Source organism: Gopherus flavomarginatus, chromosome 6, assembly GCF_025201925.1.
Source record: "Gopherus flavomarginatus isolate rGopFla2 chromosome 6, rGopFla2.mat.asm, whole genome shotgun sequence".
NCBI classification, from domain to species: domain Eukaryota; kingdom Metazoa; phylum Chordata; order Testudines; family Testudinidae; genus Gopherus; species Gopherus flavomarginatus.
Window position 1 is genome coordinate 938,074 of NC_066622.1, and position 134,714 is coordinate 1,072,787.

General features: G+C 59.3%; 6 protein-coding genes and 1 long non-coding RNA gene across 14 annotated transcripts; 4 read left to right on the forward strand and 3 right to left on the reverse strand.

Moving 5' to 3' along the window:
* Positions 1-1,998: 1,998 nt before the first annotated feature.
* On the reverse strand, positions 1,999-6,790 carry RPUSD3 (RNA pseudouridine synthase D3). The gene is made up of 10 exons (XM_050957621.1): positions 6,734-6,790; positions 5,821-5,825; positions 5,662-5,780; positions 5,432-5,476; positions 5,128-5,224; positions 4,719-4,826; positions 4,441-4,525; positions 4,164-4,290; positions 3,835-3,974; positions 1,999-3,011 (listed from the first exon to the last, which is right to left on the reverse strand). The coding sequence occupies exons 1-10, from the start codon at positions 6,788-6,790 to the stop codon at positions 2,829-2,831; spliced, it is 966 nt and encodes a 321-aa protein (XP_050813578.1). The 3' UTR covers positions 1,999-2,828.
* Positions 6,791-11,208: 4,418 nt separating this feature from the next.
* On the forward strand, positions 11,209-13,560 carry JAGN1 (jagunal homolog 1). The gene is made up of 2 exons (XM_050957566.1): positions 11,209-11,507; positions 12,059-13,560. The coding sequence occupies exons 1-2, from the start codon at positions 11,419-11,421 to the stop codon at positions 12,519-12,521; spliced, it is 552 nt and encodes a 183-aa protein (XP_050813523.1). The 5' UTR covers positions 11,209-11,418; the 3' UTR covers positions 12,522-13,560.
* A 2,624-nt stretch (positions 13,561-16,184) lies between these two features.
* On the forward strand, positions 16,185-45,737 carry IL17RE (interleukin 17 receptor E). Of its 2 annotated transcripts, XM_050957365.1 has the most exons (16): positions 16,185-16,283; positions 23,322-23,337; positions 24,735-24,890; positions 25,159-25,265; positions 26,801-26,924; positions 27,374-27,513; positions 27,760-27,828; positions 29,044-29,110; positions 29,968-30,149; positions 34,875-34,922; positions 35,567-35,612; positions 37,545-37,693; positions 37,875-37,943; positions 41,240-41,291; positions 41,915-42,022; positions 43,040-45,737. In XM_050957365.1, the coding sequence occupies exons 1-16, from the start codon at positions 16,185-16,187 to the stop codon at positions 43,717-43,719; spliced, it is 2,112 nt and encodes a 703-aa protein (XP_050813322.1). In that variant the 3' UTR covers positions 43,720-45,737. The 2 variants fall into 2 exon arrangements, with proteins under 2 accessions (XP_050813322.1, XP_050813323.1); XM_050957366.1 differs by lacking the exons at positions 16,185-16,283; positions 23,322-23,337; positions 24,735-24,890; positions 25,159-25,265 and adding an exon at positions 25,359-25,429.
* A 4,839-nt stretch (positions 45,738-50,576) lies between these two features.
* On the reverse strand, positions 50,577-53,705 carry LOC127053246 (uncharacterized). The gene is made up of 2 exons (XR_007774977.1): positions 53,523-53,705; positions 50,577-50,662 (listed from the first exon to the last, which is right to left on the reverse strand). It is a non-coding gene; the product is annotated as an uncharacterized LOC127053246 (long non-coding RNA).
* A 2,384-nt stretch (positions 53,706-56,089) lies between these two features.
* IL17RC (interleukin 17 receptor C) lies at positions 56,090-72,679 on the forward strand. Of its 4 annotated transcripts, none has more exons than XM_050957349.1 (19): positions 56,090-56,484; positions 58,226-58,247; positions 62,769-62,921; positions 64,039-64,113; positions 64,211-64,320; positions 64,695-64,806; positions 64,974-65,018; positions 65,863-65,993; positions 66,367-66,426; positions 66,803-66,857; positions 67,405-67,589; positions 67,770-67,820; positions 68,611-68,656; positions 68,762-68,883; positions 69,026-69,091; positions 69,167-69,224; positions 70,254-70,349; positions 71,336-71,374; positions 71,722-72,679. In XM_050957349.1, exons 1-19 carry the CDS (start codon positions 56,398-56,400, stop codon positions 72,417-72,419), a joined length of 2,211 nt encoding a protein of 736 aa, XP_050813306.1. In that variant the 5' UTR covers positions 56,090-56,397; the 3' UTR covers positions 72,420-72,679. The 4 variants fall into 4 exon arrangements, with proteins under 4 accessions (XP_050813306.1, XP_050813307.1, XP_050813304.1 ...); XM_050957350.1 differs by having other exon boundaries at positions 71,725-72,679; XM_050957347.1 differs by having other exon boundaries at positions 69,026-69,224.
* A 9,349-nt stretch (positions 72,680-82,028) lies between these two features.
* On the forward strand, positions 82,029-96,425 carry CRELD1 (cysteine rich with EGF like domains 1). Of its 2 annotated transcripts, XM_050957502.1 has the most exons (10): positions 82,029-82,167; positions 82,457-82,539; positions 83,741-83,851; positions 84,242-84,333; positions 84,640-84,816; positions 87,163-87,258; positions 87,611-87,694; positions 88,239-88,334; positions 88,745-88,888; positions 91,833-96,425. In XM_050957502.1, the coding sequence occupies exons 1-10, from the start codon at positions 82,042-82,044 to the stop codon at positions 92,051-92,053; spliced, it is 1,230 nt and encodes a 409-aa protein (XP_050813459.1). In that variant the 5' UTR covers positions 82,029-82,041; the 3' UTR covers positions 92,054-96,425. The 2 variants fall into 2 exon arrangements, with proteins under 2 accessions (XP_050813459.1, XP_050813460.1); XM_050957503.1 differs by lacking the exon at positions 82,457-82,539 and having other exon boundaries at positions 82,077-82,167.
* Positions 96,426-99,598: 3,173 nt separating this feature from the next.
* On the reverse strand, positions 99,599-110,801 carry PRRT3 (proline rich transmembrane protein 3). 3 transcript variants are annotated; one of them, XM_050957300.1, is made up of 4 exons: positions 110,736-110,801; positions 104,661-106,207; positions 104,251-104,370; positions 99,599-102,206 (listed from the first exon to the last, which is right to left on the reverse strand). In XM_050957300.1, exons 2-4 carry the CDS (start codon positions 106,180-106,182, stop codon positions 100,168-100,170), a joined length of 3,681 nt encoding a protein of 1,226 aa, XP_050813257.1. In that variant the 5' UTR covers positions 106,183-106,207; positions 110,736-110,801; the 3' UTR covers positions 99,599-100,167. The 3 variants fall into 3 exon arrangements, with proteins under 3 accessions (XP_050813257.1, XP_050813256.1, XP_050813254.1); XM_050957299.1 differs by lacking the exon at positions 110,736-110,801 and adding an exon at positions 110,606-110,634; XM_050957297.1 differs by lacking the exon at positions 110,736-110,801 and adding an exon at positions 107,073-107,676.
* Positions 110,802-134,714: the final 23,913 nt, after the last annotated feature.

The following is a 134,714-nucleotide window of genomic DNA, read 5'->3' on the forward strand; positions in this document are numbered from 1 at the left end:
CAAGGGGCACTAGGAGTTGTCCCATTCTGTTGGACTGGGCCTGTGAAACCATCCTGTGGGGGACTGGGAGCACGTCTGAGGGCACCTGGCACTGCAGAAGGCAGAGGAGCCCCTCAGCGACCCCACCCAGAGAGTGGAGAGGGGGCAGGGCTGAGAAGGGGCAGGGGGGAGGATGCCCTGAGACCATGGCGTAAGCAGCCGGGGTGGGCTGGATGTGGTTTCCATCATATCCAGGGTTTGCAGTTTGGCTCCACAGCTCAGGGCCCCTGCAAGCAGCCAGCCTGACACTGGTGGGAGAGGAACATGGTACATCACAGCATGGAGTGCAGTGGAGACAGGCCAGGACCTGCCCCAATCCCTTCACTGCAAGCTGCTCCCCAAGGCAGTTCCCCCTGCCCCCCATGAGCCACCCCTTGTTTTCACTGCATTGGGACCAGCTGCAGGCTGGGCTCTCTGCCCCCATGCTGGACCAGACCGCTTCACAACACTGCAGTGAGGCAGGGGGAACGCAGAGCACAGGACTCTCACACCCTGAGCACACCCCAGGCTGTTCTGGGGGGCTACCCTACCAGACCCTGTGTGTTCAGCTTCCCTTTGTCTCAGCAGGCTGCAGCACCCTGACCTCGGTGGCACAGACTCTGCCAGTGCCCCCAGGCCAGGGCTGAGCCCCCAAACTGCCCACTAGGCACTCGGGGCTACAGCTCACCTCTTCGGGGTACTCCAGCAAGAGCAGCCAGCCAACAGTTCCAAACCCACTCGCTCTTAGCTACCCCCAAAATAAAACCTTGCATCGAGCCCCTGCCTCATTCCCCACCCTTCTGGAGTGGCCAAGACCTCCTGCAGCTCCTGCCTGCTGTGAATCATGGGAGTCCCGGGCCAACAGGCAGAAAGGGCCCCCTTAGGCCCTGCTCTGGAAGCAGGGTTCCCAACCCTCAAGCATGGACCTGCAGTCTCCAGGATTACAGCTTAAGTTTTAATTAAAGATTCTGTCATGTGATGAATACATCTAACCAAAACAGGCAGCCCTACCTGTGAGCTCTGCAGCACTTATAAAACCCCACCTCCAGCACCTGGGGATTCAACTGCTCCCAGCCCAGGCCCCTCCTTAGCATACCCTGGGGGTACCACTGCCCCCTCCCCCTGGGCTGGAGGGGGCAAACTCCACCTACATGGAGGGGTCCAGTGATCCAGCACTTTCCTGCTGTGTACAGGATTCCCCGAATCACCCCAGGAGGACACTGGGAGTGCAAACACCAGAAAGCCAGAGCCCCCCACCTGCATTTGCCCTTGCTGGGAGGATTTAGCACCATGGTTCGGATGCAGTTGGGGCATGTACACATTTAAAACACAGAAATTACCCTAGTTCTAACGCACGCGATCACAGGGTGTCTGTGCTGGCCCCGCTGCTCTAGCGGCTCCAGCAGCAGGACTCCAGGGCCATGAACATGGCCCAAGGGGGCCTGCCCTCCTGGGAGAAGCCCCTGAAGGGCACACTCACAGGCAGGGCCCAAGCCAGAGAAGTTGCCTCTCCCAGGGGGCTCTGCGCTCTCTGGCCAGGAAGAGGCCGGCAGGGCCATGGCAGCGGGGCTCACCTCCAAGCTGGGCCTGGTTCCAGGCCCAGTTCAGCGAGACCTGCAGGGGGAGGGGTTACTGCTGCACCCCCCAGGACAGCCTCACACCCAGCAGAGGGAAATTAACGGCTACTGCTCACAGCTCCTTGCAACAGCTTATTCCTAGTGGCAGCCAGTGCAAGGGCTCCTGGAACATGCTTGCTGCTGCCATCTCCCCCTGTGAAGCCTGCTGGGCTGCGGGGGGCCTGGATCTTTCAGTCCCTCCCCTCAGGGCTCTAGCCCCACTCACCCAGGAGCATGGTGCCAGCACCCCCAGGGCTTTAAAGCTGCTCGGAGACACCCCTCCCAGGGTGTGGGTTGAGGTGCTGTCGCCGCCTGGAGCGCCAGTGGGAGATAGGCTATGTGGTGTCTGCAAGCAGCCAGGCTGCCCCCCAGGCTACCTGCAGGGAGCACCCCTGCCAGGTGGTGGCAACCCTCCTCTGCCCAGCCAGCTGCCTGTAACCCCAGCCCCACTAGCACCAGGGAACACACTGCTTTGGTATGACACTGCAGATAGGAGCAGCAGTGAGGGCCTGCTGATCCCAGCCACTGGGAGAGCACCCGACCCGCTCCCTAACGCACTACTGAACACCCCTGACACAGACAGCATCAGCAAGGAGACACGGGGACACGGGATGGGGCAGGAAGGCCAAAGGCCCTTGCAGAGGTGCAGCTGACAGAGCCAGAGGGGGCCATGAGACAAGACCCCAAACCAACAGTTTGGCATGGCTGAGAAATGGGGGGGGTAGGGGGCCTGGGGAAGAGCAGAAAAGGTCCCAAGAGGCAGAAGGATCAGCTCGTGGGAGCGCCACTGTTTGGGCTACGTAAAGATCAGAGTGGCTAAACCCAAGAACCAGGCTGCTGGTGGCATGGAGCACAGTGCAGACACTAGGTGGGGCACCAGGGGGCTGTCCTGCCCGCCCCCACACCGAGGGGGAGGAGTCTGGAGCAGCACTCCAGCAGTGCCACCAGCCTGCATGTTCACGGCTATCCAGCCTGCCCGGAGACCATCCCTGCGGAGAGTCCCATCAGCGGGATGCAGAGACCCAAACCTAGAGCTCTGCTAGCAGCAGCCCCAGGGGTGAGTTCTGCTCCTTTCCTGCTTGGGAAATGGCCTCTCTGCCACAGAGCTGGGCCTGCCTCTTGCTTCAGTGGCCTTCTGGGTCAGGGTGGGTCCAGCTGGGGCAGCTGAGCAGAGCCACCCCAGGGGGCACCCGGTCACGACGCACTCTGGCCCCCAGGGAGTCCCAGCAGATGGAGCGTCTGGAGGAAGAAGGGCGGAGGTGGCGCAGTGAGAACAGCTGTCGGGAGGAGCAGTTGGTGCAGGTGGAGATGCAGTGGCAGGCGATGCAGCAGCTGCTGAGTGAGGCGCAGCCTGCGGAGCAGCTGCTCACCCAGGACCTGCAGAGAGGGAGAAAGCAATGGAGCCAAGAGCCCTCGAGTCGCACCCCCGTGCAGTACAGCAGGGATCCCCTCTGGTGACTGAACGTGGCACTCAGGAAACGGCCAGGGCCAGGCCCAGGCCCCGGCCCCAGCTCTGCCAGCCGGCAGCACACAAGGGGGGGAGAGGGAGGAGAGATGACATTGCTTTGTACAATCAGTGGCTGCCCAAGTGGGATCCTCAGCCCATCCCACACAGCAATGCAGAAGCTGAAAACCCTCCTCTGAAGAGCGACTGAAGACGGGGATTGCTAGCATGGACTAAGGTGAGTAAGAGGGGACTGCAGAAGGAAGACAGGGAGATTGGACACTCCCAGCTCCTGACACAGGGACGCTCACTGAAATTCTAAACTGCGAAAAGGAAAGTCACACAATGCGTAATCATCTGTGGAACTCTCCGCCACAGGATGGCCCTGAGGACATGGAGAAGGACTGGATGGTAGGCAGCAAAGACGGGATATTCAACCAGCTCCCAGACACCAGGAAGAGGCGTAGTGTGAGGCAGGTCGTACCCCTTCCTCTGCAGCATCTGGTCTGGACGCTGGGCCAGGGGACCCCTGGGTCTCAGCCAGTCTGGCAAGTGCTACGGTCACTTACTCCGAGATGCCCCTCATTCCTGACCCGCAGCCCCTGCTATCCCAGCCCTGCCCCCTCCACAGCAGACCAGGCAAACTGCCCTGCATGCTGGGCTCGGCAATGACTGGCTTCCTGAGGCCAACCCGAGCCCTGGGATCGCAGCACGCAGCCAGCAAAGCGGTTCCCGTGGCAGGGCAGAGCCCGGTACCTGTGTGCGTGGCAGAGCACTCCCCACAGGCAGCAGGAAGGGCTCCCCCAGGACTGTGCCCACACGGGCAGAGTACACGTGGTCACCCAGCGCAGGACACAGCAGCAGCGTCAGGTGCACCAGGAGCTGGCCAGGAAAGGCTGTGGCAAGGAGAGCCGGGGTTAATACGGGTACCTCCCCCAATCCATGGGCAGCAAATGCACCCTCAACCCCTCCTGCCCAGAGCCCCTCCCTGACAAGGACGGCAGAAGACATCCCAGTTCAGCCCCATCTGGGGCCCCGCTGGGCAGGGTTGTCAGGAAGAGCTGAACATGGGGCCCATTCCCCACCTGTCATGGGCTGGAGCTGCACCAGGCCACAGCCCGGAGCCGTGCCCAGCACCTTGTAGCGGGTCAGGGTTTGCTTCACCTCCTTCCTCTCCACACTGCGTCGGGACGGGGCAGCTACCGGCACCACCTGCAACCAGAGCAGAGTCATGCACTCAGGGAGAGGCTGGAGCCGGAGGGACTGGCCAGGCCCCACAGCCCTTTGCCCCCAGGACACACCCTGCCCCCCCAGAGTTCCACAGCCCTCCAGAACACACAGCTGATTTAACCCTTCCCTTACCAGCTGCAGGTCCCCAACCTGCTCCAACTTCAGTCCTGTGTGGATCTCCCCCTCTGCGGCAGCTGGGACCCCGGCAGTGACAGCGCTGGGGGGAGGGAGAGAGGGGGGTCACAAGGCAGCTGTACTCTCTGGGCTCCAGGCCTCACAGGGCAGAAACCGGGAGATGAGCAGGACCAGTCAGCGCCCTAGGGCTGCAGGACAGCGCAGTCTCTGACACACAGCCAGGCACCCCGCTGCAGGAGGGGGACAGAGCACTCTGCAGAATGGAGCCCACTCACCGGTAAGTGGCAGGGGGGCGCCCTGCTCTCCGGAGCTGCGTGAAGAATGCATGGAGCTGCTGCGTGGTGCCAGGGCAGCCGGAGAGAAGCACAAGGCCAGAGCCATCTCTGGAAGGGAGGCGTCAGATTCAGTCCCAAGGCACAGACAGCACCAGAGATGGGAACACAGCACTGAGCTATGGAGAGGCAGCGCCCTGCTCCCCAGCACCCTCCCCACCCCCCCAGGGCCCCTCCCTCTCCCCCAGCGGCCTTCCCTCCCCTACCCACACAAACCAGGCCCGTGCCCTCCCATTCCCCCCAACCAACCAGCCTCCTTCCCTCCCTCTCCTGCCCTGCCCCAGCAACCAGTGACCAAGCAACACCTCCTCTCCCTGGGGAGCCGATCCCTGGCCCTTCCCCAGTCACTTACTTCCCAGCTGCTTTGACCACGTGGAGTTCAGGAGGGAGACTCAGCCTCTGGCTCAGATCTGGGAGCAGTGAAACCAAACTCAGCTGCCCTGGACTGCCTGGGACAGGAGGGGGGGCACAGGGAACGAGCCATGAGCATGCAGAGCCAGACCGACACCCCCCCGACTGCCAAGTGTCACTCCTCCTGCTCTTGGGGCTGTGGGTGGCCATGGGAACATCCCCTGCACCCTCAGCTCCCCCTCAGGCCAGAAGCAGAGGGACAAGCAAGGCCCAGCACATGGGAGGAGTGAACCCCAAGCACTCACCTGTCACAGCCAGGCCCGGGGGCTTGCTGACGGCCACCAGTGGCCCTGAAACAAGGGAACAGGCTAGGTCAGGGAAGGCCGGGCAGTCCTCCCCGGCATCCCAAACCCCCTCTTTTTGGGCTAACGCCAGCCCCGAGACCCAGGCACCCGCTGAGCGGCCAGCGCCCTCCCACCCAGGCCTCAGCAGCCCCATCTCCCTGCACAGCAGGGTCTCCCCGCTGCCCCAGTACCTGCCCGATACACAACCGCTGCCTCCAGCAGCCCCAGCGCCTCCTGCTGGCTCCACCGTCCGGCTGGCCCCAGGATGCTGCCTCTGCCCAGGCCCCCCGGCCTCAGGGGCTGCTGGTACCTGGGGGAAGGAAAGAGTGAGGGGAGCTGGGACCGTGAGCCAGGCCTGCTGAGGTGGAGACGGGACCCGTGTCTAGTCCTAGCAACACCCCCCGACCCCTCCCGGGGGCCACTACAGCATAGCCCCCCACAACCCCCCTCCCCCTCACAGCCCCCCGCACAGCCCCTCCCCCCCACAACCCCCCTCCTCTCCCCCCGCACAGCCCCTCCCCCCACAGCCTCCCTCCCATCCCCTCGCACAGCCCCTCCCCCCACAGCTCCCGCGCACGCCCCCTTCCTCGCACAGCCCCTCCCCCCACACAGCCCCCTCCCATCCCCCCCGCACAGCCCCTCCCCTCTCACAACCCCTCCCCCCACAGCTCCCCGCACAGCCCCCCTCCCCCCCACAACCCCCCTCCTCTCCCCCCGCACAGCCCCTCCCCCCACAGCCTCCCTCCCATCCCCTCGCACAGCCCCTCCCCCCACAGCTCCCCGCACAGCCCCCTTCCTCGCACAGCCCCTCCCCCCACACAGCCCCCTCCCATCCCCCCCGCACAGCCCCTCCCCTCTCACAATCCCTCCCCCCACAGCTCCCGCACAGCCCCCCCTCGCCCCCCACAGACCCCCCTCCTCTCCCCCCGCACAGCCCCTCCCCCCACAACCCCCCTCCCCTCTCACAACCCCTCCCCCCCACAGCCCCCCTCCCCCCACACAGCCCCCCCACAACCCCCCTCCCCCTCACAGCCCCCCGCACAGCCCCTCCCCCCACAACCCCCCTCCCCCCACACAGCCCCCCTCCCCCCCACACAGCCCCCCACAACCCCCCCTCCCCCTCACAGCCCCCCGCACAGCCCCTCCCCCCCACAACCCCCCGCACAGCCCCCCTCCCCGCAGCCTCCCTCCCATCCCCTCGCACAGCCCCTCCCCCCACAACCCCCCTCCTCTCCCCCGCACAGCCCCTCCCCCCTCACCAGCCCGGGGTCTCCCCCCCGCCCGGGGCAGCAGCCGGGTCACCGCTCGGGACGCCGCCATTTAGCGCCTGCGCGCGGCCAGCCGGAAGGGGCGGGGCCAAGGGCGCAGGCGCTGGGGAGCCGGAAGTGCCCGCACAGCTCGGCCCCGCCCCCTCGCCGGCGACTAGGCGCGATCAATCGCCCGCCGAGGGCTCGCTCCCGCGGGCTGGGGCAGAGGGGCCCGTGGAGGGTAGCGAGCCTCGTGCGCAGAGGCGCGGGAGCGGGGGCTGCTCCGGCCCCCCTCTAGTCCTGCCTTTGGCTTCTCCTTCCTCGTGCAGTGCCGTGCCCGCCACCTTGTGGGGCTCAGGCAATTCTCCATTTCCCAGGGTCACTTGGAGCCCTACTCCTGCCCGCTGAAGTGCTTGCAACCCCTCCCAGCTGGGTGTCACCTGCAGATGTTATAGGTGCCTCTGCGCTCCATTATCCTAGTCATTAATGAAAATACTGGCTAGTGCTGGACCCAGGCCTGACCCTGCTGGAACGCAGCTAAATTTGGCCTCCTGCTGTCGTCGTGATCCACTGATAACGGCTCTTTGCGTTCCAGAGGGGTAGCTGTGTTAGTCTCTGTCAGCAAAAAGAACAGGCGTCCTCGTGGCACCTTAGACACTAAGAAATTTATTGGAGCATAAGCTTTTGAGGGCTACAGCCCACTTCATCGGATGCATGGAGTGCAAAATACATTAGGAAAATATATATACAGAGGACATGAAAAAATGGATGTTGCCATACCAACTCTAATGAGACTAATTGAATAAGGTGAGCTATTATCAGCAGGAGAAAAAAAACTTTTGCAGTGATAATCAGGATGGCCCATTTCCAACAGTTGACAAGAAGGTGTGAGTAACAGTAAGGGGAACATTAGCATGGGGGAAATAGTTTAGTTTGTGTAATGACTCATCCAGAACCACTCTTTATTCAAGCCTAATTTAATGGTGTCTATTTTGCAAATTAATTCCAGTTCTGCAGTTTCTTGTTGGAGTCTGTTTTTGAAATTTTTTTTTGTTGAATAATTGAGACTTTTAGGTGTGTAATCGAGTGACCAGGGAGGTAGAAGTATCTCCGACTGGTTTTTTAATGTTATCATTCCTGACGTCTGATTTGTGTCCGTTTATTCTGTCTGGTTTGGCCAATGTACATAGCAGAGGGACATTGCTGGCAAAATTAATTTGCAAAATGGACACCATTAAATTAGGATTGAATAAAGACTGGGACTGGATTGGTCATTACACAAACTAAACTATTTCCCCATTCTAATGTTCCCCCTACTGTTACTCACACCTTCTTGTCAACTTTTGGAAATGGGCCATCCTGATTATCACTGCAAAAGTTTTTTTTTCTCCTGCTAATAGCCCATCTTTTCGATTAGTCTCATTAGAGTTGGTATGGGAACACCCATTTTTTCATCTATATATCTTCCTACTGTATTTCCCACTGCATACATCTGATGAAGTGGGCTTTTGCCCAAATAAATTTGTTAGTCTCTAAGGTGCCACAAGGACTCCTCGTTCTTTTTACTCTTTGAGTGCAGCCTTTCAACTGATGGGAGGAGACCCCTTAGCCCAGCTCAGCCTTTCTCAGCATCTCCAAAGAGCACATGTAATGCCGACAGACTCCTGCCGTTGTCGGCCGGGATTGATCCTGGCACCTCTGGAGTTTAGTGCATGAGCCTCTAGTCCAGGGGTCGGCAACCTTTCAGCAGTGCTGTGCTGAGTAGAATCATAGACTATCAGGGTTGGAAGGGACCTCAGGAGGTATCTAGTCCAACCCCCTGCTCAAAGCAGGACCAATTCCCAACTAAATCATCCCAGCCAGGGCTTTGTCATGCCTGACCTTAAAACCTCTAAGGAAGGAGATTCCACCACCTCCCTAGGGAACCCATTCCAGTGCTTCACCACCCTCCTAGTGAAAAAGTTTTTCCTAATATCCAGCCTAAACCTTCTCACTGCAACTTGAGACCAGTACTCCTTGTTCTGTCATCGGGGACCACTGAGAACAGTCTAGATCCATCCTCTTTGGACCTCCTTTCAGGCAGTTGAAAGCAGCTATCAAATCCCCCCTCATCCTTCTCTTCTGCAGACTAAACAATCCCAGTTTCCCTCAGCCTCTCCTCAGAAGTCATGCGCTCCAGCCCCCTAAGCATTTTTGTTGCCCTCCACTGGACTCTTTCAAATTTTTCCACATCCTTCTTGTAGTGTGAGGCCCAAAACTGCGCACAGTATCCAGATGAGGCCTCTCCAATGTCGAATAGAGGGGAATGATCTCTTGGCAATGCCCCTACTTATACAGCCCAAAATGCCGTTAGCCTTCTTGGCAACAAGGGCACACTGTTGACTCATATCCAGCTTCTCATCCACTGTAACCCCTAGGTCCTTTTCTGCAGAACTGCTTCCTAGCCATTCAGTCCCTAGTCTGTAGCAGTGCATGGGATTCTTCCGTCCTAAGTGGAGGACTCTGCACTTGTCCTTGTTTGAACCTCATCAGGTTTCTTTTGTCCCTGTCCTCTAATTTGTCTAGGTCTACAGTCTTCATTTATTCACTTTAATTTAAGGTATGGCGTGCCAGTCATACACTTTAGTGTCTTTAGAAGGCCTTTTTCTATAAGTCTATAATATATAACTAAACTATTGTTGTATGTAAAGTAAATAATGTTTTAAATGGTTTAAGAAACTTAATTTAAAATTAAATTAAAATGCAGCGCTCCCAGCCAGTGGCCAGGACCCGGGCAGTGTGAGTGCCACTGAAAATCGGCTTGTGTGCCGCCTTCAGCACCCGTGCCATAGGTTGCCTACCCCTGCTCTAGTGCATGAGGTAAAAGGCAAGCGGCTGTTAGCTAAGGCGGTAGAGCACCCATTTTCTCTCTGCAAAGTTGCGAAGCACCCCCCCCCCCCGCATAAAACAAAAGTTTTGCCGATGCAAGTGGCAGTGTGAACACAGCTATGTCGGCGGGGCGCTCTCCTGCTGACAAAGTTAACGCCACTCCTGGGGGAGGAAGTATTTTGTATGCAAAAGTGCCAACGCTGAGTGTTAGTGACATGGCCGTGTCCCTACAGCTGTGCGCTGTGCACAAGCCCTGAGTGCTCGTGGTGGCAGTGGAGGGAACGGCACAGCACGGCCAGCCAGTGTGCGGCCCACACGTGCACCGCAGGGCAGAGCTCCCCTGGGCAGGGACACGCCCCTCGCTCCTCCCCTCTGGGCGGCGGACACGCCCCTCGCTCCTCCCCCCTGGGCGGAAGACACGCCCCTCGCTCCTCCCCTTGGGCGGCGGATACACCCCTTGCTCCTCCCCCCTGGGCGGAAGACACGCCCCTCGCTCCTCCCCCCCTGGGCGTCGGACACGCCCCTCGCTCCTCCCCTGCTGCGCCCTGGGCTGGAGGCAGAACCACAGATCCGGACCTGCCGCGGCAGAGAGAAGCGCGCCAGCGGGTAACCATAGAGTTGGCCTCCTGCGGGCAAGAAGGGCCCTATGAGACCATAGAGAGAGACAGAGTGTCGTAGGCACGGTCGGCTCCGTCCGTGGCAGGTGGGAGAGCGGGGATGGGGGGGCGGGGATCCCCAGTGGGGGGGTTCGGCTGGGGGAGGGGATCCCCAGCTACGGGGTGTGTGGGGGGGAGTGGGCTGGGGGAGGGGATCCTCAGCTACGGGGTGTGTGTGGGGGGAGTCGGCTGGGGGAGGGGATCCCCAGCTACGAGGTGTGTGTGGGGGGAGTCGGCTGGGGGAGGGGATCCCCAGCTACGAGGTGTGTGTGGGGGGAGTCGGCTGGGGGAGGGGATCCCCAGCTACGAGGTGTGTGTGGGGGGAGTCGGCTGGGGGAGGGGATCCCCAGCTACGGGGTGTGTGGGGGGGAGTCGGCTGGGGGAGGGGATCCCCAGCTACGGGGGTGTGTGTTGGGGGGAGTCGGCTGGGGGAGGGGATCCCCAGCTACGGGGTGTGTGTGGGGGGAGTCGGCTGGGGGAGGGGATCCCCAGCTACGGGGTGTGGGGGGGGAGTCGGCTGGGGGAGGGGATCCCCAGCTACGAGGTGTGTGTGGGGGGAGTCGGCTGGGGGAGGGGATCCCCAGCTACGGGGTGTGTGGGGGGGGAGGTCGGCTGGGGGAGGGGATCCCCAGCTATGGGAGTCGGCTCGGGGAGGGGATCCCCAGCTACGGGGTGTGTGGGGGGGGAGTCGGCTGGGGGAGGGGATCCCCAGCTACGGGAGTCGGCTGGGGGAGGGGATCCCCAGCTACGGGGTGTGTGGGGGGGGAGTCGGCTGGGGGAGGGGATCCCCAGCTACGGGAGTCGGCTGGGGGAGGGGATCCCCAGCTACGGGGTGTGTGGGGGGGGAGTCGGCTGGGGGAGGGGATCCCCAGCTACGGTGTGTGGGGGGGGTGGCTGGGGGAGGGGATCCTCAGCTACGAGGTGTGGGGGGGGTCGCCTGGGGGAGGGGATCCCCAGCTATGGCAGGGTGGCTGCCCGCAGTCACATGATCCGTGTAATCCCATGTGCTTTCACCGGTGGTGCCCGGCTGGGTCTGCCTGGGATTCCTGCCATGTTCCCACAGGGTGATCTGGGGCGCAGAGCTCCTGTGGGTACTGGTGTCCATACCCTGAACGGCAGCATGTCCCGCTAGCTCACCTTGCCCGTCTCTCTGGCAGGGCTTGGGCTGCCTAGCACCATGGCTTCCCGTGTGGGCCCCCGGGCTGAGGGCACTGATGGCAGTGACTACCAGCATCGCGAGAGGGTGGCCTCCCATTACCAGATGAGGTAGGTCTAAGTGCAGGCTGGGTTGAGCCCGTGGAACCTCCGGGCCCCATTCCAGGCCCCTGCCCAGTGAGCTGGCGCAGGATGCAGAGCCGCCCGGCTGGACTGAGCTGGTGTCCGTAAATGGCTGGGCATTCCCTGGAGTACGTCTGTCCCCAGGGCACTGTGTGCTGGGATTCAAGGGTCGCTGCACCTGTCTGAGGGCCTGAAGGTCCAAGCCAGGGCAGGGTGGGGGTGTCCAGGGCAGGTCTGTTATGCTGCAGTGCAGCCTCCTCCTCGCCCAGCCCACGGAAAAGCCAAAGGGGCTGTGCACGTCAGCTCTGGATCGCGAGCAGTTCCTACCAGGGTGAGCATTGCAGGCTGGTGCCCTGCCCCTGTCAGCTGCTTGTGGCTTTGGCTGGCAGGGGGCAGCCTCGCTCTGTTGGGGTCCTGGGTTCAGGCAGGCTTCAGGCTCTGCCCACAGATCTCTGCTGCCTCAGAGTCCCTCCTGCTTAGGCAAAGCTAGGGAGCCCACCGAAGTGCTACCCTGAGCCTGGCTTTCTCCCTCTCCGCAGTGTGGCCCTGAAGTCCGAGATAAAAAAGCTGATCTACATGCAGGTGGCCATCTGGCTGCTGCTCCTGGCCCAGATGTGTGTGGGTCACCTGAAGCTGCTGCCCCATGACCAGGTGGCTATGCCCTACCAGTGGGAGTACCCCTACCTGCTCAGCATCATCCCTTCTCTCTTCGGCCTCATGTCCTTCCCTCGCAACAACATCAGCTACCTGGTGCTGTCCATGATCAGCACAGGCTTGTTCTCGGTGGCACCCCTCATCTACGGCAGCATGGAGATGTTCCCCATGGCGCAGCAGCTCTACCGCCACGGCAAGGCCTACCGCTTCATCTTCGGCTTTTCCGCTGTCTCTGTCATGTACCTGCTGGTGGTGGTGGCGGTGCAGGTGCACGGCTGGCAGCTCTACTACAGCAAGAAGCTCCTGGACTCCTGGTTCACCAGCACGCAGGAGAAGAAGAAGAAATGAAGAGGGACTTGGGGTGGGGGGGCTGGATGGCACCACGGTGGGGTCCCCATTTTTGGGCAGCTCTGCTGCTAAACACTGAAAGCTCCCTGTAGGCTGGGCTGCCCTGCAAGGCACCCAGCCGGAGTGTGCTCAGGGTTCCTCCAACCCTAGCCCTGGCTGGCAGTGACTGAATGTTCTTCAGTGGCTGGTGGGCCAGGGCTGGGTAGGAGGGCAGTTTCTGATACCACCAGGGTACCCTCACCAGAAGTCCCCTGGCAGCACGTGGCTCTGGTTGGCTGGGATGAGAGGGGCGTGCATGATGAGAGTGGCCTGGGGGCAGCCACCAGCCCTTACTGATCTTCCCATTTCATGGAGCAGAAACGTGCCCTGACCCCAGTGCCTCTGCGCTGAGGTCTGACAACATGGCACAGCCCCAGGGCTGCAGACAGTGGTTGGCGTGGTGCTGCCCACTCCCACAGTAGCTTGTGCTGTGCTGGGCCAATGTCTGTGTCTGAGGCCCAGTCTGCACCAGTGTCCTGCCCAGATTGCCCTGGAGGCAGGCAGGACCTTTCCTTCCCCTGCAGCTGGGTGAATTCCATGCCTCCGCCTGGCTCCAGGTCACCAGAGAGTCCGTGATCTCAGGCCAGGTGCCTCCCAGCCCCCCGTGCCGCTTTCTGCAAGAGGGGCGGTGCTGGGGCCGAGGGGGGTCGGGCTGGTGCCACTTGCTGTGAGAGGGGCTGGGCTGGGGCCGAGGGGGGTCGGGCTGGTGCTGCTTGCTGTGAGAGGGGCTGGGCTGGTGCCACTTGCTGTGAGAGGGGCTGGGCTGGGGCCGAGGGGGGTCGGGCTGGTGCCACTTGCTGCGAGAGGGGCTGGGCTGGGGCCGAGGGGGGTCGGGCTGGTGCCACTTGCTGTGAGAGGGGCTGGGCTGGGGCCGAGGGGGGTCGGGCTGGTGCCACTTGCTGCGAGAGGGGCTGGGCTGCTGCCCTTGCCCCCAGCACTGGCACAAGCTGCTTCTCCCAGGAGTAACCAGAAAGGATGAAATAAAGAGCCACCTTGCTGAGCATGCAGCCTCCAGCACTGTCTGCCGGGGGGAGATAGCCTCACTGCCCTGGGTTGATTTGTGTCCCTTAGCTCCCCCCCACCCGAGTCTGTCCTGCTGTCGGGTCCTCAGAAACCCTGGGGATGGCAGTGTCTAGACCCCTGCTGATCTGCCCTTCCCCCCAAAGTGGCTTTGTCCTCCCGGCCCCCATGTATGACCTCTGAGAGATGAGCCTGTTGCCCCTCCTGAAAGCCAGCCATGGCTACAGGTGGCTCCTGTCCCCACGCCTGGGCCCTGGCCAGCCTTTCAGATGCTGTGTTGGGCCCTGGCCTGGTGGGGTGGCTGCAGGGCCGGGTGTTGGACACAGGCCGGTTCGCCCTGAAGAGAGAGGCCTGCTCGTACCACTGGTTGTGCACCCTGCTTGTACCACTGCGTCTGCACCTGCCATTAGCCTCAGTGATACAGCCGGAGAAGCTAACGGTTTGGGTGCCCAGCCCAAGGCTGCCTGTTCCTGCCCCATTGCTATGGGCTCCCAGTCGCTGGGGCAAGGGAGAGCCTGTTTCAGCAGCCATTAGAGGTAGTGCCTCGGGGGCCTGGGGAGGAAGGTGGTCCTGATCTGAGGCTGCACCATAGTGACAGGCCAGAGAAGAGGCAGCAGGGCCTGGGTGAGGAGGGACATACCAGTTGTGATGCTGGGGTGACCCTGCCTTAGGGGGCAGTTCTTTGGGCTGTGCGTGGGAGGGGTGGGGTGATGGAGCATGGTTCTGTCTTGGTGCCATGGCATCTGCTTGTGCCCCTGGGGGCAGGACCTGATCCTGTGTCTGATGCCACCCTAGGAGGGGTCCCTTCCTGTCAGTGTGTTGCTGTGTGCCCCTCTTGCAGACCCATGGGCTTTGGGACTGGCTCTGGGGGCCCCCTGCAGTGGGCCAGAGCCCCAGGGGTCCTGCTCGGGCTTCTGGGCTCCATCCCACTGCTCTGGCCCACAAGCTCTGCCCAGCGAGTCCCCCTGAGACAGAGCCGGGCAGAGGCTCAGAGAACCCTAAGGAGCAGCCCCCCCCTGCTAGTGCTGGCAGAGAGACAGGCAGCGTGGGCCCAGCCCGGCTCATCAGTCCCCTGAACCTAGCGCAGGCAGCCCTGGGGGAGCCCAGAGAAAGGACGGTTCCCACAGAGCCCAGCCAAGCTGTAGAGACCCCCCTGGGTTCCCACTCTGCCTCCCGTCTGTCTGATCCCCTGCCGGACCCCCCAGGGGCGCCCGCTTTCTGCAGCCAGGGCTTAACCTCCTCTTCCCCAGCTGGGGAGCTGGGCTCCCTGCCGGGAGTCCTGGGCCCTCTGGGGTGGTGGTTGCTAGGTGCTGGATTGCACGTTGCCTTCCTCATGCTCCACTGATGGGGGGATTAAGGTCCAGGCAGCGAGGTGACACCCTCGCTCTGTCTGCTAGCCTGCCCCCGAGCGCACAGCCCGCCCCTTCCCTGCAACAAGGCAGCAGAGGGGAAACTGAGGCGCGCTGGCTTCATACCAATATTACAAACTTCTCACTAAGTGACGCTGGGGGCTAGGCTGTTCGCTTTCAAACACGGGGCTCTTCTGCCAGCTGTGTGCCCGGGGGTGCTGAGCCTTGGGCTGCCACCAGCAGGACCCCAGCCCCGGACCGAGCCCAGCCGCCACGTGAGGAGCAGGCTGCCGCCGCACGTGCTGCCCGCTGCGTGGATTCGGTGCTGGCTGCCGCCGCACGTGCTGCCCGCTGCTGCAGTCTCACAGGAAGCGTGAAAGAAACCAGGTCAACCGCCGTGTTCCCATTACCCTGCGGCGGGGGCAGGGGGGAGACAGGCAGCTTGCGGGGGGGGCAGTGGGGAGGCAGGGAACTTGCGGGGGCAGCGCCTGCGGGGGAGGCAGTGGGGCGACAGGAAGCTTTCGGGGGGGGGGCAGCGCCTGCGGTGGGGGGCAGTAGGAAGACAAGGAGCTTTCGAGGGGGGCAGCGCCTGCGGTGGGGGGCAGTAGGAAGACAAGGAGCTTTCGGGGGGGCAGCGCCCTGCACCTGACTGACTGATTCGCGGGCTGCTGGCGATAATTCTCATCAGCATGTAGTGGGCCTCGGCGAGACGGGGGCTCCCTCGTGGGGAGCGCGCCCCTCCCATGGTGTTTGTTCCTCCTGAGGGTCCCAGGCCTGGGCCCAGTGTCCCGGCTGCCAGGAAGCAGGTGTTAGTTGCCCTGCTGCTGGGGGGGTTTCTGGGGGCAGCCCCTGGCAGGAGCCACCTCGCGCTCTCCTGGGGGGTTGTGCCCCCCTGGCACCAGCTGTGCCCCCTGCCGCCGAGGTGAGAGCAGAGCTCGGCACCCCCGCCCCGGTCAGCCCATCCTGGGACCTCCTGCCCAGGGCAGCGGGGCAAGCGCCATCCTGCCGCCCATCCCCGCCGCACCTGGGCGCCCGCCAGGTACCTTGGCACCAGCACTGCCGCGAGGCGGGGGGCGCCCCCTGGTCGAGCCGAGAGGCAGAGCCCGGTGCTGGGCTGCCGGGGGCGGAGGGTCCCAGGGGGTGGCTCCCGTCCCGCCCCGCCCCGCCATGATGAAGCGAGGCGGGCAGGAATGCGGCGGAGCCGGCCCGGCCGGGTGCCGTGTGCGCCCCGCGCAGCCATGCGCCAGCCCCGCTGATGGGGCGCCCCGCGCCCTGCGCCCTGCTGCTGGCCGCCGTCCTGCTGGGGGCCGGGCCCCGGGCCGGAGCGCCGCGCCCCCGCGTCACCGCCAACTTCGTAAGGACCGGGTTGGGGGCTGCGGGGTCCTGGGGCCGGAGCCGGGGGCTTCATCCCGGCACCCACCCGCTCCCAGAGCCCCGGGCGGGCACTCAGCGGCGAGGGAGCGGGGCAGACGGGGACTCTGGCGGGGAGGCGGCGGGTCGGGCAGCTCCGTGCCCCGCTCGCTGGCCGGGCTTTCCCCGGGAGCTGGACGAGAATCAGCCGTGGCTGGGCCGGTGCCCCGGTCGGGGGCGCTTTGGGAACTGGGCACAAGCGAACCGGGTGGGAATGGGGGGCGCCCCTCTGGGGAGCGAGGTTTGGGGAGCGCGGTTGTAGGGCGCTAGGCCGCCCTTGGGCCCAGCCTGACCCCACCTGGGTGCGGCAGGTGTAAATGGAGTCTGGGTGAGCTGGGGCCGGGCCCGGTGCTTTGTGTTCCGTGTGGCCGAGCCCCCAGGGCTGGGTCGGGAGCAGGAGTGAAGAGAACAGGGTTGTTTGGGTGGCAGGTGCAGTAGCTAGCCGGGCTGTGTAATGATGAAGAAATGGCTGGTCCAGCAGCTAGCAAGAAACGGGGCAAAATGAGACCAGGACAAAACCTGGAGGGGGTGGGAGCCACTGCCATTAATCTCCCTTGTCTGGGCCAGGGCAGAGGTCAGCTCTGCATTGCAGGGTTAGAAAGCTGCCCTGCAGCAAGGGGCTCGATCTGATTAGCTCCCCTAAGGGCTGGGCCAGGGTGAGTGAGCCCAGCCTGGCCGTGCCCCACAGAAACAAAGAGTGGGCGAGGGGCTCTTGGCTCCAGCAGCGAAGGGGTAACCCGGCCCTGGGGCTGGAGGCTGATGCCAGACAAATTCAGGTGCTAATTGTGGACAGGGAGAGGAATTAGAACTGTTTCCTGGGGCGGGGGGTGGAGGATTCTCCATCCCTGGCCGTGGTTCAGTGAGGAGCGGAGGTTTGCTAACAGCTGTGCTCGAGGGGTTACAGCAGACAGGTCTCTGCCCTGGGCTGGGCACGGGGCCAGACTAGGGGATCCCATGGGCCCTGCTGGCCTGGGGACATAGGACTGAAAGGTGGGCAGCAGGTTAAAATGGAGGAAAGGAACCTCTTCTTTACACTGAACGTAATTAGCCAGTGGAACTTACTGCCGCATGGAATCCTTGAAGCCAAGAGCAAGCTCAGGGACACTTATGTGAAGAATGAGGGTGCCCGTGGTTACGCGGGGAGCAGAATCAGTGTGTGGGCAGGGCTGTGCGTGAGCCAGGCACCTACTGCCGGGGCCAGGGGAGCATTTCAGAAATGCCAGGGGGGCTTCTGTTCCTGCCTGGGAGCAGCTGGTGCTGGCTACTGCTGGGGAGGGGGGAAAAGAGAGATGGATTCCCTGGGGTCCCCATGTGGGGGAGGGGATGGATTCCTCCCTACAGATAAAAAGGACGAGGAGTCCTTGTTGCACCTTAGAGACTAACACATTTATCTGAGCACAAGCTTTCGTGGGCTACAGCCTACTTCATCGGATGCGAGGAATGGAACAGACAGTAGGAAGATAGATATATACACAGATAACATGAAAAAGTGTGGGTTGCCATACCAACTATGAAGAGACTAATCAATGAAGCTGGGCAATTATCAGCAGGGGAAACACAACTTTTGCAGTGATAATCAGGATGGCCCATTTCCAACAGTTGACAAGAAGGTGTGAGTAATAGTAGGGGAAAAAATTAACACGGAGAAATAGTTTTACTTTGTGTAATGACCCATCCACGCCTAATCTTTATTCAAGCCTAATTTAATGGTGTCCAGTTTGCAACTTAATTCCAATTCTGCCGTTTCTTGTTGGAGTCTGTTTTTTAATTTTTTTGTTGAATAATTGCGACTTTTCGGTCTATAATAGAGTGACCAGGGAGACTGAAGTGTTCTCCAACTGGTTTTTGAATGTTATAATTCTTGACGTCTGATTTGCGTAGAGACTGTCCGGTGTGGCCAATGTACATGGCAGAGGGGCATTGCTGGCACATGATGGCATATATCACATTGGTAGATGTGCAGGTGAACGAGCCCCAGATGGTGTGGCTGATGTGATTAGGTCCTATGATGGTGTCCCCTGTATAGATACGTGGACAGCCTCTATGCAAAAGCTTATGCTCAAATAAATGTGTTAGTCTCTAAGGTGCCACAAGGACTCCTCCTTGTTTTTGCTGATACAGGCTACCACGGCTACCGCTCCGAAACCTGTCATAGAATCATAGAATACCAGGGTTGGAAGGGACCTCAGGAGGTATCTAGTCCCACCCCCTGCTCAAAGCAGGACCAATTCCCAACTAAATCATCCCAGCCGGGGCTTTGTCAAGCCTGACCTTAAAAACCTCTAAGGAAGGAGATTCCCACCACCTCCCTAGGTAACCCATTCCAGTGCTTCACCACCCTCCTAGTGAAAAAGTTTTTCCTAAGATCCAGCCTAAACCTCCCCCACTGCAACTTGAGACCATTACTCCTTGTTCTGTCATCAAGTACCACTGAGAACAGCCGAGCTCCATCCTCTTTGGAACCCCCTTTCAGGTAGTTGAAAGCAGCTATCAAATCCCCCCTCATTCTTCTCTTCTGCAGACTAAACAATCCCAGTTCCCTCAGCCTCTCCTCAGAAGTCATGTGCTCCAGCCCCTTAATCATTTTTGTTGCCCTCTGCTGGACTCTGTCCAATTTTTCCACATCCTCCTTGTAGTGTGAGGCCCAAAACTGGACACAGTACTCCAGATGAGGCCTCACCAATGTCGAATAGAGGGGAATGATCTCTTGGCAATGCCCCTACTTATACAGCCCAAAATGCCGTTAGCCTTCTTGGCAACAAGGGTACACTGTTGACTCATATCCAGCTTCTCATCCACTGTAACCCCTAGGTCCTTTTCTGCAGAACTGCTTCCTAGCCATTCAGTCCCTAGTCTGTAACAGTGAATGGGATTCTTCCGTCCTAAGTGGAGGACTCTGCACTTGTCCTTGTTGAACCTCAACAAATTTCTTTTGGCCCAGTCCTCTAATTTGTCTAGGTCCCTCTGTATCCTATCTCTACCCTCCAGCGTATCTACCACTCCTCCCAGTTTAGTGTCATCTACAGGCTGTTCAGCACTGTTTTCTGTGGAGGGGCTTCCAGGGGGCTGTGTGTCTGTTTCTGGCTCTGTGGCCTGACCATGCCATAAGAACATAAGAGTGGCCATACTGGATCAGACTAAGGTCCATCCAGCCCAGTATCCTGTTTTCCAATTGTGGCCAATGCCAGGTGCTCCAGAGAGAATGAACAGAACAGGGAATCATCAAGTGATCCATCCCCTGTTGCCCATTCCCAGCTTCTGGCAAACCGAGGCCAGGGACACCATCCCTGTCCATCCTGGCTAATAGCCATTGATGGTCCTATCCTCCATGAACTTCTCTAGTTCATTTTTGAACCCTGTTATAGTCTTGGCCTTCACAACATCCTCTGGCAAACAGTTCCACAGGTTAAGTGCCAGGCCTGGCCTCTGGGCTTCCCGGCTGTCCTCGGCCTGCTCAGTTCTCAGCCTGCCCCTCACCCCACAGCCAGCCCTTTGCTGCAGTCCCTGGCTGTCTGCCCAGCGGCTGGGTGGCAGAAGGGCCCACAGGTGCCTGCATTGGGCCCATGGACAGGAGGGCAGTGATCCTGTCTGGGACACAGGCTGGGAGTTAGAGGTGCGAAGGGGCCCATTAGCTTGAGCATCAGTCCAGAAAGCAGCTGGGGCTGGCCCTGTCCTGGGCACCCCAGGGTCCCGCTGGGGGCTCCTCGCTTGGAATGACCGTGTGCAGGGTGTTGCGACGACGATCGTTTAACTACAAAGCTCTTGATTCGCTCCGAAGGCTGAATAGTGTTTTAGCTGCTTGAAATACTATAGCAGGACTGCTTGGAAACAGTGACCATAATACAATAACATTCAACATCCCTGTGGGGGGAAGAACATCTCAACATCCCAACACTGTGACATTTGATTTCAAAAGAGGGAACTACACAAAAATGAGGGGGTTAGTTAAACAAAAGTTAAAAGGTACAGTGACTAAAGTGAAATCCCTGCAAGTTGAATGGGCCCTTTTTAAAGACACCATAATAGAGGCCCAACTTCAATGTATACCCCAAATTAAGAAACATAGTAAAAGAACTAAAAAAGAGCCACCGTGGCTTAACAACCATGTAAAAGAAGCAGAGAGAGAGAAAAAGACTTTCTTTAAAAAGTGGAAGTCAGATCCTAGTGAGGCAAATAGAAAGGAGCACAAACACTGCCAGCTTAAGTGCAAGAGTGTAATAAGAAAAGCCAAAGAGGAGTTTGAAGAACGACTAGCCAAAAACTCCAAAGGTAATAACAAAATGTTTTTTAAGTACATCAGAAGCAGGAAGCCTGCTAAACAACCAGTGGGGCCCCCTGATGATCGAGATACAAAAGGAGCGCTTAAAGACAATAAAGTCATTGCGGAGAAACTAAATGGATTCTTTGCTTCAGTCTTCACGGCTGAGGATGTTAGGGAGATTCCCAAACCCAAGCCGGCTTTTGTAGGTGACAAATCTGAGAAACTGTCACAGATTGAAGTGTCACTAGAGGAGGTTTTGGAATTAATTGATAAACTCAACATTAACAAGTCACCGGGACCAGATGGCATTCACCCAAGAGTTCTGAAATAACTCAAATGTGAAGTTGCGGAACTATTAACTAGGTTTGTAACCTGTCCTTTAAATCAGCTTCTGTACCCAATGACTGGAAGTTAGCTAATGTAACGCCAATATTTAAAAAGGGCTCTAGAGGTGATCCCGGCAATTACAGACTGGTAAGTCTAACGTCGGTACCGGGCAACTTAGTCGAAACAATAGTTAAGAATAAAATTGTCAGATACATAGAAAAACATAAACTGTTGAGCAATAGTCAACATGGTTTCTGTAAAGGGAAATCGTGTCTTACTAATCTATTAGAATTCTTTGAAGGGGTCAACAAACATGTGGACAAGGGGGATCCAGTGGACATGGTGTACTTAGATTTCCAGAAAGCCTTTGACAGGGTCCCTCACCAAAGGCTCTTATGTAAATTAAGCTGTCATGGGATAAAAGGAAGGTCCTTTCATGGATTGAGAACTGGTTAAAAGACAGGGAACAAAGGGTAGGAATTAATGGTAAATTCTCAGAATGGAGAGGGGTGACTAGTGGTGTTCCCCAAGGGTCGGTCCTAGGACCAATTCTATTCAATTTATTCATAAATGATCTGGAGAAAGGGGTAAACAGTGAGGTGGCAAAGTTTGTAGATGATACTAAACTGCTCAAGATAGGTAAGACCAAATCAGACTGTGAGAAACTTCAAAAAGATCTCACAAAACTAAGTGATTGGGCAACAAAATGGCAAATGAAATTTAATGTGGATAAATGTAAAGTAATGCACATTGAAAAAAATAACCCCAACTACACATACAATATGATGGGGGCTAATTTAGCTACAATAAATCAGGAAAAAGATCTTGGAGTCATGGTAGATGGTTCTGTGAAGACGTCCACGCAGTGTGCAGAGGCAGTCAAAAAAGCAAACAAGATGTTAGCAAACAGGATTAAAAAGGGATAGAGAATAAGACAGAGAATATCTTATTGCCCTTATATAAATCCATGGTACGCCCACATCTTGAATACTGTGTACAGATGCGGTCTCCTCATCTCAAAAAAGATACATTGGCACTAGAAGATGTTCAGAGAAGGGCAACTAAAATGATTAGGGGTTTGGAGAGGGTCCCATATGAGGAAAGATTAAAGAGGCTAGGACACTTCAGCTTGGAAAAGAGGAGACTAAGGGAGGATATGATAGAGGTCTATACAGTCAAGAGTGGTGTGGAGAAAGTGGATAAGGAAAAGTTATTTACTTGTTCCCATAATACAAGAACTAGGGGTCCCAAATGAAATTAATGGACAGCAGGTTTAAAACAAATAAAAAGACGTTCTTCACGCAGTGCACAGTCAGCTTGTGGAACTCCTTGCCTGAAGAGGTTGTGGAGGCTGGGACTATAACAAGGTTTAAAAAAGAACTGGATAAATTCATGGAGGTTAAGTCCATTAGTGGCTATTAGCCAGGATGGGTAAGGAATGGTGTCCCTAGCCTCTGTTTGTCAGAGGATGGAGACGGATGGCAGGAGAGAGATCACTTGATCATTGCCTGTTAGCTTCACTCCCTCTGGGGCACCTGGCATTGGCCACTGTTGGCAGACAGGATACTGGGCTACATGGACCTTTGGTCTGACCCGGTACGGCCGTTCTTATGTTCTTATGAAATGTGGCTCCCTAAAAGCAGTTCCCCACACCCAGGTGCTAACCCTGGGCTGCCTCGACCCATGACGGTCGCTCCGGCGTGGGCAGGCAGGTATTAGCACTGGACGCTGCACGAGTTCACCTCTTACCCCCTTAGCAAACGGGGGGTGCCCTGGCCAAGGTCAGACCTTGGCTAGGGCCAGGAGAGCAGTCTCTTCCCCAGTCCGTTATTGGCTGCACCCTGCCTGATTCTGCTCACTTCCCCCCAACCCGGAAATACGGTAACCTGGTACTTCCGCGAGTCACTGCTGGCGGGACCCCAGCGCCCGCTTCTCCCGAGCCCACAGGCCTGGGGCTTGTCACTCATGCTGACATCCCACCTGCATGGAGAGCTGTCCTTCACCCAGGTCTGCTTCAGGCCTGTATTCCCGCAGCCCGGTGCCTACCTGCGGGCCAGGCACGTGCTGCTGCTCTGCGTGAACCCCCAGCCCCACTCTCAGCCCTGCACTGCGTAGCCAGGGGAGTCTGCTGGGAGTGCAGATAAACCATTGCCGCTTCCATGAGCATAATACTCATGGGGGCGCTGTGGGCCAGTGGAGGGAGGGGGTGGCTCTGGGTGCCGGGGACTGCCAGGGTGGTGGGGGTGGCTCTGTCCCTCTGGGCTGCTGGGGTTGAGGTGGGGTGGGGTTGGGGGGCCATCAGGGAGAGGGGTGCTGGGGACTGCTGGCGGTGGGTGCTGGACCTGTTGGCCAAGGCCTCCTGCACTAACATGGCTCCTTGTCCTTTGCTCACAGGCCTGCAAAGTCAGGGGTAAGTAAATCCGCTTTGTTAGTGGTGCTGGCTGTGGGGCAGGCAGGGGGCAGCTGGGGTGCTGGGGGCAGCACTGCTCAGTCCCTCCCTCCTTCCACCTGGGGCTGGGTCACAACTCTGCCGAGCTGGGGTGCGGTGGGATGGGGCCATACTGGGACTCCGCGAAGGAAAACCAGGGGCTGCATTCAGTGATGGTGCCAGTTCCCATGTAGTCAGTGCTGCACTAGGGGGTGCCGGGCTGTGGGGCAGGGGGGCTGCCAGGCTGCGGGGGGGGGACTCAGCGGGGGTGCTGACCTCAGTGCAGCGCCAGGGTCCCTGTACTGTAGGGGTGGAGTGGTACCCCAGGGGAGGGACCCAGCGGGGGACTGGCAAGGCTGGGTGTCACGGAGTCCCCGGGTGATGCTGGCTCTGCTCCCTACGAAGCTGGTGGGCGATGCTGGCTCTGCCCCGGGGGCCCTGAGCGATGCTGGCTCTGCCCCGGGGGCCCTGGGCAATGGTGGCTCTGCCCCGGGGGCCCTGGGCGATGGTGGCTCTGCTCCCTACGAAGCCGGGCAGGACTCTGGGGAGCCTCCACGCTCTGAGCCGACTGTCCCCAGGGCAAGATGCTCCCACAGCTTCCACCTTCCTGGGTCTGAGCTCAGAGCATCCAGCATCCCCTGCCCCTCCGTGCGCTTCCCGCAGCAAGTCGCCCGGGTGGGGTCCTGGGGTAGCCAGAGGGCCCTGCCCCCCCGCTCCGCAGGCAGACGGGACTCTCAGCCAGCCGGGGAAACAGCAGGGTTATTAAATGACAGGATCACGGCCTAAAACAGAGCTTGTAGGTCCAGAGAACAGGACCCCTCAGTCAGGTCCATTTTATGGCCAGGGAGGCCAGAGCATGTCTGGGCCTCCCTCCATTTCCCCAGCCAGCCCCAAACTGAAACCCCCTCCAGCCCCTTTTCTGGCCTTTGTCTCTATCACAGGCCAGGAGGCCACCTGATCTCTTTGTTCTCCAACACCTTCAGTTGGCACCTTGCGGGGAGGGGCTCAGGCCATCAGCTGCCAGGAGACAGGGTGTCGGCCATTCTCTGTGCAGACACCATCACACTGGCCCTCTAGGGCTCTGCCACAATCACATACCCTGATCCCACCACCTAGATCCTTAAGAAAGGCATAGGGGAAACTGAGGCACCCACACAGTATTCAGAGAAAACATTAAGAACATTCCCACTTCGTCACACTGGGGTTGCCCCATGTGTCTGGAATGCAGAGCGCTGGGGAGTGTCAGTGACCAGGAGATCCCTGCTCGGCGGGCACGGAGATGGGCACATGCCACGGAGAGGGCTGGGAGGCAGCCCCGCAGTCCACTGGGAGGGCCCGGATGGGGCCTGGCTGCCTTTAACTCCTCTCCTCTCCTCCAGCGGACAGTGCCCTCCCCAGGCCCCGGTGCCACCAGAAGGAGCAGGATGGAGCAGCCCTGTCCCCGCCAGCCCTAGCTCTGAGCACAGCCCGGCTGTGCCAGGCCTCCCGCGACTGCCAGCCGTGCGTGCGCGTGCGCCTGGCCCTGCACACTGCAGGTAGGTGGGCCGGCCTCATCTGCACCCCGTTTTAGAGTGGTTTCCTGAGGCGCTGCTTGGCCCCATAGCCATGGAGATTGGGCCTTGTCTGAGCCTGCCTTCAGGCTAAGGGCACCCACAGAATTCCTGAGAATGACCCCGGGGTGGGGGACTCATAGGGCTGGCTTTGGTGGGGGCTGGGCAGCTTCCCCAGGAGGTGGGGTGCTGCAGAGGGGCCCTTGGTAGGGCCTGCTGTGAATTTGGGGCTCACCCTTTCTCTCTCCCGCAGGGCTGGGGAGAGTCTGTGGGCTGCAGCTGGATTTCCTGGTGCTGGGCTCCAATAGGGCCAGCTGGCTGCAAGTCTGGAGGCGGCACCCAGAGGCTGCAGGCTCCCTGGTGAGTCAGCGCAGACCGTGCCCAGGGCTCCTGGCTCGTTCCCTCCTTGGCAGCTGCGCCATGGCAGCTGTCCAGTCCCTCCTGCTGCAGGGAGCTGGGCAGGCTCGGCTGGCACCATGCTGATCCCAGGGCCTTGTGTCCCAGGGGCCGTGCCTGCTCATGGGGTCTGCACCAGGGGACAAGGAGGGGGGAGGGGGCAGGGGATGGTGGGGGGATCCCATGGCAGTGTTGGGTGGGGGAAGGGGGGATCGTGGGGCAGAGGCAGGGGGACTCGCAGGGGGAGGCTCTGGAGGTGTGGGACTCATGGGGCAGAGGCAGCGGGTCTCACAGAGTGGGGGCAGAGGGAGGCTCTGGGGGGACTTGTGAGGCAGCGTCAGGGGGGCTTATAGGGTGGGGAAGGCAGAGGATCTGGAGGCAGGAGGCTTGTGGGGCAGCAGCAGGGGGCTCGCAGGGCAGGGGAAGGGGGAATTCTGGAGGCAGGGGGCTTGTGGGGCAGCGGCAGGGGGGCTCACAGGGTGGGGGCAGAGGGAGGCTCTGGGGGGCTTGTGGGGCAGTGGCAGGGGGGCTCGCAGGGCAGGGGAAGGGGGAGTTCTGGAGGCAGGAGGCTTGTGGGGCAGCGGCAGGGGGCTCGCAGGGCAGAGGAAGGGGGAGTTCTGGAGGCAGGGGGCTTGTGGGGCAGTGGCAGGGGGGCTCGCAGGGTGGGGGAAGGTGGAGGCTGGAAGTGGGGGGCTTGTGGGGCAGCGGCAGGGGGCTCGCAGGGTGGGGGAAGGAGGAGGCTGGAAGGGGGGACTTGTGGGGCAGCGGCAGGGGGCTCGCAGGGTGGGGGAAGGAGGAGGCTGGAAGTGGGGGGCTTGTGGGGCAGCGGCAGGGGGCTCGCAGGGTGGGGGAAGGAGGAGGCTGGAAGTGGGGGGCTTGTGGGCAGCGGCAGGGGGCTCGCAGGGTGGGGGAAGGAGGAGGCTGGAAGGGGGGACTTGTGGGGCAGCGGCAGGGGGCTCGCAGGGTGGGGGAAGGAGGAGGCTGGAAGTGGGGGGCTTATGGGGCAGCGGCAGGGGGCTCAGAGAGTGGGGGAAGGGGAAGGCTCTGGAAGTGAGGAGCTTGTGGGGCAGCGGCAGGGGGCTCAGAGGGTGAGGGAAGGGGAAGGCTCTGGAAGTGGGGAGCTTGTGGGGCAGCGGCAGGGGGCTCAGAGGGTGAGGGAAGGGGAAGGCTCTGGAAGTGGGGAGCTTGTGGGGCAGCGGTAGGGGGCTTGCAAGGCGGGGCAGGGGGAGTTCTGGAGGCGGGGGGCTTGTGGAGCAGCGCCAGCGTGCTTGCAGGGCGGGGGAAGGGGGAGTTCTGGAGGCAGGGGGGCTTCTGGGGCAGCAGCAGGGGGGCTCACAGGGCAGGGGCAGGGTCTGGAGGTGGGGGGCTTGTGGGGCAGCCGCAGGGGGTCGCAGGGCTGGAGAAGGGGGAGCTCTGGAGGTGGGGGGCTTGTGGGGCAGCGGCAGGGCAGGAGGTTTGGGGGGGGTCTCGCGGGCGCTGACCCTGTGGTCTCCCCGCAGTGGCAGGTGCAGTTTGACTGTTTCCCGGTGGACAGCGGGCGCCGTGTTCTGGTCTCGCTTCGCACTGTCCCTGACCTGGGGCTGAGTCTCAACCAGAGCCACCTGGTCCCTGCAGAGCCAACAGGTGAGACAAGGTGGGGGAGGAAATCCCACCTCCCCGCAGAGACTTGGGAGAGAGGGGCTGTGAGGTCTGTCTCTAAGGGTTGCTGTGGGGGATCATGGGGTGGAGCTGTGGGTGGTTCATGGGGGACCCTGGGGGGTCTGTGAGGTCTTTCTGGGGGTGCTATGCTGTGCCTTGGGGCCCGAGGCAGCCCAGCTCTGGGGCTGGTCCGGCTCTGGGGCTGGCCTGGCTCTGGCACGCAAGGCAGCATGGCTCTGGAGCTGGCCCAGCTCTGGGGCCGGCTTTTGGGCACTGCTGGTCCCATCCTCTGCGCTGGTCCTGGGCCTGATGCTGAGCTGGGCTTGGCCCAGCCGCTGCCGCCCGCTGGCTGTTGTTGTGCAGCTGGTGTCAGTCAGGGCTCCCTGGGCATGTGGGTTCGGGATGCCCATCCCCTGTCTTCTCTGACTCTGTAGGCCCCGAGTTCGGCTACGCCTGGCACCCGGAGGCCCGGGCCATTGAGGTGTCGGTACCCGAGGGCCCTGCCCTGACCGTGCGGCTGTGCCACCAGCTGGCCCTGGAGTGCGAGGAGCTGCGCACCCCCTTCCCCCGACAGGTGAGGAGCTCGGCCCCGGGGGCTTCCCCCACGCCAGGCGGGGGTGGCTGGCCCCAGGGGCCAGGCCCCAGCAGCTGATGGTCAGGGGACACCTCCAACACTGCCCTCCCAGCGGGGAGCCCGGCCATACCTGGGGGTGCCAAGGGAGCACTTGGGGTCCCTGCCTGGGCTGGGCCAGGCACAGCATTGTCCCTTGGGGCCCTGGCCTGGCTCTGCCACCCTCACCCACTTCCTTCCCTGCTGCAGGCGCTGGTGTCTGGGGGTCACAGCATTGTGCTGCCCTACGAGTTCCTGCAGCCCTGTCTCTGCATTGAGGTACGTCTGCCGGCCACCAGCCCCAGCCCCTGGGTCTGTCCTGACAGCGACCCCCGTGGGGGAGAGAGAGGGTGCCTGGGTGCTGCGGGGGGGCCAGGGGGCTGAGGAGGCCGGGACCTTGGCACTGGGAATGGGGGAAGGGCAGGGGTCTGGGCAGGATGGGGCCTGGGCACTGAGGAGGGGGGGAGGTGCGGGGGTCCGGGCAGGACGGGCCTGGGCACTGGGTTGGGGGGGAGGTGCGGGGGTCCGGGCAGGACGGGGCCTGGGCACTGGGTCGAGGGGGAGGTGCAGGGGGCCGGGGAGGACGGGGCCGGGGCGCTGGGTTGGGGGGAGGGGCGGGGGGCCGGGCAGGACGGGGCCTGAGCACTGGGTCGAGGGGGAGGTGCAGGGGGCTGGGGAGGATGGGACCTGGGCGCTGGGGAGGGGGGGAGGTGCAGGGGGCCAGGGAGGATGGGGCCTGGGCACTGGGTTGGGGGGGGAGGGGCGGGGGTCCGGGCAGGACGGGGCCTGAGCACTGGGTCGAGGGGGAGGTGCAGGGGGCTGGGGAGGATGGGACCTGGGCGCTGGGGAGGGGGGGAGGTGCAGGGGGCCAGGGAGGATGGGGCCTGGGCACTGGGTTGGGGGGGGAGGGGCGGGGGTCCGGGCAGGACGGGGCCTGGGCACTGGGTCGAGGAGGAGGTGCAAGGGGCTGGGGAGGACAGGACCTGGGCGCTGGGGAGGTGCAGGGGGCCGGGGAGGACAGGACCTGGGCACTGGGTCGAGGGGGAGGTGCAGGGGGCTGGGGAGGATGGGGCCTGGGCACTGGGTTGGGGGGGGAGGGGCGGGGGTCCGGGCAGGACGGGGCCTGAGCACTGGGTCGAGGGGGAGGTGCAGGGGGCTGGGGAGGACAGGACCTGGGCGCTGAGGAGGGGGAGAGGTGCAGGGGGCCGGGGAGGACAGGGCCTGGGCACTGGGTCAAGGGGGAGGTGCAGGGGGCTGGGGAGGACAGGACCTGGGCACTGGGGAGGGGGGGAGGTGCAGGGGGCTGGGGAGGACAGGACCTGGGCACTGGGGAGGGGGGGAGGTGCAGGGGGCCGGGGAGGACAGGGCCTGGGCACTGGGTTGGGGGGGGGGTGCGGGGGTCCTGGCAGGACAGGGCCTGGGCGCTGGGGCCGGGGGGGAGGGACGGGGTGCCATTCAGCCGCTTACTCAAAATCTGATCCCTTGGTTCCTCAGGCCTCCTACCTGCACCGCGACAGCCTCCGCACCAAGTTATGCCCCTTCCAGCCCCTGCCGGCAGCTTGTGAGTGGCCCGGGCCAGGGCATGCCAGCCTTCGGGAGTTCCTGGCTGGGGGGCTGGAGTCCAGGGGGTGGGTCTGCTGGGCCCCAGCTGCCCCTGCCATGAGCCCTGCCTGCAGACTGGTGGGCACTGTTCCCATAGTGAAGGTGCCCGCCAAGCCCCCAGCATCTTCCTGGGGCACCTGGGCTTCTGGGCACTGGCAGGATTCACAGCTCTGCTGGTCCCATGGGAGCAGTGCCCCGAGCGCCCACACAGCCTGCGGTCTGTCCTGGTGTCGGTGCCCACTGGTACCATAGCAAAGCGCAGCGCTGGCCTGCCCAGAGGGAGTGCAAATGAGTGGGCTGTACGGCAGAGATGTGCTGTGCCAGGACCCTGCCTGGCTGGACTGGTTAGCGACCAGGCTGGGCTGGGGTCCATGCAGGAGGCGAAACGCTCTGCCCTCACATCCAGCCCATGCCCCCCAGCTAGCGTCAGCCCCCCTTGATCAGCGCTGAGCTCCCACCGGGACCGGAGTTGTGTTGTGAACTGTGCCAGGAGAGATGCCCCCAGCGACAGAGCCTTAGGGCACGGCGCTCAGTGTATACCCTGATCTCCCTCCATGTCACCTGCCCTGACACCTCACGGGGCCGTGAGCACCAGGGGGATGCTGGCTTTGGTACAGACCTCGCATGGCGCCTGGGGGCAAACTAGTCTGTAGCTCCAGACCCAGGGGGTGCTTGTAGCCCTGTCACACCCCAGTGCCCTCTGCCAGCCGGCACTGGGGCCCCTGGCTGCTGGTGGGGTAGGGTGTAGGGCTGGCTGGGCAGGGGATCGGGGCTGAGCCTGCCGGTGCCTCTGGCTGATGCCTCTCTGCCCCACAGATGGCTCTGAGCTGTGGGCATCCATGCAGTTCCATGACTACAGTGCCAGCAGTGAGGCCAACATGGTCATGGTGCTGAGTGCCCGCTGCCCGCTCCACCTGACCGCCACCCTGTGCTGGAAGGAGAGTGACGCAGGGGCCTGCCACACTGTCCCCAACTCCACAGCCATGGAGTCCAACCAGGTAAGAGAGCACAAGAGCCCGACGCGGCTCCAGTGGGGAGGGAGCCAGCTGCCTGCTCCCGGAGGGACGCCTGTGTGGGGCTCGCGCTGCCAGGACTGAGCCGGCCTGGGAGTTTGGCGAAAGCTTGGGTCCTGCGGTGCCAGTGCAGCCTCGAGCCCCTCCTGAGCGCCGAGCCCAGCGACACAAACTGTTGTGCCTCAGACATTGCAGCGTGAAGGGAAGAGCCCCTGCGGGCTGGGAGAGGGGCTCAGCACCCCAAGAGGAGCAGGGTCCCCCAGCTCTCAGAACACATGTGGAAGGGGGGAATTCAGGGCTGACAGGCCCACCCCACCCCCTCTGCTACTCCTCATATACTCCAATTCCTCCAGTCTTCTCCCCTGCCATTCCCCCAATCCCTCCCTCTTCCCCCTTGCCTGAGGCCCTAACCCCCATTCCGTTTATCCCATAATGCCCCCATCCATCCCTTGCTGCAGATCCAACCTCTCTTCCCCTGGTACCACCTGCCCGGGCACCCGCTCACCCCCCACGCCCCGCGAGCATTCACCGCTCAGAATCCATTTCAGGCCCTTCTGGAGAATCTGCCATCCTCGGATTGCCACACAACAAAGTAGAATCGTAAAATGACTGAGGGAGGCAGATGTTCCCAGATGTTCATGGTTCATTCTTAGATTTCCCTCGGGGGTTCCCTGTCCCCCTCTCCAGTGTGTAAGAGTTTCTGGATGTGTCAAGGGTGCCTGTTCTCTGCTCTTCCCCCCCTCCCCCTCCAGCAGTGTGTTCTCAGCACGTGCACCGAGTGTACCTGATCTCTGCTCTCCCCCGCAAGATCAGGACAGCAGGTTTCCCAGATCCCAACTCACATGTGGGGTAGGGAGTGGGGCTCAGATCCCCACTGTGAGGCAGGCCCCTTCCCTTCAAGAACCTGGGTTCCATGAGGAGCACAGGAGGTGGGCGGGGGCTGACTCCCTTAGATGGGCAGAAGCCCTCCCAGGTCCTGGCGGGTGCACAATGGGGGGCTGGGAGAGTGGCTCAGGGACCCACCCTCTGATCCCATCTCACATGGGGGTAGAGAGAGGGGCTCAGCCCCTCCAAGAAAGGCAAGCCCCGAGACCCTGGCTGACACAAGGGCGTGTGAGGCCAGGTCAGCCCCCCATAGATTGGCAGGAATCTCCCAGTGTCTGGGGCACACACAAGGGGGCAGGAAGCAAAGCTCAGATACGCCTGGGGGCAGGGGCCCTGTCATGGAGTTCCCGGGCGATGCTGGCACTGCTCCCTACGAAGCCAGGCAGGACTCTGGGGAGCCTCCTCTCTCGGAGCAGACGGTCCCCAGGGCAAGACGCTCCCACAGCTTCCACCTTCCTGGGTCTGAGCTCAGAGCATCCAGCATCCCCTGCCCCTCCGTGCGCTTCCCGCAGCGAGTCTTCCTGGGCCCCCAGATCCTGGAACCCACCCAGAAAGGGAGAATATGGGGCCCTCATCCCTCACCTCCATGTGTCGCTGACTCCCCAGCCCCTCTGACTTTCCCTACCACCCATCCTCACTTATCCCCCTCCCCTCAATATAGCCCCAAACCCCTCTGACCCCTATGCCCCCCACCCCTCCACCCCCTAAAATGCCCCTCCCCTACCAGCAAGCATTCGCAGCTTTGGTTACATTCCTCCCTCCCCCCAATAAATGAACAAACAGCCTGCTGGAGCTGGATCTCAGGGAGGTGGGGGAGCTGAGGTGTGGGGGTCCCCAGGAGGTGGGGGAGGTGGGCTGGCCCCCCAGGAGGTGGGGGAGCTAAGGTATGGGGGTTCCCAGGAGGTGGGGGAGCTGAGGTACGGGGGTTCCCCAGGGAGGTGGGAGACGTGGGCTGGCCCCCCCAGGGGCTGGAGGAGCTGAGTTACGGGTTCCCCAGGAGGTGGGAGAGCTGAGGTGTGGGGGTCCCCAGGAGGTGGGGGAGGTGGGCTGGCCCCCCAGGGGCTGGAGGAGCTGAGTTACGGGTTCCCCAGAAGGGGGAGGAGCTGAGGTATGGGGGTCCCCAGGAGGTGGGAGAGGTGGGCTGGCCCCCCAGGAGGTGGGGGAGCTGAGGTGTGGGGGTCCCCAGGAGGTGGAGGAGCTGAGGTATGAGTGTCCCCAGGAGGTGGAGGAGCTGAGATATTGGGGGTCCTGAGGAGGTGGGGGTCCCCAGGAGGTGGGAGAGGTGGGCTGGCCCCCCAGGAGGTGGGAGAGCTGAGGTGTGGGGCCCCCCAGGAGGTGGGAGAGGTGGGCTGGCCCCCCAGGAGGTGGAGGAGCTGAGGTACGGGGGTCCCCAGGAGGTGGGAGAGCTGAGGTATTGGGGGTCCCCAGGAGGGGGAGGAGCTGAGGTATGGGGGTCCCCAGGAGGTGGGAGAGGTGGGCTGGCCCCCCAGGAGGTGGGGAAGCTGAGGTGTGGGGGTCCCCAGGAGGTGGAGGAGCTGAGGTATGGGTGTCCCCAGGAGGTGGAGGAGCTGAGATATTGGGGGTCCCGAGGAGGTGGGGGTCCCCAGGAGGTGGGAGAGGTGGGGGAGCTGAGGTGTGGGGGTCCCCAGGAGGTGGGAGAGGTGGGGGAGCTGAGGTGTGGGGGTCCCCAGGAGGTGGGGGAGGTGGGCTGGCCCCCCAGGAGGTGGGGGAGCTGAGGTGTGGGGGTCCCCAGGAGGTGGGAGAGGTGGGCTGGCCCCCCAGGGGCTGGAGGAGCTGAGTTACGGGTTCCCCAGGAGGTGGGAGAGCTGAGGTGTGGGGGTCCCCGGGAGGTGGGGGAGGTGGGCTGGCCCCCCAGGAGGTGGAGGAGCTGAGTTATGGGTTCCCCAGGAGGTGGGAGAGCTGAGGTGTGGGGGTCCCCAGGAGGTGGGGGAGGTGGGCTGGCCCCCCAGGGGCTGGAGGAGCTGAGTTACGGGTTCCCCAGAAGGGGGAGGAGCTGAGGTATGGGGGTCCCCAGGAGGTGGGAGAGGTGGGCTGGCCCCCCAGGAGGTGGGGGAGCTGAGGTGTGGGGGTCCCCAGGAGGTGGAGGAGCTGAGGTATGAGTGTCCCCAGGAGGTGGAGGAGCTGAGATATTGGGGGTCCTGAGGAGGTGGGGGTCCCCAGGAGGTGGGAGAGGTGGGCTGGCCCCCCAGGAGGTGGGAGAGCTGAGGTGTGGGGCCCCCCAGGAGGTGGGAGAGGTGGGCTGGCCCCCCAGGAGGTGGGAGAGCTGAGGTGTGGGGCCCCCCAGGAGGTGGGAGAGGTGGGCTGGCCCCCCAGGAGGTGGGGGAGCTGAGGTGTGGGGGTCCCCAGGAGGTGGGAGAGGTGGGCTGGCCCCCCAGGGGGTGGAGGAGCTGAGTTACGGGTTCCCCAGGAGGTGGGAGAGCTGAGGTGTGGGGGTCCCCAGGAGGTGGGGGAGGAGGGCTGGCCCCCCAGGGGCTGGAGGAGCTGAGTTACGGGTTCCCCAGGAGGTGGGGGAGCTGAGGTGTGGGGGTCCCCAGGAGGTGGGAGAGGTGGGCTGGCCCCCCAGGAGGTGGAGGAGCTGAGTTACGGGTTCCCCAGGAGGTGGGGGAGCTGAGGTGTGGGGGTCCCCAGGAGGTGGGAGAGGTGGGCTGGCCCCCCAGGAGGTGGGGAGCTGAGGTGTGGGGGTCCACAGGAGGTGGGAGAGGTGGGCTGGCCCCCCAGGGGGTGGAGGAGCTGAGTTACGGGTTCCCCAGGAGGTGGGAGAGCTGAGGTGTGGGGGTCCCCAGGAGGTGGGGGAGGTGGGCTGGCCCCCCAGGAGGTGGGGGAGCTGAGGTGTGGGGGTCCCCAGGAGGTGGGAGAGGTGGGCTGGCCCCCCAGGGGGTGGAGGAGCTGAGTTACGGGTTCCCCAGGAGGTGGGAGAGCTGAGGTGTGGGGGTCCCCAGGAGGTAGGGGAGGTGGGCTGGCCCCCCAGGAGGTGGGGGAGCTGAGGTGTGGGGGTCCCCAGGAGGTGGGAGAGGTGGGCTGGCCCCCCAGGGGCTGGAGGAGCTGAGTTACGGGTTCCCCAGGAGGTGGGAGAGCTGAGGTGTGGGGGTCCCCAGGAGGTGGGGGAGGTGGGCTGGCCCCCCAGGAGGTGGGGGAGCTGAGGTGTGGGGGTCCCCAGGAGGTGGGAGAGGTGGGCTGGCCCCCCAGGGGGTGGAGGAGCTGAGTTACGGGTTCCCCAGGAGGTGGGAGAGCTGAGGTGTGGGGGTCCCCAGGAGGTAGGGGAGGTGGGCTGGCCCCCCAGGAGGTGGAGGAGCTGAGTTACAGGTTCCCCAGGAGGTGGGAGAGCTGAGGTGTGGGGGTCCCCAGGAGGTGGGGGAAGTGGGCTGGCCCCCCAGGAGGTGGAGGAGCTGAGTTACGGGTTCCCCAGGAGGTGGGGAGCTGAGGTGTGGGGGTCCACAGGAGGTGGGAGAGGTGGGCTGGCCCCCCAGGAGGTGGGGAGCTGAGGTGTGGGGGTCCACAGGAGGTGGGAGAGGTGGGCTGGCCCCCCAGGGGGTGGAGGAGCTGAGTTACGGGTTCCCCAGGAGGTGGGAGAGCTGAGGTGTGGGGGTCCCCGGGAGGTGGGGGAGGTGGGCTGGCCCCCCAGGAGGTGGAGGAGCTGAGTTACGGGTTCCCCAGGAGGTGGGAGAGCTGAGGTGTGGGGGTCCCCGGGAGGTGAGCTGGCCCCCCAGGAGGTGGAGGAGCTGAGTTACGGGTTCCCCAGGAGGTAGGGGGCCCCGGTAGTGTGGGTCAGCTGCAGTTTGTGACATGCTCTCTGCTCTGGGCTAGGCCTACACCGTGGAGAAGGTGGATGTGCACCCTCTGCTCTGCTTCAAGGTGAGACCCCGCATGCCCCAGCCAAGCCCCCACTGGCAGGAGTCCTGGTGCTTCCCTGGGATCTCTGGCTGGGTGGCTTCTCTGAGCCACATGCTGAACCCAGCCCCAGCGCAACCCACCCTGCCCTTCCTGGCACCCCTACCAGAGACCCTGGGGCCCCCTTCCAGGGGATCCTGCCAGGTAAGAGCCGGCGCCCTGGCTGCTGCCCTCTGTCGCCAGCCGGGAAGAGGCAAGTGGGTGGGCAGGCACTGTCAGGGCAGAGCGGGCTGGGGCTGCCAAGCTGGGCCCTCATCTCACACAGGGCAGGCAGCCACTGGCCGATGCCCCCGGTGATGCCACCTTACAGAGGAAGGGCTCTGGCCCTGCCCCAGAGCAGACCCAGAGGGGCTGATGGGCCCCCAAGCCCCATTCCCCTGCCCTGCCCAGCGTCCATCGGAACAGGCTGGAGAGCTGGGGCCAGCAAAGGGCTGAAATGCACAAGTGCTGGGCATCCTCCCCTGCCATGCCCTCAACGGCACGTGAGCAGCCTCTGCTGTCAGTGCCCGGCCAGAGGGGCCCGCTGGTGAGTGCTGACCCTGGCCTGGCCTCCCTCTACACCGCCCCCGGGCAGGGCCTTTCTGGTGACTTTCCTTGTTTCTCTCCAGTTCTCCTACGGCAACAGCAGCCACGTGGAGTGCCCACACCGGCCAGGTGAGCCTGCCCTGCTTCTCTGCAGTGGGGACAGCTGGGTGTTCGGGGGTCTCGGGGGCCCTTGGGGGCCCCACACACCAGCGACAGGCTGGCAACAGGGCCTGGTGCCCCACAGTGGCTCTTTGGGCTGGTTCAGGGTCTGCTGGGCATGGGGACTGGGCGGGGGGAGAGGGAGTGCTGTGCAGCAGCAGTTCAGCTGAGCCCTAGACTGACAACTTTCCTCTGTGCAGCCTGGCAGCGCTGGGTCCCCCAGTGCCCTACGCCACCCGCGCCTCGGAGCTCCCTGAGCGCAGCAATGGCTCCCCCAGCCCCAGGGTGCAGCCTGCTCTCGGGGGGAGCTACTGCCTGGCAGCACCGCACAGAACAGCACCTACTGTGGGCAGGAGGGGAGCCAGGGCTCCCATCCCCACATGACACAAAGCACCAGGGCCTGAGCACAAGGGGTTGGGGCTACTACCCATCATCATGGGGTCTGGCTATGGGGGTGGGGGGGTGGTTCTCTCCTGAAAACAATGGCACCTGCAGCACAGCACCCCCTTTCTCCATGCCGGGGCCAGCCCTGCCTGCCAGGGGAGAGCACCCCCTGCTGAGCCCCACAGCGCCCCATGGGGCCAGCCCTGCCTGCCAGGGGAGAGCACCCCCTGCTGAACCCCACATCTCAGCGCCCCCATGCGCCCCGCTGGGGCCAGCCCTGCCTGCCAGGGGAGAGCGCCCCCTGCTGAACCCCCACCCCACTCCCTGCAGCACAGCACCCCCTAGCACCCCATGGGGCCAGCCCTGCCTGCCTGGGGAGAACGCCTCCTGCTGAGCCCCACATCTCAGTGCCCCCTAGCACCCCATGGGGCCAGCCCTGCCTGCCTCGGGAGAGCGCCCCCTGCTGAACCCCCACCCCGCTCCCTGCAGCACAGCGCCCCCTAGCACCCCATGGGGCCAGCCCTGCCTGCCAGGGGAGAGCACCCCTGCTGAGCCCCACATCTCAGCGCTCTCTAGCGCCCCATTGGGGCCAGTCCTGCCTGCCAGGGGAGAGCGCCTCCTGCTGAGCCCCACATCTCAGCGCCCCCTAGCACCCCATGGGGCCAGCCCTGCCTGCCAGGGGAGAGCACCCCCTGCTGACCCCCACATCTCAGCGCTCCCTAACGCCCCATTGGGGCCAGCCCTGCCTCCCTGGGGAAAGCGCCCCCTGCTGAACCCCCACCCCGCTCCCTGCAGCACAGTGCCCCCTAGCACCCCATGGGGCCAGCCCCAACTGCCAGAGGAGAGCACCCCTTGCTGAGCCCCCACGCCACTCCCTGCAGCCTCCTGTGTTTTCCTTGGGTGTCTCTGTTGAGGGTTCACTTATTTTAGTGGTAAGGTGTCAGTTCAGCTCAGTCTGACCGAGAGAGATCAGCTCAGTGCACCCAGTCTGGGGAGGAGCACTGCAGTTTACAAAGGGATCACAGGAACCAGGGGATATTATTCCCTTTGTTTCCAGCAAACAGACAAGCCCTGTGTCCCGGGACCTTGGCTAATCCTGTCCCTGACCTTGTCCCTAGCTCCGGCCCCAGTTGGCTCTGTCAGTTGGGCTGAGTGCGTTCCGCAGTTTGCGACGCTTCCCAAACCACACATCTCCGCCCCCACTCCTACCAGAGGCCCTGCCCAGGTCCCCTGCTTGTCCCTGCCTCTGCCTGCTTAGCCTGAGTGCAGAGCATGCTGGGATGCTGCCTCCTACTTCCACAACGTAGCGTAAGTGCAAAGAACACACAGCCGCCTACACGTCCCTGACACTGACCAATCTCTCCCTTCCTGGTGCTGGCCAGGCCTGGCCCTGCTTCGCGTGAGAGCCAGGGATCCTATGCTAGGGCCCCACAGACGCCCTGCAGGCCCTGGGCAGGCCGGGACCCTGATGTGGGGCAGGCGGGCCCATGAGCGACCCCTCCTGTTTTCTCCCTGTAGACACCACCTGGAACGTGTCTGTGAGCGTCCGGTTCCTGCAGCTTCTCCTACGTGTGACCTCCACTGTCCCGGCATCCTTCAGTGCAGCCCTGTGCCGGCGGCAGGGGAGCTGGTGTGAGCCAGAGGTGCCTGTCTACACTGTCACAAGCGTAAGTGGCTTGGCCTGGGAGCCTGGCACCTTGGGACCCTCTGTGCTCGCTGCCAGGGAATGCTGAGGCCTCAGGCCAGCGGGCAGAATCAGAGCCCCCTGTGCCCAGCCAGGGGGCAGGGATAGGGAGGGGGAAGGGAAAGGAGTGCTCTTTGGTTAATGGCATCCTTCTCAATTTGCAGCCAGAGAGCTTCGGCCCCAGGGAGCTGACCCTGCTGCTGCCTCTGCAGATCCTGGGTGGCTGTGTGCTGGTAAGGCCCCCGCCCCTGTGCTGCCCTGTTCACATGGCTCTGCCCTCACCTTACCCAGCCATTCTTCTGTTCATGCATCTGGCATCACAAAGCCCCCTCCCCTGCAGGGTCACAGGACCCCCTGCCACACCACAGGGCCTGGGCTTGCCAACTTTCTAATCCCACAGAACCGAACACCCTAGCTCCACCTCTTCCCCAAGGCGCCCCCACTCACTACTTTCCCCCTCCCTCAGTGGCTCGCTCTCCCCACCCTCACTCACTTTCACTGAGTTGGGGCAGGGGGTTGGAGTGTGGGGTTGGTGAGGGCTCTAACTGGTGTGGGGCCAGAAATTAGGGGTTCAGGGTGCAGGAGGGGGCTCCAGGCTGCGACAGGGAGTTGGGGTGGAGGAGGGGTGAGGGCTCCGGCTTGGTTATGGACTCTAGGGTGGGGCTGAGGGGTTTGTGGTGCAGGAAGGGGCTCCAGGCTGGGACAGAGAGCTGGGGTGCAGGAGGGGTGAGGGCTCCGGCTTGGGTATGGACTCTGGGTTGGGGCTGAGGGGTTTGTGGTGCAGGAGGGGGTTCCGGGTTGGGGGGGGGGGGCCTTGGGGCTAGGGCATGGGCTGACCTCAGGCGGCTCCCGGTCAGAGGCAGGCTCTCTACCTGTCCTGACACTGTGCTGCACTCCAGAAGCAGCCAGCAGCTGGTCCGGCTCCTAGGCAGGGAGGGCAGGAGGCATCGTGTGCTGCTCTCGCCTGCAGGCACTGCCCTCCCAGCTTCTTAATAGAGGCCCAACTTCAATGTATACCCCAAATTAAGAATCACAGTAAAAGAACTAAAAAAGAGCCACCGTGGCTTAACAACCATGTAAAAGAAGCAGTGAGAGATAAAAAGACTTCCTTTAAAAAGTGGAAGTCAGATCCTAGTGAGGCAAATAGAAAGGAGCACAAACACTGACAGCTTAAGTGCAAGAGTGTAATAAGAAAAGCCAAAGAGGAGTTTGAAGAACGGCTAGCGAAAAACTCCAAAGGTAATAACAAAATGTTTTTCAAGTACATTAGAAGCAGGAAGCCTGCTAAACAACCAGTGGGGCCCCTGGACGATCGAGATACAAAAGGAGCGCTTAAAGACAATAAAGTCATTGTGGAGAAACTAAATGGATTCTTTGCTTCAGTCTTCATGGCTGAGGATGTTAGGGAGATTCCCAAACCTGAGCCGGGTTTTGTAGGTGACAAATCTGAGGAACTGTCACAGATTGAAGTGTCACTAGAGGAGGTTTTGGAATTAATTGATAAACTCAACATTAACAAGTCACTGGGACCGGATGGCATTCACCCAAGAGTTCTGAAATAACTCAAATGTGAAGTTGCGGAACTATTAACTAAGGTTTGTAACCTGTCCTTTAAATCGGCTTCGTTACCCAATGACTAGAAGTTAGCTAATGTAACGCCAATATTTAAAAAGGGCCCTAGAGGTGATCCTGGCAATTACAGACCGGTAAGTCTAACATCGGTACCGGGCAACTTAGTCGAAACAATAGTTAAGAATAAAATTGTCAGACACATAGAAAAACATAAACTGTTGAGCAGTAGTCGACATGGTTTCTGTAAAGGGAAATCGTGTCTTACTAATCTATTAGAGTTCTTTGAAGGGGTCAACAAACATGAACAAGGGCGATCCAGTGGACATAGTGTACTTAGATTTCCAGAAAGCCTTTGACAAGGTCCCTCACCAAAGGCTCTTATGTAAATTAAGCTGTCATGGGATAAAAGGGAAGGTCCTTTCATGGATTGAGAACTGGCTAAAAGACAGGGAACAAAGGGTAGGAATTAATGGTAAATTCTCAGAATGGAGAGGGGTAACTAGTGGTGTTCCCCAAGGGTCAGTCCTAGGACCAATTCTATTCAATTTATTCATAAATGATCTGGAGAAAGGCGTAAACAGTGAGGTGGCAAAGTTTGCAGATGATACTAAACTGCTCAAGATAGGTAAGACCAAAACAGACTGTGAGAAACTTCAAAAAGATCTCACAAAACTAAGTGTTTGGGCAACAAAATGGCAAATGAAATTAATGTGGATAAATGTAAAGTAATGCACACTGGAAAAAATAACCCCAACTATACATACAATATGATGGGGGCTAATTTAGCTACAGCGAGTCAGGAAAAAGATCTTGGCGTCATCGTGGATAGTTCTCTGAAGATGTCCACACAGTGTGCAGAGGCGGTCAAAAAAGTAAACAAGATGTTAGCAAACAGGATTAAAAAGGGATAGAGAATAAGACAGAGAATATCTTATTGCCCTTATATAAATCCATGGTACACCCACATCTCATATACTGTGTACAGATGTGGTCTCCTCATCTCAAAAAAGATACATTGGCACTAGAAAATGTTCAGAAAAGGGCAACTAAAATGATTAGGGGTTTGGAGAAGGTCCCATATGAGGAAAGATTAAAGAGGCTAGGCCTCTTCAGCTTGGAAAAGAGGAGACTAAGGGGGGATATGATAGAGGTATATAAAATCATGAGTGATGTTGAGAAAGTGGATAAGGAAAAGTTATTTACTTGTTCCCATAATACAAGAACTAGGGGTCACCAAATGAAATTAATGGGCAGCAGGTTTAAAACAAATGAAAGGAAGTTCTTCACGCAGTGCACAGTCAACTTGTGGAACTCCTTGCCTGAAGAGGTTGTGAAGGCTGGGACTATAACAAGGTTTAAAAGAGAACTGGATAAATTCATGGAGGTTAAGTCCATTAGTGGCTATTAGCCAGGATGGGTAAGGAATGGTGCCCCTAGCCTCTGTTTGTCAGAGGGTGGAGATGGATGGCAGGAGAGAGATCACTTGATCATTGCCTGTTAGCTTCACTCCCTCTGGGGCACCTGGCATTGGCCACTGTCGGTAGACAGGATACTGGGCTGGATGGACATTTGGTCTGACCCAGTCTGGACATTCTTATGTTCTTTTGGCTACTTCCCGGCCAATGGGAGCTCGGAGCTGGTGCTTGGGGGCAGGGGCAGCGCACAGAGCCTCCTGGCCCTCCTGCTAGGAGCCGGACCTGCACGGTGCTGACCAGAGCCGCCAGGGTCCCTTTTCGACTCGGTGTTCCGGTCAAAAACCGGACATCTGGCAACCCTAACAGAGCCCCCTGCCCCACTGTGTCACAGAGTCCCCTCCCTGCCCCGTCACACAGTCCCTTACCCCCTTCCCCCTGCCGCGTCACAGAGCCCCCTCCCCCTGCAGGGTCACAGGACCCCCCACCACGTCACAGAGTCCCTTGGTGTCAAACTCCCCATGTGCTCTCTCTGTGCTCGGCAGGTGTGGCGCTCCGATGTGCAGTTTGCCCGGAAGCAGCTCCTGTGCCCAGATGGTGAGTGTGGCTCCATGCAGAACACTGGGGGGCAGCCAGAGGCAGAGAGGTCATGGTGAGGAGGGAGCAGATGTACCCGTCTGCCCCCACATAGGTCACCAGCCCCAGCCAACCCCTGCACCCTGACCCAGCTGCTGAGTGAGACCCAGGTGTCACAGCCTGCAGGAGCCCGGCTGGCGTGTGGCCCTGGCAGAGAACAGGAGGGCCCCAGCGCTCGAGGCCCCCATGGCAGAGAAGTGATTCAGTGACCTGCACCCCAGGCTGTGGAGGAAGGCGAACCCCCCCGAGGTCACTGTCCCTCTGCCCTGGGGGAGATTCCTTCCCCCCCCCACCCCCGGGGCACTCGGTTAGCCCCGGAGCAAGTAAGCGAGAGTCAGCTGCCCAGCACTGAGAGGGAGATGGCTCGGTGCCCCTCAGAGCCCTGACCCTGCCCAGGGCCCCATCTCCAACCATGGTCACTCCCCTGCTTCAGAGGAAGGAGCCAAAACCACCAACCCCAGAGGATATGCCAGGGGAGGAGCTCCCTTCCTGACCTCTGCCGCTCTTCGGCTGCAGTGATGAAGCATGAGCTTGTAGCACCAGAAGGCAGCACTGCACAGCACCTCTCACCACTTCTCTTCCAGTTGCTCGCAAGCGCTTTGGGCTGCTCGCCCTGGGGCTGGCCCTGGCTCTGGGGCTGCTGGGGACCGTCCTGCTGATGAACTACAGGAGCCTCCGGAAACTCACCGCAGGTGAGGGGCTGGGATCCTGGGGGGCAGAGGAGCTGGGGGCTAGAATCCTGGGGGGCTGAGGCAAGGAGCCAGTGAGAGGCTGTGATCCTGGGGGCAGAGTAGCTGGAGGCCAGGATCCTGGGGGGCTGGGGCAAGGAGCCAGTGAGGGGCTGAGATCCCCAGGGGGCAGAGGGGCTGGTGGCTGGGTTCCGGGAGGCAGAGTAGCTGTGGGCCAGGATCTTGGCCAATTGGGGCAAGGAACCAGTGAGGGGCTGGGACCCCCAGGGGGCAGAGGGGCTGGGGGCCAGTGAGGGGCTGGGATCCCAGGGGGCAGAGGGCCTGGGGGCTGAATTCTGGGGGGCAGAGGGGACAGGATCTGATGAGGATCTGGGGGCTGGGATCTGGGGAGCAGAGGGCCTGGGGGCTGGGTTCTGGGGGGCAGAGGGGCCAGGATCTGATGAGGATCTGGGGGCTGGGTTCCGGGGGGCAGAGGGGACAAGATCTGATGAAGATCTGGGGGCTAGGATCTGGGGAACTGAGGGTCTAGGGGCTGGGATCGGGGGGTTAGAGGGGACAGGATCTGATGAGGATCTGGGGGCTGGGATCCTGGGGGCAGAGGGGCTGGGATCTGGGGAGCAGAGGGCCTGGGGGCTGGGATCGGGGGGGTAGAGGGGACAGGATCTGATGAGGATCTAGGGGCTGGGATCGGGGGAGCAGAGGGCCTGAGGCCTGCGATCGGGGGGGTAGAGGGGACAGGATCTGATGAGGATCTGGGGGCTGGGATCCGGGGGGCAGAGGGGACAGGATCCCGGGGGGCTGTAGGCACATTTGGACAGGAAGCGGCAGGGAAGGGAGCAGGGTGGGGGCCTTGCTGGCTGAGCAGGAGATGTGAGCCAGTGGGGAGGGCCCTGCATGGGAGCTCAGCCAGGTGAAGGGGTCTGTCAGCCAGGCAGCCTGGAGTGCTTTGCCCAGGAGCTGCCCTCTGCAGAGCCCTGGGCCGGGGGCAACCCTGCCACTGACCCTGCCCTCTCCCCACAGTGCCGCGGGGCAGTCGGCCCGTCCTGCTGGTCTATTCCCCCGACTCTGAAGAGCACAAGATTCTGGTCTGCGCCTTGGCGGACGTGCTGCGCTCGGCGCTGGGCTGCGACGTGCGGCTGGACCTGTGGGAGGCGGGCAGCGTGGGGCGGCTGGGGGCACTGCCCTGGCTTTATGTGCAGCGGGAGCTGGTGGCCCGGGAGCAGGGCACCGTGCTGCTCCTGTGGAGTCAGGGCAGCACCCGGCTCTACCAGCTGTGGCGGGGGGCGGCCGCAGGCAGCAGCGGCTCTCTGGACCCCCATGACCTGTTCGGCACAGCCATGTGCTGTCTGCAGAGCGAGCTGCAATTGGGCAGGGGGGCAGGACAGCTGGGCGACTGGGCACTGGCCTACTTTGGCGAGCTGTGCAGCCAGCGAGACGTGCCACCTGCCCTGTGCCTACTGCCCTGCTACCGCCTGCCACAGGAGCTGCCTGGCCTGGCACGCTTGCTGCAGGGCAGTGCCCGGCCCCCCACCTGGCTCCGCCCCAGCACGCTGCTGCACAGGCTGCTCACGTCGGAGATGAGAAAGTGCCTGCAAGGCAGGGTGGAGCTGTGCCAGCTGCAGCAGCCCAAGGGGGCGCCCCTGGCCAGGCTGCCAGCCCACAGGTGGGGTCTGTGGGGCTCAGTCCCCACACCCCTATAGCCAGGCTGACCTCACAGAGACCCAGCTGCACCTGAGCATGCTGCAGTGGGACACATGCCAAGAACCTGGGCCGGGGAAGGGGCTCAGGGTGCTGTAGTTGGGATGATTGGGAGGGGGAGCAGAGCCCCCACCAGGGTCCCTGGAGATGCCAGAGAGGGGCTAGTGTGGACATGGCTGGGCTCCAGGGTGCCACATCCATTCCCAAGACCAAACGTGTCTGCAAGGGGCTGGCAGCCCCCAGACCCAGGAGAACGCAGCTGTCCTGACAAGGGGCGGCCTGTGAGCCTGGGTTTGCTTGGGGCTGGAAACTGCCTGGTGCAGGGTCTGTCAGGGGCAATGGGGCTTGGACATTTGCCCTCTTGCAGCCAGCTCTTGGGCAGGACCTGCCTCATCCTCTGATGACCATTGTGGGGTCTGTTGCCAGGGCCATGAGTGTGGAGAGACTATATGGCCCTGAGGGGGAGGGACAGGGCCTGGGTGGAGAGGGCAGGGCTGTGTGGCCCTGAGGGGCAGGCCCCTGGGGAGGGGGTGGGGCTGGCCCTGTTATGGCCCTAGGGGGCAGAGTCCTGTGCGAGCCCCCGGCCATGCTGTCACTGACCCTGCCCAAGGGTGGGAGCGGGCCTGGGGGGCGGTGACCTGTTCAGGGGGCTCTGCCCACAGCAGGGCCAGTGCCCATCAGTCCCAGCCTGGGCAGGCACTTGCTCCCCGCTCAGCTCACGTGTCAGGCAGAGCCCCCGGCTGGCTGGGGTGCAGGAGCTGGCTGTGGAGGTGTCTGGACATTGAATAAATGAGTGTATGGCCTGTGAGGGCTTGGCTGATCAATCTGGCTGTGGGGGGCCTGTTGTGCAGCTCCTGGCCTCGCCCCAGCTGTGCCAAGCCCAACAGCCCACAGGAGGTGTCCTGCCAGGCTGGGTGCCCAGGTAGCTGGTGCTGCCACCTCAAGGAGCGTGGGTGCCACCTCACACAGCTCCGGGAGCTTGGGAGCTGGGATTTGGGGTAAAGCTGATGGCGCCCGAGGACTTGTTCACCTCCAGTCCCTGGCTGACTTGGACTGAGCGAGCCCCTGACTATTCCTGAATTTGGGGCTGGGCACAGCCTGTCCTGAGAGGAACACTGGGCCAGTTGTGCCACCCGCCGCATGCCCTGGTCTCTTGTGTAGGTGTCCTCAGGGGAGCATGCCATCCCGCAAGGAGTATGTGGGCACTGTCTGGATGGGCCCTGAGCACAACCCCCCCCCCGCGAGCTCTGGCATCAGGCCGGGCATGGCATGAATCCCAGGGCAGCTGGGCACTGATGGACACCTCCCCCCCTTCTCCCTGTCATGGTGCAGCCTGGGCATGTTGCTGACTCAGTCCCCCACTGCTGACCCGGGTCAGGCTCTGCCGCAGGGCCCAGCAACACCCAGCAGTGTGGGGACTCTGGCCTGAATCACCTTCCCCCTGTCCCACCAGCTCACCTGCCTGCCAGGGCCCAGCCCTCCACCCAGCCCCCTTGGCCTGCAGGAGCTGGCAAGGGAAGCAGTGACATCCCCCTGTGGATGGTCCCTGGCTCTGTCGTCGCCTCTCCCCACCTCCCTGGCCTGGCCAGAAAGCAGCACTGCCCCCTCCAACATGGTCCTGCCCTTCAAGCTTCCCCCAGGGCAGGTGCTGTCCCTGTAGGGAGACTGCCTGGAGCTCATGTCCCTCCCTCAGCTCTGAAGAGGCACAGAGTACTCCTCCGGGAGTAAGGGGCTCGGACGCCCTGGTGCTGTGCAGGGTCCCAGCACCCAGCCAGCCACTGCCTCACTGCCTCTCACCAGGCATTGAGCACAACTGCCCACTGCTCCTGTGCCCTCGGCCACTCCTGAGCTTGGCCAGGCTGGGGCACCGCGACCCCAGTGAGGATGGGGGGGGGTGCAGCCCCCTTTGTCCAGGCACTTGCAGATGTCAGTGGTGGCTGCGTGTGTGCTCTGGGCGTGCTGCACCCACTCTGGCCAGCTTGCCCGTACAGCCCAAGACAACCACGGACTCCCGTCTGCAGTGAAGGTGCCCGACCAGGCTTATTGCCAACAAAGCTCGGTCCTAGTGCCTGGCTCAATAGTGACGGGTACGCACGTGTCTGCCCGCTGCAATGGATACAGCCCAGTGAATGATGGGCCTTTCTGTTCCCCTTGGCTGGATGGACACCCCTGTGACCCTCTTTCTACACTGATGCGAGTTACCGATCACCCCTCTATGTGGCTAGTTACCACCCTGCACCAAAACCTCTATCCGTCACCCTGTCATCCTGTTTCACCGTACCCCTCACCACACTGCTACTGAACAATTGCTGACTTACTCATTTTTACCATCTGATTATAAAATGATTGGCATATAAATATTGTATTTATAGTCCAGTGCGTAGCATGAAATGTTAGTTTGTCCTGACTTCACTAGTGCTTTTTACATAGCCTGTTGTAAATCTTTGGGAGAGTTGATGTACCCCCTGGAAGACCTCTACACACCCCTGGCTAAGACCCACTGGCTACCCATGACCCTGTATCGGGGTGTTCTGCAATATGACTAGGCGTGTTTTTGGAAGGCGAGCTCTGTTCTTGCCAAGTTCATGTACCGGACAGTGACCCTGAATGCAGGCCTCTGCTTTGTACCTGGGCCTGACTTTAGCACCATGGCCCAAGTCTCAGGCTCTCTCTGCTGCAACAGACTTGATGCCGCTGGGTAGGGCATTGCCCCTCAGGCTGCCAGCGTGAGCCAGTGCACCCTGTGCATGGCCATGGCACATCCAGAGCACTGGCTGGGCCTCAGGGCCCTGGGCTTTCCCAGTAGAGTGACCAGATGGCCTGATATTTAGGTGTTTGTCCCACATCCCAACTGATCTTTGGTCGAGACTCAATTTGTCCCGCTATTTCGCACTCTTTTTTTTAACCCCTCCGCCCCCCCCCCCCCAACACGTGTCCCAATATTTTCTTCCTCTCATCTGGTCACCCTATTGCCCGGCGTGAACCACTGTTGCTCCCTTTGAAGTACCTGTTGAAGTATCTGTCCCTAGGGTGAGTGCAACCTCTCGCTTTCCTGCCCCCAGTGAGAGACCTGCTCACCCCGGTCTGAAAGGTGGGTGGAATCACCCAGGCTAGCGCCTCCAAGGCCTAGCTGCTTGTCTGCATCATGGGCCCCTGGCATGCTGCTGGCACCCACTGATGCACTCCGGCACTAAACTGCCATGATTGTCCCAGCCGAAGCCCAGGAAGCCATGCTGGCGTTCTCTGCCTTAGACGGGAGCTCAGCGGCTCCTGGGGAAAGGGGAGAATTGGCTCCCCAAGGGATTTTACCTCAGTGGGTCGCAGACCCATCTTGTTCTGTCCAGTCTTGGGCCCAGCAGCATTGCTAAGAGAAGCAATGTCCAGTAGCCAGGCCTGCTTAGCCCTAGTAGAGACTGTTTAACATCCTCCTCTGGCCATGTCTGCACTACAAAGGTTTGCTGACACAGGCTTTTGGTGTCACAAAGCATAACCCTAAGTAACTTAAAAAAGTAAAAGGCAATAAGGATATGGAATCTCCCTGTTTAGGCCTCAGATGAGCAAAAGTCCCTCCATGTTTAAACTCTAATTGCCCTAACAGGCCAATAAATAGAAAAGGCCAGGTGCAACATCCGTTATCAGTTGCCATACAGCTCAAACCAGGATAAGGCAGAACTAATGAGGCCTGCATACTTTTGGCCGAGGGAGAGGAGATAACGGTTCACAAAGAAGAAAGGACAAGGTCATAATTCAAAGGAGTGGACCTAACAAGATAGACTTGTAGTCTCCAGCTTTAATTAACTGTTTAGTGTAACTGCTTAATGTAACTGCTACAAGGGGGAAAAGGGGGAGGGATGAAAGAAGGGACAGGCTTAGCTAAAAGTAAAGTATAAAAAGGTAAACTGCTTGTATTAGGTGTGCTGGATCTGAGGTGTGCCAAGTCTCCCAGCACTGCTTTGAGATCTCAAATAAACTTCGCTTGCTTTTCCACCCTGGTGTGTTTATTGGCGCTAAGCACTCCGGGCACAGACCACTGTTGCTTGCCTCGGGCAGCCTCTGTGCCTGCAACAGGCTGGCACACAGCTGCTGCGGTTAGTATATCATTTGTGTGCGTGCATGCTTGGCTCCTTGTGTCGGTGCTGCACATACCATGCATGCTTGTGTCGATGCACAATGCAGTGTGCACCCTGCTGCCGTTCAGTCTGGGCGATGCATGATGGGATAGAAATCAGGCGTAGGATGACGGGGAGCAAGGGGTCAACTTCCCATAATGCAATGTTCTCCATCCCATAATATCAGCCCTAGCCCATAAATTTTGCCCCTCTTTTCAATTTCCCATGACCTCGCGCAGGACATTTGGCTGTCTGCCATGGCCGACAGAGGTCCGGAGCCTGCACAGCGCTGCAGGAGTCACGATCCATCAGTGTCTGGAGAGCCACAAGCACGCCTGCGGGGAACATGACGATTTCTTGGTGGTGGGCAGTTTTCTGTGGGATGTAGTGAGGTGGTTGGTGGTGGTCAGGGAGCGCCGCTGCTGGGCCTTAGAACCAAGCACGGACTGCTGGGATCATATCGTAACACAGGGTTGGGCTGAGGAACAGTTGCAGCAGGATTTTCGGATGTGCAAGGCCTCGTGCCTGGATCTGTGCACTGAGCTCACCCCAGGTACCAGCGCAAGGACACCAGACTGAGAGCTGCACGGACAGTGGAGAAGCGAGTGGTGAGTGCACTGCCATACCGGGGAAATCATTTTGGAGCTGGACAATCCACACCGGAGGCCGTTGTCATGCAAAAGTGTGCAGGGCCCTGGATCATCTCCTGCTATGCAGACCTGTGACTTTCGGCCATGTGCAGGACGTAGTGGATGGCTTTGCAGTAGTGGGGTTCCCGAACTGCAGTGGAGCAATGGATGGCACACGGCCCTAGTTTACTCCCCAAGCACCTTGCTTCAGCACATTGACAAAAAGGGTCCCTTTTCCTCTGGGCCTGGCAGTTCAGGGCCCCGGCACCTCTGGGCCTGGCGGTTCAGAGCCCTGGCACCTCTGGGCCTGGCGGTTCAGAGCCCTGGCACCTCTGGGCCTGGCAGTTCAGAGCCCAGCACCTCCGGGCTTGGCAGTTCAGAGCCCCAGCACCTCTGGGCCTGGCAGTTCAGAGCCCAGCACCTCCGGGCTTGGCAGTTCAGGGCCCCGGCATCTCCGGGCCTGGCGGTTCAGAGCCCGGCACCTCCGGGCCCGGCGGCTCAGAGCCTCGGGCACCTCCGGGCCTGGCGGTTCAGGGCCCCGGCACCTCTGGGCCTGGCGGTTCAGGGCCCCGGCGCCTGTGGGCCTGGCGGTTCAGGGCCCCGGCGCCTGTGGGCCTGGCGGTTCAGGGCCCCGGCGCCTGTGGGCCTGGCAGTTCAGAGCCCCGGCACCTCCAGACCTGGCGGTTCAGAGCCCAGCACCTCCGGGCCTGGTGGTTCAGAGCCCGGCACCTCTGGGCTTGGCAGTTCAGAGCCTCGGGCACCTCTGGGCCTGGCGGTTCAGAGCCCTGGCACTGCTGGGCCTGGCAGTTCAGAGCCCAGCACCTCCGAACCTGGCAGTTCGTAGTCCCGGCACCTCCGGGCCCTGCAGTTCAGGGCCCTGGCACCTCTGGGCCTGGCGTTTCAGAGCCCTGGCACTGCTGGGCCTGGCAGTTCAGAGCCTTGGGCACCTCTGGCCTTGGCAGTTCAGAGCCCTGGCACCTCTGGGCTTGGCGGTTCAGGGCCCCGGCACCTCTGGGCCTGGCGGTTCAGAGCCTTGGGCACCTCTGGGCCTGGCAGTTCAGAGCCTTGGGCACCTCGACCTTGCGGTTCAGAGCCCTGGTACCTCTGGGCCTGGCGGTTCAGCGTCCCAGCACTTCCCCTTCTCCTGGGTACAGTAGAGGGCTCCACAGTCTCATAGGTCTTCTAAAGAGAATTTGGTACGGCTGGTACCCTGTAGCTAACCAATCACTACTTCGAATTGCCGCCAACACCAATGGTAATTTCTCATCTCAAACTTTACCTGTCTCCTGTACCACCTTTCGCAGAGCCTGCTGAATCATTTGATTAATTCTCTCTACTGATCCTGATGATTGAGGATGGTAAGGAATGTGTAACTGCTGCTTTATTCCTAAAACTTTCAATAAGCTTTTCACTCCTTTCCCCATAAAATGCGGTCCCTTATCCAAATCAATTATTCTTGGAGTTCCATACCTGCTAAAAACAACTTCCCATAGTTTCTTAGCGGTTGTCTCTGCAGTATGGTTCTGGGTAAGAATCGCCTCCATCCATCCGGAAAAAAAGAATACACCACCACCAGTAAATACTGATTTACTCTGGACGTTTTCGACAACTTATCAATATAGTCAATTTGTATCCTACTGCACGGCCCTGCAATTCTCTGATGTAATAACAGCCCCGCACTAGGCGTTTGATTGCTGTCTGCCATGAACCTCTCTACATCTTCCCATACTCTAGGCCAAATTCCAATTTGTTTTACCTTAAAAAGTGTCTTCTCTAGTCCTTGATATGCCAGGGAGTGGCAGACATTCATCATTTCTTCCCCTGGCATTTTTTTTTCCAGTTACTCACTTTACTTCTCCTGTCTTGCTTTTTTTTGTTCACTGCGTACAATGAACTTATTGTCACTCCCCATTCTCTGTTCCAAATAGCAGCAGGCTGGGAATAGATGGTGTTCTTCTGGAATTTGGTATATCACTTAAGCTCCCACCTTGAGCAGACCATGCTTTCTAGGCAGATCATACCATACATTGACTTTTGCTGCTATATGTGTTGTATGTGTACTATATGTACTCTTCTTGTACAATATCCATCAAAATAATGGTAATAACAAGACAAACAACATAAAACACACAACATAATTTTTGTTGCAACAGTAGACCCCTGGTCTTGTAGGTTGTTCTGCTGGCACCAGCTTGCCTGTACAATGTCTGAAAAACAAAAGATTTTTTTCCTAGATGCACTCCTCGTGGGGACAGATTATTGCTTAAAAATCTCTCTCTCTCTTTTACAAATCTTTTTGCTAATTGCAAGAAAAACAGAGGAATTACTTCCATACTTTCCTGTGCTTTGTTCTATAGGCAGGCCAGATTTCAATGGCTTCTACCCTTAAGGAAAAGGGTGAATTATCCCACTGTTAATTTATGAAATACAGGAGGTGGTGTACCTTAGTTTCCCTTCTTGTGCAGCAGACCAGGTTTGTAATGGTTTCTCTGCTGCGCCAAGCTTTACGTGTATTCACAGGTAAGAACTGAGAGTAGTACTCTGAGATCTTTGAACATAAGATTTATTTTCAATTACCATTTTTAGCATGCTTAAACCCCACACCCCACCCTCCAAAAATTACACACATTATACATTATTACAAGGTTACTCACTAGCATTTACTTCAAGGTTTAAGACTGTGACAGTCTGATTACTTAGAGCCCCTTCAAGGCTCCCTGTGTCTGACATTGCTTCTTTTGTACATTTCACCCCTGCTCTTGCTTCAGACTGCACTGCCTGTTAACTGTGGGCCCCTCCTGCAGTACTTAGCTGCTATTTAGTACCAAAGTCCAAAAAAAGGATTTAGAATCTTTCTCCGTTTTCCCAGTTGTGGCTGCTCCTGCCATGGCCACATTCTTTGCTCCTCATTTAAAAAGATATGAAACTTTATAAACACATGGAAGTACCCAAATGCTAAATACCAAAGGCACGTCACACTAGTTGGCCATGTCTGGCAAAAGGCTGTGTCAGTGTTGAAACTTTGGATGTGAGATTCAGATGGAGTTTTAGTGGCATTATTTTTTTAATTTAAAAACAAAACAAAACAACCCCAATTTATCTTAAACCTACAAACAGGATTTTACAAACCATGAGTGTTGGTTTAGTTCATTAAAACCTTACATAATTACATGCAAATATTTATACACACATTATTTGTTGCCTAATATCCCTTGCACTGCTCTAATGATTTGTTTATAATAGTGTCCCCAGATTACATTTCCATCCTGTATAATCGAAGGCAGTCATTTTATATATATATATATATATATATATATATATATATATACACACATACACACACACATACACACCCATATATATATATATATACACACACATATCTAGTGATTTTGATTACAAACTACTGTATTTCAGTGGGGAAAAGGCCCACTTCCCCTCAGAATAGCTGTAAAGAATTGTGGGGATAACACATCGTGGCAGCAGTAGCCTCTCTACCTGACTCCCTTGTATAACTTGTTTAACTACGCCGGTTCCACTCAATGTGACTGACCCACATTGCACATGTATTTATATTTACACAGCTGCGTTTTATTATTAAAACAAGAATTCCCTTTTCATAGCACCACATCTGTTACGTTTTAACATTTTCACAACTCCTAAGTGTTTACTTCCCTACAAAGTCTATAGTATTAATTTTTGCAAAAGCTACTTGTAACTCTTCACTTATTTTAAATCACTCACTTCTGCATTCAGTTCTTTAGGGTGCAATACTGCTGCCTACTCTGTGCTTTGTTTTAATTTTTTGCTTTTGTTTGCACGTCAGTTCAATTGCAGAAGTGCCATTCTCTGTTGCAGTTAATTGTTTCTGAACAACTTCAGGAGTTAACCTATTCACTCTCCCTTTTTCATTTCAAAACCTTTTTTCCCTTTTCTTCACTCCAAGCAAGTGGCAGCTCCTGTCTCTTACGTTGTCTATTCACTTTGCTTTTGCCTAATTGCCTCCTTTCCTTCACCCTGTCCCCTGGTTCTTGTCACACAGACAGCAGAAGACCAGGCGTCTGAAGTGCAGCAGTGCAATGTTTATTGGGGTTAATTCCAAGCGAACCAATGCACAGCTCTACACGCTGGCAGAGTCTGTTTCCCAATATTCCGTTCCCAGCTGAGCCCTGCCTGTGTCCTGTTCCATCCTTCTCCTTTCCAGTTCGCCATTTTGTTTTCCCAGCTGTTCCAACGGAGTCTGCATGGCTTGTGCTTGCCTGCTTGCTCCTCTAAGCTTTCCTGGCAGATTTTAAAACTTCCTTGCAGGTCTGTAGCCCTGCACATGCCTCCTCCTTGTATTCAATTACCTTTCTCGTAGCCCACCACAACAACCATGTCACAGCTGCTGCTTCTTGCTGGCATTAGGCTTGTACAGCTGTACGCAAGTCTCAAACATGTTTTCTAATGTATCAATTATCACATCAAGTTTCACTGCACCCTCCATCCAAGGGCAGGTCCCAAATGCAATAATCTCCTTCTCTAACGTAGAAGGACTTTAGCTTTAATCCATTGGGGTGCCTCCTCTACCCCTTTACACTTTTTAAACATTATCTCAGTAACCCCACGCAGTATCTCCCCGCACGTACTCATTCATACTTAATATAGTACATTCCCTAAACTCCATGCGGTAGCTCCCCATGCGTACTTTTAATCTCACAAATCCCACAACTAAGGAGTCACCCTTCAGACTCCCCCAACACTGTGAGACCCCATCTCACAATCCGGCACTCCTTATATCTCTCCCCCACTCGCAATTCTCCACCAAATGATTGATGCTCGCATTCTCCACCAAATGTTAGGCTCTGATAGAGGCCTCCCTACAGGAGGGGGAGCAGGCAGATACTGGCCACAGTGTTGGTATATAATACTCTAAATATTTTATTTATTGATTCCAGTATAAACTCCACTCACTCCACATTCACACTCCTTTCATACTACACCAAAGTCTGACGATCCAAAGGAAATCCCCGTGGCCACTCGAAATTCAGTCTGATCACAAAGCGTGGGGAGCCATACAGTACACACCTCTTTTTCAGGGTTGTGGGTCAGTGTCTGACTCCGACTTCAGTTATAGCAAGCAACCTTTTTAATAGACCAGTCCATCATGTCATTAGCTGTTTGTCTGTTTACTAAGCCTTTCATCCATAACTGCAGGAGAGCAGTTCTGGGCAGGCCGCCATAATCCAAGACATTCCATTTCCTCTTATGGACGTGACAAAGTTTGTTTTGCACAGACAATTCTTGACCGCTCATAACCTTAAATCCCTGCTTCAGTTGCCACCGCTCAACTCACATACTCATGTCAAGCATACAGCATTTATACTGAGGGTGGCCAGATGTCCCATTTTTAAAGGGACAGTCCCATTTTTGGGGACTTTTCCTTATATAGGCACATATTACCCCCCACCCCCTGTCCCATTTTTTTGCAGTTGCTGTCTGGTCTCCCTATTTATACTAGGCCCATATGGCCTATAGCGTATTACAACATATACATCACAACACATGTTCCTCCTCCTCTTCCTCATCCACCTCCTCCTCCTTGCTGTTCATGGCAGGGCTCTGGGACTTCGGCTGCCAGCGGTCTCTGGGGTGGCAGAGGGGGCTATGCTGGGGATGGCATGCTAAAAGCAACAGGTCTGCGACTTGGCACCCAATCGCTTGTCGGCCTTCTGCTCTGCTTGCCACAGCTCCTTGGCTGTCATGCTGCACTGCAGGTGGCCCTGGCATGCCCCTTCTCCTGCATCCCCCATGCAACCTGCTCACAGATGTCAGCGCTTCTATGGCTGGTTGGGAACAGTTCCTGGTTGGAGCCAGGAGAGTGTGGCTGGAGTGCGGAGCTGAGACAGTCTTCTGGGAAGTTGTGCACATCACTGGAGAGCAGATAGAGGTGCGCTTGCCAAGCGGCAACCAAGAAAAGGGGCTTCAAGGGCTGGGGGGGGCTCCCTGGGCAGCGGCAATCCCAGTCGTGACCAGAGCAGTCAGCATGGGCCAGTGTGGGACAGCTGCTGGAGGCCTGTCAGCGTTGACATAGGTAACGCAGTGCTTGCACTTGCGCTACGTCAGCCTCGGTACATCGAGTGCGGCTAAGCGGCACTCGGGAGCTGGTGTTACTCTGGCGGCGCAGGGCCAGCTCCAGGGTTTTTGCTGCCCTGAGTGGCAAACAAAAAAAAAAAGCCGCGATCGTGATCGGCGGCACTTCACGGCAGCTCCACCGCGTCGCTTTCTTCTTCGGTGGCAATTCTGTGGCAGGTCCTTCCCTCTGAGAGGGACTGAGGGACCCGCCGCCGAATTGCTGCCAAAGAGCCTGACATGCTGCCCCTTCCCCTTGGCTGCCCCAAGCACCTGCTTGCTGAGCTGGGGCCTGGAGCCAGCCCTGGGAGGCATAACAGGACCCTTCCATTGGGGGCAGGGGGACGACCAGTTCCAGTGTAGACACTTGCACGTCTAGGGCAATGCACGGTGGAGCATGTTGCTCTGTGTCGCCTGGAGCAGGCCTCTGCTACCCACAGATGGGAGGGAGCGAAGGAGCTTCCTCAGCTGCACGGATACGGATGCTGTAGCTAATCACTGCGGTTCCACAGGCTACAGCAGGCTCGGGAACCTCTGAAGTGGGACACTGGCGAGCACCACTTTCTCCTACACCAGATTCAGAGGTGGAGGGAAACCAGTCACAAGTTCAGCAGCCTGAGTGTGAGATGACTTGACCCGATGCCATTGTTCTAGGGGGTCTGTGCCCAAAGGGTTTGTGCGGCACTGCTGTGCAGGGAGACAGGCTCACAGGGGAGCCACTGGAAGTACAGACAGTGGGACTCAGGTCCTGGCCTCTCCCTGCCCCCTCCCTAACGCAGCTTTGGTAGCATTGCAGGGCTTTAGGGTACCTCTGAAAATGGCTGGAGCGTGGCTAGGACGTAAAAAGACCACAGGGGAGTATCAGCTTAGGACTCTTGTTTAGTGTCCGGGTCTGAAACTTCTGATCATTGAAAAGCAGTAAGGCCATGCCCCCTCCAGTAACCCTCCCCCACGTCCCCGATTGGCTGCAGGAGGCGAGAGCTCAGCGGGACAGGGAGGTTGCAATTATCCCAAAACCAAATGACTCTGCTTATTACGACAGTCTGTAACCCACTAACAACCGCCCCCAGCTGCTTCCCCCCTTCCTCCTCCTGTGACTGGGGGCAGGATGGATGAAGTTAACTGTCTGCTTCCCTGGAATGGACCCTGGAAATCCCTGTTAACTGCTCAAGACAAACAATCCCTTTCCCCACGTGTACCTGGGACCCCACAGCCCCTCTCCCAGCCCTGAGAAACGCTCTGACGCTTCTGTCCCTCACAACAGAGGCAGAGCAGGTAAGAGACGTTGTTCCTCCTCCACAACCCTTGGTTACCCATGAACTCAATCCAGCCTGTGTGCACCTGGCTGGCCCGCCCTGCTCCTGGCGGTTGCACTAGGACCCAGGTGTGTGGGAGCAGCAGCAGGAAGCTGGGTTTGAACCCCCCTGCCCTTTGCCTGGCAGCCTGAGGCTCGGGAAGGGGAGGGGAAAGGGCAGGGCTGGGACTGGGGCAGTGTGCAGTGCAGTGTGCAGTGCAGTGCAGCACAGACCAGAGCACTGAGCTGAGTTCAACCAGCTGGGATCCCAGGGCTGTGCTGACTATGCCAACCCCCTCTGCACGGTGCCTGGTTGGGGCTGGGGGCTGAGTGGGAAGCCCTGAGTCAGGTGCTCTTGTTTTGGGGGCTGGCTACTCCCTGGAGGACCCAGGACCTAGTTGCTGTCGCTGCAGCCTGGCCTGAAGGGAGGCCTGAGCTGGGTGCTGGCTTCTGCAAGGGAAGGGGCTCCCCGCTGGAGCCGCTCATGGCTGGCAGGAACAGCCCCTGGCGCTGGCTCTGACCCCGCAGGCCCAGGAGATGCAGGCTGCGGGGTTAGGGCTCTTCCTGCTGCTCCTGCCCAGAACGGGGCTCCATGCCCTCCCGGACTCTGTCAGCTGCTCCCAGGTGTGTATGAGCTGGGACTGGGGCTCCCCACTGCTGCTCAGCAGGCGGCTCTGCCGTGGGGGGCCATTGATGGGGCGCAGGCGGGTTGGGGGCTGTTGAGTAAAGATAGTGGTGCTCCCCCCGACAACACCCAGCCTCAAGCCCTGGGTGCACCCCGGCCCAGGGGCCTGCAGGTGTTGGTCTCTGTTTACGCTGGTAACCGGCCCACCTGCCTGGCACGGCCTTGGCCTCCCCCTGCTCCGACCATGCCCCAGTCCAGCCCCTGGCTGGGAGGCCGCCGCAGAGGGTCCCTCTCCTGGCAGCAGGGCGGCAGGGAAGGGCAGTTCCCAGGGGGGTGCCCTGCCTGGGACAGATACCCCAGGAGCAATTGGGTTGAGTGGGTCTGTGTCCCACCAGCTGGTGTCAAGGGTTTGGGGACTGGGATGGGACAAGCTGTGCCCTGGAGCTGGCCTGTCCTGGGGGTACCCAGAGCCAATCTACCCCCAAACCACCTGCCAAGAGAAACGCCTTGGGAACGCCACGCCACTTGTCCTGCCGCTGTGGTGAGAGTGGCAGGATCGCTCAGCCCTGGGCTGGGGCACGAGAGCTGGGGGGGACGGGGCAATGGGGGGGGAGGAGGCAGGGAGGTGTAGGGGCCTGGCTTGGGCAGAACCGGACGGGGGGCTCTGCAGGCCTCAGTGGGCCCTGGGGGAGCCCCTTCGGCCTCTCTGAGCAGCTGATGAGTGTGACGAGGGCCTGGCCCCCCATCGTGGCTGGAGGGGCGCCCTGCCCCGGCCCTGGGGACCGGCAGGGAGGGTGGGTCCCCGACGCCGTGCAGTGCGTCAGACAGGGAGAGCTGGGCGTGGGCCTCAGCGCTGCTGTTTGCTCAGCTAACAAACCAGTCGGGCCTGGCAGCTCTGTGTGTTGAAGCCATAAACCCTGGCCTGGTGCCTGTGGCCATGAGACGGGGCCAGCAGGCGCAGTGGGCCGAGGGGCCGGGCTCCGGGCTGCAGCACCCTGCTTACAGGCCAGGCCGGGCCACTGGGCTTGGTGCCCTGCTCTGTTGCATTACACAGCGTGGGCAACGCTGACCCCTGCTCTGGCCCCCCAGAGCCGGGCAGAGAGTGCCCAGGAGGCTGTACCCCTGGAGCCACTGCTGGAATGAGGGAGGCCTGGGGGAGGCTGACTAATGCAGCCCTGGCCTCTCCTAGCACGGGGCACTGTGGGGGCAGGGCAGGGCGCTGACTATGGGGGCTCCCAGCAGGGGGCGCTGTGGGGGCAAGGCAGGGCTCTGACTGCGGGGGGCTCCCAGCAGCGGGTGCTCTGGGGGGGGCTCCCAGCAGGGGGTGCTGTGGGGGTGGGGCAGGGCGCTGGCTATGGGGACTCCCAGCAGGGGGTGCTGTGAGGGGGGCTCCCAGCAGGGGGCGCTGTGGGGGCGGGGCAGGGCGCTGGCTGTGGGGGGGGCTCCCAGCAGGGGGTGCTGTGGGGGTGGGGCAGGGCGCTGACTATGGGGGTTCTCAGCAGGGGGCGCTGTGGGGGCGGGGCGAGGCACTGACTATGGGAGCTCCCAACAGCGGGTGCTGTGGAGGGAGGGCAGGGTGTTGGATGGGGGGGAAGCTCCCAGCAGGGGTGCTGTGGGGGGGCTCCCAGCAGGGGGCGCTGTGGGGGCAGGGCGCTGGCTGAGGGGGGCTCCATGCAGCGGGGTCAGCATGTGAATGGGGAGGACTTGGCTTCTCCCTGATCTTTCCTCCTTCTCCTGCAGGGCCTGTCCTGCCGGCTGCTGGGTAAGTACCATATTGCTTTGTCCGACAGGCGGCTACAGCGCTGTTTCTGGGGAAACGTGGGTGGGTGGGCAGGTGGAATCCCCCCTCCCCCCACAGCAGGGGTCTGGCCATGCTCTGTCCACAGGTGGGGCACGTGACCCTGGTGTCTGGGTCCCCAGGCTCACTAGGCTCCCACAGCCTGTCCTTCAAGCACAGTGGAAACCTCCCGCTTAATGGGTCTGAGGATCCCCAGTGCCCAGCCCCCACTCAATGGGTCCCCGGTGCCCAGCCGTGCCCTGTCACAGAGTTAATAGAAATCAGAGAAATGTTGGCCTGGAAAAGACCTTGGAAGGGCAACTAGTGAAGTCCAGCCCCCGTGCTGGGGCAGGGCCACGTAACCCTGGACCATCCCGGGCAGAGGGTTGTCCAACCTGTGCTCAAAACCCTCCAGTGACAGGGATCCCACAGCCTCCCCTGGAAGCCTATTGCAGAGCTTAGCTCCCCTGAGAGGGAGAAAGGGTTTCCGAATATCTACCCGAGATCTCCCTGGCTGCAGATTCAGCCCATCACTTCTTGTCCTGCCTTCCGTGGACATGGAGAACATTCGATCCCCGTCCTATTCAGAACAGCCCTTAACAGACATGAAGACTGTTCTCAGGTCCCCCTCAGTCCTCGTCTCTCCAGACTAAACAGGCCCTGGTTTTAAACCTTTCCTCCCAGGGCAGGTTTTCTAAACCTTTCATCATTTGTGCTGCTCTCCCAGGATTGTCTCCAGTTTGTCCACATCTGCCCTACAGTGCAGCCCCCAGACCTGGTGATTCACTTGGTGATTCCCTGTTCTGTTCATTCCCTCTGGGGCACCTGGCATGGGCCACTATCACAAGACAGGATACTGGGCTAGATGGACCTTTGGTCACCATCTGACCCAGTATGGCTATTGTTATATTCTTACTAGATACAGCCTTCCAGATTGACAGCAAACCATTATTGATAACTAGTCTTTGAGTACAGGCTTTCAACCAGTTTTGCACTCACCTTATATTTTCATCTAGTCCAGTGGTTTTCAACCTGTGGTCTGTGGACCCCTGGGGGTCTGCAGACTGTCTAAGATTTCCAAAGGGGTCCGCACCTCCATTTGACATTTTTTAGAGGTCTATAAATGAAAAAAGTTTGAAAACCTCTGCTGTGGCCCACATTCCCTTAGTTTGCTCATGAGGCTGCCAAGTGGGACTGTGTCAAAAGCCTGACTAAAATCTAGGTACACCATATCTACAGCTTCCCCCCCACATCCACTAGACCAGTAGCCCTGTCTGAGAAGGAAATTAGGTTGGGTTGGCATGAGTTGTCCTTGATAGATCCATGCTGGCTGTTCCTTATAACCCTATTATCCTCTAGCTCAGGCCTGCACAACATGCGGCCCGCGGATGCTCACTGTGTGGCCCGCGGCTGGGAATCAAAGGGCTCTGGGCTGCACGCAGCAGCTGGGAGCCCAGAGCCCTTTAAATCCCAGCCACGGCCGGGATTCAAAAGGCTCTGGGCTGCCGGCCACGGTGGGGAGCTCAGAGCTCTTTAAATCTCAGCTGCGGCCGGGATTCATAGGGCTCTGGGCTGCCAGCAGCCACGAGGAGCCCAGAGCCCTTTAAATCCCAGCCGTGTCCGGGATTCAAAAGGCTCTGGGCTGCCTGCAGCGGCGGGGAGCCCAGAGCCCTTTAAATCCCAGCTGCCAGGACCGGTTTTAGGCCAATTCAATCAATTCCCCTGAATCAGCCCCACCCCTAAGAGGGCCCCACGCCCAAGCCCCAGTACGGTGTACCAGCAAAAGCCAGTGCGCTGTACCGGGGTGGCCCAGCTTCCCCAGGGGGCAATTTAAAAGGCCTGGGTCTCCCAGCAGTGGCTGGAGCCCCAGGCCCTTTAAATTGCCACCAGAGCCCCAGTGCTGGAGCCCTGGGGTAGGGCTGTGGGGCTCTGGAGGCTATTTAAAAAGTCCAGGGCTCCCATCGCTTCTACCGCCTCAGGCCTGGAGCCCCAGGGTTCCCATGGCTATTTAAAGGGCTGGGGTGGTAGAAGCAGGGGAGCCCCAGGCTCTTTAAATAGCCCCCAGAGCACTGGGGTAGCGGGGGCTGGGGTTACAGCTACCTCTGCCGCCCTGGTCCTTTAAATAGCCCCTGGAGCCCCACCACTTCCCCAGGGCTCCCGCAGCTATTTACAGGGCTGGGGCAGTGGAAGCAGGGGAGCCCAGAGCCCTTTAAATCTCAGCCGCGGCCGGGATTCATAGGGCTATGGGCTGCCCGCAGCGGCGGGGAGCCCAGAGCCCTTTTAATCCCAGCCGCGGCCGGGTTTCAAAGGGCTCTGGGCTGCCCGCAGAGATTCCCAGCCGCGGCTGAGGTTTAAAGGGCTCAGGGCTCCCCGCTGCCACAGGCAGCCCAGAGCCCTTTGAATCCTGGCGGCAGCTGAGATTTAAAGGGCTCAGGGCTCCCCGCGGCTGCAAGCAGCCCAGAGCCCTTTGAATCCCGGCCGCGGCTCCAGCGGATGGGCTGGGGCTGGAATTTAAAGGGCTCGGGCTCCCCTCAGTGGCAGGAGCTCTGGGCCCTTTAAATCCCTGCCCCAGTCCCTCAAAACTCCGGTTTCCCCCAGCCAGAGCCCCGGGCCCTTTAATTTGACCCTGAGGGCTCCCAGCCACCTCTTCAGCTGGGAGCCCCTGGTTGATTTAAAATCAAGTATCACCTCCCCACCCCCAACCTTCCTTTTTGGCCCACAGCTGTTTTGGTGGGGTGGCGCTGGGGAAGGAGGGTTTGTTTCTGCAGGGCTGGGCGGTGCTGGGGCGTGGTGTTTCTGGGGGCTCGGGGGTTTCGGCCCTCAGCTGTTTTCTTTGGAGTAATGTGGCCCTCACCGCTTTACGTGTTGTGCAGGCCGGCTCTAGCTTCTTACAAGTTGATCATTCAATCATTTGTTCCAGTATCTTTCCAGGTATCGAAGTTCAGCTGACTGGTCTGTAATTCCCTGGGTCCACTTTGTTCCCCTTTTTAAAGATAGGTGCTATGTTTGCCCTTCTCCCATGTTCTGGGTCATGACCCATCCTCCAGGAGTACTCAGAGATCACTGCTTCAGCTAGTTCCTTAAGTATCCCAGGGTGAATTTCATCCAGCCCTGCTGAGGTGAATACATCTAACTTCTCTAAATGTTCCTTCACCTGTTCTTTCCTTATTTTGACTTGCATTCCTTCCTCCGGTTGTGTTGAGTATCTGGTCACCATTAGCCTTTTTAATGATAATTGAAGCAAAATAAGCATGAAATACCTCAACTTTCTTGATGTCGTCAGTTATTAGCTCTCCTCCCTTCCTAAGCAGAACACCTGCACTTTTCCTTGTCTTGCTCTTTCCCCAATGTATTTATAGTATCTTTTCTTCTTGCCTGTTATGCCCCTTGCTAGTGTAACTCATTTTGTGCCTTGGCCGTTCTGATTTTGTCCCTGCGCACTTGTGTTTTTCTTTTTACTTCTCCTGAGCAAGTGGTTCGTGTTTCTGCTTCTGTAGGATTCCTTGTTGATTGTCAGGTCATACTGGCCTCCGAATAGTCTCCCTACCCTTCCCTTTCCATCAGGACCGCTTGTCATGGTGTGTTTGTGCCTCTCCCGAACTCCTTTATTCCTCTGATTTCCCTATGGGCCCTGACCTACAGGTTTGCTACCAATTCCTCCCTGTTGGTCAGAATCCCAGAATTTGATAGCTGCTTTCAACTACCTGAAAGGAGGTTCCAAAGAGGATGGAGCTCAGCTGTTCTCAGTGGTCCCCAATGACAGAACAAGGAGTAATGGTCTCAAGTTGCAGTGGGGGAGGTTAAGTTGGATATTAGGAAACACTATTTCACTAGGTCAGTGGTGAAGCACTGGAATGGGTTCCCTAGGGAGGTGGTGGAATCTCCTTCCTTAGAGGTTTTTAAGGTCAGGCTGACAAAGCCCTGGCTGGGATGATTTAGTTGGGGTTGGTCCTGCTTTGAGCAGGGGGTGGGACTAGATGACCTCCTGAGGTCCCTTCCGACTCTGATATTCTATGTCTGGTCCCAGGTAAAAGACCCATGACTCTGGGAGCCCCGTTCTTCCCATTGGCCTGCTGCCAACCCCTGAGTTCGTGTGTCCAGCCTCCTGAGCATCCCACTGGCAGCTCTCTCTCATTCAGGCTGTGGGGCTCCCGTGGTCTTTTCCAGTCCTCTGTGGTTATGGGTCGGTGCCAGCTAGTCCGTGATGCCCCATTCCCATGCCCCAGCCAGCTACCCTCCCATCTCCTGCAGTGCCCGAGGAGCAGCATTTTAATTTTTCTGCACCTGCAGGGCAGTGATGCCAAGGGGCCAGGCACAGTCACACAGTTCATAAGTGTTACAGACAATCCCCACCTTGTCACAGCTCCCACACCTGCTGGAGGGGGGCAAAGTGCCCATTGTCCAGCTACCCCACTCCATGCCCGCTGAGGGTCTGCCCGGTGCCAGGTGTGCTCATGTTGTGGGGTGGGATGTGTCAGAATAAATGTTTTTTTCTCTCCTCTGCAGAGGACGATGTGCTGTGCAGCCCTGGGGCTGTGGGGCTGGCCTCTGGTCCAGTCCTGGTGCCAACCCAAATGACAATGGAGTCTGTGCTGCACTGCGCAGCAGAGTCTGACTGCTCCCCCTGCGTGCAGGTCAAGCTGCAGCTAGCTGTGCTGGGTGAGAGTGGGTTGGAGCAGTATCACAGAGTCCCTGGGCGATGCTGGCTCTGCTCCCTACGAAGCTGGTGGGCGATGCTGACTCTGCCCCGGGGGGCCTGTGCGATGCTGGCTCTGCTCCCTACGAAGCCGGGCAGGACTCTGGGGGAGCCTCCTCTCTTGGAGCAGACGGTCCCCAGGGCAAGACGCTCCCACAGCTTCCACCTTCCTGGGTCTGAGCTCAGAGCATCCAGCATCCCCTGCCCCTCCGTGCGCTTCCCGCAGCGAGTCGCCCGGGTGGGGTCCTGGGGCAGCCAGAGGGCCCTGCCCCCCCGCTCCGCAGGCAGACGGGACTCTCAGCCAGCCGGGGAAACAGCAGGTTTATCAGTCACAGGATCATGGCGAAGGGCAGAGCTCGTTAGCACAGAAATCAGGGACTTTCAGCCAAATCCATCATGGGGGGAGGGGAGCCAAGATCCAGGGCTCTGCCCCTTCTCCTGCGCCCCAAGCCAGCCCAGACTGACTCCTTCCAGCTGCCTGGCCCCTGCCCAGCCTGTTGCTCCTCCTCCGGCCTTTGTCTCACTTGGCTTCCCGGGCCAAGAATCACCTGGTCACATCCCCCTCCTGTGTCTCAGGTTACGAAGGGGTGGCCATAGCATCCCTGCAGGCAGCTGGAGCAGCCCCCACAAGTCACACACACTTATTCCCACCACCCAGACATTGGTGCAATACACAGGGAAACTGAGGCTCTCACAGCATGCATGCAAAACAGTAAGACTCACATACAGCATAACAAGGGAAAATCTCCACTTCGTCACAGGCAGAAAGGCAGCCCCAGAGCCCAGTTCTACCCAATTCCTGTGCTCCCCAGGTATGAGAGTGCCAGTGGCTTGGGGCTGTCCCCCCAGGGGCAGGGTGGAGGCAGGAATATCATTTCCCTTGCCTTAGTGCAGCGCCCTGGGGCCCTCAGCCGGGCCTTTGCTGAGCCAGCCAGGCACGTCTGCTCTTGGTCGGTCAAGGGGTTGGGGCTGGGCACCAGGTGACAGAGGTGTGAGTGCGGCTGGCTGAGGCCCGCTCTGGGCACACGCTGCCCCACTGTCTGTGTGGCACAGCCTGGTGAGTGGCTGTTTCTGTTTCAGGGCCCCGGGAGGAAGTGGCAGGTGAGGGGACCCCAGATGGACCTGGGATGGATGCCCTGCAGCATCAGGACAGTGGTGAGGGCCTCCGGGCAGCACCGACCCCGTGCCCCTCTCCCTGCCCACAAGGCCCCTGCCTGCCACTCACGTCTCCCTTTGCTCCCTGCTCTCCCAGGGCCGCTGCGGAGCTGGGTGCTGCTCTCGGTGCGGACGTACCCCTCCTCCCGCTGTGTCGCCATCGAGGTCCAGCTGCCCCGTGCTCTAGCACAGCCCAGCAACACCGTGGTATGTGGCCCAGTCCTGCGGGGCCTTGGGGAGACGGACTGACCCAGACCCTGGGGGACGTGCTCGGCTCCCCAGTAGGGACTGAATGGGCATCACGTCCAGGCCGCAGGAGAGATGGAGGGGGGCTGGGCTGGGCCCCCTTGGCTGAGTGACACTTGGCCCCCTGGGGGGGGTGGGGCTGGGCTGGGCCCCCTCAGCTGAGTGACCCCTGGCCCCCCGGGGGGGGAGGGGCTGGGCTGGGCTGGGCCCCCTTGACTGACAGACCTCTGGCCCCCTGGGGGGTTGGGCTGGGCTCCCTCCGCTGAGTAACCCCTGGACCCTGGGGTGGGGGGCTGGGCTGGACCCCCTCAGCTGAATGACCTCTGCTCCCCCAGGGCTCCATGTGGTTTCACTGCTTTGAGGCAGCCCTGCGAGGGGAGCTGCACGTCACGTCCTACACGAGTCCCCGGTACCGGGAGGTGCTGAGCCAGACGCACCGTGTGCCCGGTGAGTGCCTGCCCACAGTGCCAGTGTCGCACAGCCCCCAGGCCTGGAGCAGAGGGATTACAGGATTGGTAACCTGCTGCTGGCCCCTCTCCCTGCCCTTTCCCACCTCCCCCTGTCCCCAGAGCTGTCTGTGGCCCCTGCTGACCCCTGCACTGTCTTCCCCCCAGACTGTTCCTGGCCTGCAGCACGGGCTGCCATCCGGCTGTGCCAAGGTAGGAGCTTGTGACGCCCGATTCATGCAGGTGTCACCAACTGCCTAATGGGCCCCCCTTCCTGAGCGTCTGTGGGAGCCAGACACCCGCCCCCCCACAGCCCATTGCTGTGGGGCCGTCTCACGTGGCCCCCTGGGCCTGGCAGCTGGGTCAGTTCCAGCCCCTCCACCCAGGGGAAGCTGGGCATAGAGAGCTCGGGGGTCACCCACTGAGGCCCTGGCAGGGCTGGGCAGTGAGTGAGGAGGAGGGTCCCTGGGGCAGAGCTCGCTGGGCTGGGGGTCCCTGGGGCAGGGCCTCTCTGGGCTGGGGGTCCCTGGGGCAGTGAGGAGGTCCCTGGGGCAGGGCTCGCTGAGCTGGGGGTCCCTGGGGCAGTGAGGAGGTCCCTGGGGAAGGGCTTGCTGGGCTGGGGGTCCCTGGGGCAGGGCTCGCTGGGCTGGGGGTCCCTGGGGCAGTGAGGAGGTCCCTGGGGCAGGGCTCGCTGGGCTGGGGGTTCCTGGGGCAGGGCCTCTCTGGGCTGGGAGTCCCTGGGGCAGTGAGGAGGTACCTGGGGCAGGGCTCGCTGGGCTGGGGGTCCCTGGGGCAGTGAGGAGGTCCCTGGGGCAGGGCTCGCTGGGCTGGGAGTCCCTGGGGCAGTGAGGGGTCCCTGGGGCAGTGAGGAGGTACCTGGGGCAGGGCTCGCTGGGCTGGGGGTCCCTGGGGCAGTGAGAAGGTACCTGGGGCAGGGCTTGCTGGGCTGGGGGTCTCTGGGGCAGTGAGAAGGTACCTGGGGCAGGGCTTGTTGGGCTGGGGGTCCCTGGGGCAGGGACTCGCTGGGCTGGGGGTCTCACTCGTTGTCCCATGGCAGTGCCCAGGCTGCAGGTCTCCGTGGGGACAGAGCACGTGGTGGTGCAGTTGCAGGACGTGCCCGTGGAGCAGAACTTCATTGTGTGGTTCTATTGGAACCAGACACTTGAACTCAAAGGACTCAGGACAGAGGTGAGTGAGGGGGCGGCCCCAGAGTCCTTCTTCCCTATCCACTTTGTAACCTGTCTCCTGTGCCCTTCACGCCCCGCCCCACTCCTCTGGACCTCCCCAATGCCCAGCCCACAACCTCCCCGCGGGCCTCCAGCAGCACTCTGGCCTTTATTCCCTGTAGCTCTCCATGGGAGGGGAGTGGGGTCCAGAGCTTAGATCCAGGGACTGGGAGCCAGGACTCCTGGGTTCTGCCCCAGCAGCCTGTGCTGAGCCCTTCCTTCAGTTTCCTGCTCTGTGCCATGGGGGCACTTTGTGGCGCTGCAGTTGCATGGCAGCGAGGGGTTGGCCAGACTGGGTGGCAGGTGACCAATGTCTCCTCTGTTCCTGTCTGCAGAGGGGTACTCAGAACTTCAGCCTGCCCTCCGCCCAGCTGCTGCCCTGCCTCTGTCTGCAGGTAGGGCCTGGGCTGGGAGCTGCTCCCCATGGGCCTGGCACTTGGCAGGCACTTATGGGGGGAACAGGGGGTGCTGTGCCCAGGGTGGGGGCACTGAGAGCCCAGGGGTTCCCCAGGGCAGAGTGGGGGGCCCATCGGGGGGTGCTGTCCCCAGGGTGGGGGCACTGAGAGCCCAGGGGTTCCCCAGGGCAGAGTGGGGGGCCCAGCAGGGGGCACTGAGAGCCCAGGGGTTTCCCAGGGTGGAGTGGGGGGCCCAGCAGGGGTAACTGAGAGCCCAGGGATTCCCCAGGGCGGAGTGGGGGCCCCAGCAGGGGGTGCTGTTCCCAGGGTGTTGGGTGAGATCACTTTGTGCTGACACACACTGTTTCTTGCCCAGGTCTGGCCAGATATCCCGGACCCCCCCAGGATCAGCCGCTGCCCCTTCACTCAGGGTAACTAGGCCACAGTCATCTACACCTGTCGCAGGGAGGGGTGAGCTGGGGGGCAGGGTTCCTGTCCATGTGCCGGGATGGGAAGTTGCGGGGATCTGGGTTGTCTGTGTGTGTGTGTGTGGGGGGGGGTCATGTCTGTGAGCTGGGTGGGTGTTGGGGGGCTCTGGGCGGGTGTTGAGGGGCTCTGGGCAGGGGTTATATCTGTGGGCTGAGTGGGTGTTGGGGGGCTCTGGGCAGGGGTTATATCTGTGAGCTGGGTGGGTGTTGGGCTCTGGGCGGGTGTTGGGGGGCTCTGGGTGGGTATTGGGGGGCTCTCGGCAGGGGTTATATCTGTGGGCTGAGTGGGTGTTGAAGGGCTCTGGGTGGGTGTTGGGGGGCCCTGGGCAGTCAGGGTCAGATAGTGGGCTGAGTAGTGAGCTGTGCCAGGCTGTCTCCTGCGTAGAGCAGGCTGGCACGGCTGGCAGCGAGAGGGAGTGGGGAACTGCAGGCGAGTGGGTGAGGGGTGTGCCTGGGATGGGCTGAGCCCTTTGCCCCATGGCTGTTGCAGACCCTGCGGCGTGGACCCGGCTATGGGCACAGGCCCAGCTGAAGCTGCATCTCACTGGGGAGAGGCTAAGCTGCTCCGTGTCGGTGCCATGCGTGGTGCCAGCGGAGCTTGTGCCCTGCTGGAGGCTGAAGAGGGCCGGGCCCTGCCATGAGCTGCCCCACTTGCGCCAGGCCGTCACCGTGCCTGTGAGTAGGTCTGCTGGCTGGGGCTGGTGGAGAAGGGGGCAGTCGTTTGGGGGAGGGATGGGGAAGGGGAGGTGGAGGGGTGGGGGATGGGCATCGGGGGGCAGGAGCAGAGGCGGGGTGGAGCAGTGTGTGCTCGGGGGCTGAGGTTGGCATGTCATGTCCCCTCCCTCCTCCTTGCAGAGTCTCCACGAGTTTGGGACGTTGCAGCCTCATCCGAACCTGTGTGTCCAGGTAGGAGACCCTGGGCAGGGGGTACCAGCTGGCAGCGCCATAGAGCCGGGGCGCCACATTCCCACTCCCTCTGGGCCGGGCCGGGACCCCCCAGCAGAGCCATAGGGCTGGAGTGCCGCATTCCCGCTCCCTCTGGGCTGGGCTGGGACCCCCCAGCAGCGCCATAGGGCCAGGGTGCCGCGTTTCTGCTCCCTCCGGGCCAGGCCCCCCCAGCAGTGCCATAGGGCCAGGGTGCCGCGTTTCCACTCCCTCCGGGCGGGGACCCCCCCAGCAGCACCATAGGGCCGGAGTGCCGTGTTCCCACTCCCTCCTGGCCGGGCCAGGACCCCCCAGCAGCGCCATAGGGCCAGGGTGCCACGTTTCCACTCCCTCCGGGCGGGGACCCCCCCAGCAGCACCATAGGGCCGGAGTGCCGCGTTCCCGCTCCCTCTGGGCCGGGCCGGGACCCCCCAGCAGCGCCATAGAGCCGGGGCACCACATTCCCACTCCCTCCGGGCAGGGACCCCCCCAGCAGCACCATAGGGCCGGAGTGCCGCGTTCCCGCTCCCTCTGGGCCGGGCCGGGACCCCCCAGCAGAGCCATAGAGCCGGGGCACCACATTCCCACTCCCTCTGGGCGGGGACCCCCTCAGCAGCGCCATAGGGCCAGGGTGCCGCGTTCCCGCTCCCTCCGGTCTAGGCCAGGACTCCCTGGGTGCCCTCAGAGCTGCTTCCCTGTCCCGGGTTTATGCCCTGCCCCCTCAGTTCACACCTTTCCCTCACCCAGACTAGTTGCTCTGTTTCCTCTCCAGGTGTGGAGTGTTGGGCAGGTCCAGCTCATGCAGTGCCTGCAGGAAGGTGAGTGCCACGCTGGGATGCTGACACCATCTCTTCTCTAAGGGGAGCCATCTGGGCTGGGGTTCCCCTCATCCTGGTGCCCCCTCAGCCTCTTCTCTGCCCTAGGTGCTATGCGGGGCCAGCCGGCCGACTTCTTGCTGATGGAGACCAGGGACCCACAGGGGAACATGTTGCTCTGTGCCGTGGAGCGAGGCACCTGCGTTCCACTAGCCAGCTCCACCTGTATGGTGAGGGGCCCCTTGCCCTATGTGGCTCCTTGGAGGGCAGGAGCCCCGGGCAGGGCCCGCAGGGACCCACTCCCCAGGCCCTGCCTGCAGGCTGCGGCCCCAGCAGCTCCTGTACCATTCTCACCCTTTGCCTCCTTTGCAGGGAGTTGGGGTGGGGGCCCTGGAGCAGCAGCTGCGATGGGATGTGCAGTCGGGGCAGTGTCTGCAGGTCAGTGCCATGGGGGGGTGGTATTGTCACACCCCTGGGTGTAGATGGGCCAGTAACGGGCAGCTGTCTCCACAGATCTGGCGTGCTGAAGGCAGCCTGGTGGGCACTGGCTGGGCCTGCTCGCTGGAGAACTGTGAGTATGTTGGGGGACGGGGGGTTGGGGAGGGCAGGCAGCAGCCTGGCTCTGGAGCTGAACAATGCTGGCTGGCGCTCAACCACTGGTGCTGGACCTATGGGCCCAGTGCGGGGGAAGGGGGATGCTGGACCCCCAGCCCACAGGGAGATGGCAGAAACCAGCCTTCCCACCTGCCTCGTGAAAGGGGCTCCTAGTGGCTCTGTTGGGAGGGAGGGATGGGGTGCAGCTCCCTGGTAGCGGCAGGGCTTAGAGGAGGGCCTTAGGCAAGGTGCCACCCATGGCCAGGCACTCCCTGGGCCGCGGCGATTCTAGAGAGAGCAGGGAAAGCTGCTGAGCTGCCAGGCCGAAGCCCTGCCCTGCCCAGAGTGTGTCTTTTGAGCCCGCCTTGGGATAATTCGCTGCCACCAGGGGCCCTAGCCCTGACCCCTCCCACCCCCGTGCCCTGAGCACCACCTGCCCCTGTTAGGGTTGCCAACTTTCTCATCACACAAAACCAAACACACTTACGCCACCCCCTCCCCCATCTCTTGTACTCCCCCACCCTCACTCCCTTGCTTATTTTCATCCGGATGGGGCAGGGGGTTGTGGTTCAGGAGGAGGTGAAGGGTGTGGGCTCTGAGTGGTGCTTACCTCGGGGCTCCCTGGAAGTGGTGACATCTCCCTTGGCTCCTAGGCAGAAACTCAGCCAGGTGGCTCTGCTTGGTGCATGCTGCCTCTGCCCACAGGCACCGCCCCTGCATCTCCCATTGGCTGTGGTTCCTGGCCAGTGGGAGCTGCGGAGCTGGCGCTCAGGGCAGGGGCAGTGCGCGGAGCCTCCCTGGCAATGCCTCTGCCTAGGAGCTGAGGGAATGTGTCACCAGTTTCGGGGAGCCACGTGGAGCCAGTTAGGGAGCCTGTCAGCCCCACTGACCAGACTTTTAATGGCCCGGTCCGTGGTGCCGACCAGAGCCGCCACAGTCCCTTTTTGACTGGACATTCCTGTCGAAAACTGGACACCTGGCAACCCTAACCCCTGTGTCCTGGCAGATCTGCGGGCCCGCTGGGCGCTGGCTTGGATGGGAGTTCTCCTCAGCACCTTCTGCATCCTGCTTCTGCTCCTGCTCAAGAAGGAAAATCTGAAAGGTGAGAGCTCCCCACCCCCTTCCCATGGGGTGCCCTGCCCTCTCCTCTCCCTGCACTGCCAAGTCCCCTTCTCCACCGAGCCCTAGGGTCGTGTGGGGCACTGGGGCCAGCACGGACTGCAGGGCAGAGTGCCCCCTACTGAGCCCCCCTCCGAGAGCACAGGCCCCCTAGTGCCCCACTGGGGCCAGCACTGCCTGGTGGGGGAGAGCGCCCCCTACTGAGCCCCTGTCCAAGAGCACAGGCCCCCTAGTGCCCCACTGGGGCCAGCACAGACTGCAGGGCAGAGCGCCCCCTACTGAGCCCCCCTCCGAGAGCACAGGCCCCCTAGTGCCCCACTGGGGCCAGCACTGCCTGGTGGGGGAGAGCGCCCCCTAGTGAGCCCCCCTCCGAGAGCATAGGCCACCTAGTGCCCCACTGGGGCCAGCACTGCCTGGTGGGGGAGAGCGCCCCCTACTGAGCCCCCCTCCGAGAGCACAGGCCACCTAGTGCCCCACTGGGGCCAGCACTGCCTGGTGGGGGAGAGCGCCCCCTACTGAGCCCCCGTCCGAGAGCACAGGCCCCTTAGTGCCCCACTGGGGCCAGCACTGCCTGGTGGGGGAGAGCGCCCCCTACTGAGCCTCCCTCCGAGAGCACAGGCCCCCTAGTGCCCCACTGGGGCCAGCACTGCCTGGTGGGGGAAAGCGCCTCCTACTGAGCCCCCGTCCGAGAGCACAGGCCCCCTAGTGCCCCACTGGGGCCAGCACTGCCTGGTGGGGGAGAGCGCCCCCTACTGAGCCCCCCTCCTTGAGCACAGGCCTCCGAGCAGCACACTGGGGCACTGGGGTAGCACTGACCGTGAGGCGAGTGTGTCCCCCAATCTAACACATGCCTTAGACAGAGCTGGGATTTGCTCCACCTATTTCTGAGTGGGCCTGGCTCTGCTAGGGTGGGTGCGGGACCAGTGCCTGACCTGCTAACTCACTATGTCTTCCCCTTTCATCTTCCAGGGTGGCTGAAGATGCTGAAGGAGGATTATAGCTCTGGGGGTGAGTGCTTGGGGAGAGGGTGCCTTGTGGCAGGTCTGAGTGGGGTGCTGAGCCCCAGGTCACTTGAGGGCCAGGGCCAGAACAGCGAGGAGGAGCAGCTCTCCAGGCTGGGATGCTGCAGCTGGGAACACATGCCCTCACACTTAGGCCTGGGGTTGGGGCAGGGCCCCATGACCCTATGCCCAGGGATCTGTCCCTGCCAGGCAGAGCTGAGAGAGCAGAGCACGGGGCCAGGCAGGGGGTGGCGACTGGGCTGCTGGGCCACACGCAGCCTGTCTAGCCTGCCCTGGCCACTCCATGGCTCTGCCCAGCCTGGAGCTGAGTGCTAATGGCTCTCTCTGTCCCAGCAGGCCTGCTGCGGGGCCGGCGCACCCTGATCCTCTACTCGCCCGACCACGCCGGCTTTGAGCAGCTGGTGAGCACCCTGGCCTGCGCCCTGACACGGCTGCAGCTGGTGGTGTCAGTGGAGCTGTGGAGCCGGGCTGAGCTCTGTGCCATCGGCCCCATGCAGTGGTTCCACGCCCAGCGGCTGCGGGTCCTACAGGAGGGTGGCACAGTGGTCCTGCTGTTCTCCAGGGGCGCCGTGGCCAAGTGCACGGAGTGGCTGCTCTGGAAGCCGGGGGAACTGCTGCCCCAGGATGATCCGTACAGTGCCTTCTCGGCCTCCCTCAACTGCATCCTCCCGGATTTCCTGGCTGGCAAGGCTGGGGGCCGGTACCTGGTAGCCTGCTTTGAGGATCTCCTCCAGCCGGCTGACATTCCGGAGCTCTTCCGCTCCGTGCCCATCTTCACGCTGCCCTCCCAGCTGCCCACCTTCCTCCTGGCACTGGCTGGCACTGCTGTGGGCAGGGAGCAGAAAAGCAGGCTGAAGCAGCACTCCCTGTGGATCAGCGACAGCCTGCAGCGCGCCATCAAAGAGTGCCAAGTGCAGGAACCCGATGGGCACTGCCCACTACAGGCGTCCGCCCTTCCTGGGAGCAGACAGGTACCGATGGGTGCAAAGAGTGAGGCTGGGGAGCTCTCTCCACCCATGGGCTCCACGTGACTGAGACTCTGGGCGCTGTCGGTAGACAGGATACTGGGCTAGGTGGATCTTTGGCCTGACAAAGTGGGGCTGTTCTGATGTTCTCCTGTCAAGCCAGAGTGTGTCTGCCACTGTCTCTGCGCTAGCTGGCCTGGGCACAGAGGGAAAGACTCCACTGGCAGCTGGCTGGAGCATATGCTGGCAGGGCCTGGCCCCTGCCCTGCGGTGGGCTCTGCGGGTCACTGCCCCACACTCTCAATAAAGGCTGGTTATTTTTCTAATGGTGTGTGGGTGTTTCCTGGGCTCCGGGCTAGAAGCAAGTAGCTGGGGCCTGGTCACGAGTGAGGCAAGGCTGGGGCAGGTCAGACGGGGGCCCTGCTGTGACACCGGTGCCTGTGGGAGCCAGCTGAGGTCACTCAGGGTGAACTGCAAACAGAATGGGGGAGACAAACCCTCAATGCTGATGGATATTCTAATACTTAGATTTACCAACCAGCCCAAAACAGCCTCTGTGTTACCTCTCTGGTTACTCAGAAGTCCAAGCAACGCAATTCCCTTAAAGTATCTAGCCTCAGGCCTCTTTCCAGACACACACATCAAACATATGGTGGTGATAAATTCTGAAAATCTTATTTCATCATATAAAAGAAAAGGTTCTTCCAACCCCAATGGATCAGCCACACAGCCAGGTCAAATGATAACTTACCCAAAATACATGCTTATAGCCAATTCTTATTAACTAAACTAAAATTTATTAAAAAAGAAAAGAGAGAGAGAGTTAAATTTATTGAGGTCCAGATCCATAGCAGAGATGGTGAGTTTGTAGTTGCCAAAAGTTCTTTTAGAAATAGTGATAGAATCATAGAATATCAGGATTGGAAGAGACCTCAGGAGGTATCCAATCCAATCCCCTGCTTAAAGCAGGACCAACCCCAACTAAATCATCCCAGCCAGGGCTTTGTCAGCCGGGCCTTAAAAACCCCTAAGGAAGGAGATTCCACCACCTCCCTAGGGAACCCATTCCAGTGCTTCACCACCCTCCTAGTGAAAAAGTGTTTCCTAATATCCAACCTAGACCTCCCTGCACTGCATCTTGAATATATTCCATACGTTATAGTCCAATGTCCATCAGTGTTTTCCCCAGGAATTGAAATTAGGGGGGCTGTTCGAATTTATGGGGTGGGGGGGTCAGGGCCGATGAGGGGGTGAGACTGTGAGGGTGAAGGGGGGCTGTATGGCACCACAGTAAAAATTGAAAACTGTTTCATGACCATTTTATTTGATTTAACTCGTTCTCAAAACATCACACAAATTAACGTTGGCTACTCAAGCCTTTTATGAAGCACGACATCAACGTCCTTCTTGGTTTCTTGTTATAATTTTGCACAACTCTGTTAACGAACTTCTTAAATGCAATGCACTCATCTTTGATGGGTTCTTGTGTGTCCAGTACATCCATTCCTTCAATTGATTTGCTCATTAGTTCATTCACATGATCAGGCAGAAGGCGACTTCTTTCAGAACACAAAATTCTATTCTGTGGCACCTTATAGACTAACAGACGTTTTGGAGCATGAGCTTTCGTGGGTGATTACCCACTTCCTCAGATGCATGTCATCATGCGTCTGAGGAAGTGGGTATTCACCCATGAAAGCTCATGCTCCAAAACGTCTGTTAGTCTATAAGGTGCCACAGGATTCTTTTGCTGCTTTTACAGATCCAGACTAACACGGCTACCCCTCTGATACTCAAAATTCTATTCAATAATGAAAAAGAACATTCAACTGGAGCTGCTGTGACTGGGAGTAGTAAGAGATGAATTCCTACTTCTTTCATCCCAGGAAGCACAGGATAAAGAGCGGGTCAAACAACTATAAAAAAGAAGTTGAAGTCAAATCTTCATTCATTGTATGATATTCCACTCTGTGTTCAAATTCTCTATTCTGTCCTGAGCACATGGCAGCCCCATTGCTGGTAGTGCATCACTCCACTCAACTGTTGGTGTTTTCCAGGACAGGGATCTGTAAAAGCAACATAGAGGTTGAATAGAATCTAGAAGTCGCTGCTGCAGATTTTTAAGAATCAAGTCTGTGTACTTTTTCAGTTCTCCTAACAAACACTTCTTGTCCTCTTCACTTAAGGATTCAGTATAAATGTCTTCATTAGTCAACTTCTGACTGAAGTCTTTGCTTCTTCCAGTACTTGTTCAATGGATAGCTCTCTGATTGATCCAAATGTAGCTTCTGTTGCTGGACAAAGATCTCCTAATGTAGCAGATGCCTGGATGGCATTGTGGTTTCAACAGTAGACTTATGAGAGAGAGAATGGGAATAGTCTTCTCTGACCGTAGTAGCAAAAGTAATCCACCAGCATCACTACTTCGATCCATCCCATCTTGTTAGATGCTTTCCAAAGCCAGTAATAATGGCTGGAGTAATTTTAAGACAACAGCCAAGGAACGCTCATGAGAAAGCCAGAGGGTTTTCCCAGGTTGGACTAATTTGAACTTCAGTCCCAGTGTATCTTCTGTATTTTCCAAGATATTCAGTCTTTTTGGACTCTTGCTGAAAAAATAATATAATGAAGACATTAAATGTATAGCTTTTAAAATGTCTTTTGAAGAGTCTGCAGCTCATACTAGCACTAGTTACAGTAGATGGCCTCTGCAGTGTGTATAGGAGAGATTAGGGTTACACTTTTCTCTGAGCAAAGCTTGTACTCCACCATGTATTCCAGAGAAGTTTGCAGCACCATCCAATGCACAAGTAGCCATCTGTTTGGGGTCCAATAGACAAGCATTTAACTCTTCTAAGATGTGGGTTGTCACAGATGTAGCCCAGTGCCGTAACGAGGACGAATGAGTGAGGCACTTGCCTCGGGTGCGCAAAGTGTAGGGGCGATCGGCGATGCTTTGGCGGCAGCTCTACCACCACCACTTCTTTGGTGGCAATTTGGCGGTGGGTCCCTGAGTCCCTCTCGGAGGGAAGGACCTGCTGCCGAATTGCCACCGCTGCTTCATTCATTCTTTGGCAGCAATTCGGCAGTGGGCCCTTTTCTCCGAGAGGGACTCAGGCATCCGCCACCGAATTGCTGCCAAAGAGCCTGGAGCTGGCCCTTGCCTTGGGCACAAAAATTCGTTGTTATGGCTCTGATGCAGCTGATGTGTCTTCTGTAACTCAAACATCTAGAAATGCATCTACTGGTCTACCCCTGACATCAAGATAACGTACACAATGACTTGATGCCCATTTGCATCGGTGCATTCATCAGCCAGGTATGCAAATATTTTGAATGGGGTGAGAGAAGTCTTCACTTTTTCAACTGTGGAGTCTTTCACTGTTGCACCACATGCTTCTAGCCAGTCAGTTGAGTTTCTTGCAGAAAGATAGTGAGCATTTGCTGGTCTTGTTCGGAACCAGTGTTCAGCTTCAGGATGAACAAGTGACAATGCCCTTAACACTGGCCTCCAGTTTGTAGTGAGTGGTATCTTTTGCTTAAATAGAAAGTATGATGCCACAGCCATGTTTGTTCGCATGAACTGTGTTGTGTCTCCAGCATTCTTAACAGGCTCATTAACACTCACCCACATTGTCCGTGGTCAGTAGAAACTCAGAGTTCAGAGGTGCTTTCACATGAGTTCAGCTCCCAGGTGGGAGGCAAGAAGGCACCTTGCTTGTTCCTCCAGCTGCTCACTGTTCGCTCTGGCCACTGTTGTTCATTGTGCCACCGTTCACTCCATTGCTCTGTTGCCTGCACCATCACCTCCTGCTGCCACCTGCCACTGTGACCTCTGTGAGTTGGTCTCTTGAGGTCCCACCAGCTCTCAGTGATTTCAGCTGAGCTCTCCGTGGGGGAACCTCGCTGCTAGTGCAGTCTAGGCTGTCTCTTCCACAGAAACACTGTCCCACAGCTGGTCTAAGCACTTAGACCTGATTGTCAGGGATTTCAGCTGTAGTGGTCACTTAACAAAACAAAAGACTCTCTATGGAGCCTAATCAGCTCTGTCTTTAAACAGGGGAGGGGGCAGGTCAAATAGTACTTGTGACTCAGGCAGACCATCAAGCAAAACACCTGTCCCCACCCTCTCTCTTGATGCCCTCAATCAGCACAGGCTAAGTACAGTTCTACTGCCCTTTACTCATACAGTAAGAACAACAACATTACATTACCCCCCCACCCCGCATTCAAGTGATCTGTAACCCAGCCCCAGCCAAAATCTATCACTTGGGCAACACAGCTCTGTTTGCTGGATAGCTAGGTAGATTAGGTGTGAATGTAAATACAATCTGGTCCTGAAGCCTTTTCCTCCAGCCCCTAGCTCAGGGGTCCCCAACGCGGTGCGGCATCCATGTGCGCCCACCTACTAGCCGTCGGACAAGCAGCCACCAAAATGCTGCCAAGAAGTGTCAATGTCAAGAAGCAGTACCTCTGAAATCCTGCCGAATTTCAGTGGCGACGCCTCTCGATGACGCTCCTTCATGGCGACATTTCGGCAGTGACACCTGTTGACGTTGCCGCTTCACGGCGGCATTTCGGCTACTGCTTGTCCGGCAGCCACGGTCCTCGGTGGCTAGTCGTCCAGCGCCCACCCCACAGAAAAGGTTGGGGACCACTGCCCTAGCTTATCACTAGCTCTCAGGGAGTGCTCATTTAGACTTTGCTTACAAATCATAATTTGGCCAACATCACCAAAATGAATGCACTGACATCATCATAAAAACAAAAGCTGTATAAGGAAGCTAGTCTATGTTCATACTTTTCAAATTTATTATACTTTTTCAGATGCACGTATTTTATCATATACTTTATATGCTTTTAAAGTATGTATTGTTTCAATTTCAGTTCAAATTTCCAAACAATCGCTAAATTGGCAACGCTGCATGTAACTAATTCACGAAACTGGGGAGGCGGTGTTAGGGAAATTAAAGGGGGATGTAGGGAAATTCCTGATGTCCATATTCAGAGTGACTCCAGTAATGACTGGGGATCTCAATCCTTATGGATCAGGGTTTCCCCTTCTTGAAACCCAAAGCAGATCTGAGATGAAGAAGGATCATGTCCCAGGGTTTTTATAAAAGCAGCAAAGAATCCTGTGGCACCTTATAGACTAACAGACGTTTTGGAGCATGAGCTTTCGTGAGTGAATACCCACTTCTTCAGATGCATGTAGTGGAAATTTCCAGGGGCAGGTATATATATGCTTGCAAGCAAGCTAGAGATAACGAGGTCAGTTCAATCAGGGAGGATGAGGCCCTGTTCTAGCAGTTGAGGTGTGAAAACCAAGAGAGGAGAAACTGGTTCTGTAGTTGGCAAGCCATTCACAGTCTTTGTTCAATCCTGAGCTGATGGTGTCAAATTTGCAGATGAACTGAAGCTCAGCAGTTTCTCTTTGAAGTCTGGTCCTGAAGTTTTTTTGCTGCAGGATGGCCACCTTAAGGTCTGCAATAGTGTGGCCAGGGAGGTTGAAGTGTTCTCCTACAGGTTTTTGTATATTGCCATTCCTAATGTCTGATTTGTGTCCATTTATCCTTTTCCGTAGAGACTGTCCAGTTTGGCCGATGTACATAGCAGAGGGGCATTGCTGGCATATGATGGCGTATATTACATTGGTGGATGTGCAGGTGAATGAACCAGTGATGGTGTGGCTGATCTGGTTAGGTCCTGTGATGGTGTTGCTGGTGTAGATATGTGGGCAGAGTTGGCATCGAGGTTTGTTGCATGGATTGGTTCCTGAGCTAGAGTTATTATGGTGCGGTGTGCAGTTACTGGTGAGAATATGTTTCAGGTTGGCAGGTTGTCTGTGGGCAAGGACTGGCCTGCCACCCAAGGCCTGTGAAAGTGTGGGATCATTGTCCAGGATGGGTTGTAGATCCTTGATGATGCGTTGGAGGGGTTTTAGCTGGGGGCTGTATGTGATGGCCAGTGGAGTCCTATTGGTTTCTTTCTTGGGTTTGTCTTGCAGTAGGAGGCTTCTGGGTACACATCTGGCTCTGTTGATCTGTTTCCTTATTTCCTCGTGCGGGTATTGTAGTTTTGAGAATGCTTGGTGGAGATTTTGTAGGTGTTGGTCTCTGTCTGAGGGGTTAGAGCAGATGCGGTTGTACCTCAGTGCTTGGCTGTAGACAATGGATCGTGTGATGTGTCCGGGATGGAAGCTGGAGGCATGAAGGTAGGCATAGCGGTCGGTAGGTTTTCGATATAGGGTGGTGTTAATGTGACCATCACTTATTTGCACCGTGGTATCAAGAAAGTGGACCTCCCGTGTAGATTGGTCCAGGCTGAGGTTGATGGTGGGGTGGAAGCTGTTGAAATCATGGTGGAATTTTTCCAGAGTCTCCTTCCCATGCCCTGCCCTGATATTCCTATCACCTCCAGAGAAAGAGAAGAGCCTAGAAGATGTAAAAGGAAACTTAGTTTAATAGCATCCTGTCTGGCAAGAACTCACTTATCAATAGACAGAGCTGGAAAACCCTTATGTCTGTATAGATGTAGTTGTGAAATCCTCACTTCTGTATTGTTTTGTATGTTTATTTGCATGGTTTCTGTCTGCTGTATAATTAATTTTGTTGGGTGTAAACCAATGAAGGTGGTGGAATATAATTGATTAAATAACCATGTTACAATATGGTAGGATTGGTTAGTTACATTTCAGTAAAATGATTGGTTAAGGAATAGCTAAGCAAAACTCAGGTTTTACTATATAGTCTACAGTCAATCAGGAAGTAAGGCGGGGGAAATGGGAACAGGGACTGGGGGAATTGGGATCATGTTTTGCTAAAGGGGGAAATGGGAACAGGGGATGGGAACAGGAACAGGGACACAGGCAAGGCTCTGTGGTGTCAGAGCTGGGAAGGGGGACACTAAAGAAGGAAACTGGAATCATGCTTGCTGGAAGTTCACCCCAATAAACATCGAATTGTTTGCGCCTTTGGACTTCGGGTATTGTTGCTCTTTGTTCGTGCGAGAAGGACCAGGGAAGTGAGAGGGTGAAGGAATAAGCCCCCTAACATTCAGCCCCAACTAAAACCTCTCCAGCCATCATCAAGGATCTACAAGGTATCCTGAAGGACGATCTCTCGCTCTCACAGATCTTGGGAGACAGACCAGTCCTCACTTACAGACAACCCCCAAACCTGAAGCAAATACTCACCAGCAACCGCACACCACACAACAAAAACACTAACCCAGGAACCTATTCTTGCAACAAACCCCATGCCAACTCTGTCCACATATCTATTCAAGTGACATCATCATAGGACCTAACCACATCAGCCACACCATCTGGGGCTTGTTCACCTGCACATCTACCAATGTGATATATGCCATCATGTGCCAGCAAAGCCCACTTAATCAGATGAATGCAGTGGAAAATACAGTACGAAGATAGATATATACACTCACAGACAGAAAACATGAAAAAATGGGTGTTCCCATACCAACTCTAATGAGACTAAGCGAAAAGATGGGCTATTAGCAGGAGAAAAAAACTTTTGTAGTGATAATCAGGATGGCCCATTTCCAAGTTGACAAGAAGGTGTGAGTAACAGTAAGGGGAACATTAGCATGGGGAAATAGTTTAGTTTGTGTAATGACTCATCCAGAACCACTCTTTATGCAAGCCTAATTTAATGGTGTCTATTTTGCAAATTAATTCCAGTTCTGCAGTTTCTTGTTGGAGTCTGTTTTTGAAATTTTTTTTGTTGAATAATTGGGACTTTTAGGTGTGTAATCGAGTGACCAGGGAGGTAGAAGTATCGCCGACTGGTTTTTGAGTTATAATTCTTGATGTCAGATTTGTGTCCATTTATTCTTTTTCGTAGAGACTGTCCGGTTTGGCTAATGTACATGGCAGAGGGGCATTGCTGGCACATAGAATCATAGAATATTAGGGTTGGAAGGGACCTCAGGAGATCATCTAGTCCAACCCCCTGCTCAGGGCAGGACCAATCCCCAAATTGCCCCCTCAAGGATTGAGCTCACAGCGCTGGGTCTAACGATGGCATATATCAGGTTGGTGGCTGTGCAGGCGAATGGCCCCTGATGGTGTGTGCTGTGATTATGCTGGTGCACCCTGAAGAGTTTTGTGGACAGAGCTGGCAGCCGGCTTTGTTCCAAGGATGGGTGCCTGGCTGCCAGGTGTTGTGGTGTGGTTCAGGCTGGGCGGCCTGGCGGGGGGCGGGGGAGGTGTTCCGAGGGGTGTGTGCTGGGGGGAGGCTGTGCTGGGGTGTGTGTACTGGGGGGGCTCTGTTGGGGGGAGGCTGTGCCGGGGGGGGGTGGGGGAGGTGTGCCGGGGGGTGTGTACTGGGGGGGCTCTGTTGGGGGGAGGCTGTGCCGGGGGGGCGGGGGAGGTGTGCCGGGGGGTGTGTACTGGGGGGGCTCTGTTGGGGGGAGGCTGTGCCGGGGGGTGTGTACTGGGGGGGCTCTGTTGGGGGGAGGCTGTGCCGGGGGGGCGGGGGAGGTGTGCCGGGGGGGGGCTCTGTTGGGGGGAGGTGTGCCGGGGGGTGTGTGCTGGGGGGAGGCTGTGCCGGGGGGGGGGCGGGGGAGGTGTGCCGGGGGGTGTGTACTGGGGGGGCTCTGTTGGGGGGAGGTGTGCCGGGGGGGGGGCGGGGAGGTGTGCCGGGGGGTGTGTGCTGGGGGGAGGCTGTGCCGGGGGGGGGCGGGGGAGGTGTGCCGGGGGGTGTGTACTGGGGGGGCTCTGTTGGGGGGAGGCGGTGCTGGGGGGCGGCTGTGCCGGGGGGGGAGGTGTGCCGGGGGGGCTCTGTTGGGGGAGGCGGTGCTGGAGGGGGGGGGCGGGGGAGGTGTGCCGGGGGGGCGGTGCCGGGGGCCCCGCTGCGGCTCTGCCAGCCTAGGGAGGGGCGGGGCCAGGCGCGAAGGGGGCGGGGCAGGGAGGAGAGCCAGGGGCCCTAGCACCGCCCCGTTACCAGGGGCAGGCCGCGCGGAGCGCGCTGATTGGCTGCGTATCGCTGCGGGTGACGTCTCTGCGCCGGGCCTGCTGCCATTGGCGGAGCGCGGCGCGGCTCAGCGCGTGGGCGCTGCCGGGAGTCGCAGGCCGCAAGCGCAGCGCTGCGCGGGGCGGGGCGGACTCCCTCTCACGGGCCCCACAGCCGCTTAGTGCCCCCCCCCCCCGGCCTTACAGCCCGGCCGGGAGCGTCCAGCCAGCGCCCCGCGGCCCCCGTGTCCCCCCCAGTCCCGCCTGCCCCCCTGGCCCAGTGCCCCCCTGACCCCCCCCGGCCCAGCGCCCCGCGGCCCCCCCATCCCTCCGGTCCCCCGGCCCAGTGCTCCCCCCGGTCCCCGGCTGAGCGCTCCCCCGGCCCTGCCCCAGTCCCCCCCGGCCCAGCGCCCCCCTGACCCACCCCCGGCCCAGCGCCCCCCAGCCCCTACAGAGCAGGGAGACGTGCGGCCTGGAGCTGGGGGAGGGGGCTCTGTCCCCGTCAGCTGCCGGGTCCCCGCTGGCGGCTCCCGGGCTCTGCCCCCATCTTTCGGCGCTCGCGCCCCACAGGGGGGTTGGGGGTTCAAGCTTCAGGGCCCTCCGCTGGGACCTGCCCCGTGCTCCCCACGCAGCCCCGGCCGCCTGCCCAGGCAGGGCTGGGCCCAGGCTCCGCACCCCCAGCGGGCCCGTGTCAGGCCTGTCCCTGCGGTGAGGATGGGGTTGCACTGGAGAAGGCTCCTGCCCTTGCTGCTGGGGCTGCTGCTGGACCCCTGGGGCACAGGCTCCTTCCCACTTGAGCCCTGCCGGACCTGCCGGGAGCTCGCCAGCAGCTTTCTCAAGGTGCTGGGCTGTGGGGCAGAGGGAGATGACTGGGCATTTCCCAGGGCCAGGCCCTGAGCGCAGCAGGATTGGTGCCCCCCCGGGCACTAGTGCTGAGTTCCCCACACAGCACTGCTCCCTAAAAGGGAGAGGCTGAGCATGGGGCTGGGGCTATGGGGCATAGATGGGTTGGGCTAGGCTTGTTGCTGGGGTGGGGCTGCACTGGGTGCAGGGGATGCTGGGTGGGTGGGCTGGGAGGGGTTTGCTTTGGGGCTGGGCCTGGGGCTATGACCTTCCCTTGCTTCCCCAGGGCCTGGAGCGGACAGAGCGGGAGAATTTCGGGGGAGGGAACACGGCCTGGGAGGAGGAGAAGCTGGCAAAATATGCGCACAGGTGAGCAGGTGGCATGCACTCCTCCTGCCTGATTCCTGCCCCAGCTCACCCATGGGTGGTGTGGACAGGAGCTCAGTGTCATCCCTCCCTCCAGTCTGGGGCTCCGGCCTGGAGGTGAAGATCCCACAGAGAGCAGGCTTCCTGGAGCTCCAGTTGCCATCATGACCTTGGGGCTGGGGCTGGCTGGATCAGTAGTTTTGTAGGGGAGTGCTATGGGGCTGGCGGTTTGGGTCAGGGAGGAGGGAGGCGCTATGGGGTTGATGATCAAGGCAAGGGGGGACTATGGGATGAGGGGGAGGTTGGGGAGACTGAGGGGCAGTGGTTGCGTTGTGGCAGGCAGGAGGGTGCTATAGGGCTGGTGGTCTGGGTAGGGGGTGTCGTGGAGTCAAAGTCTCTGTACTTGGGAATAGCTCTGCATGAAGCCAGGCAGGACTCGGGGCAGCGTCTCGCCTCAGGGCCACGCTCACCAGGGCAAGGAGCCTGCTCGGCTTCGGTGCTTCCGGGGTCCGACCTTGGAGCGTTCAGCCCCATGGTCACCCCGTTTGCTCCCTGCAGCGAGTCCCCCTGGACAGGACCCCTGGGGAGCCTCACACACCCCTAAAGGGCCCTGCCCCCCCCCCCCCCCGCAGCCAGCGGTGACTCCCAGCCCTCGTGTGACACTGATGAGTTGCTAGTGTAGAACAGAGCTTGTGAGCACAGAAATCAGGGACCTGCAGCAGAATCCAGCTTGGGGGGGATCCAGGGCCCTGTGCTCTCCCTCTGAGTCCCAAGCCAGGAGACTGCTCACCCAGCTTCCACCAGCCCAGCCTCAGACATGCCCTTTGCCCCTCCTCCATCCTGGGCAAACAGGTCACCTGGTCACCACCTCTCACTTTGCTCCAGCTTGTCAGACCATCAGTGGCCAGGTTACGAAGCACTTCGGCCATTCTCTGTGTACACTAGGGGCTCTGCAAAAATCACACACCTTTGTCCTGCCGCCTAGGCATTGGGGTGTAACACAGGGAAACTGAGGCACACACAGTATTCATGCAAAACATTAAGAAAAAACCTCCTGCTTTGTCACAGGGAAGAGGGCACTGTGTGGGCTGCTGGTCTGTGGGGGAGCGCTATGGGATCCGGTGAGTGAGGCGGGAAGGAGGATCCTGTGGGGCTGATGCTATGGGGCCGTGCCTGCCATGTCCTGACCCCCATTCCTGTGCAGTGAGACGCGCCTGCTGGAGGTGCTGGAGAGCATGTGTGGCAAGACGGACTTTGCGTGTCACCAGCTGCTGGAGCAGAGTGAAGACCACGTGGAGAGCTGGTGGTTCCAGGGGTGAGTGACAGACAAGGAGCAGTAGGTTCTGTGCCACACCGGGGCTCTGCTCTGGGCCTGGCCCAGGCTCCCTTTCTCCCAGGCCGCCATCCGGACAAGGGCTACCAGCTACCACCTCCCCAGAGATGGGCCGTGCACTGCCCCACCCTGGGGTGGCAGGGGTGGGGCCCCAGGCAGCAGGGTGTGGGGAGGAGGAGGGGGACTTTGCATCCCAGCCAGTGCTCCTGGCAGTGCATCCTGCCCAGATGTCCATGTCCAGGGCAGTGAAGGTGCCTGGGCATTGCAATGGGCACAACCAGCGGTGGTAGCACAAGGTGCAGTGTTTATGTAGGACCTACCTTAATGGGCTTCTCCTGTGGCGGTAACAGTGTGTCCTGCTGTATCCCTCAGACAGCAGCAGCACCCTGACTTCTTCCAGTGGCTCTGCATGGACACTCTGAAGGTCTGCTGCCCACCTGGCACCTATGGCTCTGACTGCCTGCGTGAGTTGCCAGCCCTGCTGGCTTCTGGAGCACCTCTCCTCAGGGCCAGGCTGGGGGCACCATGGGAAGGGATAGGGGAGCAGGCCAGGCAGGGGGGCCTGGACGGGTGCCATGGGCAGGAACTGGGGCCTGGGAGGGGCAGCACTGGGCAGGAACTGGGGCTTTGAGGGGTGGCACCATGGGTAGGAGTTGGGGCAGAGGAACAGGTGTCATGGGCAGGGTTGGAGGTGGGTGCAGGGCATGGTGGGACAGGACAGGTTCTGTGCCCGGCACTGGCGATCAGCACAGTAACTCGTCTCCCTGCAGCATGTGCTGGTGGGCACCAGCAGCCATGCAGCGGGAACGGTAAATGTGATGGCGAGGGGACGCGCACGGGCACTGGCCTATGCATGTGCAGCCTGGGCTACGGCGGCTCCTTCTGCTCTGAATGCGCAGACGGCTACTACGAGGCAGCCAGGAACGAGAGCCATCTGATATGTGCTGGTAGGTACTGCAGCATGGCACATGTGCTGGTAGGTAGTGCGCGTGTGTCCTGGCAAGCAGGGGTGCGAGCTGCACTGCCCCTACTGCTTCAGATGGCTCTGCCCGAGAGCTCTGTGAGGGGGTCAACAAGCATGTGGACAAGGGGGATCCAGTGGGTACAGTGTATTGGGATATTCAGAAAGCCTGTGACCAGGTCCTACACCAAAGGCACTTAAGCTAAGTAAGGAGTCCTGAGAGAAGGTCCTTTCGTGGATCAGTAGCTGGTTAAAAGACAGGAAACAAAGGGTAGGAATGAATGGTCAGTTTTCAGAATGCAGACAGGTAAATAGTGGTGTCCCCCAGGGCTCTGTGCTGGGGCCAGTCCTGTTCAACAACAATCTGGAAAAGGGTAAACAGTGAGGTGGCAAAATTTACAGATGATACAAAAATACTCAAGATAGTTAAGTCCCAGGCAGACTGCAAAGAGCTACAAAACAATCTCACGAAACTGGGTGACTGGGCAACAAAATGGCAGATGAAATTCAATGTTGATAAATACAAAGTAATGCACACTGGAAAACATAATCCCAATTGTACATATAAAATGATGGGGTCTAAATTAGTTGTTACCACTCAAGAGAGATCTTGGAGTCATTGTGGATAATTGTTTGAAGTCATCCACTCAGAGTGCAGCGGCAGTCAAAAAAGTGAACAGAATGTTGGGACTCATTAAGAAAGGGATAGATAATAGAGAAAATATTGTATCGCCTCTGTATAAATCCCTGGTATGCCCACATCTTGAATACTGCATGCAGATGTGGTCACCCCATCTCAAAAAAGATATATTGGAATTGGAAAAGGGAGACAAAAAGGATTAGGGGTATGGAACAACTGCCATATGAGGAGAGATTAATAATACTGGGATTGTTCAGCTTGGAAAAGAGATGACTAAGGGGGGATATGATAGAGGTTGTCACGGACTTGCAGATTGGGTCCACTCTTGGCCCCATGGGGGGGTGCCCCTTTCAGTGCGACAGCCCTTCTCGGGGGTCCACTCTCTCTTGGGGTCAGGCCCCTCCACTTCCTGGAGTCGCACCTCTCTGAGCCTTAGCACGCCTGTCTCTGCCGTGGCCCCTTCAAGGAGTCCCCTCACTCTGGACCCCCGGGGGCTTGTCACCCCCTAAGGGGATGATGCCCCCTGTTCTCTAGCCCAGAGCGACTCTCAGCCAGTGCAAAACAAGAGGGTTTATTGAGCGTTGAGCCCAGCACAGGAAACACTCAGGGCCTCAAGCCTGGCCTCCCTCAGTACAGCACATCCCAGTCCCCCTGCATGCAGGTGGGCTCTGCCTGCTCCCCCTCTCCAGCCCAGAGCCCCTCTGCTTCCCAGCTGGGCCTCCGATGTCACCAGCCCCAAGCCTGCCTCTGTCCATTGTCTTCTCTCCAGGTAAACAGGGTCACCTGGGCCCCCTTTCCTCTCTTCGCAGCCCGTTGTCCTCCCACTGGCCAGAACCGGCTGTGATTCCTGAGCTGGGCCTTTGGGTCACCAGGTCACCGTCGCTGGGGTCTCCATTCTCCACGCCAGTGGTTGGGGCCCCAAGTTCCCTCTCCGGTCCTCTATAACAGCCAACTCCCTCTCCCATCACCTCTTTAAACCCGCAGCACCCGGGGATAGTGAGTCCCACCCTCCCACATGCAAACCATCAGAAAACCAAGAAAATCCCCCAAAGGAAACAAGGAAAAACAAGAAACTCCCCCACTTCTTGTCAAAGGTCTATAAAATCATGACTGGTGTGGAGAAAGTAAATAAGGAAGTGTTATTTTCTCCTTCTGTTAACACAAGAACTAGGGGGTCACCCAATGAAATTAATAAGCAGCAGGTCTAAAACAAACAAAAGGAAGTATTTCTTCACACTACACATAGTCAGTCTGTGGAACTCCTTGCCAGATGTTGTTGTGAAGGCCAGGACTATAACAGGGTTCAAAAAAGAACTAGAGAAGTTCATGGAGGATAGGACCATCAATGGCTATTAGCCAGGATGGGCAGGGATGGTGTCCCTGGCCTCTGTTTGCCAGAAGCTGGGGATGGGTGACAGTGGATACATCACTTGATGATTCCCTGTTCTGTTCATTTCCTCTGGGGCACCTGGCATTGGCCACTGTCGGCAGACAGAACACGGGACTAGATGGACCTTTGGTCTGACCCAGTCTGGTGGTTGTGTAAGAGCTGGCTATGGGCTCCGCTCTGGGGCTGGCTGGAGCCCAAGGTGACTGGATCTGTCAGCCTGCTGGGTTTGCCTGGGCAGATGGCGAGGGACTGGGCTGGGCTCTGCTGCACGCTCACAGCCTGTCTCTCTCCTGTCTTGGCAGAGTGCTACCGGGCATGCGGGCGCTGCTCAGGGCCAGAGGACTCCAGCTGTCTGCGCTGCAAGAGGGGCTGGGCACTGCATGAGCACAGGTGCATTGGTGAGTTCCTACTGCCCCTGGAGAACTCAGGCCCTGGCCCCACCCTGCAGGGGCTAGTAAGGCAGAAGATGCTGGGGAGGGCAAGGCCCTGCTGCCTAGGAGCCCTGAGGTGAGCTTTAACCTGTGCCTGGGTGTTGTGCCCCCGGGGCAGGGACATGGCTCAGTGCGCTGGGCCCTTGTCACCTTGGGCGGGGGGGTGGGGTCTGGGACTGGGCTGTGAGGTGCAGGGCTGGGCAGGGGGGAGGGGTGGGTATGGGGTAAGCCGTGGGGCGCAGGGCTGGGTGGGTATGGGGCAGTGTTGGGCCATGGAGTAGGGGGAGGGGCAGTGGGCCTGAAGCCACTCTTTTTGCAGACATTGATGAATGTGGCACGGAGATGGCGCATTGTCGGGCCAACCAGTTCTGCGTCAACACCGAAGGCTCCTATGAGTGTCGAGGTCAGAGCTTGTCCCCAGGGCCGGGCCCATGCAGCCCATTGGCGTTTGCACCCTGGGCAGGGTGTGCCTTCGTGGCACGGCCTCGTCTGTGTCTGCCCTGGGCGGGGGAGAGCGCTGGGCTTCCTGGCCATGCCCGTGCCCTGTCCTTTGCTGGGGCGGTCCCAGAGCCCGGCATGGGAGGGGGTGTGGTACCTGCGGGGCGTGGCCGAGTCAGGATCCATGTGCTGCTGCTGCCCCCCGCAGGGCACCCCGCTCTCTGCGGAAGGGAATCCAACTCAGTGCTGCCCCTCACCCTTCATTGCCCTGTGCAGAATGAGGGCTGGTCCTGTGGTGCTGGGCAGCACCTGGCACCTGATGCACCTCAGCTGTGGCTCCCCAGCCAGCCCGACCTGTGCATGCTCTGCTCTGGCCAAACTGAGGGATAGGTTCTAGCCACCAAAATCCACGGCAAGGTGGGTCCATCTGTCCCCGGGGGATGCAGCCCCACCGCTCGTGTGGTTGCTTGGTGGTGCCGTCGGTGCCCTGACGCCCGCTCTGTCCCTAGACTGCGCCAAGGCCTGTGTCGGCTGCATGGGCGCCGGGCCTGCCCGCTGCAAAAGGTGCAACAAAGGCTACCAACGGGATGGAGCAAAGTGCCTGGGTAAGTGCTGTGCCCTCCTCCCCACCAGCTCTGACCTCCCCGGCCTGCGCTGCCCCCACCCTGCCCCACTGGCTCTGACCTTCTCCCTGCGCTGCCCCTGCCCTGCTCCACTGGCTCTAATCTCCCTCCTACCCCACCAGCTCTGACCTCCCTCCCTCCCCCTCCCACCCCACCGGCTCTGACCTCTCGCGCCACCCTGCCCTGCCCCACCAACTCTAATCTCCCCCCTGCCCCACCTGTTCCCTGCCCTGCCCCACTGACTCTAACCTCCTCCCCCACCCCACTGACTCTAATCACCCCCCTCATCCCCCACTCTGCCCCACCAGCTTTAATCTGCCCTGCCCCCTCCCCTCCCCAGCTCTAACTTCCTCCCCTGCCCCGCCGGCTCTAATCCTCTCTCGCCCTGGCAGACGTGGACGAGTGTGCCACCGCGCAGGAACCTGTCTGCACCAGGGCCCACGAGGTGTGTGAGAACACGGACGGCAGCTACCGGTGCGTGTGTGCAGAGGGTCACGTGCGCAGGGATGGCGAGTGTGTGGAGGACAAAGCCCCAGGTGAGACTCTGCAGGGACCCCTCTGGCTCCTCCCCCTCCATTGGCCCTGGGGAGTCTGGGTGGGAGGAGTCTCACATGGGAGTGGCACTGTTTACCTGGGGGGGTCCTGGGCTGGGGGTGGTACTGCTTCCTAGAGGGGCCGGACTGGTGTTTCACCCGGGGATGCGGTGCTGCTCCCTGGGGACAGGCTGCTCCCGTGGGGGTGGGATGGGGGTTTCTCTGGAGATTCTCTGTTCTAGGAAGGAGGAGAGGATGGAAGATGGTAAGATGCAGGTAGGATTTGATGAGTAAGGCTGTGGGTTCGTCACGGAGGTCACAGATTCTGTGACTTCCCATGACTTCTGCAGCGTTTGGTGCACCTGGCTCTGGGGCGGGGCAGCGCAGGCAGTCCCTGTGCCAGTCATACTGGCCACTGCTAGGGCAGTCTTGGGCCACTGCGACCCCCAGCAGAGTGTGGGAGGGGGCAGGGGTTTGGGATGAGGGGGCACTGGGTGGTGCTTACCCAAGGGGCTCCCTGGAAGCGGTGACATCCCCCTCGCTCAGCTGCTAGCTTGGGGGCATGGCCGGGTAGCTCTGTGTGCTGCCTGTGCCCAGTGCCAGCTTCGCAGTGCATGTTGGCAGGGAACTGTAAAGACAGCGTAATAGAGGCTCTACTTAAATGTGTGCCCCAAATTAAAAAACACAGTAAGAGAACCAAAAACCTGCCACCCTGGCTAAACAACACAGGACAAGAAGCAGTGAGAGGCAAAAAGGCGTCCTTTAAACATTGTAAGTTAAATCCTAGTGAGGAAACTAGAGAGGAGCAGAAACTCTGGCAAGTGACGTGTAAAAATACAATGAGGAAGGCCAGAAAAGAATTTGAAGAACAGCTAGCCAAAGACTCAAGAACTAACAGGAAATTTTTAAGTACATCTGTCATAAACAGATAGCTAAGGGTTAATGTCTCTTTCACCTGAAGCACCTGACCAGAGGACCAATCAGGAAACCGGATTTTTTCAACTTTGGGTGGAGGGAATTGAGTGTTTTTTGTCTTTGTTTTCTGGCTGCCTGCTTTCTCTGAGCTTTGGAGAAGTAGTTCTACTTTCTAGTCTTCTGTTTCTAAGTGTAAGGACAAAGAGATCAGATAGTAAGTTATATGGTTTCTTTTCTTTGGTATTTGCATGAATATAAGTGCTGGAGTGCTTTGATTTGTATTCTTTTTGAATAAGGCTGTTTATTCAATATTCTTTTAAGAAATTGCCCTGTATTGTGTCATCTTAATACAGAGAGACTATTTGTATTTTTTCTTTCTTTTTTATATAAAGCTTTCTTTTAAGACCTGTTGGAGTTTTTCTTTACTGCAGGGAAATTGAGTCTGTACTCACCAGGGAATTGGTGGGAGGAAGAAATCAGGGGAGATCTGTGTGTGTTGAAGTGGCTAGCCTGATTTTGCATTCCCTCTGGGTGAAGAGGAAAGTACTTTTTGTTTCCAGGATTGGGAACAGAGAGGGAGATTCACTCTGTTTGGATTCACAGAGCTTGTGTCTGTGTATCTCTCCAGGAGCACCTGGAGGGGGGAAGGGAAAAAGGATTATTTCCCTTTGTTGTGAGACTCAAGGGATTTGGGTCTTGGGGTCCCCAGGGAAGGTTTTTCAGGGGGACCAGAGTGCCCCAAAACACTCTAATTTTTTGGGTGGTGGCAGCAGGTTCCAGGTCCAGGCTGGTGGCTAAGCTTGGAGGTTTTCATGCTAACCCCCATATTTTGGACGCTAAGGTCCAAATCTGGGACTAAGGTTATTACTTTCCTATTCCCCCCAGAGGGAATGCAAAAATCAGGCTAGCGATCCAACACACAAATCTCCCCTTGATTTCTTCCTCCCACCAATTCCCTGGTGAGTACAGACTCAATTTCCCTGAAGTAAAGAAAAACTCCAACAGGTCTTAAAAGAAAGCTTTATATAAAAAGAAAGAAAAATAAGTACAAATGTTCTCTCTGTATTTAGATGATACAACACAGGGTCAATGGCTTAAAAGAATATTGAATAAACAGCCTTATTCCAAAAGAATACAAATCAAAGCACTCCAGCACTTATATTTATGCAAATACCAAAGAAAAGAAACCATATAACTTACTATCTGATCTCTTTGTCCTTACACTTGGAAACAGAAGACTAGAAAATAGAACTACTTCTCCAAAGCTCAGAGAAAGCAGGCAGCCAGAAAACAAAGACCTTAGACACTCAAATCCCTCCACCCAAAGTTGAAAAAATCCGGTTTCCTGATTGGTCCTCTGGTCAGGTGCTTCAGGTGAAAGAGACATTAACCCTTAGCTATCTGTTTATGACAACATCAAAAGCAGGAAGCCTGCTAAGCAACCAGTGGGAGCACTCAAGGATGACAAGGCCGTTGAGGAGAAACTAAATGAATTCTTTGCATCAGTCTTCATGGCTGAGGATGTGAGGGAGAGTCCCAAACCTGAGCCATTGTTTTTAGGTGACAATCTGAGGAACTGTCCCAGACTGAGGTGTCGTTAGAAGAGGCTTTGGAACAAATTGATAAATTAAACAGTAGTAAGTCACCAGGACCAGATGGTATCGCCCAAGCGTTCTGAAGGAACTAAAGTGTGAAACTGCAAAACAATTAACTCTGGTTTGTAACCTATCATTTAAATCAGCTTCTGTACCAAATGAGTGGAAGATAGCTAGTGTGACACCAATTTTTAAAAAGGGCTCCAGAGGTAACCCTGGTAATTCCCTCAGTTTGCCAGAAGCTGGGAATAGGCAATGGGATGGCTCACTTGATGATTCCCTCTTCTGTTCATTCCCTCTGGGGCACCTGGCATTGGCCACTGTCGGCAGACAAGACACTGGGCTAGATGGACCTTTGGTCTGACCTAGTCTGGCCATTCTTATGGGTTCCCGGCCTGGGGCGTTACCTCCTGACTGCCTCCCTTTGTCCCCCACAGACACCCCGGCAAAGGGCTTTTTCGATGAGGTGACGGAGGACGAGGTGGTGGTGCTGCAGCAGATGTTCTTCGGTGTGGTGATCTGTGCGCTGGCCACGCTGGCTGCCAAGGGCGACATGGTCTTCACCGCCATCTTCATCGGTGCGGTGGCAGCCATGGCCGGCTACTGGCTATCGGAGCGCAGCGACCGCGTGCTCGATGGGTTCCTGAAGGGCAGATAGCTCCGGGCGGGAGGCTCCTCCCTGCCCTGATACAGGGCCTGGGTGGGCGAGGCCCATAGCACTGGCTTGGGGATTGTCCATGTGATGGGGAGCAGGGGGCACCTGGCTTCAGGGGGCCCCAGGACTGAGGGTGGGGTGGGAAGCTGGTGGGGGCCCCTGGCTCTGGGTGGCCCCAGGGGGTGGGGTGGTGCAGGGCAGGATCTGGCACCCCCTGGCCAGACCTTTCCGGAGTTCTCAGAGAATCGCTTTCCCCTGGAGATGTTTTGTCCATGTGGATCGCACTTGCTGTGCAGGCGCTTCGTGCCGTGTCGCTGGGGCTATGCTCTGCATGTGCCCCCCCTCCAGCGCATGGGCTGCAGGGCAGGTGGTGGTTCCCGCTGGGAGTTGCCAGGCCGGAGGAGACCTAGTGCTGCAGAGTGCAGCGCTCCAGAGATGGCATCTGCCCAGTCAGGGGCCTTGTGACTGGCACAGCAATGAGCAGCATGCTAGGCCCCCCAGGCAGAGAACAGCCTGCCTGCTGGGAGAAAAGGGGCTGTTGGTACCGCCTGGAGCCACACCGGAAGCCTTTGGGAGGGGTGGCCGGGGCTGTGTCCCGTGCGACAGGCAGGGACTCGTCTGCTGGGTTTGGTCCCGTTGACTCTCTCACTGCCTGGGGCTGGAACTGTTTCTCTTGGGCTTAAGAGCATAAGACTGGCTGGACTGGGTCAGACCAAAGGTCCATCCAGCCAGGCTTGAATGATCTTTAGGAAAGACACCAGGGAGGGTGGCTGGCTAATTGACGTGGAGTCTGCCCCCTCCACATGTGGTGCAGGACGGGCCTGCCAGAGAGCTGGGAGCTGGCGGACACTGGCTTGCCCTTGGCCAGTTGGGGTGATGTGCAGAGAGCACTGCGGGAGGAGGCCGGAACAGATCCGTCAGCCCCAGAGACCTGCCTTGGGATCCCCACTGACTGAGTGTGGGGGTAGCATGCTGAGCCACCTCGGCAAGCTGCAGCCCAGGGGCTCTGGGTGGAGAATAGGGTCATGGGTCTTGGGAAAGCGGGAGGGGAACTGATGGATGGGTGGAGAGTTGCAGTCAGGCTGAGAGTTCCTGGGCTGCAGCCTGCCTGATCTGCTCGTGTCTGCAGGATGGGGGAAGCAGTGAGAAAAGGGCCTGGTGGGATTCCCGTCTAGGGCCCGCTCTGGAGCGCCATAGGGGTGTTTTATGTCTGTTGGTGGCAAACAGGACGGTCCTAGGAGAGCCCCATCTGCAGAACGGGTTTGAGACCAGGGTCCTCCGGGGACCTCTCAGGCTGACCATGTGCTGGCTGCGGAGAGCATGCGGGGCTGATGGTTGGTCAGTGGAGAGCGGCTGGGTTCTCTCGGGATCCGACACTGCTGCTGGCTGAGAGGAGGGGCAGGAGTCTCCTAGGTGTTGACATGGTGGTGGATGGCTCGGAGTGCCAGCACAGCGTGGAGCAGCAGCCTTTGTGCCTGGAGGGCTTGGGGAGCTTCCTGTGAGTCTGCAGAAAGCTCTGCTCAGGGCTGCACCGGGGCACAGCTGCAAGGTCAGGGTCCATGAGATCTTTGGGGGCTGGGACACGGATCTGAACGGCCAGGAGAGAGTCCCAGGGGAAGTCTGGCAGGAGGTGCAGCATATGCCCAGGATGGCTTGTGGCCCAGTCGTTTGAGGCAGGTCCTTGGTGTGGTTTGTGATTTGCGCTTCAGGTGGTGGTGGGGTGGCTGTCTCCCCGGGGAGGTAGGCACCTGCTCAGCCCTTTGAGCTCTGCACTGGCCTCTGCAGCCCTGGAGGGGGGACACTGGCAGCGGAGGCCAGACAAATTCAAATTGGAAGTCGGGTGCGTGACTGACCCCAGGAAGTGGTGGGACAGACGCGGCCAGCTCTGGAAACTGCTGGGCCCAACACGGGTATCTGGGCAGTACCGACTGGCCTGTGTTGGACAGGAGTCAGGCCTTGAACCCTGAGTCTCTGGAGGGCTCCTGACTTCCCTTGGCTGAGCCAGTGGACGCAGGTGGTTGAGAGCAGGCCCTGTTGCCTCAGGGCGGGGGAGGCTTTGGCTCGTGCAGGTGGAGCTGTGCTGAGAACTGGGTCCCGGGGGAATGGCGAGAGCTGCAAACCAACCCTGAGCATCTCCAGTGAGGACAGTGGAGGCAGTGCTGAGCTTCGCTGGCTTGGCTCCAGAATAGGACTCAGCCCCCCAAAGTCTCCAGGTACTTTACTGGGGGAAGGCGGGATCTGGAGGCTGCTTCTTGTCTGTCATGAGAAAGCCCCCTCCCCTTTCAGGGACTATTTGGGGCAGAGACTGGATGTGTCTGGAGACAGCTGGCTGGTTCCAGCCCAAGCCTGAGAGATGTAGGTGAGCTGGCACAGAAGGTAGGGCAGGGGCCAGAGCTCGCATTCAATTAGCAAGGGGCCCTTGCCCACTGTGTCAGAGCTGCTTCCTTGTGAGGACGGAGACTGGAAAACAGCCTGCCTTCTGCGCGGACTGGGGGGTGCTGAGGAGCAGATGTTCCCAGTTCTGGCTGCTGGAGTCCCTAGTTCTGGGGGTCCTAGAGCCCTCCAAGGCATGAAGGGGGAGTCGGTGTGGGGACTGACTGGAGTGCGAACCCCTGCATGAGACGATGGGGCTGCCAGGTATCAGGCCAGACTCCACAGACTGAAATCAGCTTGGCCTTGTGGGACCGTGCTCCTGCCCAGGGGAAGTGCTGCTGTCTGGCGCAATGTGCCTGGGCACTGCCCGCTGGCAGGAGTTGGACACACGCTGGGGAACCAGGACGTGTCTGCATGTAGCTGGTGGAGATGAGGGTGCTGGACTCTGCCGTGGGTTGCTGGCTCCCAGAGGCCCTGCTGCCGGGCACTGCCAGTGCCCTGGGCAAAGGGTGAATATCGAGCAGCTGCTAAGCCTCCCATTGCACTGCTGTGATCTCAGTCTCCAGTGTTTGGTGTTCTGCTCAAGTGCCCTTGGCACCTTCTTCATGGGGGACGATGAAGGGTACTTACCTGGAGGAAGAGCTGGGTTGTGAAACTTCTCCCCAGGGACTTCCTCTTCTGCATGCCGGCTCCGGGGCAGTGCGGGGTGTCCGCAAGCGGGACACAGCCGGGGAGCGAGATCCTGCTCACCTTTGGGCTGAACGGGAAGGAGACACCCCCCTACTGCGCCACAGGGACCATGTGGCTGAATTGTTTGAAGAGAAGCTCCCGCCCCAGGATCTACCCAGCTGCCCCCTTTGGCATGAGCCTCCGTCTAGGGATCTGTCACTCTAGCAGTGGAGCACCTCGCTGTGGGCCCTCCATGGCAGAGAGGGGACGGAGGCCCAGATGAATGAAGTGACTGGGAACTGAGTTTGGTCGTCTCTATCCCTGCCCCCAGGGGGAGAACAGGAGCAGGGTCCCTGCTCAAGGATGGGAGCCTGAGCAGGGCCAAGTCCTGCTGGAGCTGAGTGCCCAGTGCTGGGCCTGTTCAGCACAAGGCCCCTGACTCGGGGCTCTGATCTCTTGGGGGGCAGCAGAGCGGTGCCAGATGCTCACCCTCTGGCAGAGCCCGGTGCCCATGAGGCAGGACCACACGTGGCCACTCCTGGGCTCTGGGAAGGGAGGCACCTGCCCCTGCTGGGGGTGGAGGGGCTTTTAAAGAGGGGCTTTTATCTGTCCTGCCCTCGCATCTGTGGCCTCATGACTGCCAGCCATAGCAGAGAGAAGCAGGGCCAGTCTTGGCTGAGTGCCAGGTGGGGGGCCCCAACCCTAGAAAAGCAGGTTTAATACTGGCGGTGGGGCCTGATCCACAGACTGCCCCCCCCCCCGGTCCTGTGGGAGCTGGGTGTGGATGGGAGAGTGGGGCCAGCTGGCTGCGGCCACACTCCAAGGCCCATGGAGGCATCCTAGCCCACGATGACTACTCCAGGAGCAACAGCTTGAGATGGGTGCCCTGCCCAGCGAGGTGTGGCTCAGCCCCTCACTCCAGCACTGCTCAGGGCCCCGGGCATGGCTGCACTCTCTCCACCAACCAGCACCGAAGGGGCAAAGGGAGTTAGTTTGAATATGCCCCCCACTCCCCGGCTGCCTAGATCCATTAGCACTAGGACTGGCAAGAGATTAAAAAAATAGTATCTACAGTGTGAATAATTTATTTCAATATTTGTTTTCTACATTTTCAAATACATCAGTTTCAATTATAGTACAGAATACAAAATGTACAGTGCTCACTTTGATTATGAATATTTACGCTGTAAAAAGACAAAAGGAATAATATTTTTCAGTTCACCTCATGTAAGTACTGTAGTGCAATCTCTTTATCATTAAAGTTGAATTTACAAATGTAGAATTATGTACAAAAAAGTCTACATTCAAAAATAAATGTAAAACTTTAAAGCCTGCAAGTCCACTCAGTCCTAATTCTTGTTCAGTCAATCACTCAGACAAACAAAGTTTGGTTACATTTACAGGCGATAATGCTGCCCACTTCTTGTTTACAGTGTCACCTGAAAGTGAGAACAGACGTTCGCATGGTGCTATTGTAACTGGAATCACAAGATGTTTATGTGCCAGATGCCCTAAAGTTTCACGTGTCCTTTCATGCTTCAGCCACCATTCCAGGGGCCATGCGTCCATGCTGATGACGGGTTCTGCTCGAGAACGATCCAAAGCAGCATGGACCGACACATGTTCATTTTCATCATCTGAGTCAGATGCCACCAGCAGAAGGTTGATTTTCTTTTTTAGTGGTTTGGGTTCTGTAGTTTCCACATGGGAGTGTTGCTCTTTTAAGACTTCTGAAAGCATGCTGCACACCTCATCCCTCAGATTTTGGATCATGTGCTGCAGCTATCCTTAGAAATCTCATATTGGTATCTTTGTGTTTTGTCAAATCTGCAGTGAAAGTGTTCTTAAAACAAACATGCTGGGTCATCGTCCGAGACTGCTATAACATGAAATATGTGGGTAAAGCAGAGCCAGAGACATACAATTCTCCCCCGAGATGTTCAGACACAAATCTAATTAATGCTTTTTTAATGAGCATCATCAGCATGGAAGCACGTCCTCTGGAATGGTGACCAAAGTATGAAGGGGCATACGAATATCTGGCATGTAAATACCTTGCAATGCTGGGTACAAAGGTGCCATGAGAACGCCTGGTCTCGCTTTCTAGTGACGTAAACAAGAAGTGGGCAGCATTATCTCCTGCAAATGTAACCAAACTTGTTTGAGCGATTGGTTGAACAAGAAGTAGGACCGAGTTGGGCTTGTAAGCTCTAAAGTTTTATGTTGTTCTATTTTTTAATGTTGTTTTTTGGGCATAATTCTAACTTTTGTAAGTTGCACTTTCACAATAAAGAGGCTGCACTACAGTACTTGTATGAGGTGGATTAAAAATACTATTTTTTATCATTTCTACAGTGCAAATGTTTAGAATCAAAAATAGCTCTCGTGAGCAGTATACGTTTTGTATTCTGTGGGGTAATAGAAATCAATATACTGGACTAGAAAAACATCCAACATATTTAATAAACCGTAAAATACCAATTACAATTTACCACTGTGAGTAATCACAATTAAAAATTGTGATTAATTTTTTTGGTTAATCATATGCATTAACTGTGATTGTCAGTAGGGTGTATAACCTAGGACCAGGCCCTGCCTGATGCCTGCCTCAGTGGGCAGGGCTGAGTGCTGAGCTTTGTGTGGCTGCCAGGGCACAGGCAGAGAGGGGCAGTCGCTGCTCTGGGGGGGTTGTTTGCACGTGTGGGGTGGGAACCCTGCCAGCCAGTCACCCAGTGCTGGCTTGAGGCACCTGTACCAGGCAGGGATCCACCTGTGCTCTGTTGAACAGAAGGTTTGGGCCGTGCTGGCTGCAGCCTGGGGTGGGATCCTGCCCTCAGCGCCCACTTGCTCCACGTTGCTCCTGGGGCCCACTCAGCCAGGTGCTAGGGGAGGCCAGCACGGCAGTGATGGGGGATGGAAAAGGAGGCCCCCCACCCTGGGGTGGGGGGGTGCTGGTCATGGCAGCTTCCCCCTGGAATCAGAATTCAGCCCACTTCTCCCCACCCACCAGCTTGGTTTCTCACTGAACTGAGAGCCCCCACTCCACTGCAGGGTTGGTGTGTGGGGGGGCTCTTCAGACCCAGCTCCATCCCCTCCCCGAGCTGTCACTGGGGGCTGCCAAGCTGGCAGGTCCCAGCCTCGCCCATGCCTGCGTCTGCTGCGTTGGTCCATCCTGGTCATGGCTGTTTGGCTGTAGTTCTTGGCTCACACCTCAGGAAAATACATGTGTTCCCACCCGGCTGGGGGCTGTGCTCCTTGGGCTCAGGGGTGGGGCTGGAGTGGGGTGCAGCTCCCCCTGCACCCTAGGGGTCTGGGGGGGGTCAGAGCCAGGCTGGGGGGTGGGGAGCTGGTGCTCGGGGCAAAAGGCGGGGGGGCACACAGCGGCATGGTCCTGGGAGCCAGTCCCACCAGCCAGCTGAGTGGCCCTGTGATAGGTCGCCCCGGGGCTCACGAACCCAGATGTTGGGGGGGGAGTGGGGGCGGGGCCTTGTGTTGCGTTCACTGGGCTGGCCCGTGATCTTCGGGGGGGGAGACAGCCCCTCCCTGTGCTCCATGCCACACCCCCCCAGACACAGCCGCACCCTGTGCTCCATGCCCCACCCCCCCTGACACAGCCGCACCCTGTGCTCCATGCCCCCCCCCCCCCACCCCGGAGACAGCCTTGTCTGTGCCCACGGCTCGCAGTTACTGGTGTCACAGGCACCTGGTCTGGGGCCCGCAGTCGCTCGGGGGGGGGCGTGTCCCCTCCCCCCCTTCCCTGGCAGGTCTGTGCCTTTGCAGCTGGGGGGTGGGGGCGGGGCGGTGCCTGCCACCGTGGGCCAGGGCCCCCCTGTGTCTGGGGGCTCCCGGGCGGGCCGGGGGGGCGCACTGCAAGAGCCCGTCCGGCTGCGGTATCAGGCCCCGCGTGCTCTGGGCTGACTCTGGTGCCCAGCCGGGGGGGGGGGGATGGGGGATCCCTATGTGACCCCCTCATCCCAGGCAGACGCTGCAGGGGATGCCCCAGCACCAGACACGCCCCCCCCCGCGGCCCTGGAGGCGCTTGTGCCCTGAGGGGGGGGGCGCAGAGGCGCCGAGCTCGGGGCAGCAGTGGTGGGGGCTGAGAGGCTGAACCGGCATATGGGAGAAGTGGGCTGGGGGGGGTTCCTGGGGACGGGGCAGAGTGGGACAGGGAAGGAGCCCCTCCCCCCCGCCACTTGCTCAGGCCCAGGAACCCTTCATTCACCTCCGGGGCCTGCTTGGGCTGGGGAGGGGGCACCAGGAGCCAGCCCCCCTCCCCCGCCTTGCTCGGCCCATAATGCAGCCCCGTGCTCCATGGCAGGGTGCAGCCCAGGGGGATCCCCCTGCAAGGGGTCTGACCCGTCTCTGGGATGGGGCACAGACGGGCTCCCCACCACCCAGTGCTATGGGCCCAGCGCCATGGAAGAATCGCTCCAGCACCGCGGGACGGGCCTCGTGAGAGCAAGTTTATTTCCTTTTGGCACAAACAGACCCACAGCAACCCCCCTCCCCCAGGCCTGCACCTTTTTGCAGCCAGGGGCCCGGTGGGGGCTGCCCCTTGGGATCAGGGCGGGGTGCTCCTATCATGGTGCCTCTGCAGTGCTGGTCCCTGGGCAGCCTCACCCCAGAGTCGCTCCCTGGTGGGGGGCTCAGCCCTGCCGTGCCCCTGGGTCCCCCTTGGCTAAGGCTACCTGCCCCCCACCCCCCAGCAGCCGCCCTGGCTCCATGGGCTGGGTGCTCCTCCCTGGCCCTGGCCTTCACTCAGCCAGAGCCAGCACTGCCCCCCACCCCTGGCCTGGCTGTGCAGAGTGGGCTGGGAAAGCAAGTCCTGCCCCCTCACTGTGCTCCTGCTTCCTGGGCTGGCTCAGCTCCCTTCTCCCTTCCCCCTGTGCAAAATCTGAGCTGGGAAAATAGATCTCCGTAAAAATCACTGACAGGGGTTGGGGGGTTGGCACTAGGCAGGGCTGGGGCATGCAGGAAGCCCTCAGTCGTGGGCTCTCCCTGGCACTGTCCCCATGGCACAGTGCTAGCCGCTCTCCTCCGAGCGGTGCTCAGGGGGGCTGCCCTGGCCCTGCCCCTCACAGCTCAATGGTGTCACTGGACATGCTGCGGGAATCCACCTGCTTGCTGAGCGCCAGGAAGCTCCGCCTGGCTTCGCACTCAGAGTCTGCGGCCCCGCCCGTGGTGCTGGGTCCTGGGCTCTCCTCAGGGAGCAGCGGGGCCCGGCTGGGCAGCTCCTCCAGGGGCAGGCTCTCCAGCGAGGAGAAGCCGTGGCGCCAGGGGTTCCAGCTGATCTTCAGGGAGCCCTTGGAGAAGCTGTCGAGGGAGCAGCCCGAGATGGTGCCCTCGGTGGGGGGCTCGCTGGGCAGGCCCTTGCTGGGGGGCAGGCCCTTGCTGGGGGGCAGGCTGGCGCTCTGGGAGGGCAGGTCGCTGAGCGAGCTGCAGCGGGCCAGGCTGAACAGGTAGTCAGGGTCGCTGCTGCGCCGCTGCCAGGCCGTGGCGGGCAGCAGGGGCTCGGCCATGGGCGTGAGGGCAGAGCTCCTGCGCAGCGAGGAGCAGGAGTCCTGGCGCGCCAGGCGCCCCGGGCACTGCAGGCTGGAGCGCAGGAAGACGCTGTCCCGCACCAGGTGCTCCTTGAAGAGGGCCTCGTCGATGCTGCGGCTGAGGTTGATGGGCGAGGGTGGGCGGAACTCCAGCTCCCCCAGCGACAGCACCGACTCCTTCTCGCAGCAGACGCTGGTGTAGGAGCGCCCCACGCGTGCAGCGTTGGGGAACCTGGGGCTGACGCCAGGCCGGCCCAGTGAGGAGGTGGAGCCCCCGGCAGAGAAGGCCCCAGGCACCCGCCCCTCACCGCTGTCCTTCAGTGCCCGCAGGTGCAGCTGTTCGGGCGGCTTGCGGATCAGGCTCTTGCTGATGTGGGTGCTGGCCGCCCGCTCCTGCACGCCAGTGGCCCAGTCGTAGCCGTTGTTGGGGTACTCGGGCGCCTCGGCCTTGCGGTAGGTGCAGAAGTAGCGGACGAGCTTGGCCCAGCAGATGTGGTCAGCGGAGCCGCAGCACTGGCAGAAGGGGTGTGAGGCCACAAAGCACAGGCCAAAGGCCAGCAGCAGCTCACAGATTCGGAACCAGAACTGCACGAACCACCAGGGCCAGGAGAACTCCCCCAGCGGGCCCAGCACCGCCCCCAGCCACAGGACCCCGTATGCCTGGAGCCCACAGCACAGCAGCCCCAGAACGCTGCACCCTAGTAGCACCCGCGGGCAGGGGCCCAGCGCCTGCAGGGCTCTGCCCTGCTCAGGCAGCTCCTCACAGCCAAGCGACACCCGCTGGGCCTCGCCCGGCCTGGCAGCCTGCTGGGGCCGCAGCTGCCAATATGCAGCCAGGTTGGCCAGCATGAGGGAGGTGCCGCAGGCGCAGGAGAGCAGGTGCAGCCCCACGCCCAGCACGGGGCTCAGCAGGGGCGAGAGCAGGTCGGCTCCCAGCAGCACGGTGCTCTGGAGCGCAGCCAGCGCCGCCAGCAGGGGCAGGCTCTGCAGGGGGGGCGGCAGCAGCTGCAGCTGGGCCACACGCAGGAGCAGCAGCAGCAGCAGGGCGAAGGCGCTGAGAAGCAGCGGGAAGGGCGCGTTGTACAGCAGCCGCACGGCCGGGGCGGGCAGCCTGGCCCTGGCACCGTAGGGGTCGCTGAGGAGGAAGGTGGCGCGGAGCAGGCCGGCACCCAGCAGCAGGGCGTTGGCGCCCAGGGTGTAGGGCAGGTGGGGCAGGTCCAGGACGGGCGAGCCGATGAGGCTGGCCACACAGACCAGGCTGAGCAGTAGGAAGAGGGCGCTGGCGCCATAGACGTGCAGCTCCCAGGCAAAGCCGAGCGTGCGCTGCAGGTCAGCCCAGCGCAGCAGCGTCTGGTTGGGCTGCAGGAGGCTGCAGGCCCCACTGGCATGGGGGCAGGGCAGGCTAGAGGCAGGCACCGCGGCTGGGACGCTGGGCCCAGGCTCGGGCAGAGAGGGGCGCTGGAGAGCTCGCTGGGTGCTGACTCTGATCAGACCCCGCTGGGGAGTGGCTGGGGGCTGGGGTGGGGTGGGCACAGGGGCTGTGGTGCTGCCATGGCCAGGAGGTCGGGTCTCATCTGCAAACAGCAAGGAGCACATTGTCACCAGGGCGGCACGTGCCACCTCCCTGCAGAACGTCCTACAGCTGGGCTGCTCCCCACCCGCTGGCCCTCTCCCCGCCCAGGGTTTCCAGCCCCTTGCACCCCCCCGGATCTCGGTGCCAGTTCTGCACTGCTCTGCTAGCGGATACAGCAGCAGGCCAGGCTTCTGCTGCTCAGCCCCATTCCTTGCATCCTGCAGCAGCATCCAATCAGCTGCTGCCAGGGTCCCCCATCCAGGGCAGAAGCCTGAGCCCTTCATCCATCCCCCCTGGACCTCCCAACGGGGCTGGGCACCAGCAGGAGCAGCAATGGGCCTAGGGCTGCTGTGGGAGATACTTGAGTGCTGGGGCAGGGGGGAGCCCTGCCCTGGCACAGCCCTGCTGCTAAGTCATTTAAAGTGACGGCCCCAAACCCCAAGAGCCTCCATCTGTTCGAAGCCCATCTGAGCCTTGTGCCTGCATCGCTCCCAGCACGGGAATGCAGATGGAGGGACGCTGGCAGAGCTGGGGGGAGTAGAGACCCCAGGGCTGGGCTACCAGGGGCTGTGGGTTGGGAGTGAGGGGCGCTGGCAGGGCTGTGGGGGGCGGGGCTGGGAGTGAGGGGCATCAGCAGAGGTGACATTTCGGGGGGCATGTGGGGTCAAGTGCCCCCTAGATTGGCCTGCCGGGGGCAGGGAGAGGGGCTCTATCCTTCTCTCCCTGACAAGTTCAGCCCCAGGTGCCCTTGGGCCAGTTGCCAGCTGCCCATGGACAGGGCAGAGTGTCCCCCTTCCCAGCACGGCTGAGCCCATCACCAGCAGGGAGCCCAGCCCCGCTCCCCACACCAGCTCCCTGAGGGCTCTGGGCCAAGCCCTGTCCTGCAGTGGGGCAGAGGGAAAATCCCCTGGGCCTGGGCCTGGACCGTTCACCCACCCTGCGGTGTCTGGGCACGCAGCCCAAGTGCCCCCACTGCCAACCCCCTGTGGGTAACTGGCCCCCGTTCCCCATGGCACAGCCCTGCTCAGTAAGTACCCACAGTGCCCTGCCGCTGCAGTGGCAGATATCTGGGCTCTGGTTCTGGCTGTGCCCGGCGCTCTCCCTGCACCCAGGGTGCTGGGGGCCAGTCAGAGCTGGCCTGCCCCCTGCTCAGCACCCATGCTCTGCATGGGGAGGGGCCTGCAGGGGCTTCAGGGCCCTGCTCCCTGTGCTGCCAGCTCTGGCTCCAGCCCCGCCTGTCCCCTGCTCCTGTTCCCAGCACCTGGCCGAGGCCGGGTCCCGCTCCTGCAGGCAGCCCTGATGCAGGCGCCTCCTGCCCGCAGATTTTGGGGCTGCTCCGTCACAGAGATGGGAGAGCTGGGCCCAGGGCCGGGCGTGCACTGAGTCAGTACCGGGCCAGGCCTGCACTCAGTGCCGCTCCCAGGAATGGCAGGGGCTGCAGGCCCCAGGAACGAGGGTTTGTCCCAGGCAGGATCAGGGCCCACAGGAAGCCCAGCCAGATGGGCGGTGAGGGGGGGAGCCAGTGCTGATCCCCGTGGGGGGGGGGGGGGGGAAGGGGATTAGCACCATCACTGGGCACAGTCCTGATTGAAGATGTCACTGAGCCGCTCCCTGCCCCCCAATCCCCTTAGGGACCAGCCTGGCTCCTCTGACGCCATCAGTGCCCCTGTGACCCCTCGACTGCCTGGCTGGGGGCCAAAGCCCAGCGGGCCCTACAGCTCCTGTCTAGACCAGGCGTCTGATGATCCCCTCTGCTCTGCAGGCATTTAGGCTGCCAGGGCCTGGCCCCACCCCAGAGGTGCCGGGGGGAGCATCTCAACATTCCCATGGGCACCTCGCAAGATGGGTCCCAGCACCCCCCCAGGAGCACTTCTAAACTCTGCATCCTCAGCCCCCGCAGGGCGGGGTAGGACTGGGCTGGTTGGGACCTACTGGGGCCATCTCTGAGCCCGCGGTGTCCAGGCCCTGCCAGGGCAGCCCCCAGGCCCAGCTGCCTGTGGTGGTGGGACAGGGCTGGCTGAAGCACAGGGGCGGGGCCCCATCACCTGAGTGCCGGGTCCCCGGCAGTGGCGGCCTGGGGGCAGAGGTGGCGTTCACGGGGATTCTTGGTTCCACCGCTCCCTGGACTCGCTGTGGGGCCCCAATCTCCTCCTCTGCTGCAGCCCCTGAAACAGAACCAAGGGCCCGGGGGCCTCAGGTGGCTGCACCTGCTGCCCCACAGCCGTGCAGACTCAGCCTTGCTCACCCATGGGTGCTGCTGCCCCAGCCTCTCCCACAGCCACAGGGTGGGACAGAAGAAGGGGCATCCTGGTGCCTTTGGCAGAGGGCGAGGCCCCCAGCCAGGGGTGACAGGAGGCTTGTGGGAACATGAGGAGGTGCCCGTGGCTCCAAAGGAGGGCAGGGAGGGGATCCCTGGGAGCAGCCCCCAGCAGCCACATGGGCTGGTCACACGTACCTGGGCGAGGAGGCGTTGGGACAGGCGACGTTCCCAGGCTGGTGTGGAGAGTGGACCTGGCGCGGGGGTGCTCTGGTCCCTGTTCTGCACCAGGAGCAGCTTTCCCAGGGATGTGCGGTGGCTGGGTTACGGATCCAGGCAGCACCCGCCAAGTGCTTCTCTGATGAGCCGAGAGCCCCTCTGTCCAGGCTGGGGCTCTGGTTTCTGTCTGGGCTGGGATGAGGCTCCAGGTGGGGCTCCCGTGGGCTGGGGGAGCCGGCTCTGCCAGGCGGCCCTGCATGGGAGCCAGGCTTGGCGGGAGCTCCCAGGCCCCATCCCCAAGCTCCAGGTGGCCAGCGCTGAGCACAACGGGAGGAAGACCAGGCCACCTACCAGCCACGGAGCCCCCTGCTCCAGGCGTCTGCTGTGGCTGGGAGGTAGTAGCAGGCCTAGCAGCCAGGCTGGCTCCAGGGACCCACCACGCCTCCAGCTGGGGCTGGCCGTCCCTGCCTATGGAGTGCGGGGGCAGCCCCTGGGCATTGCCCCAGGGAGGGAGGGAGTAACCCTGGGTGTAGGAAGCCCAGCCCTTTTCCGAGGCATGCTCCAGTGGTTCCCTGGGCTCCCGGGGGACACTGGCCTGAGGCGCCGGCTGCCCCTTCCCTGGAGCCCAGCTCACAGGCTGGCCCCCCTGACCCACGCTCCCAGGGTCTGCATCTGCCACCTGCCACCCCTCGGCGCTGCTGGCTCCTGCTGCGGAGTCCGGCCTGGCTGCCAAGGCGACAGTGGACACCGTTGGCCTGGGGCATGGCGTCCCGGCTGTGCCTGGACTGTCCTGCCCAGCAGGACCTGAGCTGCTCTCTGCCCCAGGAGGCCTGGCCAGGCTGGGAAAAGCTGGCTGCAGGCTCCTGGGCTCTGAGCCCGAGGGCCGTTCTCTGCTCTCGAAAGCCAAGGCTCCTGGGCTGCCTTCGGTTCTCGGAGCCCCGGAGCCAGGCGTGGGCGTGAAGGGCCAGCTCCCCAAGCCAAGCCCAGTGTGTCCCTGGAACATGGCAGTGGCTGGGCCAGGGCCTCCAGCGCCCTCAGTGCCAGCAGATCCTGGAGCCGGGGGCACCTCCAGCGTCTGCTGAGTGTCATCAGCCCCCAGGAGCAGGGGCCACGCCGGGGGTGGGAGAGCAGAGCTTCCTGCTGGGGCAGGGGGGGTCCCCATGTCATGGCCGATGGCTGCAGAGTGGGCAGGGCTGGAGCCTCGCCACAGCTCATCATCCAGCTCCCCAGCCCCACTGAAGACCAGGCTCCCTCCCGGGGCAGCCAGCACCAATGGGGAGAAGGCTGGCAGACCCTGGCGTGTCCAGAGAGCCTCTTTGGAGGGGCTGCCCAGAGGGGGCCACCCAGCCAGCTCCTGCACCCAGCCGGGGCCCAGGGAGGCTCCTGCAGCCCGTGGCCTGGAGTGTCGCTCACTGCTGAACGGCTGGGGCAGGGGAGAGGCTGGGAGCAGCACCAGCACCAGGACCAGGCTCCAGGCAAGGAGCTGAGCTGCAGCTGCCATGGCAAACTGCTCCCCGCTCTTCACCCTGCAAGAGAAAGCAAGAGGCAGCCTAAGGGCGAGCCAGCCGCGAGGGGCCAGCCCTCTGCCCTCGGGGATGGGTCATGCCATGCAGTGCCCAGGCCAGCGGGGAGAATGGCAGGCAGAACCAGAGACGACACATGCCGAGAAGCCTGGAAAAGAGCAGTTGGGCCTTGCAGCCAGGGTGGGGGTGTTTGCGATGGAGGAGGGGGTGGAGCCAGGAGCCGTGCACACATGCAGAAGCAGCCCCAGCTTGCATGCCCCCCAACATCTGCTCTTCTGGATGCTGTGAGGACCCCAGCTGCTGGATCTCCTGTCAAATCTCAGGGTGCCAGCCTCCCCAGGCTGAACCAAGCAGCCTGGTGAGGAGGAGGCCTGCCCACTGCCCCCAAGAAGGGAACGCTCAGGCCTGTTGTTCCTCCCCAGGGTTCCTCTCCCCACCGGAGGAACCTTGTTAGCAGCCCCTGCTGCAGGGCTGGGCTCACGGCTCCAGCTCCCACCTTAGTGTGGGCACCCAGCATGGGGTTTTGCCCCCTGCCTGCCCATGGCACCCACTGCTGCACAGCCGGCACAGAGCAGGTGGGGACAGCGGGACCACTAGGGGAGAGGATCAGTCCTCCTTGGGGAAGGTCCTGCTGGGTGCCATGTGCAGCCACCACCCTGCTGTGCCAAGGGAGGCTGCGCACTTCCCTGCAGCAGTGCCCTGCGCAGGCTCCCTCCCAGCTGGCTGGCAGAGTCAGCAAGCCCTGGGGCTGCCACGCAGGGACACGGGAGTTGCAGCTGGCTGCCTCAAGGCGCCACAGGCCGTGGGCAGGGACTTGCTGGCCTGAGGCCCCAGCCCCTCTCCCCAGGCAGCTCAGGGCCAAGTTCACCTTGGCAGCATCCTCCAGCTCCAGCAGCAGCCCGGTGATGGGGATGCTCAGGCATGGCTAATGGAGCCCAGCACGCCTGATCGGAAACAGCTGTTAACCCTTCCCCACCACAGTGCCAGCAGGCTGAGCACAGGCCTGGAGCCTCCTGATTTCCAGCCCCGGGCACCTGCTGCCCAGGGCTGTGCTGGGCAATGGGGGGCCTGGCTTGACATGGGCAGGGAGGGTGTCCCTGGCCTGTTTGCCAAACGCTGGGAATGGGCGACAGGGGATGGGTCACTTGGTAACTCCCAGTTCTGTTCATTCCCTCTGGGGCACCTGGCATTGGCCACGGTCAGCAGATAGGACACTGGGCTGGATGGATCTTGGGTCTGACCCAGTGTGGCCTTTCTCATGGGTGTCTCAGGAAAGTGGAGGGTCTGGGGAGGCTGGTGCCCGGGCAGGGGGGGGCTGTGCCATGGCTGAAGCACTGGGCACTGCTGACCCTGCCTCTGCCCTTGACCTCCTGTGGGGCCAGGGCTGCCCCCAAAGGACAGGGCTGAGCTCTGCAGTGGGATGAATGCCCAGAGCTGTTGCTGAATGACAGAATCTCCAGCCAAGCCAGGCTCTTCTCTCCCTCTGACATGTTCTGGGTAGCCACAACACTGGGCCCCATGGCTCTAGCCCCCCCTTCCCTGCCCCACACATCACCCACACCTGAACTCCTCACTGCCCCACTCTGGGCACAGAGTCCCTGCTCTGCAACACGGAGAGACGCGCCATGCCCCAGCTCTCGCTGCCCAGCCCCCGGGCAAGGCTGGGCAGGGACGCCCCAGGTCCCTCCTCTCCCGGGCCTGTTTCCAGCCGTGCTCAGGCTGTCTCTAGTGGGCATGGCAGTCTTAGGCCAGGCAAATGCTGCCATCAGCAGTGCCAAAGCCAAGCTACTGTCCCCGCAGCCATGGAGCTCAGCCCAGCAGGGCCCTTCGCCCCACATCTCAGAGCACGAGGAAGGTCAGCCAGCAAAGACGAAAAGAGCAGTGGCTGCCTGGCTCGCTGCCTGCTCGGACCACTGGGGAACTCCCACCCAGGACCCATAAGCCAGGCCCCAGCAATGGTGAGTGTATAACTAGCGAGGGCTGGCACTGCCTCTCTCGTGCCCGGCCTGGGGGTCCTGCACGGCACATCAGCCTCCAGCTGCAGCTGGGAGAAGGGCTGGTGTCATTCAGGGGCATTAGCTGGAGCGTGTCAGACATGGGAGGGGATTGCCAAGCAGAGCAGGACACTGTCGAGGCCTCAGCGGGGATTCGTGTCCAGGTCTGGGGGCTGCACTGTAGGGCAGATCCTGGGAGAGCAGCACAAATGATGAAAGGTTTAGAAAACCTGCCCTGGGAGGAAAGGTTTAAAACCAGGGCCTGTTTAGTCTGGAGAGATGAGGACTGAGGGGGACCTGAGAACAGTCTTCATGTCTGTTAAGGGCTGTTCTGAATAGGATGGGGATCGAATGTTCTCCATGTCCACGGAAGGCAGGACAAGAAGTGATGGGCTGAATCTGCAGCCAGGGAGATCTCGGGTAGATATTCGGAAACCCTTTCTCCCTCTCAGGGGAGCTAAGCTCTGCAATAGGCTTCCAGGGGAGGCTGTGGGATCCCTGTCACTGGAGGGTTTTGAGCACAGGTTGGACAACCCTCTGCCCGGGATGGTCCAGGGTTACGTGGCCCTGCCCCAGCACGGGGGCTGGACTTCACTAGTTGCCCTTCCAAGGTCTTTTCCAGGCCAACATTTCTCTGATTTCTATTAACTCTGTGACGGCACGGCTGGGCACCGGGGACCCTCAGCCCCATTGAGCGGGGGGGAGGGGCTGGGCACCAGGGACCTTTCCAGGTCCCTTCCAGCCCCACTTTTCTCTGACTCTGTTTTCTGCCTCTCTCCACCCACCCAGTGCCTGGTGTGCACCTGAGCCCCAGCTGGCCAGAATGTGCCCAGGGCAGTGGGGGGCTGCTGGGCGAGGAGTGTGCAAAGAGCACATCCAGGCATTAGCTCAGCGCTCATGAACGGCCTCGCTGGTGCTGAGGAGCTGGGAGACACTCGGGGACTAGGACGCTCTATGACCTCACCAGTGGCAACGTGCCAGACTCCCCATTTCCCCTTCCTGCCCCATAACCCCCATCCCCTCACCTCTCTGCATCTCCCACCCCCTCACCGCCCCATAACCCCATTCTCCTACCCCTCCACATCTCACATCCCCCCACATCCCCCCTTCCTGCCCCGTAACCCCCATCCTCCCACCCCTCTGCATCTCCCATCCCCCACCAACTCCCTTCCTGCCCCGTAAGCCCCATCTTCCCACCCCTCCGCATCTCCCACCCCCTCATCCCCTTCCTGCCCCGTAATCCCCATCCTCCCACCTCTCCGCATCTCCCACCCCCTCATCCCCTTCCTGCCCCATAACCCCCATCCTCCCACCCCTCTGCATCTCCCACCCCCTCATCCCCTTCCTGCCCCATAACCCCCATCCTCCCACCCCTCTGCATCTCCCATCCCCCACATCCCCCATCTACTCCGTAACCCTCATCCTCCCACCCCTCCGCATCTCCCACCCCCTCATCCCCTTCCTGCCCCGTAACCCCCATCCTCCCACCCCTCTGCATCTCCTTTCCCCTCCCTGCCTCATAACCCCCATCCTCCCACCCCTCCGCATCTCCCTTCCCCTCCCTGCCTCATAACCCCCATCCTCCCACCCCTCCGCATCTCCCATCCCCCAACATCCCCCCTGCCTGCTCCGTAACCCCCAACCTCCCACCCCTCTGCATCTCCCACCCCCTCATCCCCTTCCTGCCCCGTAACCCCCATCCTCCCACCCCTCTGCATCTCCTTTCCCCTCCCTGCCTCATAACCCCCATCCTCCCACCCCTCTGCATCTCCCTTCCCCTCCCTGCCTCATAACCCCCATCCTCCCACCCCTCCGCATCTCCCATCCCCCAACATCCCCCCTGCCTGCTCCGTAACCCCCAACCTCCCACCCCTCTGCATCTCCCACCCCCTCATCCCCTTCCTGCCCCGTAACCCCCATCCTCCCACCCCTCTGCATCTCCTTTCCCCTCCCTGCCTCATAACCCCCATCCTCCCACCCCTCCGCATCTCCCTTCCCCTCCCTGCCTCATAACCCCCATCCTCCCACCCCTCCGCATCTCCCACCCCTCCCTGCCTCATAACCCCCATCCTCCCAACCCTCCGCATCTCCCACCCCCTCATCCCCCATGCCTGCCCCGTAACCCCCATCCCCCCACATCCCCCCTTCCTGCCCCGTAACCCCCATCCCCTCTCCATCTCCCATCCCCTGCATCCCGCCTCCGCCCAGCAGAAGCGGGGGCCGGTGCCCAGCGCGACCCGCCCCAGTCCCGGCCCCAGGAGACCGCCAGGCCCCAATCCGCGCCCCCAGCCCCGCGCAGGGGCGAGCCGGGCACCTGGCGCTGCTGGGCCGGGCCCCGCTGCCCCTCCGTGCGGGGGGGGGGACGCAGCACAGAGCCCCCCAGAGCCCGCCGCCCGCAGCCCCTCACCTGGGGCCTCCGCACCGACGCCAAGCGCAGAAGGGCCCGGCCCGGCATCGCGGGCTCCCCGCCAGACCAGCCGCGCGCCCATCACCGTGGCCCCGCGCCCGGCGCAGCCAGAGCGCTCCGGACCCCTCACCTGGTACCCGGCTCTGCCCCGCCGCGCTCCCGGGAGCCCGGTCCACTCCAGTCACGTGCCGCGGCACCGCCGCTAATGGGCCGGGCCAGGCCCCCCCGCGCCGGGATTAGTCACGGGCCACGTGGGCTCCAACCTGCCCAGAGCCGGACCGGCCTGGGGGCGGGCAGGGGAAATAGAAATGAGGGGAAGTGAGGCATATGGAGGGTCCAGGGGTGGTGGGCTAGCAGGGGCCGCAGGTCGGGAGTGAGGGGCGCTGGCAAGGTTGTGGGGGGCAGGGCTGGGCTAGCAGGGGCTGCGGGTCGGGAGTGAGGGGCACTGGCAGAGCTGTGGGGAGGGGGGCCAGGGCTGGGCTAGCAGGGGCTGCAGGTCGGGAGTGAGGGGCACTGGCAGAGCTGTGGGGAGGGGGGCCAGGGCTGGGCTAGCAGGGGCTGCGGGTCGGGAGTGAGGGGCACTGGCAGGGCTGTGGGGGGCAGGGCTGGGCTAGCAGGGGCTGCAGGTCGGGAGTGAGGGGCACTGGCAGAGCTGTGGGGAGGGGGGCCAGGGCTGGGCTAGCAGGGGCTGCAGGTCGGGAGTGAGGGGCACTGGCAGAGCTGTGGGGAGGGGGGCCAGGGCTGGGCTAGCAGGGGCTGCGGGTCGGGAGTGAGGGGCACTGGCAAGGCTGTGGGGGGCAGGGCTGGGCTAGCAGGGGCTGCAGGTTGGGAGTGAGGGGCACCGGCAGAGCTGTGGGGAGGAGGGCCAGGGCTGGGCTAGCAGGGGCTGCGGGTCGGGAGTGAGGGGCACTGGCAAGGCTGGGCTAGCAGGGGCTGCGGGTCGGGAGTGAGGGGCACTGGCAAGGCTGTGGGGGCAGGGCTGGGCTAGCAGGTGCTGCGGGTTGGGAGTGAGGGGCACTGGCAAGGCTGTGGGGGGCAGGGCTGGGCTAGCAGGGGCTGCGGGCTGGGAATGAGGGGCACCGGCAGAGCTGTGTGGAGGGGGGCCAGGGCTGGGCTAGCAGGGGTTGTGGGTCGGGAGTGAGGGGCACTGGCAGGGCTGGGCTAGCAGGGGCTGCGGTTGGGAGTGAGGGGCACTGGCAGGGCTGTGGGGGGCAGGGCTGGGCTAGCAGGGGCTGCAGGTCGGGAGTGAGGGGCACCGGCAGAGCTGGGGGGAGGGGGGCCAGGGCTGGGCTAGCAGGGGTTGTGGGTCGGGAGTGAGGGGCACTGGCAGGGCTGGGCTAGCAGGGGCTGCGGTTGGGAGTGAGGGGCACTGGCAGGGCTGTGGGGGGCAGGGCTGGGCTAGCAGGGGCTGCAGGTCGGGAGTGAGGGGCACTGGCAGGGCTAGGGGGAGGGGGGAGCCCAGGATTTGGACAGCAGGGGCTGTGAGTCAGGATTTAAGGATGTCTGCCCAGCTCCGTCTCTCTCTGCCCTGTCTGACTAAGGAGGCGACTTACACTTAAAATGGCCTTCACCGAACAAGGATCCCCTCCCCGCCAATCCTGTCAGAAATCTTTCCCTACCCCCCTCCTCTGCCTGCAAACAGCCCCCCCAAGCTCATCAGCGGAACCAGCTCCCCACAGGCCAGGATCCACCAACTCAGACCCTGCCAGAACAGATGCAAAACCTGCAGCCACGTCCCCCCACGACATGTGGGCACCTCACCCAGGGCACTCACTGGGGGCTTGAAGGCACTCGCAGGAAGATGGTAAAAGATAAGAACCCCCCACAGCCTGGGTCAGCCCTCCCCAAATGATCACTCTGGTCTGACCTCTGAGTCCTGCTCCGAGGAGCCTGCCCGGCACCTTCAAGGGCAGAGCCTGGGAGCTTCAGTTCCCCCCAACTCTTGGGTTTAATAGACACAAGCTGAACCCCACTATCGCCCTCGTCCTGTGAGGGGAGAGGCACTAATGGGCCACTGCCCCATATTTACTTCTGCTGAACAATCCGGCCAGCGTGTCTGGGGGTGTCTGCAGCTCAAACCCAGGCTCCCGGGCCGGGCAGCGGGTTGAGGGGCTGCGTAATGGCCCTGTACATGCTCAGTGAGCAGGCCGGAGCCCCCCAGCCCTAGGGGGAGCAGGCTGGAGCCCCCCCCGGCCCCTGGGGGGAGCAGGTCAGAGCCCCCCAGCTCCTAGGGGAGCAGGCTGGAGCCCCCCCGGCCCCTGGGGGGAGCAGGCCAGAGCCTCTCCCCACCCCCAGGGGGAGCAGGCCGGAGCTCCCCCAGCCTCTAGGGGGAGCAGGCCAGAGCCCCTTCCTGCCCCTGGGGGGAGCAGGCCGGAGCCCCCCCGGCCCCTGGCTGGGAGCAGGCCGGAGCCCCTCCCTGCCCCTGGGGGGAGCAGACCGTAGCCCCCCCCGGCCCCTGGCGGGGAGCAGGCTGGAGTCCCCCTAGCCCCTAGGGGGAGCAGGCCGGAGCCCCCCCCCCGGCCCCTGGGGGGAGCAGGCTGGAGCCCCCCCAGCCCCTAGGGGGAGCAGGCCACAGTGCTAGGCAATCCTGGCGGGACCCCCAGGCTGCAGCCTGTGTGAGCTAATTTGCTAGTCCAGGGCCCTGGAGAAGGGAGCCGTATGTCCCCACGACAGGCTGCCGGCCCTGCCAGCACGGCCAGCCCTGGGCGGGGGCTGCCCTAGGGAAACAGGCAGCTCCTGCCCCCTCGGAGGGCATCTGTCAGGCAAGAGTTGGAGCTGAGCCCCACCAAACTCAGCTCTTGCCGGGAGGGGCCCAGCAGGGCATGGCCTGGAGCAGCTGGCCCCCAAGGAAGCAGCTGCTTTTGTCTGGACGATACATTTCTCAGCTAAGGGCCTGAGCTCTCTGGAGCTGACACAGGCAGTGTCCCAGCTGGACCTAAGGGCGCAAACAACACCACACACCCGCCACGAAACACACCGACAAACAGGCAGCAGCCAAAGAACGTAACGTCACAACTGCAATTCCTGCCACGGTGCCAGCCTCACGGTAACTTCAGAGGGGTCCCCATGGGTGTGTCGATACACACATGCATATTCCTGCATGCACACACACGCACTCCCCCCACATGCACACACCCCATGTGCACACCCTCATGCATGTATCGATACGCACATGCATATTCCTGCACGCACACACCCCCATGTGCACACAGCCCATGTGTGTGTGTAGATACACACATGCATATTCCTGCACGCACACACACACGCGGGCACCCACTCACCCTCCCTGCTCGCTCTCTCTCTCTCACACACACACACACTCACACATGCACACCTGCTCACACACACCCCCCATAGGCAAACATATCCCCACATGCATCCCCCCCATGTGCGCACCCCAGTGTGTGTACATACACACCTGTATATTCCTGCATGCACACACACACCCCTCACGCCTCTGCATGCACCCCATGCATACATGTAGACACACGTGCATATTCCTGCACACACCACACACAGACATGCACACCCACTCACCAGTGCACGAACACCCCATGCATGTGTAGATAAACGTGCATATTCTGGCACCCACCAACACACACACACACACATGCACACCCACTTAGGGTGACCAGCCAGCAAGTGTGAAAAATCAGGACGGGAGTGGGGGCAGTAATAGGAACCCATATTAAAAAAAGCCCCAAATGTTGGAACTATCCCTATAAAATCGGGGCAGATGGTCACCCTATACCTGCTCTCCCCCCTCACGTACACACCGCCCCCCTGCGCACACACAAACACACACACTCACCCCCCCATGAGTGTGTAGATACACACATTCACGCCTGCTCACACACCCACACCCATGCGCACATACACCCCCATGCATACACACAAACACCCATGTGCTCACAATCCCCATGTACACCCCCCTCTTTGCGCACTCACCCCCCCACCCCAGCGCGCACTCACACACAATGTAGGAGGCACAGTCTGGCTCTCAGCCCTTAGGCACTGCCAGCTTTCCGGGGCCCTGCCCAACCCAGGGCGCCCCCCAAGTGCGTGCACTGGGACAGTCATTACTCACATGCTCCCATGCTATTTTTCCAGCCCTGCAGCTCCAGAGCCGAGACCCTCCTCCCCTGGGGCAGAGGAGCAATGGGGGCAGGACTAGGACGTTGGCTGCGCATGGAGGGTGCCAGAGGGTCCCTGGCTATTTGTGAGCCAGCGGAGGCATGTTGGGGAGAAGGATTCCTGCGCTGGCCTGCCTCTTCGAGCAGTGTTGTCTAGTGGTTACAGACAGCACAGCTACGCACGTCTGCCTGCCAGGACCCCCCGAATGGACCCCCCTACTCCTGGGGCAGGGCCCCAAGGCCTTACTCAGCTGAAAAGGGTGAAAGGCCCAGAAATACGACTTGCTAGGAGAGGAGGGGCTGGGAGATAAGCCCACAGCTCAGCACCTGCCCCGGGTACAGGGGATGCCCTGGTCACCGAGCCCTTTCACCTCAGTAGGCAGGTCAGGGTGCTGAGCCACAGGCACCCACTAGCACCCCAGGAAGAGGGCACCTCCCCCCTCGTGCTGCCCCTGGGAAATGTCCCCCCGCCCCGGCGCTGAGGAGACACGGACCCAACCTGGATCTCTGGAGGAGGAGCAGCTTGGGCGTGAGCTGGGAGCTGGCTGGGGGTGGCACCTCAAGGACCCAGAGGGGACCCACAGACCTCTGCCAAATGTGTCTCATCCCACAGCACAGCAGCTCCTGGCCCCGCCCCAGCCTGCCCTGCAGCCACCCCATGACCCCAATCTCCAAGGGATTTGCAGAGCATGTGATGTGCTGGGGCTGGGAGCCCAGCGAGCTGGGCAATGCCAGAGGGCCTGGCAGCTAATCCGCAGGGATTAGTGCAGGGGAGGCTGGGAGCCAAGAGGGACGAGCGGTGCCCAGATGGGGAGGGCAGAGCGCACAGACCCAACCTGGGCCCCGGCATGGGGACAGCCAGCAGGAATCAGCATAAAGCATCTTCCTCTGTGCCAGGATCGGCACCAGGGTTTTTGGCGCCCTAGGCGCAGGGCTAGCTCACTGGTCCCGCGGCTCCGGTGGACCTGCTGCAGGTGTCCCTGCGGACGGTCCGCTGGTCCTGCGGCTCCGGTGGACCTGCCACAGGCGTTCCTGCGGATGCTCCACCGGAGCCGCGGGACCAGCCGACCGTCCACAGGCACACCTGCGGGAGGTCCACCGGAGCAGTCTGCCACCCTGCCAAATCCTGGTGCCCTAGGCAACCACCTAGGTCACCTAAATGGAAGTGCCAGCCCTGCTCTGCTGGGCCTCTGCTCCCCACCCCGGGCTCAGAAGGGCAAGGCCTCCAGCGACATCTCTCAGCTGGGGAACCTGAGGCACGGAGGGAGGAAAGGACTTGGCCAACATCCCTGAGACTTCCTGGCAGAGCTGGGACAAGAACCCGTCTTGACTCGCTGCTCTAACCCCATCCCAGAGCCGGGAAGAGAACCCAGGCGTCCTGACTCGCAGCTCCCCCCTGCTCCAACCCGCCAGCCTCCACTACCCTCTCAGAGCTGGGGATAGAACCAGAAGTCCTGGCTCCCAGCACCCCCTGCTCTAACCCACCAGCGCCCACTCCCCTCCCAGAACCAGGGATAGAACCCAGGAGTCCTGGCTCCCAGCCCTCCTACTCTAATCCCCCAGCCTCCACTCCCCTCTCAGAGCCGTGGAGAGAACCCAGGAGTCCTGTCTCCCAGCACCCCCCTGCTCCAACCCACCAGCCCCACTCCCCTGCCAGAGCCGGGAGAGAACCCAGGAGTCCTGGCTTCCAGCCCCGCAGCTCCAACCTGCTGACCCAGCTCCCAGCCCCCCGTGGGGCAAAGTCCCGCTTAGACTGGGGCCATTCATAGAATTGTGAGACTGGAAGGGACCTCGAGAGGTCATCTAGTCCAGTCCCCTCCAGTCATGGCAGAACTAGGTATAATCTAGACCATCCCTGAGAGGTGTTTGTCTGACCTGCTCTTAAAAATTCCCAATGATGGAGATTCCACAACCTCCCTGGGCAATTTCTTCCAGTGTTTAACCACCCTGACAGTTAAGGAGTTTTTCCTAATGTCCAGCTTAAACCCCATGAGCTGCCCCTGCCAGCAGCCCACCCCCCAGCACTGGCAGTGCTGGGGCACCGAGCCCACCAGCCCTATGAAGGGTGTCAGGGACCCAGACTCAGCTGCTGCATGACACTGGCTGCTTGTTAGGAACTGCCTTTCTGCAGGCAGCCCCTGGATCCCATCCCCGGCCTGGCACAGGAAAGGCAGAGAAGGGAGTGGGGCTGGAAGGGAGCCCCCAGAGCTCAGCGGAGACAAGGGGGTGCCCAGCTCTGAATACTGGCATGTGGAGTGCTTTGGCCCATCGCCCCTCTCGGAACGGGTCACCCCCAGGGGCCCTGAGGGCAGCAGCTGCTCCGGCCCCCTGCTCCCAACTCGGGCTGAGCTCTCGGGGGCGCTTGGTGCCGGCAGTGTGTGCCTGCACCAGGCACGGAGCGGCTGTAACATTCCACACGCCAGAGAGCGAGCTCCTCCCGGGCGGCCAGCACAGCCCAGAGCAGCGGGAAAGCATCTGCTCCGGCCCTCCCTCAGTGTGAACAAATCACCAGGCAGGTTCCAAAAAGTCGTGAGAGTTTTAAAGGGACCTGGGTCAAGTCTGTCCTTGGCTCTCTGGTTTCTGACCCTTCGGGGACATGGTGGAATGTGCCTTGCCACCAGCAGAGCTAGGATCTCCTGTTTAAATGAAGGCTGAGAGGCTCCCTTCGGTGCTGGGCTTTAAGAAAAATGCCAACCGGGGTCAGAGCTGGCGACAGCATGTGAGCGTGGGGGCTGGTCAGGGAGGGCAGGCTGCTGTGGGGAGGGAACTGGGCCCGGCCGGAGTGCTGAGCACTTCATTGGAGTTCTGGCTTGTTCCAGCGTTTGCTCACAGGCTCTGGGATTGTCAGCTCAGCGCATAGGATGAGTTGGAAGATCGGGCGGCAGCACCTTCAGAAGAACACTTCAACAGAATGGAGGGATGGGGGTGTGAGCTGCTGGCTCCCCAGGCTCTACCCCACCCAGCACGAGCTGGGTCTGCACTTCCAAGGCCCTTCGCAGTCGGTCCCCAGCCAACCCACCCTCTCTCGTTGGCTGCTGAGCTGACTCCTGCCTCTGACTGGCCACCAGGCCAGCCTCCCTCGCCCACTCTGAGGTTTTCGAACCTCCCCTGCTGCCCCTCCAAAGCCACCTCATTGTCCTCCTGCACAGCCCTCCTTCAACAGCTCTGGCTGCTTCCCCGCGATGCCCCGAAACATGTGGCCAGGTCTCGGCTGCTGGTGCTGAGCTCACGGCCCATCACGCTGACCAGTGCTGGCTGGGGTCCGCGTGCTCACGGCACTGGTTGTCTCCATCTGTTATCCGTTGTTACTATTTATAACACACGTTCTTTGAAGCAGGGTGTCTCTGTGTGCACAACTCCAAGCACAGCAGGGTCCTGGCTCAGAGCTGAGGCTCCTGGGTGCCCTGATAATACAGATATGTGACAAAACCTCATACTTCAGGGCTGAGTTGATCCACTGCAGGGACCAGGAAGTGATGTTTTTCTCTCACATGACACTGTGAAGCTGCCCAGGTGCATTTTTGGGTATCACTTCCCTGTCTCTGAGCCTCAGGAGCTCTGATCTGATATGGTTCGGAGTCGGTACCTTTTGCAGACAAGCAGTGTACACGGTCACACTCGTTACCGAAAGCACAGGCCTTACCTGAGCCCTGCTGTGTGCACTGATCACCCTCATCCCCAAGTGAAGCAAGGGCAGCCCCATCTGCAAGCCCGGTGAAGGCAGCAATGCACAGAGTGTGTGTTTTCCGTCCCTTGCACAGAGGAGCCAGCTGGGGAACAGGGCCCTGAGCAGCTGCTTGGGTCTTTCCTCTCACAGCCCGACGAGCAGGACGGGTGCCCTCAATCCAACACCCACGGCGCTGGCGCTGCTTTCCTGCAGGCAGCATGTGGGGCCAGGGGTCACTCAGCCGAGGGGGTCCAGCCCAGCCCCTCCCCCTGGGGGGGCCAGGGGTCACTCAGCCGAGGGGGTCCAGCCCAGCCCCCCTCCATCGCTCCTGTGGGGGACACTCTCCTTTCTGTAAAAACAACCGGAGTCCTGGTGGCACCTCAGAGACTAACACATTTATCTGGGCATGAGCTTTCGTGGGCTAGAGCCCTCTTCCTCAGATGCACGGAGTGAAAGATACAGGAGCAGGTATAAATACATGAGTTCCTGTATCTCTTACTTCATACAGCTGTTGAAGTGGGTTTTAGCCCACGAAAGCTCATGCCCAAATAAATGTGTTAGTCTCTAAGTGCCACAAGGACTCCTGTTCTGTTTGCAGATAAGGACTAATGCGTCTAACACTGAAACCGGTCTCCTCCCCGTGTGTGTCCCTGCTCTGTCCCTTCAGATGCCAGGCAATGTTACGGGGCTGCTCGGAGTCCCATGTCCCAGACACACGAGCTGTGGTGGCAGAGTCAGCAGGTGGCACTACTGGTACAATCTCGCTCAGTGCAGCCAGCTGGCTGCAAAGCCTGTGATTATGATGGTTATTACTTCACAGCAGGGCCGGCTCCAGGCACCAGCTCAGCAAGCAGGTGCTTGGGGCGGCCAAGGGGAAGGGGTAGCATGTCGGGCTCTCTGGCGGCAATTTGGCAGGGGGTCCCTCGGTCCCTTGACTTGCCACCGAATTGCCGCCGAAGAAGAAAGTGGCAGAGCTGCCGCCGATCACGATCTCGGCTTTTTTTTTTCCCGCCGCTTGGGGCAGCAGAACCCCTGGAGCCGGCCCTGCTTCATAGGTATATTCCAGTGGCACTCGGAGCCCCTCCAGATCAGGGAGCGGGAGTGTTTAGTGGCGTGCACACACCTGGCACAAGGTCTCTGCCCCGAGCAGACTGCAGTCTAAGATGGTCAGTAGCTCACAACTTTCACACTCCAGCAGCAGGTCAGCCTCCAAGTGCTGGGGCAGATGTCAAGCCCCGATGGGGCAGCAGGTCTGAGTGCGGTTCAGACACGGCATGCTGGTGTGAGATGTGGGGCACATTCCCTAGGGGCTGGCTGAGCACTAGGGTTATAGACTAATAGAGTCCCAGGCCGGAAGGGAGCCCCGGGACCATGGAAGCTGGCCTCCCAGAGCAGATCTGTTAGGGAAACGTCGGCGTGACTTTAAAATTGCCAGTGATGGAGAATCCACCACGAGCACCTAGAAACTGTTCCAGTGGTTAGTTACTGGCACTGTTCAAAATGTCCGTCCGATGGCCAGTCTGAATGTGTCCAGCTTCGCTAGCTACAAGCTGTCACGGAGTGTGGGGGAGTCCGGCCCTGCACCTCTCTTCCTGGGACTCACAGTGACTCTCAGCCAGCCAGTAAAACAGAAGGTTTATTGGACAACAGGAACGCAGGTTACAGCAGAGCTTGGAGGCACAGTCAGGACCCCTTAATCAGGGGACCCCCAGTCAGGACCCCCAGTCAGGACCCCTGCTGGGGGTTCAGGAAGCTTAGTCCCCTGGATTCCAACCACCCAGCCCAAAACCAAAACTAAACTCAACCCCCTTCAGCCGGCCCCTTCCTTTGTCCAGCTTCCCAGGCAAAGGTGCTGACCCCCTCCCCCCTACCTGGCTCAGGTTACAGGCTTAGGTCCTGTCCTTTACCTAAAGACATCCCCTGCTCTCCCATCCCCCACACAGACCGCCCCTACTCCATCACATCTCTCCCCCCTTCGAGACTGAACTGAGCGGGGTCACTCTGTCCAGTGACCTGGGGAAGTTCAGGGCCCCCCCTCCAGGACAACGTGTCCGCTATCAGGTTGGCACTTCCCTTCACATGGACCACGTCCATGTCATAGTCCTGCAGGAGCAGGCTCCATCTCAGGAGCTTGGCGTTGGCTCCTTTCATCTGGTGCAGCCAGGTCAGGGGAGAGTGGTCGGTGCACACGGTGAAGGGTCGCCCAAAGAGATATGGCTCTAGCTTCTTAAGGGCCCACACCATGGCCAGGCATTCCTTCTCGATGGCCGCGTAGTTCTGCTCCCGGGGTAGCAGCTTCTTACTCAGGTACATGATGGGGTGTCTCTCCCCCTTTTCATCCTCCTGCATTAACACCGCCCCCAGTCCCGTGTCTGAGGCGTCAGTGAACACCATAAAGGGCTTGTCAAAGTCTGGGTTTGCCAGAACTGGGCCACTAACCAGAGCCTCCTTCAGTGCCCAGAGAGCCTGCTGGCACTGCTCGGTCCAGACCACCTTGTCTGGCTTCCCCTTCTTACACAGCTCAGTGATGGGGGCGGCTATGGCACTAAAGTGGGGCACGAACCTTCGATAGTACCCCGCCATCCCAATAAAGGCCTGGACCTGCTTTTTGCTTTGGGGAGCAGGCCAGTCTCTGATCACCTCCACCTTGGCTGGTTCTGGCTTTAGGCAGCCGCTCCCCACCCGATGGCCCAGGTAAGATACTTCAGCCATCCCCACCTTGCACTTCTCAGCCTTTACTGTTAACCCAGCCTTTCGGAGTCGGTCCAGGACTTGTTTAACCTGGGACACGTGGTCCTCCCAGGTCTGGCTGAAGACGCAGATGTTGTCAATATACGCCATGGCAAAACTCTCCATCCCCCTCAGTAGCTGATCTACCAGGCGCTGGAAGGTGGCCGGTGCTCCCTTGAGGCCGAAGGGCAGGGTCAGAAACTAGTAGAGCCCCAGAGGGGTGATAAAGGCCGATTTCAGCCTGGCATCTGCGTCCAGCGGCACTTGCCAGTAGCTCTTTGTAAGATCCATGGTGGTGAGGTACCGAGCGCCTCCCAGCTTGTCTAGGAGCTCATCAGGCCGGGGCATGGGGTAGGCATCAGATACGGTGATGGCATTGAGCTTTTGATAGTCCACACACAACTGGATTGACCCGTCCTTCTTGGGGACCAGCACCACTGATGAGGCCCAAGGGCTGGAGGATGGCTGGATCACCCCCCAAGCCAGCATGTCCCTGACCTCTCTTTCTAGGTCCTGGGCAGTTTTCCAGATGACCCCAAAAGGGGAGCATCTTATAGGGGGATGTGACCCGGTCTCCACCCAGTGGACAGTCAAATTAGTGCATCCAGGCTGGTTGGAAAACAGCTGTCGGTATAGATGCAGCACCCCTCTGATCTCAGCGTGCTGGGCCAGGGTCAGCTGATCAGAGAGGGGAATCGCCTCCAGGGGGGAACCAGCTTTTGTCCCAGGGAATAGATCCACTAAAGGGTCATCTCCCTGCTCCTCCCAATGTCCACACACGGCCAACACCACATTCCCCCTGTCGTAGTATGGCTTCATCATATTCACATGGTACACCCTGTGACATTATTGATATAAACTGGGACCATATAGAACATGGTTTGCAACCAAGGTCCTGTAGTGGTGCCAAATCTTATGTAAAGGGGGTCATATAAGGTGTCTAAGACCAGGTTATGGGTTGCTGATTATGATTATGCTGTCTGGATGTATGTATCATTTTGTAGTTGAAGTTATAAGTATTGGCTGTATACTGTCTGTATTTCAAATTGGTGCTGTAGTTCTGGGTGACACCCCAGACAAGTTGGTGTTAGCTCTGCTTAGCCTGCTTGATGGTCCATTAAGGACCATCAGCTACACAACTGACCCATTGAGAGGAGGCAGATACACCTTGTGACTCAGCAAGGTGTGCAGGGACTGGCCCATGTGACTGCAGACTCCATTTTGCTGTAATTTTCCACAGTAAGAACAAAGACGTGTTCTTACACCTGGAAGAGCCTATATAAGGCTGATGCCTCATCTCCATCTGGTCTTCAATCCTGCTTCCTACCTCTGGAGGGACTTTGCTACAAGCTGAAGCTCTACACAAGGGACTGATGACCCATCCCAGCGGGGATGTTCTCCAGAGACTTGATTTGAACCTGCAGTTTACTCCATTGCTACTGCAAGCCTGAACCAAGAACTTTGCCATCACTGTATGTAACTGAGTCCATTTAATCAATTCTAGCTCTCATCTCCACCTTTTTCCCTTTATGAATAAACCTTTAGATTTTAGATTCTAAAGGATTGGCAACAGCGTGATTTGTGGGTACGATCTGATTTGTATATTGACCTGGGTCTGGGGCTTGGTCCTTTGGGATCGAGAGAACCTTTTTCTTTCATTGGGGTGTTGGTTTTCATAACCATTCTTCCCCAGGACGAGTGGGACTGGTGGTGATACCGGGAGACTGGAGTGTCTAAGGAAATTGCTTGTGTGACTTGTGGTTGGCCACTGGGGTGAAACTGAAGTCATTTTTGTCTGGCTGGTTTGGTTTGCCTTAGAGGTGGAAAAACCCCAGCCTAGGGCTGTAACTGCCCTGTTTGAGCAATTGGTCCTAAATTGGCACTCTCAGTTGGATCTCGCCAGAACCGCATCGTCACACACCCGGAGGTGATGTGCCCGGTTCGACAGCTCCACCACATACTTTACCTCATTTAGTTGCTTGATAACCTTGAAGGGCCCTTCCCAGGCAGCCTGGAGTTTGTTTCTCCTCACGGGGATGAGAACCATCACCTGATCCCCGGTGGCGAAGGCGCGGGCCCGCGCCGTGTGGTCATACCAGACCTTCTGCTTCCTCTGGGCTCGGGCCAGATTCTCCCTGGCCAGGCCCATGAGCTCAGCAAGTCTTTCCTGGAAGGTCAAGACATACTCCACCACCAACTCTCCATTGGGAGTGGCCTTCCCCTCCCATTCGTCTCTCATCAGGTCCAGGGCCCCCCTTACCCGCCTTCCATACAACAGTTCGAAAGGTGAAAACCTGGTAGATTCCTGCGGTACCTCCCTGTATGCGAACAGCAGGTGAGGTAAGTATTTGTCCCAGTCCTGCGGGTGCTGGTTCATAAATGTTTTTCGCATCATCTTTAGCATCCCGTTGAACCTTTCCACCAGCCGTTGGACTGGGGATGATACGCTGAGGCCCAGTTGTGCCAGACCCCACATTCCTCCCACAAGCACCGGAGCAAGGTTGACATGAAGTTGGACCCCTGGTCCGTTAAGACTTCCTTGGGGAACCCCACCCGGCTGAAAATGGTCAGCAGCTCATCTGCCCCGGTGTCTGCTTCAATAGAGGACAAGGCCACCACCTCAGGGTAGCGAGTGGCAAAATCCACCACCACCAGAATGTATTTCTTCCCCGACTGGGTCGCCCTGCTGAGAGGTCCCACTACGTCCATGGCCACCTTCTGGAAAGGTTCTTCTATGATGGGTAAAGGCCTCAAAGCCGCTTTCCCCTTGTCCGGGCCTTCCCCATCCTCTGGCAGGGGTCACAGGATTGGCAGTACTGTCGGACATGGGTAAAGACCCCAGGCCAGTAAAAGTTCTGTAGCAGCCTCTGCCTGGTGCACCAGATTCCCTGGTGCCCTGTGAGAGGGATGTCATGGGCCAGGTAGAGCAGCTTGTCGCAAAACTTCTGGGGAACCACCAGCTGCTTCCTGATCCCTCATGACTCTACTTCCCCTGGGGGAGCCCATTCTCGGTACAGGAACCCCTTCTCCCACAGGAACCTCTCCTCACAACCTCTCCTCATGGTCTGTACCGCACTGAGGTTAGCCCGGTCCCTGGGCTTCCGCAAGGAGGGATCTTTCTGCAACTCGGCCTGGAACTCAGCAGCTGGGACAGGGATGGGGACCTGCTCTCTCTCGGTGGCTGGGTCTGAGGCCGCAGCCTCTCTGAGCCGTGTTCCTGGGCATTCCCCCCCCACCAGGTTAGGGTCTTGCACCTCGGGCAGAGTCCCTTCCCCATTGTCGGGGTGCAGTGCCCCTCGCCGACTCTGACTACGGGTCACCACCAGGGCACCCTGGGTGTTACTTGACCAGTCCTCGAGATCCCCCCCATTAACACCTCCATGGGCAAATGTGGGTGTACCCCCACGTCCTTGGGGCCCTCCTTGGCCCCCCACTTCAGGTTTACCCTCACCATGGGCACTTTGAATGGGGTCCCGCCCATGCCCATCAGGTCAGGTAGGTGTCGGGCACCATCCGATCTGAGGCCACCACCTCGGGCCGGGCCAGCTTCACTTCTGCGCCCGTGTCCCAGTACCCAGTGACCTTCCTCCCATCTACCTCCAGGGGAACAAGGCACTCTCTCTGGAGGGACAGCCCTGCGCCCATTCTGTAAACCAAAAGTCTGGAGTCTGGAGCATCCAGCCTCCCAGAGGAGCTGACCTGGGGACCTCTTCCCTCCTTCACAGGTGGTACGCAGCCAGCCCCCCTTTCCTGGGAATGTTGCCCCTCCTCCAAATGGGTCTTTACCCAGTCAACCCTCTGCGGGTTGGGTCTGCTCGGTCTGTCCCTGAGCTTGGGGCACTGGGCCCATATGTGGCCTCATTGGCTACAGGGATAGCAGCCCATGTCTTGTGGGTCCCCTTGAGTGGGTCGGATGGACCTGACGCTGGATGTTCCCCTTTGATGGGGGTTCTCCATAGGCCCCCGCTGGGAGGTCCCATGGTGACTTTCTCTCTGCGTTGAGGCAGGCCTGCTCCTTCGAGACTTCCCCCTGTTATCCCCTGCCCGACTGTCCACAAATTGGTTGACCAGCTGGCCTGCATGCTGCGGGTTCTCCGGCTTCTGGTCCATCAACCACAGTATCATAACTCTAGTCCCAGATTTGGACCTTAGCGTCCAAAATATGGGGGTTAGCATGAAAACCTCCAAGCCTAGTTACCAGCTTGGACCTGGTACTTGCTGCCACCACCCAAAAAATTAGAGTGTTTTGGGGCACTCTGGTACCCCTGAAAAACCTTCCCTGGGGACCCCAAGACCCAAATCCCTTGAGTCTCACAACAAAGGGAAATAATCCTTTTTCCCTTCCCCCCTCCAGGTGCTCCTGGAGAGATACACAGACACAAGCTCTGTGAATCCAAACAGAGTGACTCCCCCTCTCCGTTCCCAGTCCTGGAAACAAAAGCACTTTCCTCTTCACCCAGAGGGAATGCAAAATCAGGCTAGCAAATCCAACACACACAGATCTCCCCCTGATTTCTTCCTCCCACCAATTCCTGGTGAGTACAGACTCAATTTCCCTGAAGTAAAGAAAAACTCCAACAGGTCTTAAAAGAAAGCTTTATATAAAAAAGAAAGAAAAATACATACAAATGGTCTCTTTGTATTAAGGTGACAAATACAGGGTTAATTGCTTAAAAGAAATATGAATAAACAGCCTTATTCAAAAAGAATACAAATCAAAGCACTCCAGCACTTAAATTCATGCAAATACCAAAGAAAAGAAACCATATAACTTACTATCTGATCTCTTTGTCCTTACACTTAGAAACAGAAGGTTAGAAAGCAGAAACTACTTCTCCAAAGCTCAGAGAAAGCAGGCAGACAGACAACAAAGACTCAGACACAACCTTCCCTCCACCCAAAGTTGAAAAAATCCGGTTTCCTGATTGGTCCTCTGGTCAGGTGCTTCAGGTGAAAGAGACATTAACCCTTAGCTATCTGTTTATGACACACAGCCTCAGGTCGGATGGGCACTGCTCGTACAGGTGCTCCAGTACGAATAGGTCAAGCAGGTCCTCTTTAGTTTGGGCCCCAGCTGTCCACTTGCGGGCATACCCCTTCACCTGGTTGACCAGTTGTAGGTATGTGACCTCACGGGTTTTACGCTGACTCCGGAACCTTTTCCGGTACATCTCAGGAGTCAGCCGAAACTCATGCAGCAGGGCCTTTTTGAACAGTTCGTAGTCCCCTGCCTCCGCCCCTTTCAGTCGGCTGTACACCTCCACGGCTGTGGAGTCCAGTAAGGGGGTGAGAACTGCGATCCTGTCTGCAGGGTCAACCCTGTGCAGCTTGCAGGCATTCTCAAAGGCCATCAGGAAGGTATCTATGTCCTTCCCCTCCTTACGCCGGGCCAGCAAGTGCTTATCAAAGCTCTTTGTAGGCTTGGGTCCCCCCTCACTCACCACAGCTGGGGCCCTGCTGCTCCTCAGCCGGGCCAGCTCCAGCTCATGCTGGCGCTGGTTCTCCTCGTGTTTACGGTGGTTCTCCCGCTTCTTCAGTTCTTGCCTCCTTAACTCGAGGTCTTCCTGTCTCAGCTCCCTGTCATGTTCCATCCACATCCGTTCCAGGGACGGGGAGCTCCGCCAGGACAATCCCCTGCTGGCTGCCGGGGTTAGGGGGCCCTCGGTATTCACTGGGCTTCCCCCAACCCCTCCCCTAGGTATAGGTGGGCAGGGTCTCGGGGTGTCCTCGGCAGCAGTCTGGCCCCTCCCAGCCATCTCAGGCCCCGGGGCCCACGCTGCGTCCGCTGGGTGGCTTCCCTCAGGGACTGAGCTCGGTTCACCCAAGCGATCCTTCTCCTCCAGCTGGGCAATTAGCTGTTCTTTGGTGGACCTCCCAATGCGCAGCCCCCTCTGCTTGCACAGCTCCACCAGGTCTTTCTTAAGGCACTTAGCATACATCTTCCTGCTGGCCACTCGCCGGCCTGTGCTTTCAGCTTCCCACCGGTTCCAGGGAGACCCCTCGTGCACCAGCCCTTTTTCAGGTCACTCCCTCTCTGCCAGGGTTGAGCTGAAGACTCCTCCACCCCTGGGACCGCTCCTGCAATCTCCCCGGTGGGACCCTGTTACTGCAAAGTCCTTGCTCTGGTCACACACTCCCAGGGGTTAATCGCCTTCTGAAACAGTCGCTCTCTGTCTCTTCAGCCCACCTGGTCCCCATCAATCCCCCTTCGTTTTGCTGCTCCCCTGTCACTTACTGCAGGAAGTGCTGTCCACAGGGTGCAGTAGATCCCGCCACTGCCACCAGTTGTCACGGAGTGTGGGGCAGTCAGGCCCTGCACCCCTCTTCCTGGGACCCACAGTGACTCTCAGCCAGCCAGTAAAACAGAAGGTTTATTGGACAACAGGAATGCAGGTTACAGCAGAGCTTGCAGGCACAGCCAGGACCCCTCCATCGAGTCCTGCTGGGGTTCAGGAAGCTTAGTCCCCTGAATTCCAACCACCCAGCCCAAAACCAAAACTGAACTAACTCCCCCCAGCCGGCCCCTTCCTTTGTCCAGCTTCCCGGGCAAAGGTGCTGACCCCCTCCCCCCTACCTGGCTCAGGTTACAGGCTTAGGTCCTGTCCCTCACCTAAAGTCATTCCTGGCTCTCCCATCCCCCACGCAGACAGTCCCTACTGCATCACACAAGCCACTGGCTGAGGTTCTACATCCCCCTGCCGGACTGCAGAGCCCATTCTCCAGCACTTGTTCCCCGTGTAGGCACGTACTGACTGTACCCTAACCACCTGGATCCTTCCCTCTCTTATGCTAAGTAGCCTGAGCGCCCGCAGTCTCTCACTAGCAGGCAGCTTTTCTCATCCTTTCATCAGTCTCATGACTCTTCTCTGAACCCTCCCCATTGTGTCAATATCCTTCTCGAACTGTGGGCACCAGACCTGGCCCCAGGAGTCCAGCAGTAGTCGCACCAGCCCCAAGTGCAGAGGGAAAAGCTCCTGCTCGAGATTGCCCTGTTTACGCATCCCAGGGTCCCCTGAGCTCTTCTGGCCAGAGCAGCTCCTGTTCAGCTGTTATCTGCCTCTCAAAGGCCTGCCCTTGTGTGGGTGCCGCTCAGTAGCTAGAGGCACTAGTGCACTGCCTTGCTCTGGCCTTTCATGCACCCTGAGCACAGTTGAACTGGTTCAGTCCTGCAGTCCCCAAGGCAGGCTACAGACTCCTTCCTTCATGCACTGATTGCCATGCACCGTGGTGCAGCTGCTGCCGGTTAGACGCTGTGTGAGCACGCCGTTCCGGGCTCACTGCTAGTGCCTAGGGAGGGCCTCTGGAACACAGTCACAGGTCCGATGCTCTGGAACTGCTCCGTGTGAAGCCAGCCAGGACTCTGGGTAGCATGGCTCCCCTCAGGGCACTCTGTCCAGGACAAAAAGCCTCCTTGGCTACGTCTGTTAGTCTGTAAGGTGCCACAGGACTCTCTGCTGCTTTTACAGATCCAGACTAACACGGCTACCCCTCTGATACTAGACTCCTTGGCTACATCCTTCCCCGTCTGACCTTGGAGCATTCAGCTTCCCTGTTCCCTCCGCACACTTCCCCTTGGTGGGGGAAACCCGAGGGCCCTGCACCCCAGCTCCACAGTCATTGGTTCCTCTCAGCCAGCGCTGTAAAGCAGAAGGTTTATTAGTCGACAGGAACACAAAATCACACCAGGCTTGTTAGATCAGAAGTCAGTGACTTTCAGCAAAGTCCATCTTGGGGGGATCCCAGAGTAACTTGGATGCCCACTTCTTGTCCAAGATTGCCTCCTCCTGGCTCAGTGCACTCTCGACCAGAGAATCCACAGTGGCCTTCGCAGTGGAGGTGGGGTCACTGCCGAGTATTGCGTCCAGCTCTTTGTAGAACCGGCTCTTTGTAGCTCGTGGGCGCAGCACTGGAGTGGTGGTTTGCCTCCTGCGCCTTGTGGTAGGTGTTCTGCAGCTCCTTCACTTTGCCCCTGCACTGCAGTGTGTCCTGGTCATGGCCCCTTTCTGTCATGCATCTAGAAATCTGTCTGTAGGTATCATCATTGCTACAGCTGGAGTGCCGCTGGGACTGGACAGCCTCCTCTCCCCGAATGCTGATGAGGTCCAGCAGCTCAGCATTCCTCCAAGCGGGGGATCACCTGGTGCGTGGGGCAGGCACAGCCACCTGGAAAGATTGGCTGAGACCACTGCACGCATCAGCGAGCAAACAGGAAGGGGATTTTCAAACCTGCAAAGGAATGTACAGGGTGGGGCTGCTGGTTGGTCACCTGAGGGCAGGGCAGTAGAGTTCAAAACGATGGCCAGAGAGGTGAGAACAGGCATTGTGGGACCCCTCCTGGAGGCAAATCACAGCTCTGTAATCAACCAGGGTGTCTACACCTGCACCACGGTGCTGTACCCCTGGCACAGGAAGGTCTACGCCTCTCGGGGTGGGTTTTTGACAGCGCTGCATCTGCACAGCTTCTGCGCACTGAGTGGCTTGGCAGTGTGTGCACCCTGGGAGTTACCGCGCTCAGAGCTGCTTTACTGCGCACAAACTCGCCAGTTCAGACAAGGCCAAACTCTTCACCTCCACAGGTCCATAGCTGCTGGGTTTGAGCTCCTGGCCTTTAGAGCCATGACAGAGAGCTCATGCGCTGCCCAGCCCACATCAGATCCAGCACGCACCAGCGGCTTCCACCTATGTTTGCGAGTCAGCAGTGGGACACTGGGTAGCAGGAGTCTGTTCCTGGTGCTGGGCCTAGACTGTGGGGTAGTGGTTACAGACAACAGAGTGAAATGTTAACAACCCCCTGGTTTGGGCTCAGACTTCCAGCTGGACAAGTGTGAGTCTCTGTAGCTCTCTTCGATTCAGGCCAGCGCAGACCCCACCTCTGATTGTGGTTTAGCTGCTAACGGGTGATTTACAGAAGCACCTACTGTGAGATCTGCCAGGCTGTATTGCAAAGTAGATGAGACTTGGCTCATGTAAGCTGGAGCCCTGGGCTCTGTTCCCAGCTCTGGCTGAGGTGACCTTGTGCAAGCTGTGAGTTGTCTTATCTGTGGCACTGATGAATGATAGGAGGGGCACTTCGCCATGAACAGGCCCTGGAAATATGTGTTAACTACTTATGCTAAGCCAGGGGTTCCACCTTGTTTTTCTGGTAACATGCTGAGGCCAGCTCTACTCCACAGACCTACATGGGTGTAACGACGTCATTCAGGGGTGTGAAAAATCCACAGTTACCCTGACCAACCCCGGCCCCCCATGTAGACAGGACTATATCGATAAGGGAGCGTCTTCAGTGACAGCTTCCGTCTTGCGCCAAGGGGGTTAACTGCCCTGACGGGAAACGCTGCCCCACCGGCGTAGGGGCAGCTTCACTTAGGCGCCACAGCTGCCCAGGGCAGGGGGTTAAGCGTAGACCTGCCCACAGGCAGGGGCAGCGAGTTGTATGGGCCTGTGGTGCCTGGGCTCCACCAATGTTCAGGTTTGGGTCTCTCCCCCATCCCCGCCTGCCGTCCCCACTTGCCCTGGGCAGCATGTGTCTTCCCCCTGCAGCTCCATGCTACGAGGGAGCGATGCCTGCAGAGGGAGGAGAAGAGGAGGCGCATGGCGCTGGCCCTGGCTGGACCCCCTGAGCAGCAGCTGGGGTGAGGGCTTGGGTGATTGCTGTGCTGGGTGGGATAAGGGTCCCAGTCCCACTCCCCCTCCCTTGCTGCTGCCAGTGGGAGAGGGCTGGGGGGAGTCCTTCTCTCTAGGTGCCCCACCCCAACCCCGGGGCAGCCTGCCTGCTGCACCCCAAACTCCTCATCTCCAGCCCAGCCTCATGTCCTGCACTCCGTCCTGCACCCCAACCCCCTGCCCCAGCCCAGAGCCCCCACTCAGAACCTAACCCCCCCTCCCACATGCACACCCACAAACCTCCTCCCACACCCCGTCCTGCACCCCACCCCCCTGCCCCAGTCCAGAGCCCCCACCCAGCACCCAGCCCCACCACATGCACACTCACAAACCCCCTCCCACACCCTGTCCCACACCCCAAACCCCTGCCCCAGCCCAGAGCTCCCACCCAGAACCCAACCCCCCTCCCACACGCAGCACCCACAAACCCCCTCCCACACTCCATCCTGCACCCCAACCCCCTGCCCCAGCCCAGAGCCACCACCCAGCATCCAACCCCCCTCCCAGAGCCTTAGGCAGGTGTGTGTGGAGAGAGGGGGCGGGACTTGGACCCGTTCTGGGCACCACCAAGCATTATACGAACCTGCCACCCCTGCCCACAGGAAGTTTCCCACACTGGAAGCAGAGCTCTGTGTGGCTCAGCAGCTCATCTCTAGACATCCCCTCCCTCACCTCGTGTGTCTAATATCCTGGGACTCACATGGCCACAGCAACTCTGCAGAGTTCCCCCAAGGTCTGTGACCTTGGCGGTGAAGGGCACAAAAATAGCCTCAGGGAATCACAGAATTGTGGGACTGGAAGGGACCTTGAGAGGTCTCTAGGCCAGTCCCCGGCACTCACGGCAGGACTAAGTAGTATCTAGATCAGTTCTGACAGGTGTTCGTCCAACTTGCTCTTAAAAATCCCCAATGACGGAGATTCCACAACCTCCTTGGGCAGTTTATTCCAGTGCTAACCACCATGACAGTTAGGAAGTTTTTCCTTATGCCCAACCTAAACCGCCTTTGCTGCAATTTAAGCTTCTTGTCCTATCCTCTGAGGTTAAGGATAACAATTTACCTCCCTCCTCCTTGTAACAACTTTTTATGTACTTGAAAACTGCTGTCATGTCTCATCTCAGTCTTCTCTTCTCCAGACTAAACAAACCCAATTTTTTCAATCTTCCCTCACAAGCCATGTTTTCTAGACCTTTAATCATTTTTGTTGCTCTTCTCTGGACTTTCTCCAATTTGTCCACATCTTTCCTGAAATGTGGCACCCAGAATGGGACATAATACTTCAGTTGAGGCCTAATCAGCGCAGAGTAGAGCAGAAGAATTACTTCTCTTGTCTTGCTTACAACACTCCTGCTAATACATCCCAGAATGATGTTTGCTTGTTTTGCAACAGTCTTACACTGTTGACACCTGTTTAGCTTGTGATCCACTATGACCCCCAGATCCCTTTCCGCAGTTCTCCTTCCTAGGCAGTCATTGCCCATTTGTATGTATGCAACTGATTGTTCCTTCCTAACTGGAGTTCTTTGCACTTGTCCTTATTGAATTTCATCCTATTTATGTCACGCCATTTCTCCAGTTTGTCCAGATCATTTTGAATTTTAATCTTATCCTCCAAAGCACTTGCAACCCCTCCCAGCTTGGTATCATCTGCAAACTTTATAAGTCTACTCTCTATGCCATTATCTCATAGACTCATAGACTCCAGGACTGGAAGGGACCTCGAGAGGTCATCGAGTCCAGTCCCCTGCCCTCATGGCAGGACCAAATACTGTCTAGACCATCCCTGATAGACATTTATCTAACCTACTCTTAAATATCTCCAGAGATGGAGATTCCACAACTTCCCTAGGCAATCTATTCCAGTGTTTAACTACCCTGACAGTTAGGAACTTTTTCCTAATGTCCAACCTAAATCTCCCTTGCTGCAGTTTAAGCCCATTGTTTCTTGTTCTATCATTGGAGGCTAAGGTGAACAAGTTTTCTCCCTCCTCCTGATGACACCCTTTTAGATACCTGAAAACTGCTATCATGTCCCCTCTCAGTCTTCTCTTTCCCAAACTAAACAAACCCAATTCCTTCAGCCTTCCTTCATAGGTCATGTTCTCAAGACCTTTAATCATTCTTGTTGCTCTTCTCTGGACCCTCTCCAATTTCTCCACATCTTTCTTGAAATGCGGTGCCCAGAACTGGACACAATACTCCAGTTGAGGCCTAACCAGCGCAGAGTAAAGTGGAAGAATGACTTCTCGTGACAACACACCTGTTAATGCATCCCAGAATCATGTTTGCTTTTTTTGCAACAGTATCACACTGTTGACTCATATTAAGCTTGTGGTCCACTATGACCCCTAGATCTCTTTCTGCCATACTCCTTCCTAGACAGTCTCTTCCCATTCTGTATGTGTGAAACTGATTGTTCCTTCCTAAGTGGAGCACTTTGCATTTATCTTTATTGAACTTCATCCTGTTTACCTCAGACCATTTCTCCAACTTGTCCAGATCATTTTGAATTTTGACCCTGTCCTCCAAAGCAGTTGCAATCCCTCCCAGTTTGGTATCGTCCGCAAACTTAATAAGTGTACTTTCTATGCCAACATCTAAATCGTTGATGAAGATATTGAACAGAGCCGGTCCCAAAACAGACCCCTGCGGAACCCCACTTGTTATACCTTTCCAGCAGGACTGGGAGCCATTAATAACTACTCTCTGAGTACGGTTATCCAGCCAGTTATGCACCCACCTTATAGTAGCCCCATCTAAATTGTACTTTCCTAGCTTATCTATAAGAATATCATGAGAGACTGTATCAAATGCCTTACTAAAGTCTAGGTATATCACATCCACCGCTTCTCCCTTATCCACAAGGCTCGTTATCCTATCAAAGAACGCTATGAGATTAGTTTGACACGATTTGTTCTTTACAAATCCATGCTGGCTATTCCCTATCACCTTACCACCTTCCAAGTGTTTGCAGATGATTTCTTTGATTACCTGCTCCATTATCTTCCCTGGCACAGAAGTTAAACTAACTGGTCTGTAGTTTCCTGGGTTGTTTTTATTTCCCTTTTTATAGATGGGCACTATATTTGCCCCCTTCCAGTCTTCTGGAATCTCCCCCGTCTCCCATGATTTCCCAAAGATAATAGCTAGAGGCTCAGAAACCTCTTCCATTAACTCCTTGAGTATTCTAGGATTCATTTCATCAGGCCCTGGTGACTTGCAGGCATCTAACTTTTCTAAGTGATTTTTTACTTGCTCTTTCCTTATTTTCTCTTCTAAACCTACCCTCTTCCCGTAAGCATTCAGTATACTAGACATTCCTTCAGACTTCTCAGTGAAGACCGAAACAAAGAAGTCATTAAGCATCTCTGCCATTTCCAAGTTTCCCGTTACTGTTTCCCCCTCCTCATTGAGCAGTGGGCCTACCCTGTCCTTAGTCTTCCTCTTGCTTCTAATGTATTGATAAAAAGTCTTCTTGTTTCCCTTTATTCCCATAGCTAGTTTGAGTTCATTTTGTGCCTTTGCTTTTCTAATCTTGCCTCTGCATTCCTGTGTTATTTGCCTATATTCATCCTTCGTGATCTGACCTAGTTTTCATTTTTTATATGACGCCTTTTTATTTTGTAGGTCACGCAAGATCTCAAGGGTAAGCCAAGGTGGTCTTTTGCCACATTTTCTATCTTTCCTAACCATCGGAATAGCTTGCTTTTGGGCCCTTAATAGCGTCTCTTTGAAAAACTGCCAACTTTCCTCAGTTGTTTTTCCTCTCAGTCTTAATTCCCATGGGACCTTGCCTATCAGCTCTCTGAGCTTACCAAAATCCGCCTTCCTGAAATCCATTGTCTCTATTCTGCTGTACTTCCCTCTACCCTTCCTTAGAATTGCAAATTCTATGATTTCATGATCACTTCCACCCA

Bases quoted from the DNA above. Each gene is read 5' to 3' on its own strand.
- RPUSD3 (XM_050957621.1), bottom strand. From the start codon at position 6,790: ATGGCGGCGTCCCGAGCGGTGACCCGGCTGCTGCCCCGGGCGGGGGGG. The intron at 5,225-5,431 runs GTGAGTGCTTGG...CTCCTGTCCCAG, and splicing joins CCCGGGCCTGGCTGTGACAG to GCAGTCCAGGGCAGCTGAGT. The intron at 3,012-3,834 runs GTACCGGGCTCT...CCCTCTCTGCAG, and splicing joins GTGCTCTGCCACGCACACAG to GTCCTGGGTGAGCAGCTGCT.
- JAGN1 (XM_050957566.1), top strand. From the start codon at position 11,419: ATGGCTTCCCGTGTGGGCCCCCGGGCTGAGGGCACTGATGGCAGTGAC. The intron at 11,508-12,058 runs GTAGGTCTAAGT...CCCTCTCCGCAG, and splicing joins GCCTCCCATTACCAGATGAG to TGTGGCCCTGAAGTCCGAGA.
- IL17RE (XM_050957365.1), top strand. From the start codon at position 16,185: ATGGGGCGCCCCGCGCCCTGCGCCCTGCTGCTGGCCGCCGTCCTGCTG. The intron at 34,923-35,566 runs GTGAGACCCCGC...GTTTCTCTCCAG, and splicing joins ACCCTCTGCTCTGCTTCAAG to TTCTCCTACGGCAACAGCAG. The intron at 41,292-41,914 runs GTGAGTGTGGCT...CTTCTCTTCCAG, and splicing joins GCAGCTCCTGTGCCCAGATG to TTGCTCGCAAGCGCTTTGGG.
- IL17RC (XM_050957347.1), top strand. From the start codon at position 56,398: ATGCAGGCTGCGGGGTTAGGGCTCTTCCTGCTGCTCCTGCCCAGAACG. The intron at 62,922-64,038 runs GTGAGAGTGGGT...TTTCTGTTTCAG, and splicing joins GCTGCAGCTAGCTGTGCTGG to GGCCCCGGGAGGAAGTGGCA. The intron at 66,427-66,802 runs GTAGGGCCTGGG...TTTCTTGCCCAG, and splicing joins TGCCCTGCCTCTGTCTGCAG to GTCTGGCCAGATATCCCGGA.
- CRELD1 (XM_050957502.1), top strand. From the start codon at position 82,042: ATGGGGTTGCACTGGAGAAGGCTCCTGCCCTTGCTGCTGGGGCTGCTG. The intron at 83,852-84,241 runs GTGAGTGACAGA...TGTATCCCTCAG, and splicing joins GAGAGCTGGTGGTTCCAGGG to ACAGCAGCAGCACCCTGACT. The intron at 87,695-88,238 runs GTCAGAGCTTGT...CTCTGTCCCTAG, and splicing joins AGGCTCCTATGAGTGTCGAG to ACTGCGCCAAGGCCTGTGTC.
- PRRT3 (XM_050957297.1), bottom strand. The intron at 104,371-104,660 runs GTACGTGTGACC...GTTCTGTTTCAG, and splicing joins CCCAACGCCTCCTCGCCCAG to GGGCTGCAGCAGAGGAGGAG. The intron at 102,207-104,250 runs GTGATGGGGCCC...TGCTGTTTGCAG, and splicing joins GCCGGGGACCCGGCACTCAG to ATGAGACCCGACCTCCTGGC.